Source organism: Homarus americanus, unplaced genomic scaffold (genome assembly GCF_018991925.1).
Source record: "Homarus americanus isolate GMGI-L3 unplaced genomic scaffold, GMGI_Hamer_2.0 scaffold4896, whole genome shotgun sequence".
Lineage (NCBI taxonomy): Eukaryota > Metazoa > Arthropoda > Malacostraca > Decapoda > Nephropidae > Homarus > Homarus americanus.
The window spans coordinates 6192287-6314182 of record NW_024749657.1 but is presented as its reverse complement, the minus strand read 5'-3'; the positions used below and the strand labels follow the sequence as shown (position 1 = coordinate 6314182).

The 121896-nt window shown below is 39.4% G+C and overlaps 4 protein-coding genes and 2 long non-coding RNA genes across 10 annotated transcripts; 3 read left to right on the top strand and 3 right to left on the bottom strand.

Moving 5' to 3' along the window:
- Positions 1–2000: 2000 nt before the first annotated feature.
- LOC121853610 (homeobox protein SIX3-like) lies at positions 2001–43948 on the top strand. Its single transcript, XM_042347869.1, has 3 exons — positions 2001–2962; positions 9018–9264; positions 40540–43948. The coding sequence occupies exons 1-3, from the start codon at positions 2401–2403 to the stop codon at positions 40880–40882; spliced, it is 1152 nt and encodes a 383-aa protein (XP_042203803.1). The 5' UTR covers positions 2001–2400; the 3' UTR covers positions 40883–43948.
- Positions 43949–49876: 5928 nt separating this feature from the next.
- Positions 49877–72073, bottom strand: LOC121853672 (probable cytochrome P450 49a1). Its single transcript, XM_042348011.1, has 11 exons — positions 72040–72073; positions 64894–65107; positions 64000–64240; positions 62138–62254; positions 61744–61820; positions 61441–61636; positions 58862–59030; positions 58271–58440; positions 52761–52839; positions 51994–52194; positions 49877–50807 (listed from the first exon to the last, which is right to left on the bottom strand). Exons 2-11 carry the CDS (start codon positions 65096–65098, stop codon positions 50697–50699), a joined length of 1566 nt encoding a protein of 521 aa, XP_042203945.1. The 5' UTR covers positions 65099–65107; positions 72040–72073; the 3' UTR covers positions 49877–50696.
- A 7858-nt stretch (positions 72074–79931) lies between these two features.
- On the bottom strand, positions 79932–87489 carry LOC121853671 (zinc finger protein 883-like). Of its 4 annotated transcripts, none has more exons than XM_042348008.1 (3): positions 87213–87489; positions 85525–85732; positions 79932–82073 (listed from the first exon to the last, which is right to left on the bottom strand). In XM_042348008.1, the coding sequence occupies exon 3, from the start codon at positions 82031–82033 to the stop codon at positions 80177–80179; it is 1857 nt and encodes a 618-aa protein (XP_042203942.1). In that variant the 5' UTR covers positions 82034–82073; positions 85525–85732; positions 87213–87489; the 3' UTR covers positions 79932–80176. The 4 variants fall into 4 exon arrangements, 3 of the variants coding, with proteins under 3 accessions (XP_042203942.1, XP_042203943.1, XP_042203944.1); XM_042348009.1 differs by having other exon boundaries at positions 87413–87463; XM_042348010.1 differs by having other exon boundaries at positions 87393–87450.
- Positions 87490–87697: 208 nt separating this feature from the next.
- Positions 87698–90526, top strand: LOC121853674. 2 transcript variants are annotated; one of them, XR_006086382.1, is made up of 3 exons: positions 88787–88867; positions 90002–90275; positions 90386–90526. It is a non-coding gene; the product is annotated as an uncharacterized LOC121853674 (long non-coding RNA). The 2 variants fall into 2 exon arrangements; XR_006086381.1 differs by lacking the exons at positions 88787–88867; positions 90386–90526 and adding an exon at positions 87698–87832 and having other exon boundaries at positions 90002–90104.
- A 2084-nt stretch (positions 90527–92610) lies between these two features.
- Positions 92611–95980, bottom strand: LOC121853673. The gene is made up of 2 exons (XR_006086380.1): positions 95937–95980; positions 92611–94514 (listed from the first exon to the last, which is right to left on the bottom strand). It is a non-coding gene; the product is annotated as an uncharacterized LOC121853673 (long non-coding RNA).
- A 4287-nt stretch (positions 95981–100267) lies between these two features.
- LOC121853645 (probable glutamate receptor) lies at positions 100268–111555 on the top strand. Its single transcript, XM_042347924.1, has 14 exons — positions 100268–100350; positions 102962–103045; positions 104163–104312; positions 104589–104746; positions 104973–105133; positions 105281–105431; positions 105689–105792; positions 105912–106002; positions 107023–107181; positions 107463–107631; positions 109446–109660; positions 109953–110078; positions 110432–110580; positions 110751–111555. The coding sequence occupies exons 2-14, from the start codon at positions 102970–102972 to the stop codon at positions 110995–110997; spliced, it is 1956 nt and encodes a 651-aa protein (XP_042203858.1). The 5' UTR covers positions 100268–100350; positions 102962–102969; the 3' UTR covers positions 110998–111555.
- The last annotated feature ends 10341 nt before the right edge of the window (positions 111556–121896 follow it).

The window sequence follows — 121896 nt, the reverse complement described above, 5'->3', positions numbered from 1 at the left end:
CTCTCTCTCTGTGACAGCTCTAGACTCGTGCAGGTGTATTTGTCTCTGTCTGTCTGTCTATCTGTCCTGTCTATTTACTATATATCGACTTGTGTAGGTATCCTATCTGTCTCTGTCTGACTGTCTGTTTGTCTGTCTGGCGTCTCTGTCTCCGGTCCATGGTATACACACACACGCACACACACACACACACACACACACACACACACACACACACACGGGAACCAACAGTGTAATCTGAACTCCTTAATAGATGCAGTACGCGTTTTGGTTATAAATAATTAATATATAACTTTTAATAACCACGGTAGAGTTGTATAGTACTTAAAACAACTATACAATCTCCTTCAGAGTGTGTGTGTGTGTGTGTGTGTGTGTGTGTGTGTGTGTGTGTGTGTGTGTGTGTGTGTGTGTGTGTGTGTTGTGATTGCTGATGACTATACACGTAAGCGGAAACCAATTACTGTACCTGGCTAATTAAATCTGAACACCTGTTGAACACCTGACAAAATCTCAAGTATTTCAACATGTAAATTTCCTTAAGAACAAAATTCAATGTAAAAATATACTGACACCTAAAATTCCAAAATCCCATTAGGTTAGATTAGGTTAGGTTAGATTAGGTTAGGTTAGATTAGGTTAGGTTAGGTTAGACTAGAGACATTCAAGCAGAGGAGAACTTGTGATTGTGTGTGTAACATATTAGTAATGGCAGGTATATGGTACAGGTATATGGTACAGGTATATGGTACAGGTATATGGTATAGGTATATGGTACAGGTATATGGTACAGGTATATGGTACAGGTATATGGTACAGGTATATGGTACAGGTATGTAATTTGCAGATATATGGTACAGGTATATGGTACAGAATTTATATGGTACGAATTATATGGTACAGGTATATATGGTACAGGTATATGGTACAGGTATATGGTACAGATATATAGTACAGGTATATGTTACAGGTATATATTACAGGTATATGGTACAGGTATATGGTACAGGTATATGGTACAGGTATATGGTATAGGTATATGGTACAGGTATATGGTACAGGTATATGGTACAGGTATATGGTACAGGTATATGGTACAGGTATATGGTACAGGTATATGGTACAGTTATATGGTACAGTTATATGGTACAGGTATATGGTACAGTTATATGGTACAGGTATATGGTACAGGTATATGGTACAGGTATATGTTACAGGTATATGGTACAGTTATATGGTACAGTTATATGGTACAGGTATATGGTACAGGTATATGGTACAGGTATATGGTACAGGTATATGGTACAGGTATATGGTTTATTTCAGTTTTAACACTAACCTAACCTAACCAAATATTAAATCTAACCAAACAAAACATTATTTACTCCCCCCCCCCCTCCATAGGTATTGTTAGGGTGTTTAATCTTCAGGTGAAATAAGCTCGAGGGCGGGGGGGGTGTGTAATCTTCATGTGTCGTCCGGAACAGGGGGAAGGAAGGGCCCCGGTGGGTCTGTGTGTGTATGGAGGACAACGATGATGAGTTCTTCCTTGTCCTTTTGGTCGTCAATTGTAGCGGTGGCGGTCGTGTCCTCCCGCGCTTTTGTTGTCCCCGGGTTGTTCAGTGCGCCTCCGCTGGGCCGCTTACATCAGGAGGCAACGATAACATTTGTACGGGAACAAAGCCTGACCATCTCGTCCCCCATTGCTTCTTCAGAGATAATCCCCTAGTCTTCCTCAGGCCCCACCCACCAGCATCCTTTTGTTGTGGCGGACCAATCACCTGCCAGGGATGGGGGGAGAGGATCTGGCGGTAAATGTTTGAGCTCATTGCTGGTTGGTCGGGTGGTGATGGTAGCTCCTCCCACGGGTTATTGTCACAGCCACTCAGCTTGGGTCTTTTGGCACCGTGGGCGGGATGGTGTTACCGAGATGAGAAAAGTTTGTACAAGCATCTCTTGACACGGAACAAGCTCATTTTAAACTCTTGAGAGCAGAACATGTGACGGGGGGACGAGAGTGATGCAAAGTGACGTTCTAGTTGTTTGCCACACGCTGATGAGTGACGCGGCCCTTGACTCACGCTGATTCCCCTTCCCCCTCCCTCCCTCCCATAACAACAACGAGAAGAACTAAGTGTTACACCCGGGAGGAACCTGTTGATCGCGTCACGAGGGGAAAGGTTTAATAATGTATTCCGAGGTGAACCAAACACAGTGATGCCCCGCCATAATACCTACCTCTAGTGTTTAATGTGGCCGTGATATAGTTGTTAACCAAGTGATGGATTTAATAGAGAAATATATATAAAGTTATCTACCGTTATCGCTGTTAACATAGATAAGGGAGTATTGATGTTTGGGTTGGTTGTGGTGTGCGCCGCCGTATGTGAGGGATAGAGGATGAAGACGTCGGAGTGTGGCCGCCCTCCGTCCGTCGACTCCCTGGGCAGCCTCTCCATCCCATCGCCTGGTGCCCTCGTACCTGCAGCGCCTACGTCACCTACTAATCCCCTCGCCGCTGCCGCCTCCTCCATCACCCCCACCATGGCCAGGGACGCTACCGCCGAGGCCGCAGGAGCTAACGCAGGACCTGGCTCTTCCTCATCCTCATCCTCCTCCTCTTCCTCAACCCCCGAAGGATCTAACCTCCTTCAGGGTAAAGGCAGCCTGCAGTTCAGCCCAGAGCAGATAGACTGTGTATGTGAGACCCTACTACAGGCTGGGGACATGGATCGCCTAGGTAGGTTCCTCTCTATCCTGCCGCTACACACGGAGGTCTCCCGCTCCTCTGAGGTGATCCTGCGGGCCAAGGCGTCGGTGGCGTTTCACAGGGGCACGTTCAAGGAGGTGTATAGCCTCCTGGAGACCAACACCTTTACGGCCAAGTACCACACGGAGATGCAGAACATGTGGTATCGAGCTCACTACAAGGAGGCCGAGAAGATTAGACAGAGGCCGTTAGGTGAGCTATTTAACTACCTCGTTCAGTAGTTTGTTTCCCCAGTTGTAACTATAGGTGAGCTATTTAACTACCTCATTCAGTAGTTTGTTTCCCCAGGTGTAACTATAGGTGAGCCATTTAACTACCTCGTTCAGTAGTTTGTTTCCCCAGTTGTAACTATAGGTGAGCTATTTAACTACCTCGTTCAGTAGTTTGTTTCCCCAGGTGTAACTATAGGTGAGCTATTTAACTACCTCGTTCAGTAGTTTGTTTCCCCAGGTGTAACTATAGGTGAGCTATTTAACTACCTCGTTCAGTAGTTTGTTTCCCCAGGTGTAACTATAGGTGAGCTATTTAACTACCTCGTTCAGTAGTTTGTTTCCCCAGGTGTAACTATAGGTGAGCTATTTAACTACCTCATTCAGTAGTTTGTTTCCCCAGGTGTAACTATAGACCATTCTGGTGAGTGATTTGTCTCAATGTAATTAACTACTGCCCCACCCCTCCTTATCGAGTATATAGTTAGTTTATAACGTAACTAACGACCATGCTGAGTAATTCATCGCCAACTTGTTTAATTACCTTGTTGAGTTATTAATATATTGACAACTTAACTACCAAATACTAGTTTATTGTACATTGGTGAGGGATTAGTCATCTTAATTACCTTTTTGTAGTACTTTTTGTCATTGTAATTATCTATAAAAATTACCTTTGTATTAATTGGTTGTTAAATGTCACCTCTAGCTTTCGTTATTTCTGACTCTTAATTACTTAATTCTCGTTAGCCGTCTGTCTTAATTACCTACTACTAGTTAGCCGTTTGCCTTAATTACTTACTACTCGTTAGCCGTCTGCCTTAATTACCTACTACTCGTTAGCCGTCTGCCTTAATTACTTACTACTCGTTAGCCGTCTGTCTTAATTACTTACTTCTCGTTAGCCGTCTGTCTTAACTACCTATCTCGTTAAGTAATTGAGTAATTGGCAATCAGCGACCTCTCGTTGTTCTTCCATGTCTTAATTACCTCGTTAAGTAAATTTATACACAAACCTAATTTTAAAACAGTGACTTTCGTTAACTCTGTCTCTCCTCATGTAATATATTGACAACGTATAACTAACCTATCCTCGTTAATCATCTATATCTCAGTGGCGGCCTCTCGTTAAACCACCACCTCGTTAACCACCACCTCGCTAAATGGTCTTATTGTTAATGTAAACTTTCATTGTTTTTTTAACGAGTTTATTTGTTTATTAAGAAAATATTGTTAATGAACCTCTTGAATAAGCTCGTTCATTAATTACATTACTTTTCTTTAACGAGTGTTGAATTTAATGAGAGAACAAGAGGTGATTCCCACACACGTCTTAACCACCTTGTTCAGTTAGTTACTTAGTCTTTATAACCTTACAGTATACCTTGTTAAAGTTAGGTTTGTGTTAGCGTTAGGTTAGATTAGGTTAGATTAGCGTTAGGTTAGCGTTAGGTGATCTTGGTACCAATTCACATCTGGGTCGACTTGGGGTGGGTGCCCTGGGTGTAAACTATAGTGACACTTAGGACAGTTGGGAAGCGCTGTGTCCACTCGGCCATCGTAACTACTAATTGTTAAGTGACGCATTCCCCTAATTACCTTGTTAGAGCATAGGTGATCAGTGGTCTAACGACCCTTTGATAAATAAAACGACATTAACAGCTTCAGTGGTCGTTGTATAGTTCACATAGGGACTAAACGACCTGTGTAGTGTATACAGTATAGGTCGTTAAGACTATACTATAACCCCAACGACCATATCAGCGCACGACTACAGCCCAACCAAAAGTCGTCAACCACTCGTCTCAACCCAAAACCAACCATTCTAATTACAGTGTGTGTAGTTCACCCTCGTAACGACCTTAACCGTACTACCCAATTACGACGTGTAGGTCTGAATCACCCCTCGACTCAAACAAGCACACGTGGGGTGGACTGTTCCCCCAGGGAGTATTGATGACCTGATTAGAGGCCGATCGTTACGCCTACCTCCCCTGGGAACTAACTACCACCGTGGTTGTTTGCTGGTTGTTGAGGACCATTTAAAGATTAGCCACCCCTCAATCTTATTTCATTTGATGCTTAGTATACACGATTCCTAACCTAACCAAACCAAACCTAACCTAACCTAACCTTAACTAAAGCTAACACAATCGTATATTACATCACAAGTAAATTCCTAATATAAAAATCGAATATTTTTGCAACAGAAAAATCTAGAAAATTATTACACATTTTTTGTAACAACTAAATACTTTTTTTTAACCTTATAACTAAAAGCAAAATCAGAATATATATTTTTTACAATAAACCACGTAAAAAAGATTATATATTTTACCATAGACAGTATCTAAAATTATATATATTTTAACCATAAACAATAACCTAAAAAGTTTATATATTTTTTACAACCTATAAATCCTGAAAAAAAAGAATATGTATATATAATTATTCCATATATAAATTATCGATATTACAAGAATTACTACGTCAATTTCTTCCTTCATCAATAACTTGTAAATACTCGGAGAAACTAACGGAGTGAACTGGGTATTAGACTTGAAGCATTATAATTAGCCTTGTGAAGTACTATGTTATTGTACTTTTGTTATTGTTAGTTATTTTAGAAACTTTTATTAATTTTTTACTTTTTTATATATAAATTTATTCAGATATAATTTTTTTTCTTCTTTTATATTATTTTTATTTAATTTATTTACATATTTTATTAATTTATTTTTGATTGTATAAAAAACTATTAATTTGTTATTTTATTATATTTTATTATATTTATTTTATTTTATTTCACGACTGACTCTTCATAATCATATCGGTACTATAACACACTATAACAGCCTCTAAAATGAAGAACAATTGAATAACATGAATTAATAAAACTTTTATAACATACGTCAATGAAGAAAATAAGGTTTATGAATAACCTTAATAATTCTAGCCTGCGGAACGGGCCCTAAATTGCCTGCGGAACGGGCCCTAAATTGTCTACGGAACGGGCCCTAAATTGTCTGCGGAACGGGCCCTAAATTGCCTGCGGAACGGGCCCTAAATTGTCTGTCTGGGTCCGTCAATATGGCTTACGGGACCCCTGGTTGAGTCTAGCTCCGTCTATACTGTAATCAAGGACAATAAATGAACAGTTTAACGCTTGGGTCAATGTTGTGATTTTTAAACCGTTCTCTCTCTCTCTCTCTCTCTCTCTCTCTCTCTCTCTCTCTCTCTCTCTCTCTCATCACCCTTTCTCCTTTATTTTTCTCATCGCTCCTTTGTTCTCTTTCCTTTTAATTCTTTGTTCTCCCTCTCTCTTCCTGTTCGTGTTGTTCTCCCTTTCTCCCTTCCTTCCTTCCTTCCTCTCCCCCCCCTCTCTCTCTTTGTCATCGTCCTTCCCCACCCCTCCCTTTCCTAATCTCATTCTTTTGCTTATTTCCTCTTTCTCCTCTTTCTCCTCTCTACCATTCCGTCTCCCTCCCTCCCCTACCTCATTCCGTCTCCCTCCTCCCCTACTCATTCCGTCTCCCTCCTCCCCCTACCATTCCGTCTCTCCTCCCCTACCATTCCGTCTCTCCCTCCTCCCTACCATTCCGCTCCTCCCTCCCTCCCCCTACCATTCCGTCTCTCCCTTCCTCCCCACCATTATTCCGTCTCTCCCTCCTCCCCCATCCATCCCTCTCCCTCCCTCCCCTTTCATCCACTCCCCCTCCCTCCCTTCCTTCCTTCCTTTACAACTGATAATAACAGTTTACTGATAATCTGTCATTATGTAGTTCCATTTACCCGGTAGTCAGTGAGGTGATTATCTCCTCTAACTACCACCCTCTTGGTTAAGTCTTCCCTCGTAATTACCAACTGATTCCACTAAATCGACTAATAATTCTCCTATCATAAAAAAAAGAATATGAAATTACAATTGACCCGCCGTTCTTAATATAGGATGCAAGCTGACAACTCAACTCAGTGTGCAATATGTGGGTTGATAATGGCATTGCAACATAATAAATTCAATGTGTAAAATGAATAGTGAAATGAAGTCTTTAAATACGTAAATAATAATGATCGGTTATACATTAGTTAAACAGATATTAACATGTTTATGAAGGGTTTATATTACACTGTGTTGGTGTTTGTGTGTTTCAACTACTAGAAATTAACAGTTTAATCTTTAGTTAACAAGATGATTCTTTCCCCCTATGGTTTATTTCACCTTAAGATTAACCTAACCATCTTTACGCTATTTAGGGATGTGAGGTTAGGATAGGATAGGATAGGGTTAGGTTACGTTAACGTTAAGTTAGGATAGGGTATAGCGTCAGGTTAGCGTTGGATTAGGTTAAGTTAGGTTGGAATAATGTTAGGTTAATGTTAGGTTAGGTTAGGATAGGGTATAGCGTAAGGTTAGCGTTGGATTAGGTTAAGTTAGGTTGGAATAATGTTAGGTTAATGTTAGATTAGGTTAAGTTAGGTTAGGATAGGGTATAGCGTAAGGTTAGCGTTGGATTAGGTTAAGTTAGGTTGGAATAATGTTAGGTTAATGTTAGATTAGGTTAGGTTAGTTATTGTTCAGTGAAAAATAAACTTGGGGGAGTATTCTTCAGGTGATCCCAAATCAATTAGAGAAGACACGACTGAATAATTGCATTTTTACAATATACAAATAATAATATCCTTCATTTTATCCGTTTCTTTTTCATTCTTTATTACATTATTATTTTATTCATCAGAGCTAAAATAAAATTGAGTTCCATTTTTACTCAGTATTTAAAGTTTAATATAACAAAGGTAACATAATCTCACTCCTCTCAATATAACGCCACCTATTTTATTGACGCAACCATAAATATAAACTAAATAGTATATCATTCGTTAATATAGTATACTAGAATATGTTAAGTGTGACTAGTATATATTTTGTATTATTTAATATAAAGTGGAATTAGTCTTCATTGCTTCAATTATCTGTAACGTCGATTTTATTACGAATTGTATATATAATTTTTTTTCTATCATATATTATCGATTTTCATATTTCAATATAAAATCAATTTCATCGTTGAATATTTATGAACACCAATTAATTTTGACTAATTATATATATATAGTCGCTTTTATCATTAGAGAAAATCATAATTATTATTTTATAGAATATGGTCAAAAAAATAAACTGCAGCAGTCAGCATTCGTAATAAACCAAAGTGTCTGATTGATTTTGTATCTGGTCATAAATAAATACAAATGGCGTGTATATTTGGCTCTAGTAAATTCATATTCAAAGTTGGTTCTGCCCTAGGCTTAAAGTGTCCCGTATAGCCTACATATAAGGCCACACACACACACACACACACACACACACACTAGCCAGTACTGGAACATGATATGCACACTTTTCTGAACACCATTTACTTACCCCTCGAAAGTTGATCTTTTTGTTTACGCTTTTACACTGACGTCACATCCTGCCAATATGTGCGAATATATTAGAAATTACATAACGAAGAAGAAACCCGAAATATAAGAAGAGATTTTAAGAATATATTAACATTATTCGTATAACTTAGCACTATGAGAAACACTTAACAGAATTCGACACTGTTTATAGAACCCAATACTCTGTTAATATTAGCTATCATGAACTAATAAGTACTGATGATGATAGAGGGTAATAATGATAGTGGTCGTTTGGGTGTCTCGTTTTAACTGGTGAGGAGGGTGTGAGCGGCGCGGTGTACTGTATAGCGAGTGAAAGTTGTGTTTGTTAGCGAGGTCTGGGATAAACTGGACCCCTGTTATCATACCTGTTATCATACATAAATAACAGGTATAACTTAACAAAAGACAAATCTTATTTAATTGGTTGATTTAGAACTTTTTATAGAAGCAAACTATCTCCACTAATTATCTCCATTAATAAACTATCTCCACTAACTATCTCCACTAACTATCTCCACTAACTATCTCCATTAAATATCCCCACTACAATTATTACCATGATATAATCTCTCGTCTTCCCTCTCCCACACACACAGGCGCCGTCGACAAATACCGCATCCGTAAGAAATATCCGCTACCCAAGACGATCTGGGACGGTGAAGAGACCATCTACTGTTTCAAGGAGAAATCACGGCTGGCGCTGAAGGAGTGCTACAAACAAAACCGCTACCCAACCCCGGACGAGAAGAGAAATTTGGCTAAACAGACGGGTCTAACCTTAACCCAAGTCTCTAACTGGTTCAAGAATCGTCGACAGAGGGATCGTAATCCAGCACCCAGACCGTGAGTTAATATGTTGGTTTTTTTGTTTGTGTGTGTGTGTGTGGGGGGGGGGGTTGTGTGGGATGGTGGTTGGTTAGGTTATTGTGGGGATAGCGTGTGGGGGACGGGGCTGGCTAGGTTGTGGTGGATAGTGTGTGTGTGTAGGTCGAGGGTTATATCTAGACTTCTCCTAAAACAAATTACAACCTTGATACCAATGCAAAAATGTGGGTTATGACGGCGTGTTGGCCTATAACGAATATATATAGATACATATATAACGAAGTGGGGCTCTAACAGTGTTTGGTCTTGTGATATAACAAAATTATGTCATTGGTTATAATATGAAGAGGTGTGGTGGCAGAGTGGATATACCAACCACCTCCCGTCCTTAAGGTCATTGGTTCGAGCCCAGAATACCCTCAGTTAGGTTAGGTACGGTGTGTGTGTGAGTGTGTGTGTGCCGAGCAGTAAGATGGCGGCGGCCGGTGTCAACACAACAACACGCTCCTCAGAGAAACAAGTGACTGTTCTCTAGCGCATCTCCACTTTCACGTCACTCTATCATTGGCTGACATCGGCTTGGCGACCTGGCCTGACCTAGCGTGACCCCCCACCCTGTCCCCCTCGCGCCCGTACCACAAGGGATGTTGGTAATATCTGAAGAACTATATTGCTCTATTGTTTATATTTCTTCCTATGCAGAGCTGAAACCAGACCTCAAATTTGACCGATGCAAATCTTTCAATTTTTGTGGAGTTTATCCTAAAAAAGTCTATGGGATTTGTACTCCTCATTCCGCAACGCCGTATTTTTTTTTTTTTTTTTTTTTTTTACTTTATCCTCTTCGCCATTGATCAGGGCTTGGGTAGTCGTTCACGTCTCTGTTACGCACTGTCGGTATATACTGGGTATGTACTGTGCTCCTGAATGTATCTGAACCTGCTCCAGTGTTGGTCAAGTCTGGTCTTGAAACAGCTCACACTCGGTGCCGTCACAACACTCTGGCAGATTCTCACTCCGAAACAATTTGCCCTCATGATTTTCTGGACTTGTTGTTTCTTCAACCTTGAGCTGTGACCACCAGCTCCAGGTATAAGCCTAAGTCATATTGGGTTCCGGTATCAATAGAACCCATGATGCAGTGCCAATAGCCGACAGTCTTAATAGGCCCTGGTTCTTATAGGCGACTTAGCTAGTAGATTCCACTCCCAATAGCCGACATATCTTTAAAAAAATCAGGATTAATAGGCTAACCCAACCCAACCCAACCCAACCTGACCTAACCCAACCAACCCAACATAATCCAATATACCTAACCTAACCTAACCTAACCCAACCTGACCTAACCCAACCAACCCAACATAATCCAATATACCTAACCTAACCTAACCTAACCCAACCTGACCTAACCCAACCAACCCAACATAATCCAGCATACCTAACCTAACCCATTATAACCATTATGATTGAGGCTCAGTCCTAATGGGTCCCAATCATAGTACAGTAGTGAGATTGGACTGGCACCAATCACACTGTTGTGGTTGTGCACTTGTCACCTGCTCTCCTGTACACGGTGGGTCAGGATGGGTCACTGGCAGGACACGTCACGCCCCTCTGAGGTCAGCCACCCAGGACAGGTCAGGCATGGGTCAGGTGGTGCCCCTCCTCTCTGACCCACCCCCCCCTCTCACAAACCTAACCTTGACCTAAATTGAACGAACCTAATTTCAAAATAACCTAATTCTAACGTAATCCTAACCTAATCCTAACTTAACATTAGGTTTAGGTGAGTTTTTATATTAAATTGTTTCATAGATTAAGGTTAAGTTAGGTTAGGGTAGGTTAGGTTAGGTTAGGTATAAATTTATAGAAGTAATTTCAGTATTTACCGAGTATGTGAGTCTCATTAAACAGTTTTAATATGAAATAAAAATAACTACATCGTTTTGCTTATGATTTTTAAACCAATTTCTAATTACTCTAAAAAGTAACTCACAATTTATATACAAGAATTATGGGTCAACCCCTCCTCTACCGGGGTCAAGTGAGGTCGAGTAAGGTCATGTGACAATGTGTATATGGTCAGTCCATATCCAAGGTCACCTACAATAATGACCTCGCTCTAACTAAGAGATGTTTTGACCTTGGTGGCGGTTCAGTGAGAAAAGTAATTCCATGACCTGAGTTGACCTATGATTAGGGTCAATCTTGTGTCAACGGAGATAAACATATTAACGAGGCAGTTCTGTCGTGTGCTGTAGTGATAATGATGCTATGATGTATCTCTACTCTTCAACAAATTAGGGTTGTGTGTGTGTGTAATAATACATAATAATAATAATAATAATAATAATTAACGGTTTATTGAAAGAGCTTGGCAGCCAGAAGGCTGAAAATATACAGTTACATATTTGGGGAATGTTTAATTACAAAATATACAAGTAACATAAGTGACACAAATAAGACATATAATAACTAGATGGGGAAAGTCAACCACAGTTCATTTCCAACATAGTGACAGTGTAGGGAGCAGTGTTTACTGAGTGAATACACTGATTTATTACAATATTGATAATTTTACAATGGTTGGGACTGGGCTGTTCTTATAGCGATCAGTTCGTGCACGTATGGGCTGGATGGTGTAGGTGTCGAACAGCAACTCGGACTAGGATCTCAGGTAGTAGGGACATGTCGGGATGGTGGAAGCTTCTACCAAATTTGCAGATGAGGTCGTGGTGATGGTCAGTGAGAGTGAAAGGGTCAGTGTGTTGAGCGCTTCTGATATTTGTGTGTGTGTGTGTGTTCTACATGTGTGTGTGTTCAGTACCATATGTAGTCATTATATGTATGTATGTATGTATGTGAGCGAGCCGGGGTGGTGGGGGGGGCACTATGACCGTGTGAAATCCTGGTGTCAAGTGGTCCCTATAGACTGTGACCTGTAATTGGGACCTGTGACACTAACTTGGGACCTGTGGCTGTGACCTGTGACCTGGGACCTGTGACACTGACCATGGACCTGGGGGTAGTGGATTGGGTTGGGGATGCAGGAGTTGTGTGTGGAGTAAGGGAGGGAAGGAAGCTAAGGGTTGCATCTAATGTGAGACACTCCCTCTCTCTTGGCTGTCAGATCAGGTCAGGTCAACGGAGGTCACCCAACAATAGAGCGACAACCACTCTCGTCTTTCCCTCCTCCCTTAACTACCCTTAGTTTCGGCTCCACTGGGAACTTATTTACTGGAGTTGATGATTTTACCTTAGATGATCTCGATTCCTTAGATGATCTGACCTCCTTAGATGGTCTGAATTCCCCCTTAGATGGTTCGACCCTCCCTTTAGATGGTTTAACTCAGGTACACAGACAGTGAAGCTCCGAGATCCAAAATGTAAACAAACTCTCGTACGCCAAGGATGACGTCACAGTGTTTATGAATGGATCAGCTGATAGTCGACTCCTCAATGAAGACGTCAAGAAGTCCTTTTACACACACACACACACCACACACACACACACACACACACACACACACACACACACACACACACACACACACACACTCAATCAATCTCCTCCCACTCATTGACTCACTCACTTAATTATTGACTCACTCACTTACTTATTGACTCACTTATTTTTATCATGCACTCATACTCGGTTTTAGTAGTGGTAAAGAGGACACAATCCGACAAAAGCTCCCTGGACAAAGCCTACGATAAAAGCCCTCCCGGAAAAAGCCCTCCCCGACAAAGCCCTCCCGGACAAATCCTCCCCCAAGGACAAATAATAACATTTTAGATCATTATTTTCTTATTCTTATTATTTACACTTTATGGACACTTCCTGGGGTGGTTGGGGGTGGTAGTGTAAGGGTAGTAGTTGTGGTAGATGGGCATGGTTGCAGGGGGAGGTTGTTGAGTGTAGTGGTATAGGATTATTGGTGTGTGGTGGTGTGTGGTGAGGGGAGATAGGTGAGGGTAGCTAAGGAAGGGAGGATAGGGGGCAGCATGGGGTACCACCATTAAGGAACAGTATGTCCTGTGGTGAGAGAGGGGGTTGGGGAGGGGGGTCAGAAACAGGAGGGGTTGAAGGAAGGAGGCGTGAGAGGTGGAGAAGAGGGGGGTAACTAGAATGACTCATACTAGTTTTTATGGCAAGATCATTACTATGCGGCAGGGAAGGTCGGTGTGTGTGTGTGTGTGTGTGTGTGTAGAGTTATGTGTGGTTCACGACTCACAACACGTGGTGGTACTTTTATGGTGGTAGTAGTAGTGGTGGTGGTGGTGGTAGTAATTGTGGTTGTTGTGGTTAAAGAAAATGTTATTATGGATGAGACTAGTGGTGGTAGTTGCGGTGTGTTGTGTTGTAGTCGGTAGGTGGTGGTGGTTGTGTGGTGTAGTGGTGTGGTGGTAGTAATTGTGGTTGTTGTTAGAAAATGTTATTATGGATGAGACTAGTGGTGGTAGTTGCGGTGGTGGTGGTGGTGGTTGTAGTGGCGGTAGTGGTGGTGGTGGTTGTAGTTGTAGTGGTTGTGGTAGTAGTTGTAGTGGTGGTAACGTTTGATGCTGGTAGTGATATATTTTACCACGGTTGTTGTTGTTGTTGTTGTTGTTGTTGTTTGTAGATGTTGTAGTAATATATTTTTCATTACATATACACTGTAGATTATCTGTAAATACAAGATGGCCGCCTCTGACCAATAAGAACTGTCCTTTTTGTTGACATTCTTAACGATGAATTTTATTCTCTCTCTCTCTCTGCCTCGTTGTAACCTGCCGCTGTGATTGGTTGACGGGCACTATGTTAACCAATGACAGCTGACTATCTCATTCATGACCGTCCAGGAGGCAATGAATCTGTCAACGGTGGTTCTGTTGGTCCCTCCTCCCTCCTGCTCCACTCCTCCTTCCTCCTCCTCCTCCCAACCTAACCTAACCTAAGCCTTCAGATAGCGTTAGGTGTAATCATCAGGTGACTAAGAGTGTGTGTGTGTGTGTGTGTGTGTGTGTGTGTGTGTGTGTGTGTGTGTGTGTGTGTGTGTAGTTTGAGGTGTACATGTGTGTGTGTGTCAACCTGTCAACACACACACATGCAAACTACCCTGTGCTCCTGCTGTGGGTGTAGAGGGAGGAGGAGGAGAGGAAGGAAGAGAGAGGAGGGGAGAGAAGAAGAGATGACGAAGAGGAGGAGGAGGAGGAGAAGAGAGGAAGAAGAGGAGGAAGGAGAAGAAGAGGAGGAAAGGAAGAAAGATGGCAAGAGAAAGGAGGAGGAGGAGGAAGGAAGAAGGATGAGGAGAAGGAGGAGGAGGAGGAAGAGGGTAAAAAAGAGAAAGGGAGAAGCTAAAGAGAGAAGTTAGAGGAAAGAGAGTGAGAGAAAGAGAGGGAGAAAGAGAAAAGAAAGTAAAGGAAGAATGAGAGAGAGGGAGAGAGAGAGAGAGCTGTCGTCACCCCAACACGAGAGGACCTCCCAGTGTGATGAAGAGAGAGAGAGAGAGAGAGAGAGAGAGAGAGAGAGAGAGGAAGATAACTAAGGGAGATACAGAGAGGAAGAGAGAGAGATAATATATAAAAACACAAGAACAAGGTTGAAGAAAACATAAAGAGTTCACTGTATGTTTTAATGAAGGATAAACCCACAACTTACTGAGTCTCCGCACCTCTCTCTCCTCCTCCTCCTCCTCCTCCTCCTCCTCCTCCTTCTTCTTTCTTCTTCTTCTTCTTCTTCTTCTTCTTCTTCTTCTTCTTTCTTCTCCAGTTAGTTATATTTTTCACACTAATGACCCTTTGACCTTTTGACCTCGAAAACAATACACCTCTAGGAATTGTTATAAGGAATTTGTATACCAAGTTTGACACACACACACACACACACACACTTGACCACCTCGCCGGCGTGATTAAGAATGTTATTGGTTAGGTCAGGTTAGGTCATGCTAGAAGGTTAGGTTAGGTCAGGTTAGGTCATGCTAGGTTAGGTTAGGTTTTAGATTAGGAATAAGTTATAAGTTTATAAAGAAAACAAAGTATTTATTAAAGGTACATTAAAGAAATCATAAGTAGTTTGGAAAAAAGTATTATTATTATTCTGATTAAATTTATGAAAGTTTAGAAAACTATTAATTATTCTGTTATACTGTTATTAAATTAGTTATTAATAAAGGAAAACAATATCGTAGTTGTTATTATTATTCGAGTGAGTTAATATTATAAGGAGAAAATATTGACTCACCACGAGGAAAAATGTAGTTGTAGTTGTTGTTTATGATGAGAGTTGTTAAAAATAGTTGTGGTTGTAGATTGGTTGTTGTGACGTTGTTGTCGGGAAGTTGTTAATTAAAACTACAATTAAGAATATAATTAACTCCTCCTCCTCCTCCTCCTCTTATTACCCTCCCTCCCTCCCCCTCCTCTCTTTCCTTCCTCTCCTTCTTCATCTTACCCTCTCTCCCTCTCTTCCTCCTTTTCTTTCCCTCTCCTTTTACTCCATCATTTCCTCCCTCTTCTTACCCCCCCTTCCTCCTCTACCTCCCAACCCTCCCCCTGCCCCCCCTCCGTTCCTGTCTCATTCCCTCTCCACCTCTCCCTCTCTTCCCCCTCCTCCCTCCTCCCTCCTCTCCCTCCCTCCCCTCTTGTTCTTCCCTCCTTTCCTTCCTTCCTCCTTCCTTCCTTCCTTCCTTCCTTCCCTTCCCTCTTCTTTCCTTTCCTTTCTCTCCTTCCCTTTCCTTCCTCCCTCCCTCCCTTCTCTCCTTTCTCTCCCTCCCTTCCTTCCCTTCCCTCCCTTTTCCTCCCTCCTCCTCCCTCCCTCCTCCCTCCTCCCTCCTCCCCTCCCTCCTCCCTTCCTCCCTCTCTCCCTCCATCTGGTTGTAAGGTCCACTAACACATGTAGTAATTTGCTTTGAGAACAGGGGTGGGTTTGTAGGGTATGTGGGTCCATGTGAGTATGTGCCGGTGGAGTGCGGGTGTATGGGTGATGTGGGTTTGTGTGGGTGTCTACATGATCATGGGTGTAGGCATTGAATGGATCGTGGGCATATAAGGCAAGACATGTATAATATGTGGGTGTGTCAAGAGTGTGGGTGGGTTGAGAACATATTCGTGACGTAATAACCATAACATTCTTTGACCCGACCTCAACAAGGGTCATCATACAGGTGGCTACACACCCACCATGACCTCGAGGTGGCAGGGGGGAGGGGAGAGGGAAAGTGAGGGAAGAGAGAATAATAATAAGGAGGTGAAGGAAGGAGAGGCCAGTAAATGGAGAAATAGGGAAATTTTTAATAACACTTATAAATTTGTAAGAAAGAGAGAGAGAGAGAGAGAGAGAGAGAACTCACTGCACTTGTTTATATAGCGCATACATTATATCATCAACATTCTCTCTCGATCACTGAACACTGGGCAATATCTGACATAAGCTGGGGTGCTAATCTTCATGTGATCCCCTTATATCGCAGTATCTTATATATATACAGTATACAGAAAATAATACCTTGATTATTCTCGATATAAATTAAGTAAATCCAAGTAATTAACCCTCAAAGCCCTGGGGGTAGTATATGTGAGCAATACTTATAAATCACTTGACATAAGTATACTTAGATAAAAGTAGTTATTTTTAGTTCTATCATCCTTAAGTATGCGTAAGTAATAGCCTCGCACCCCATAAGTGTGTGTGTAAGTAATACATCTTAAAACCGGCGGGGATCTTAAGTACACATGGCATATCACTTATAAAGACTGCAAGCGTTAAGTACATGCTGCCTCAAATGATAAGTCGGCTATCACTGTAACAATAAATACTATGATAGCAAGCGGGTGGCCTCAGTGTTATTCCTAGGACGAACAAAGAAACGTAAACACGAGGGCAATTATCTGAAATCATCTTTCTCTAACTAAAATTTGAGATCGATCATATCATTTATTTTTTTATCTTGGTATTAAATGTGTATATTAAGTTCTTTGTAGTTAATGTTTTTTTTTATATTTGTTATTTGATTGTATTGTGGGTGCTTCTGTTTATCCTGGGAGAAATTGTGTTGAGAAGGCGCCTGTAGCCTCTTGGGACCCAGGTTACGACACTCTCGATCACAGTCGCCGAACATATCAAAACATACTGAGGCGAAATACCAGAGTTATCACAGACGGTGAACTGGGCCCTTGATGGTGGCCCGTGATGTACGACCCTCCACCACCACCACCACAACCACTACTACCACCTTTACGACCACTGCCTACACTACCACCACCCCATTTCTACCACTGCCCACCACCACAACCAATACTATTATCATCGCCCCAATACCACCACAACCACCATTACTATCACCGCCCACACCACAGTCACTACTACCACACCATCTGGAAGACTCTAACTATATGGCTGAGGTCTCTGGTTAGTCATTTGCTCTCTGTGTGTGTATACGGACAAAACTCCACCAGACAATTTTTCCACTGGACAAAATCCCCGCCTCCTGGTCACTTCAAACACTCTAGGTGAGGGAGTGATAATATTTGTTTCCTTCCTGTACGAATTTTTAGGGACGGTTACTGACAAACTTCCGCCTTTTCTGACGTAACTGATGAGGTATATTATTTTTCACCTGAGGATGTTAATTGTTATTCTAAATTCTTCTGAACACGATGTCATTTTAGTCAATATTGATTTCTATAGAAAGGAAGAATTATTATTATTATATTTTAGTTCATCAGACGCCTCACGTACACACACCTCCTCCCGCACTTGATAAAACACAAGCGACTCATTATTCCCTCCTTATCTTCACGACTCTTTAAAAATAGCATAGCTCAATAAACAACGACAAAGATCTTCATAAAACTTAACGTTGTGTCGGGCCAGCAACATTTATGAAGGCCGTATTGTATCTGCGGGTTATATTTACACGCGCCGGAGATATTTTCGTGGATTGCTTTTTTTATAAACGACTCAATGTGGACTTAATTATTTCTTGTTGGTTTATAATGAGAGATGCTTTTGTGAATTTTTTTTTAATTATTTACAGTTGTTTGGGTGTTTTTTTTTTATTTACAGTGTTTGGGTGTTTTTTTATTATTATTTCTGTGTATAACATTTACGAGTTGGTATTTTATTTTTGTCTATGAGTTTGTTTATTTTGGTGAGGTTTAAAGCTTCTTGTGAACACAGTTTGAATTACTTTCACGCACATAGTTATTTTTTTTTAGATAGTTTCGTGTATTTGATTTCTGAATGATGGTAATTGTAAGCAAGAATTTTATCAGCTACTGTGCATTTATTTATTCTCAAATCAGATATTTTGGTGTATTTTTTTAACGTCGATGATTAAATAAAAAATATATATCAATGATTGTCTTATGTTTACGCTCAGTCATTCAGTCAGTCATTCAGTCAATAGTCAGTCAGTCGAGTACATAATTAGTGAAATATTGACCTATCTCCTCATAATGTTTGTGTTGAAGCCTTGAGTCGTCGATGGCTTCACTCTACAACATAAACTTGTAATGTGTGGATAGATTAGGTTTGGTTAGGTTAGGTTAGTTAGGTTGGTTAGGACGAAAACTGTGGCCAGTGTATAGGGAAAAGTCCAGTACGTATTAACACCACAATTAACCTGTACGCACGCACACACACACACACACATACACAGCACACACACACACACACACACACACACACACACACACACACACACACCAATATCTTATACCCTGTGTATTTGTTTTTATATTATATGAGATTTTGTTTCTTCTTTTCATAGTTCTAAAATCTGAGCTAGTTGTTGTTGTTGTTGTTGTTGTTGTTTTTGTCGTTGTTTTTCTCCTGTTGTTTTTGACGTTGTTGTTTTTCCTGTTGTCGTTTGTTGTTTATCCTCCCCCTGTTGTTGTTATTGTTGTTTTTGTTGTTGTTTTTACTGTTGTTGTTTCCTCCTCCTGTTGTTGTTATTGTTTTTGTTTCTGTTGTTTTTCCTGTTTTAGTTGTTTGTTGTTTTTTTGCTGTTGTTGTTGTCCTGTTGTTGTTTTTCCTCCCCCTTGTGTTGTTATTTTTGTTTGTTTTTTAGTTTTGTTTTCCTCCTGTTGTTGTTATTGTTGTTGTTTTCCCTCTTACCGTTGTTGTAGTTCTGTTGCTGCCGCTATTGTTATTGTTTTTCCTCCTGTTGCTGTTGTTAATGATCATAACCACAACGATATTATTTACACCTGTTGACGTAAACTACTGTTGTTGTCTTCTGTTTTAGGTGCCTCGACTACCAGGACTATCAGGCACCGTTTTCAAGGTACTTATTACTACAAGAACCGTTTTAAAGGCACGGTACTCATCTACCTGTTGTCTTAATGTACTTACTCTACTCATCTACCTGTTGTCTTAATGTACTTACTTTCCTCATCTACCTGTTGTCTTAATGTACTTACTTTCTTCATCTACCTGTTGTCTTATTGTACTTACTCTTCCTCATCTACCTGTTGTCTTAATGTACTTACTCTACTCATCTACCTGTTGTCTTAATGTACTTACTCTACTCATCTACCTGTTGTCTTATTGTACTTACTTTCCTCATCTACCTGTTGTCTTAATGTACTTACTCTCACCATCTACCTGTTGTCTTATTGTACTTACTTTCCTCATCTACCTGTTGTCTTATTGTACTTACTTTCTCTCATCTACCTGTTGTCTTATGTAACTCTACTCTACTCATCTACCTGTTGTCTTAATGTACTTACTTCTCTTCATCTACCTGTTGTCTTAATGTACTTATCACTCATCTACCTGTTGTCTTAATGTACTTACTCACCATCTACCTGTTGTCTTAATGTATTCCTTTTTCATCTACCTGTTGTCTTAATGTACTTACTCTACATCTACCTGTTGTCTTAATGTACTTACTCTACTCATCTACCTGTTGTCTTAATGTACTTACTCTACTCATCCACCTGTTGTCTTAATGTACTTACTTTCTTCATCTACCTGTTGTCTTAATGTACTTACTCTACTCATCTACCTGTTGCCTTATTGTACCTTACTTTCCTCATCTACCTGTTGTCTTATTGTACTTACTTTCCTCATCTACCTGTTGTCTTATTGTACTTACTTTCTTCCATCTACCTGTTGTCTTAATGCACTTACCTACTCATCTACCTGTTGTCTTAATGCAATTACTTTCTCTCATCAACCGTTGTCTTAATGCAATTTACTCTACTCATCTACCTGTTGTCTTTATTGCATTACTTTCCTCATCTACCTGTTGTCTTATTGTACTTACTTCTTCCCTCATCTACTGTTGCCTTATTGTACTTACTTTCTCATCTACCTGTTGTCTTAATGTACTTACTTTCCTCATCTACCTGTTGTCTTATTGTACTTACTTTCTTCATCTACCTGTTGTCTTAATGTACTTACTGTCCTCATCTACCTGTTGTCTTAATGTACTTATTTTCTCATCCACCTGTTGTCTTAATGTACTTACTCCACCATCTACCTGTTGTCTTAATGTACTTACTTCTCTCATCTACCTGTTGTCTTATTGTACCTACTCTCCTCATCCATTCCTGTTGTCTTATTGTACCTACCTCCACCATCTTACCGTTGTCTTAATGCACTTACTTCCCCATCTCAATTGTTGTCTTAATGTACTTACTCCACTCATCTATTCTGTCTTTCATTGTACTTACTCTCCATCTACCTGTTGTCTTAACGTAATTTACTCCACCATCCACCTGTTGTCTTCATTGCACTTACTCTCCTCATCTAATTCGTTGTCTAATGCACTTACTTCCCCATCCACCTGTTGTCTTAATGTACTCTACTTCCCCATCTACCCTGTTGTCTTAATGTACTTACTCCACTCATCCATCTGTTGTCTTAAGTACCCACCCCATCCACCTGCTGTCCTAACGTACTTACTTCATCCACCTGTGTCTTAATGCACCCTCCACCCATCCACCCGTTGTCTTAATGAACTTACTCCACCATCAATCTGTATCTTAATGCACCCCACTCCATCATCCAATCTGCCATCCTACCGCACTTCACTCCACCATCCGTATCTCAATGCACTTCACTCCATCATCCACCCGTTGTCCTAACGTACCTACTCCACCATCCAATCTGTCGTCCTTAACGTACTTCACTCTCATCCACCTGATCTAAACCCTCCATCACCTGTTGTCTTAATCGCACTTACTCCACCATCTACCTGTTGTCTTAATGTACTTACTCACTATCCACCTGTTGTCCTAATGTACTCTACTCTACCATCTACCCGTTGTCTTAATGTACCTTAATTTCCATCCACCCGTTGTCTTAATGTAATTCCTCTCATCCAATTCTGTCCAAGCACCACCCCACCATCTCAATCAAGCTGGTCTTAATGCACTTACTCACCATCCAACTCGTTGTCTCAATGCACTTACCTCTCCATCCACCTGTTGTCCTAATGCACTTCTTACCCACCATCCACCCTGTTGTCCTAATGCACTCTACTCTCTCCATCTATATTGTCTTAATGTACCTACTTCCCATCTCACCCATCTTAATGCACTTACTTCTCCATCTACCTGTTGTCTTAATGTAATTTACTTCCCCCATCTACCTGTTGTCTTTAATGTAATTTACTTCACCATCTACCTGTTGTCTTAATGTACTTACTTCACTATCTACCTGTTGTCTTTAATTACTTACTCTACTCATCTATCTGTTGTCTTAATGTACTTCATTTCACCATCTACCTGTTGTCTTAATGTACTTACTTTCTTCATCTACCTGTTGTCTTAATGTACTTACTTTCCTCATCTACCTGTTGTCTTAATGTACTTACTGTCCTCATTCACCTGTTGTCTTAATGTACTTACTCCACTATCTACCTGTTGTCTTAATGTACTTACTTCCCTCATCTACCTGTTGTCTTAATGTACTATTTCTACTCATCTACCTGTTGTCTTAATGTACTTACTCTCACTCATCTACCTGTTGTCTTAATGTACTTACTTTCTTCATCTACCTGTTGTCTTAATGTACTTACTGTCCTCATCTACCTGTTGTCTTTGTATTTACTCTACCCATCTACCTGTTGTCTTAATGTACTTACTTTCATCTACCTGTTGTCTTAATGTACTTTACTGTCCCTCATCTACCTGTTGTCTTAATGTACTTACTCTACTCATCTACCTGTTGTCTTAATGTACCATTTCCCATCTACCTGTTGTCTTAATGTACTTACTTTCCTCATCTACCTGTTGTCTTAATGTACTTACTGTCCCTCATCTCACTGTTGTCTTAATGCACTTACTCTACTCATCTACCTGTTGTCTTAATGTACTTACTCTTCTCATCTACCTGTTTGTCTTAATGTACCACTCTACTCATCCACCTGTTGCCTTAATGCACTTACTCCATCACACTACCTGTTGTCTTAATGTACTTACTCTCTTCATCTACCTGTTGTCTTAATGCACTTTACTCTACTCCATCTACCTGTTTTCTTAATGTACTACTCTCTTCATCTACCTGTTGTCTTAATGTACTTACTTTCTCATCTACCTGTTGTCTTAATGTACCTCTTCACCTGTTGTCTTATTGTACTTACTTTCTTCATCTACCTGTTGTCTTAATGTACTTACTTTCTTCATCTACCTGTTGTCTTAATGTACTTACTTTCCTCATCTACCTGTTGTCTTAATGTACTTACTTTCTTCTTCTACCTGTTGTCTTAATGTACTTACTTTCCTCATCTACCTGTTGTCTTAATGTACTTACTCTACTCATCTACCTGTTGTCTTAATGTACTTACTTTCTTCATCTACCTGTTGTCTTAATGTACTTACTTTCTTCATCTACCTGTTGTCTTAATGTACTTACTTTCCTCATCTACCTGTTGTCTTAATGTACTCTCTACCTGTTGTCTTATTGTACTTACTCTACTCATCTACCTGTTGTCTTATTGTACTTACTCTCCTCATCTACCTGTTGTCTTAATGTACTTACTTTCTTCATCTACCTGTTGTCTTAATGTACTTACTCTACTCATCTACCTGTTGTCTTATTGTACTTACTTTCCTCATCTACCTGTTGTCTTAATGTACTTACTCTACTCATCTACCTGTTGTCTTAATGTACTTACTCTCTTCATCTACCTGTTGTCTTAATGTACTTACTTTCCTCATCTACCTGTTGTCTTAATGTACTTACTTTCCTCATCTACCTGTTGTCTTAATGTACTTACTCTACTCATCTACCTGTTGTCTTAATGTACTTACTTTCCACATCTACCTGTTGTCTTATTGTACTTACTTTCCTCATCTACCTGTTGTCTTAATGTACTTACTTTCCACATCTACCTGTTGTCTTAATGTACTTACTTTCCTCATCTACCTGTTGTCTTAATGTACTTACTCTACTCATCTACCTGTTGTCTTATTGTACTTACTTTCTTCATCTACCTGTTGTCTTAATGTACTTACTTTCTTCATCTACCTGTTGTCTTAATGTACTTACTTTCCTCATCTACCTGTTGTCTTAATGTACTTACTTTCTTCATCTACCTGTTGTCTTAATGTACTTACTTTCCTCATCTACCTGTTGTCTTATTGTACTAACTTTCCTCATCTACCTGTTGTCTTAATGTACTTACTCTACTCATCTACCTGTTGTCTTAATGTACTTACTTTCTTCATCTACCTGTTGTCTTAATGTACTTACTTTCCTCATCTACCTGTTGTCTTATTGTACTAACTTTCCTCATTTACCTGTTGTCTTAATGTACTTACTCTACTCATCTACCTGTTGTCTTAATGTACTAACTTTTCCTCATCTACCTGTTAGTTGTCTTAATGTACTCACTTACTCATTCACCTGTTGTCTTTAATGTACTAACTTTCTCATCTACCTGTTGTCTTAATGTACTTACTTTCCTCATCTACCTGTTGTCTTAATGTACTCACTCTACTCATCTACCTGTTGTCTTAATGTACTCACTCTACTCATCTACCTGTTGTCTTAATGTACTAACTTTCCTCATCTACCTGTTGTCTTAATGTACTTACTTTCTTCATCTACCTGTTGTCTTAATGTACTTACTCTACTCATCTACCTGTTGTCTTAATGTACTAACTTTCCTCATCTACCTGTTGTCTTAATGTACTTACTTTCCTCATCTACCTGTTGTCTTAATGTACTCACTCTACTCATCTACCTGTTGTCTTAATGTACTAACTTTCCTCATCTACCTGTTGTCTTAATGTACTAACTTTCCTCATCTACCTGTTATCTTAATGTACTTACTCTACTCATCTACCTGTTGTCTTATTGTACTAACTTTCTTCATCTACCTGTTATCTTAATGTACTTACTTTCCTCATCTACCTGTTGTCTTACTCTACTGTCCTCATCTACCTGTTGTCTTAATGTACTTACTTAAAGGCAGTTCAATATTTTCCGCGATCATATAAGACGAGTCCATGGCATTTTTCCCTATAAGAATGTTGTTGTGTTTGTCTGTCTGTCTGTCTGTATATAAATCATAATATAAACTCAATACCTCATTTACTATCTATTTATTAAGTTAGTGATATTATGGCCTTTTTAAGTTAGCAAAATAGTAAGGATGACTAAGTATAATCGTATAGAAAGCGATCTGTTTTTAGTGCTGGTATAACTTGGGTCAACATAGACAAGTCGCACTGAGGTTTTTTTTTTTTTTTGTTACTCTTGTATATTTTGGATCAGGGAGTACAAGGAAGAGGAGGAGGAGGAAGAGGGAGAATGAGGAGGAGAAGGAGCAGGAGGAGAAGGAGCAGGAGGAGGAGAATGTATTGTATAGATATGAGAAACATACGTGAGGAAATTGACCACAAAAGGTTAAGACAACAAGAGGAGGTTTAATTATTATTATTATTATTATTATTATTATTATTATTATTATACAACATGCTGCATACTAACGGCTACCACAATTACCAACAACTACCACAACTACTACCAACAACTACCACCACAGCTACTACCAACAACCACCACCCCTGACTGGTCCTCTCCTCAAATTGCTCAAGTCTGGATGATTAATTATTGGGACGAAATTTACCAAGTGGTAACTGACGACCTGCGTGGGAACATATTGTGGGGGGGGAGGGAGGGGGGAGATGAGGGGAGAAAGAGGGGGTAAAGGGACAAGAGGAGAGAGGGGTGAGAGAGAGAGGGAGGGAAGAAAGTGAGAGGGAAAGATAGGTTGGGGAGGATGGAGGGAGGAGAACGAGAAGAAGGGTTGTGGAGGGAAGGAATAGGGAGAAGGAGTGAGGGAGGGAGGGAGAGAGGGGGATGGAAGGGTGAATGTTAAAATGAAGATTAATGGGTGTGGAGGGAGAAGGTGTGGCGGGGAATACTAAGGAGGGAGGGAGAGTGAAGGAAGGAGTAATACAATGAAGGAAGGAAGGAGAGAGGGAGGTAGAGGAGATGTCCGCTAGACCTTATACCGTGATGGTCTTCTGAGGGTCAGACACGTCCAAATAGTTACCTTTAGCTTAGTAATAGTCGCTATTGGTAATAGTCGCTAGCGGTAATAGTCGCTAGCGGTAATAGTCGCTAGCGGTAATAGTCGCTAGCGGTAATAGTCGCCAGCAATAATAGTCGGTAGTAGTAATAGTCGCTAGCGGTAATAGACTGCAGCAATAATAGTCGCTAGTAATAATACAGTAGTCGCCAGCAGTAATAATCACAGCAGTAATAGTCGCTAGCGGTAATAGTCGCATGCAGTAATAGTTGTAGCAGTAATAGTCGTAACAGTAATAGTCGCCAGCAATAATAGTTGCCGCCAGTAATAGTCGCCAGTAATAACATTGGCAAGCAGTAATAATCTCTAGTGATAACAGTCGCCAGCATCACCGCCGAGGAGCGCCCGCCCTGGAGGGAGGCGGCCCTGCCAGAACACGAGCCTGATTTATCGAAACTCTGGACAGCATCGCCCTCTCTGGCTTTGTGATATATTGGCAATTACATTATTCTCGGGTTGCAACTGATGGATGTCATCCTTCAACTCCATCCTCTCATTCCTCCTCCCTCTCTCTCTCTCTCTTAAATCGCGGGCTCCTTCCATCCACCTCGGCGGCCATGGTAGAAGACGAGAGAAGATCTGTGCTGAGGGGATAGTGTTTTTTTTTTCGTTTTTGGGATAAATGGAATACTGACTGAACCTTTCTGTAATTTGATCAACCAATAGATAGATAGACAGATAGATAGATAGTTATTAAATAAAATAATCATACAAATTCTCAATGGTACAAGTACAAGTTAAAAAAAATAATAGTAAACAAGAAATCTATTTATCTTAAGAAAATTCAGTTCCAGAACCTTACTGTTAACGATATGAGTGAATAAATTGTTTTTCAGTGAATCTAAGTGGATAATGTTAAGTTGTAACCATTCTTCTTACTACAGAATTTAGTAAAGTGTGACGATGAAACTTGAGACGCCATGAAGAGACAGAAAACGTAATTACAAAAAAATGTGATAATTAAGGATGGACTTAGCTAAATATTCCTCAGGGTAACACTGATTTTTTTTTTTTTTTTTTTTTAATTTTCACGCTGTAAATTTTTGTAGAGTTTTATATTACACTAAGGCTCTACTATGTGTCGGGATTATGTCGTTGGAAAATATAAAAGGAGATGTGATATTTAGGTCTTCATTATGTTTGTTATTTAAGTGAGTTTTGTTCGGGGAAAAATAAAACTTTTTTCCAGTGGATTTATTTTTTATTTTTTTTTTATTTTTTTTAAGTGAGGTAAATAAATTATCGTTGTTCGAAAATAAAAAAATAAAGAATGATTAAGACTGATAATATCTTTCTGAATAGGATTTTTTTTTTTAGCGTTTGAAAATAAAGGAATTTGATTTTTTTTTAAGAAAGACTATGTTTGTAATATAAATTGAAAGAATTATCGTACAACAAAATTTAATGTCGTGATGAATGTTTGACTAGAGCGGGAAAAATTGTACTTTCGGAAATCAATGTTTATACTTCCAACCAGTGACCATCTCCCACAGACATACTGATATCTCCTGTACGATTAATATACAGTAGGTTTCGAATATATCATGACAGCAGTTTTGAACCCCTAAAGTGAATCCGTGACTACGAGTCCCACAGAAATAATGACTCGCGTTTCTCTTACCATTTCAAGCGCTCTCCGGGAAATCTCTGCTTGTGTTGGGTGGGTATCTTATTTGCCCTTCTATCAACACCAGTTCTGAACGACACGGTAACGAGTGCTATAACTTTCAACGCCAAAACAGACCAGTGGTGAGGGACTGTCTGTCGGTGTGAAGTGAGAGAATCTGTCATCAAATCACACTGTCAACACCCACGCACCCATGTCTCTGGCGTAGTTCCTGAGGGAGGGAGGGTGGGTGTTCTTCGGGAGGGAGGGTGTTCTTTTGGAGGGAGGGAGGGTGTTCTTTTGGAGGAGGGAGGAGGTTCTTTTGGAGGTGTTAAGGGATGTTTGAGAGAGAGGTATAAGTCCTCTAGGAGATAGAGATTGGGGCGTCGGGTAGTGGAAGGAGGTTCTATTGATGATGATAATGGTGAGGATGATGGTGGTGATGAGGATGGTGGTGGTGATGATGATGGTGGTGATGATGATGATGGTGAGGATGGTGAGGATGGTGATGATGGTGGTGAGGATGGTGGTGATGATGGTGATGATGGTGATGATGATGGTGGTGATGGTGGTGATGATGATGGTGATGATGATGGTGGTGATGATGGTGATGATGATGGTGATGATGATGGTGGTGATGATGGTGATAGTAGTGGTGGTGGTGGTATCGGTGGACGGATTTTTAACAAGGTCTTATAAATAATGTAAGGGACATCCTCCTTCTCGTCATTCCTATACTTCTTCTCCTCTTCCTCCTTAATCCTACATCTCCCCCCTCCCTTCTTATTCCTCCTTCTCCCCCTCATTACTCCAACTTCTCCCTCTCATCCTTCTTCTCCTCCCCTTACTCTTCTTCCTCCCTCCCCTACCAACCCCCCCCCTCCGTCTTTTCCTCCCCTACTCCACTTCCTGTTTCCTTTTCCCCCTTCTCACTGCTCTTTATCACCGTTTTTATTCTCCCTATCGCTATTCTCCCATCTTCCCCTTGACAGCAAAACAATTCGTCTCACAGCACACAGTGTTTAGTCGTGCATGAGGTTTAGTTATCAACGGTGTTATTTGATGGATGTTTGAGGCTACAGGACCATCCGCCCACCCACCACCACCTCACCCACCCACTCTCGCCTACCCGCCCAGCCCCCCCACCCACACACCCATTCCTACATCTACGATAGTTTATAACCCCTTAATGACACCGCTTACGATATCTTAATCTCTTGTGTGCGATACTTTAATCATTTTCATACGATAGTCTTAAATATTTTACGATAATTTTACCCCTGATTTACAATGGCTAACCCTCCCTCCCTGCATACGATAGCTAAACACATTAACGATATTTCAACTTAGCCTCTACGATAACTCGACTTTACGTTAAATATATCTTGAACAATTATATACGATAGGATGTATTTTTGTACGATAACTTAATCACTTGTGTACGAATAGTAAACTGCCTGAGTACGATAATATTTGCTTATGTCATGTACTTTTGTTTTCCAGATCTGCCTGTTATCTCTCTGTTATGCGGGTTTTTTTTATCTTTATTCCTGTTTTATGTCTCCTCGTCCTCTTTTTACCAGATAAGGCGACTGTTTACAGGATTTTTGTGTGTTTTGTTACGCCCATCAGGATTCCCGCGCTTTTTTTTCATTTATTTTTATTTTGTGAAATTTTTTAGAATTTTTTTCCATCGATAAATGCTATACCATCAATCTTACATTTAGTCATTTATTTATGGAATATAATTGAGGTTAAATAAACGCACATTTTTATTAATTTATTTACAATATCGTGTAACTATTATTAACTTTATAAACTGTTTTAGAAAATATGGTTTATAAATTTCTCCCGTTTTGGCTGGACTGACAATGTTGCCACACCTACCACGAGTCTCTAATAGTCTCTTCTGTGTACTGTTTTGGGGTCAAAGGTTAAGGACTTATGGTCATTGTAATCCATGTTAAAAATATTGTTCAGGTGTTTTTGTGTGTATGTTTGTGCAATGCTTAATGTGTGAAACTAAGCACTGTGTTTGTGTGTTAATTTAATGTGGGTACGTTTATACAGCATCTGCCTGGTACAGGACTGCTTAATCAGGTTACATTATTCGTGAAAACTTTTAATATTTCATATGTCAGTCAAGAATGAAATCATCATCGAGGGAATGATTCCATCAACACCTCTTATAATGGCAGATAATGCAGGAAATTCTAATCTTCTTTGTGTAATTGTTGTTGGTCTGTTGATTGAGCCACGGGACAACACCCTGGCAGTGTTGATTTGTCAATAAGTCTCTCTGCCAACTGTCGTGATCGCTGTTTGCATAGAGGTGTTATTTAGTTTGTGTAAGTTGTTAAGTGTATAAAAGTGCCTTAAGACCTCAGTTGTTGAAACTCTACTTAACTACGTTTGTGCTTCGTTATAATATAATTGCTTTGTTCTCCCCTCACTCAGTTTTTTAAAGCATCATTTCACCATTTACCAGAATGTCATTATTTTTCATTAAGTCATTTCACCTACATTTTCTGAAACAATGTTACAGTAAATGAAACGGGTAAATTGCAGCTAATTCTTCCCTCAAGCGCCTGGCACTCGTTTTTGTCGAGGAGTTTTATGTACAAGGGCGTCCTCCGCCCCGGTACCTTGTTGGGAGTCGTCCGCCGGGCGCAGGGCTCAGGTTACTCTCTTATGACCCGCTGTTACTTTAATTAAAACACTAGTAAGCCGAGCCCTGTCTCCATCCACCCTCGGCTGAGAGAACTCTTGTTTGTGAATTATTGTCATCCCTCCACACTTTTTCTTTATCTTTTTTCTTGGTAGAGATAATGGAACGTTGGGGTCTGGGAGGGGTGGTTGGTATGATTCCTACCTTGAATATTCCTCGTAACAGAAGAGGAAAGGAAAATAAATATATCCAACTGATCGACTTCGGCTGAAACACAAGGATATTATCTAACTAAATATATTAAAATCACACTTGAGATTATATTAACAAGATACGTTCACTTAAGTCACTGGCTGGCTGCTCCTCTCTTGATAGTAATGGAGGTTCGTAAATGCAGCGAATTATGTGATATGTCTAAGTGATCATCTTGACGGAAATTAGTCTTATGTCTGAGACTTATTACGTATTTTTTTATAGGAAATATTACCAGTGTTGCCAAATAAGCGAAGAAAAAGTCATACAAATGTAGCGAAATGCCGAGTCCCTTTAATATAACCAAACTTTTCTGTTTTTAGCGATTTTTAATAAAGGGAATTTAAGGGATTTGTGGATTGATTTCTATAAATTTTGAAGAATAAAATTTAGGTTCTTGATTTTGAATTTTAGCGATATATCTGAGTCGAGTTTAGCGATTTTTAGCCATTGTTTTGAGTTCTTGTCGACGTCCGGATGTTCAGCGTTGGCAACAGTGATTATTATTGATCTGTCATCCGTACTAATGTCTTTAAATTATCATCTTAATATTTTCCGATGTTACTGTAATTGTATATTTTATCTTTACTTTTATTATTTTGTTTATGTTTATACTTTTCCATACCTTTAATTATTACTTTAAACTTACATAATAATTACTTTTTCTCATTTTTGTATAAGAAATATTTTAAATTGAAAAGTGTTTGATGCTTTGTAATGACTGCTCTCTCTCTCTCTCCCTTTCGCTTCCTCCCTACCCCACCTCTTCTCTACCCTCATTCTCCTCCCCACCCTCACCTCCTCAATTCTTACCTTTTCTCCATTCACCTTTTTCCACCTTGCACTTACCCCTTCTTCCTTCCTGTTTTTCCTTCCTTCCTTCCTCACCTCCCTCAATTTAATACCTCACCTTCCCTCAAATAAAACCTTTGAAGGACGCTGCCGGCAACACCACATTGAGCTTTTCAGTCTGGACAACACACTGGTAGGATCTGACAACACTGGCTGATTCTAATACCACAATGGCTTAATCTGACAACACACTGGCTGACTTCTAACAACACAATGGCTTTCAACTGGACAACACACTGGCTGATTCTAACAACACAATGGCTAAATCTGACAACACACTGGCTGATTCCCTGACAACATTAAATTGGCTTAATCTGACAACACACTGGCTGATTCTAACAACACAATGGCCTGACCACAACACACTGGCTGCTTCGACAACACAATGGTTTAATCTGGACAACTCACTGGCTGGATTTCTGACAACAATACAATGGCTTAAATCTACAACACACTGGCTGATTCTGACAACACAATGGCTTAATCTGACAACACACTGGCTGATTCTGACAAATACAATGGCTTAATCTTGACAACAACACACTGGCTGATTCTGAATAGTCAGCTAACTAAACAGATCATTGGCTGCGTCTGTTTCCATCGTAGCCAATTGAGGTCACAAGGACAAAGGGGTTTTAATATGTGTTATGATTAGCAGAAATTCGGATCGTAAAATTGTTTCCTAACTGGTGCTGAGGGGAGAGAGAGGGGGGGGAGGGGAGGGGGGGAATGGAGAGGGAGAGGGGTGAGGGGGGAAGGGGGGGAATGGAGAGGGTGAGGGGGGAAGGGGAAGGGGGGAATGGAGAGGGGTGAGGGGGGAATGGGAGAGGTGGAGGGGGCGGAGAATGGAGAGGGAGAGGGGTGAAGGGGAAGGGGGGAATGAGAGGGTGAGGTGAAGGGAAGGTGAGAATGAAGAGACAAAAGAGAAAGAAAATCAGAAGGAAAAGAGAAAGTGGAGAGAAATAAGACACAAGGAGAACAGGAGTAGAGAGGAAAGGGGAGAGGAAAATGAGAGGAAAGAGAAGAGAGGAGGTGAAAGGGAGAGAGAGGATAAGAGGAGGTTTAGGGAGAGATGAGGAAGGACTAAGTGAAGAAGAGGAAAATAGGGAGGGGAAAACAGAGAGGCCAAACAGAGAGAGAGAGAGAGAGAGAGAGAGAGAGAGAGAGAGAGAGAGAGAGAGAGAGAGAGAGAGGAAAGGGAATATGGAGGATAAGAGGGAGATGAGGTGAGTAGTAGATATGTAGGGGAAAGAGGGAGGCAAGGAGGGTGACGTAGGAGGTGAGGGAGGGAAGTGTCGACATGTGTTATGGTAGGGGTGTAACTCTGAAGCGAGTGAGGTAACATGACGGATAAATCATCAGTAGCACCCCAATCTTCACCCCCACCTCACTCACCCCACCCTCATTCAATTCTTCCTTTCAATTCTCCCCTCACTCACCCCCCACCCTCACCTTTCAATCTCCCCCTTCCTTCTCACCCCCCCTCACTCACCTCCTTCACCCTCCTTCCTTCACCTCCCCATTCAATTCTCCTCACTCACCTCCCTTCCTTCACACCCCTGTCCCTCACTCACCCCCTCCCCTTTCCACCCTCCCCACTCCACCACCACCCTCACTCACCCCCTCTCACTCACCTCCTTTCAACCCTCCCTCACTCAATTCCCCACCCTCACTCACCTCCTCACTCACCCCACCCCTCACTCACCCTCCCCGACTCACCCCCACCCTCACTCACCTCCCTCACTCACCTTCACCCCCTCCCCACTACCCTCCCTACCCTACCACACTGAATACCGAAATACACAAACAACAACAACACAACAAACTCTATATTGTATAAGATAAAAGAGTAAATAGGAATAACTATCTTTATTCTGTTTAGTCATGGTGAAGTAGGGTCTGTGCATTAGTTACGAGGCGTGTCTAGCAGCATCATGCACCCAGACCAACGCACACACACACACACACACACACACAAACCGCCAACACCCCCTCAATTCCTTCTTTCATTCCTCAAGATAGTGCCATACAGAAACTACCACGAACAATGACACCACGAACACCGCGATAGCCCCAGAGACTACAGTGCTAAAGTAATATTTAACCTAAATCTAATCTAACCTAACCTGATGATTAAACACCCTTACTCTGCCTGGGAGGGGGTGAGAGTAGGTTAGCGTTTGGGTGGTTAATCTTAAGGTGAGGTTAGGTTAGGTTAGGTTAGGTTAGTTAGGTTTTCATGGTATTGTGGTAAACATTCTACTTGACCTCAACACCACAAGACCAACATTTAAAAGACGATCACTGAACTTTACTCCCCTTCCCTTTTCCTTTCCCTTTCCCTTTCCCTTCCTCCCTCTTCTCTCTCCCCCTCCACCTATCGTCAGCTTATGTGGCCTAAGTCCCACACACAGGAAATCATGCAAATCCTTTCCAAAACCGCATTACGGGGTTATGAGGAATCCATTTTCTCGAAGATTATATAAGGTTAGGTTGTTAGGGCTAAGTTTAGTTAGTTAGACAGTTATTTAGACGTAAAAGGGGGTTAAATTAGACAGTTATTTAGGACGCAAAGTGAGGTTAAATTAGACAGTTATTTAGGATAGAAAGTAAGCTTAAATTCCAGACAGTTATTAGACAGAGGAGGTTAAATTAGACAGTTATTTAGATAGAAAGGGGGTTAAATTGAGTTATTTAGATAGAAAGAAAGTTAAATTAGATAGTTATTTAGATAGAAACTGAGGTGTTGTACTAGACAGTTATTTATTAAGAAACTGAGGTTAAATTAGACAGTTATTTAGACGTAAAGTGAGGTTAAATTGTACAGTTATTTAGATAGAAAGTGATGTTAAATTAGAGTTATTTAGACAAAGTTGAGGTTAAATTAGACAGTTATTTAGACGTAAAGTGAGGTTAAGTTAGTCACCAAACACGAACCAAAACAGGAGAAATAAGACCTTGATAATATATGTTTAATGCCCATAGATTTATATCAGTCCTCCCCTACCTAAACACCCTAGTATAACCGATTATAATAACCAAGTCTTCTTAACCGGTTATATAGCCTCCACAGAGTATAATAACCAAGCGGCCTCTAGTTGTTATGAGTATTTTATCCACTGAACTGTTAGTGTGGTCCATCGTCCGCCCCATTGCAGTTATCCGTCCATTATTCCTGCAGTTATCTTGGTCCATTATCCCTGTCGGTGGGTGGTAGCGGTGGTAGTGGCACCTTTCCTCTCTGGCTCCTTTTTCTCTGGCTCCTTTCCTCTGGCTCTGGGCGGTGTGTAGTGTCGCAAACCCCTCCATGACATCTCTGTTACCGCCCATCCACCCCACCTCATTCTCCCACTCCACTACACAACCTGTCGCTGCCTGGGGGAGGTGGGGAAAATGTGGTTGAGCATAGCATCTCTGGGGTAGGGGTTTTGTAGGTGGTGTCTCTCAGTTCTTTAAGGATGTGTAGGTCTCTCTAAGGTCTTGAAGTGCTTCTGGGGCTTGAGGTGCTTCTCTGGGGTCTTGGGGGTGCTTCTCTGGGGTCTTAAAAGCCTTCTGGGGTTTGTAGGAGGCTTTCTCTGGGGACCTCGGGGTGTCCAGGGGTTCGAAGGGAATCTCTGGGCCTGATTGGTGTCTCAAGGGACCCAAGGGACGTCTTAGATTCTTCTGGAGAAGGCTCAGGGGGAGGAGACCTGGGTGGCAAGAGGTGTCCCTATACAGTAGCTGAAACACCATTATTTGATGACTTTAGTCCCTCGTGTACGATAACTTAACCCTTCAGTAACGATAACTTAGCCCTTGAGTACGATAACTTAGCCCTTTGAGTACGATAACTTAGCCCTTTGAGTACGATAACTTAGCCCTTTGAGTACGATAACATAATACTAGTTATGATAATTCTTCAAAATGTGATATCAATTTTCAGTCAGTTGCGCTTAAAGTCAAATCCCACTTACGATATTTAATCCAAGAAGTACACAAAAATAACTTAGCTTATGATACCTTTTGACCCAGTGAAGTGATGTTAGTCTTTAGAGTATACGATAACCTCTCCTCAGAGTATCGTAATTCTTAAACCCCGAGTACAATAACAATGCTATCAAAGGCGATACCTATAATGTCCAGATGTTCTACGGTATATAATACACAACCAGGTTGCATACAGACATAAGGCTACAGATAGATAGGAAAGGGGAAGAGGAAGACAGCAGCTTTTCATTTGATTTAGGTGCGTTTAGAGAGTTGTGGCAGACGTTGCACTGACTCGTCCATATTTCCTTATTTTCATTTCTTTTTGCCTCATCCAGTTTATTCTTATCTACGTTCTTCTCGGCATCATCATCATCATTACTGTAAAATCGTGTAAATAAAGTGTAAATTACTTCCCACTTTTGGTTATATTTCTCATGTAAATCAAGCAACAGTTTACCGTAACGATAATTTTACATTACCACCGACGACAGCGAAAGAAGGATGTAAAACAAAAAGTAAGACTGTGTGGGTGGATTAGTATTATGAAAACATTAAGATAAATTAGGATTGTAAGGTAAAAATAGTAGGATTGTAAAGCAGACATTAAAATAGGATTAAAATAGTATAGACACAGAAGTAAATATATTAAGATATTAAAGTAAAGATGAGGATGGCGAGGACATTTCGCAGAGAGTAGTGATATGGGTACACAGTGGTGGGTGGGTAGGTGAAGGTAGCCATACATCAGGTCAGATGGTCCGTGAGCAAGCCGCTGCTGCCTGCTGTGGGGGGGGGGGGATGAAGGGAAGGAGAGAGAAGAAGGGATGAGGGATAGATGGACAAAGATAGAAGGAATATGGAGGGACAGGAGATAAGGGTCTGATACTATGTCCCTAATACTTTTCCCTGGTACTTAATGAATCTTGCCTATACCTCAGACGTAAAGAATAATTAATGAGAAGTCTTCCAGATGGTTTATGTTCGGGGAAATTAAATCTAGGCATGTCAGCTATGATAATTTATGCACGTATGAATGTTTATTTATCACTAGACGAGGAAAAAACACGGGGTGGTCTCCCTTGTAATTTCCTTCCTGCAGCGGGCATTCCTCGGTACAAATCTCAAGGAAATGTTACATAATTATTTACCCCAAGAGAGTGACAAAAGTTGTCACCTTACGAAACACAGGCAGCAGAAGCCGTGCGTTCGTTAGATATGAAAATTAATATTAAGACAGGGCAAAAATCAATAAAAGAAAAGTCCGAAAAGAACAATGAATCGAAGAAAAGGACATAAAAAAAGGAAAGTACGTATATAAAAACGCCTAAATGATACTCTCCTCAACATTCTGTGGCACACCAGCCCTAGCATAAGGACATGATGCGGGTTCTAAACACAACAGATGGAGTAATAAAAAACATGAGAAAGAGTTGGTGGCTGGTAGTGGCAGCAGGCAGGGTCCGGACCAAGGCGCCCGGCAGGCAGGTTCTTCCTCACTGGCTGTCCCTGCCGGCGGTTGACTGATCGACGCTACACTCAGTTTACATGTAAGTGGCCTGGTTTGGGGCTGTCGCCGGCCTTTTTAGGGCTGACCCAGGTCATTCCGGGGCGACCTGGGGACCAATCTTGGTATTTTTCCAATTCTGAGGGTCACATGTTATCACGGAGCGAGGGAACATGACGTGGAGGAGAGAAAGCGTATGGCGGGGAAACAGACTACACATCCATTAATCCAAAAAAAAAATACGGCTCAATCTTTGTACATTCCTTGCTTAATGAAAGAAGTGGTGGAGAGGGCCTATTGTCTACATAGGAGCCAGGAGGGAATATTAAGGGCACAGTCTGATAACAGCGTCAATATAACAGCTGGAATTAGTGAGCAGTGTGTGAGATTTAAAAACAATCAAATCTCTCGTGATATAGCGAATACAATTTATGGCTACGTGATATATAGGCTTATAAACATGTATTAGGCTTCACTACTATATGACAATAATTTCAAGTATGTCACATTTCTGTTACACAATATGGAATCTGAAGGACCCATTACAGATGTTAGAATGATATGCGTCTTGATGTCAATTTACCCTCCAGATGAGCTGACAGCGATGAGGCATTTCCACATATTCTAAACACACACACCATAACACCCATAATACAAACACTAACATAATTCTCATACTCTAAATACAATAATACAACGCCCCTTCACCACTACTATAGAACTAGCTGACGCGCTGGTACTACAGGCAACGTCACAATAGCATTTTAGCGCCAACTTTCCGTAGCTCTTTATAAAAACAAAACTGAAATGACAATCTATAAAGTTGTGACGAAAAAAATAATGAGCATTTATTTTTTACAGTATTATTGAGTCTTGTGAAGTTAATTGCTTTTTTATATATTAATTTTGAGTTTTTATTGTTGTTAGTTGGGGAAAATATTATTATTATTATTATTATTATTATTATTATTATTATTATTATTATTGTTATTAATATTATTTTATTATTATTATTATTATTATTATTATTATTATTATTATTATTATTATTATTATTATTATTATTATTATTATTATTATTTACATTACCTGTTAAGTGGACATAGAATTCATGATTACTGAAGCCTTTGATAAACAGTATAATATTGTCACCTGTCAATATTTAATTAATGAGTAATCTGTATTCTGAAACATTTTCTGTCAAAATTTTGGTGTTAACTTATGAAAATTAATGAACAAATAAAATTATTAAATGGCTACATATTTGATTCCGATTCAGCTTGTGGATAAATATGAACTGCCATCACAAGCACGAGGCAGATTTGGTCAAGTTAGTTAATAGGGTTAGAGTCGGTCTGGCTAGGTTAGGATTATAGGGATTCAATTTAAGGTGAAATAAGCTGGGCTTAATCTTCAGGTGACAACATATATGAATCAGCCAGACGTAACCTAAACTCCAACCTAAACTTACTTATTTACTAAACCTAACCCACCCCGTATCCTACCATACCTAACCTAAGTTTCTTCAGCAGACAACGTTCTAAGAAAAGGTAAAATCCTGATGATCATTGTCGCTTGTAAACAATAACAGTGAGTCAATTGACAAGTTTTATCAGAGAGAAGATTTATTGTCAGTCATTGTTGTTGTTTTAAGTGTGGACACGATAAAGTTGTCTAGCGAGTCTAATTAAGCTTAAATACGTGTCTTTGCTTGCCGAGTGACTGATATTAACGACGTTTTCTGAATAAGCTTACAGCTAGTGAGACCAGAGATTAATTAAGATACCAATAAATACGTTTTCTTAATGTTAACTTATTCTATGGTAATGCCTTTGTAGTTTATATAGTTTGTCTTCTAGAATATCTGTAAGGGTAATTTAAATGTTTTCATTGTATTATTTGAAGGATTATATCTTTGTATTGATCATGAGGTATTCTTTTTAATGACAGTAATATGTACAGGGGTAAAAAATGTATTGAAAAGCGTGCTTGAAATAAAGCGGCAGAGCATTGACACCTTACTGACATTATTTGGCTGGGGAGGAAAATGGTCTGCTGTTTGAACCTTCCATACAAGTCAGTCTTCAGTGTATGTAAACATTCTTATTTAAACTGGATTATGTTATCTATGCTTAAAATCTTGTTGTAAATGTTATCTCGTTGTGCACCTTTTATTGGTCAGTGTTTTCCGTGTGTCTTGGTGAGGTTTCCAACAGTACACGGAGGAATACACCCACAGTCTCCACGCGTCGCCCCAGGGATAAAGAAACAAAAAATGTCACACCGGTATTCCTCCTCACTAAACCTTTACATTTGGGGTTAAAAATGAAGAGCTATTTCACTTGGCCTTTCCCGTGACCGCGCCTGTGTGACGTAAATTAGTTATGTGGCCGTAGGGACTGCTAACAGTTATTGGAGGCCAAACTCATAGATTTACGTCGGGTCCTTCGTTAACCGCCTGCCCTGGATGGTAACCTAACCCGACACCTGACTTCGGTGCTCGCGCCTCCTGACCCCTGCACTGGCCTGGCTGCGGCTTGCATTATCTCTTTATTTAACCCATACAAACACACATCGTCTGACACATCCGTCTTTAGATGGTACTCTGTAATTTATAGTACATTATAATTATTGATCCATCATAGTCAAGATATATACATCGTATATATTTAGTTATTATAATGAATACAGTTTAGACCCAAAACTAATTAAAACATTTTTATGAAGAGGTTATTGTCGAGCAAGGCGTGACGTAGCGACCCTGGCTTTGCCCTCCTACACACCCTTCAAATATAAATCGTGAGTGTACTATAGTGCGTTTACAAAGCCGCCATAGGCTGCCAGTAGGAGAAACGACACACCTTTCATTTATTACTCCTGCTATCCGCTGGCGCCGAGGCCACACCACGGCAACATTAGAGGGGAAAACATGGCACCACTGTCTTCATGGTTAACACGCTTTATGCTTGACGAAGACCGTCAATTATTCTCATGTGTGTAATTATTACTTACACATGTTTGAGGTGTTCTTCATTATGTGTGTTAAGAAAATACTGGTGTTATTGTAAGTTAGTTTTATAGTGTATTATTATTATTATTAAACAGTGTTAATCATAAATGATCAAGTCTTAAACAATACAGTAATTTACACCACCATAAAATACATAATATTTAAAAGATACTATTAAAGGTTTATAACATTAGATTAATTTTATCCTTTTGGGGGGTGAAATTAGAATTTGTATCATTTGAATATTTACTAATAAAGGGTCGGGGAGTCAAGTGTTAATATCCGCGTTGAAAATCATAAAATGGTTAGATTGTTTTTAGTTATATACTGTAAATGCGTGTTTGTTTTTGCCTTCGGGTGGGAAGGTTCATGACTGCTGTGTAGCGGTCATAGCGAGTCGCACATACAAGTGTACACACGGTGAGTTACACATACAGGTGTACACAGAAGTCATACACACGTACACAGGATGAGAGTCACACGCACACAGAATGAAAGTCATACACACGCACTCAGAATGAGACATACACATTAGATCTTACACCAATCAAGAACAATTACAAATAATGTGAATTTCTTACTTGATGTTAACTGATGATTTGTTGACTAAATTTTCTTACGGGATATTATCTTGCTTCTGTGGGCGATAATCTATATTCATATTGATTAATGACTCGTTTACCAAGCTCGTGCGTCTTTTGTTTTAGTGACTGTCTCTTGTTTTGTGGTGATTGTGTGACGTTTGATCTTGTGTTTGACGTAATAATTTGTATACAAGGTGGTATTTTATTTTGATCTTTTTCATTGCATTTAGGTTAATTTATACTGTAATTATGTTGTATGTATTTTCGCGATATTCTCTTGTAATTTAGTCTAACATTTTATCCTGTGTTTCAGGGACTTGCTGCTGGGTCCTCACGGTGACGGATCAGTCATGTCTCACCACTTCGACCCCACCGGCCATGACATGCGTGCCATGTACGTCGCAAAGATGACTTACGACCCTACCAAGATGGGCTACGACCCCACTAAGATGGGATACGACCCCAGTCTCTCCAGTATGGCGCCGCGTCACAACATGTTGAAGCCAGACATGTTGGCGCAACACCTCAAGCCTGAGGCCGCCTCTCTCCTGCATCATTTCCCCAATATGGCTGCCGCTGCCGCTGCCTCCTACCCCTACCACGGCTACGACGCCACCCTCCAGGCGGTCACCACGGCCGCTCACCAGGACATGTAAAAGGCAATCACGACATGTAAGTGACGCCTTTAACAATTATCTGGTACAACCTCCAGGAAGTGCCCACTCCCTCTGCCCGCCCCTAAGATGAAGTTCCCTGCTTTTGGTGAATCGTTAGACGGTTGTGTCAGACGACATGTAATTGCTGGCGCTGTCAACGGATTGCATAATTTGCAGTCACTGAGGTATGGACCGGCATTGTTCTATTGTGATCTGCAGTAACTGGGGCGTGAACTGGGCCAGTTACTGGAGTGTTGACTTGTGTTGAGTGGGGCCCTGGACTGCCGCAGTACAGTATTGGTTGCTGACTGGAGGCACCATCATGAGAGGGGGAGGTGTAGGCAATACCTTGACCTAACATCTATGAGCCTTGGTCGCCACCTCTGTCGTGAACAAGAATGAAGTGTTTTGACCACTTTGGGTCGTGCCCCAGCGTGACTTGCGAGCCTCAAGGGTCATGACCCCTGCGGTCGGGAGACGTCTTGGGTCAGGTGAATTTGTCCTCCAATATGACTGGAAGTTTAGGTTCCCGAAAGGGAACTGAAGTGTTAACTTGAAAACCACAGCAGTAAATTATGAACCTTTAAACAGTGAACTTGTGAATTTCGACTGAAATTATCCTCCCTGACAGTATAATTGAGAACTGTTGGAAGAAGACATTGGGAATTGAATTCGACAGTGAAAGTGTGGGAGAGACAAGGGACCGAGGCAAGAGCAGTTCATAGTCATTACTCTCGGGTGCTACTCTGTACAGTGTACAGTGACTCAGTCTTTTTAAGTTTAGTAGTGTAACATATTCCACTTTCTCAATTTCATGTTGTAATGAAATTCGTGTAAAGAACATAAAATAATCTCCGTCTGTTGGTTCTTTGTTGTGTTTCCGAGTTTGAAACTCGTCTAAAGTCATCACCAGAGGATTCCCTTGTTGTCCAGTGATCAGTGACGACGTGCGTGAGACGTGACCGTGACAATTGTGTTAATTTGTGACCAAATAAACTTCTTATTGGTGTCAACTTGCCGCTTACCAACCGACAGATTACTGCCAATCAGCAGTCGGTTAAAGTAAATATATTTTGCAATAAATAACATGTAAATAAACTTAATTAATAATATTTATTTTATTCACAATTTATAATACTCATGTGGAAGACTGTAGTCACGGTAAAAAGGCGAAAATTTTTGTAACTATTGTATTATTATTATTATTATTATTATTATTTTTATTATTATTCGTTATACATGACGGTAACCACTTTATCATATGATGAATATTCTCTTGTTAGTGAAGATAAAAGAATGAACTGTTTGTGTTAAGTTAAAAAAAAAAAAGTAAAGTCCAAAAAATATCATCAAAATTAATCAGTCAATGTAACTGATTTTCTTCAGCTTTACAAATTCTAAATTCTATTGACTGTAACTATCGTAACTACCTCACCAGTGTTGCCAATAAGACAATAGACAGGATAGAACAGAGGTCACGGGTGTGTTGTCGGCGGCAATATTAGGCTCCGAAAAGTGATGGTTTACGTGTACACAGAGCCTACCTAACCAGATTATTTCCGACTGATATAAAGAACTGATTATAGTATGATAGCGGCGTTAAGTCTCATATTATTATTAATTATTATCATCACCATACACGCGCCATGCCTCACAGTCTATACACTATTATTTTTCTTTGGTTTAGCTGTGGCCGCCATGAACCTACAGAATTTTGGAACCTAATTTCAAAAAAACTCATTGAAGAATTATCATCGTCACTGGAGATTGAAAAATGTGCCCGACTGGTTAACTTATTTATGCTAACACACTAAAAACCAACGTAAAATGACACCTAACCTATAGATACGTTCACTTTAGGAGGAAATTAGACGAACAGAATCTTTCCAAATATCCTGAAGTGATATTATAAATATTTTTAGTTGTAAGGAAGATCATGATTTAATTTTTTGAGTGTTTATTTTTGTGTTTTACTTGATACAGTCTGTTGGTTGTATTGTTGCGTCATTATTTACGAGGAAAGAATAATTAACATCTTGACTCTGACTAATGACGTGACTTAACATGATAATTTGAGGGTTTTCTAAATATCGTGTCATTTTTTTAATTTGTTCAGCTGTGGGTTACTGAAGCTTGTCTCCCACCATCACAAATATTACCTTAAGAAATTGTGTTTAGTCTTCATAATAACTGTGATGGTTATTTAAGGCGGAGTACAGCGGCCGTTCCTGCTATACTCTTGTTCCTTAATATCATTCCACATAATTGTTCAAGGCAAAAAAATCTCTGGTTTCTTTATGTCTTCAATTTAAATATACTTCATTCACACACACACACACACACACAGAGAGAAGGCTGGAAATCTGTATGAGTATAATCAAGTTACAATATAAATTCATAATGTCAACTATACATGAATGTTAATTATAAAATGAATCTTGCACATGCAGTCAGTCATGTCTTTTGGTATATACACATGACTTACATACATTCACAGACTACAAGTAGATCTGTATTTGAGTACACTCGCTCGAAAGAGTATCTTTACAGAGAGGTCTAATGAATTTCAAAATGAAAACCGCGATTCCCGTCTCGGTAGGGTTGTCAATATCCTTCGTACGTTGTATCTGTCTCGCACAAAACCGTAAAGATACTTTTTGGAGCGAGTGTTGCACATAAACTTGTATCTACATACATACATTCATGGGTTGCCATCATGGTCAATGTGGCAACAACCTCAAACCAGATCTCAATAAGCTAAAACTTCTGTTTATCTCCGAGCGTTGGGATGCTTTGGCCTGGGCGCTTTAACCTAAGTCGTTTAAGCCGGAGATGTTTTAGTAAAGGAACGTTGTGGTTCTTACGAATCTTTGCCAGTGATGATGTTTCGAGTTTATACAAGTTTTAGCCAATAACATCTTTCGTTTAAGATGTCCAAGCCAAGATTATCTCGGTCTTAACTAAACTCAGTATAGGCTAGAGCGTCCTAGGCCGACGCGTCTGTTGACCGTCCTCTGCTGGGCCCGTGTGTCCCTTACAACTGTAAATAAAGTTCATTTAATCTTGTATTTGTGTTTTTCTGCCTTCCTCTCCATCCCTGCACTAACTGTCATTAACAGTGTACCGGATCGCTGTTGAAGAATTACTCAAGTTGATTTATTAGACATGTATTCAGGGTCCAAGAATAGGGCCCCCAAACGTAGAGTATCAGCTGAACTTTAGGCACCCCAAAGGGATCAACTGAACTTTAGGCATCCCTGGGAATCAACTCAAATTTGGGTTGATAAGGGAACATAATGTTCACATTACCTAAGTAAGTTAGTATTTACTGTAGGTATTTTATGATAAATATTATCATTGAAGTGTGTTATTAGTCATAACAAATAATTCGAATCGAATCTTTTCAAGAACGAAGCTTCGAATCAGGAGTCATGGATATGTGAATCCAGTTTGTTAGAATCATTATTTAGGCAAACCAACACATATACATTAGTCTTGGTATACGGTGTTGTTCTCTTGTTAGTGATCTACAAGTTTATTACGAATGGATGATGGCTCTCGTGCCAGAAGCTTCAGTAAACTTAAGACACGGCTGGCTCACGCCTCACACTATACTGTACCTGACGTCGCTGCTGAGGTGGACCTCGTCGCTGCTGAGGTGGACCACGTCACTCCTGAAGTCTGCTAACTGTCTCCCGCAGGTAAGTACATGTGATACCGCTGCTGAGGAAGAGATAATTGATATTGAAACAGTTTATTTAGTCAGGACAAATTCAAAGTTAACTAACAACGATTTTGACGGATGAGCTGTTAGTGACGGTGTATTTATCCCTAGGAATTAATTATTATATAACATTTAGTATCTGGATTATGTGGTGGTGGTGATGGTGGCGAGGAAGTGATTGTGGCGGTGATGAGGAAGTGATCGTGGTGGTGATGGTAGTACATGGTGGTTGGGAAGTGATTGTGGTGGTGATGGTAGTACATGGTGGTTGGGAAGTGATTGTGGTGGTGATGGTAGTACATGGTGGTTGGGAAGTGATTGTGGTGGTGATGGTAGTACATGGTGGTTGGGAAGTGATTGTGGTGGTGGTGAAGTGATTGTGGTGATGGTGGTGGTGAAGTGATTGTGGTGATGGTGGTGGTGAAGTGATTGTGGTGATGGTGGTGGTGAAGTGATTGTGATGGTGATAGTGCGTGAGAATATATTTTACCTGACTGCACGTAACAATATATACAGGTAATACAAATTAAACTGACCTATTCAACCGGTATATTAATTAATTCAACAGGTGTTACAGATATTACTAATCCAAATAGTGTGCGGACGACTCTGGATAATGTGTTGACAAGTAGCAAAATGGCGGACCTGTACCTGTCAAGACTACTGTACGGGTAATGTTTGGTCAATAATAGCAAGATAGTAATTTGTATAATTTCTATCTTAATGTAATTTATATAGTTTTTAGGCTATATATACAGTAGTTTCTAAGACGCTAGTAATTTGTACAGTACAGCATAGTTTTTAGACAGGCACTTTTAATTTGTAGTTTCTAATATTTTGATTTGTATAGTTTCTATTATACTTTTAATTTGTACAGTTTCTAATATATTTTTAATTTGTGCAGTTTCTAATAAATTTTTAATTTGTATAGTTTCTAACATATTTTTAATTTGTATAGTTTCTAATATACTTTTAGTTTGTATAGTTTCTAATATACTTTTAATTTGTATAGTTTCAAACATATTTTTCATTTGTTTAGTTTCCAATATAATTTTCATTTGTATAAGTTCTAAGCAAGATTTCCCTTACACGTCATATAAATATTGTATTGACGCAGGCATAAAAACATTTCAGCACAGTGGTAAGGATGACTGAGGCCTCGGGTTCGAATCCAGGACTGGTTGAAAACGTATAGAAGGCGACGAGGCACTGAGGCAGGAATCTCAAAATGTCCATATGCTTGAAAGGTACTGTAGACTTTTGTTAATTAAAAAAAAAGGGGGTTTATTGGTTTTGAAATTTGGGACATTTGGCCGCCAACCGAGTTGTTATGTTCTTGGCTTTCACTATGAAGAGTTCTGAAGTATTAAGCCCAACCGTTATCACTATATCCTTGGTGAGGATCCCAAGCTTAAATTAGTTACATATGCATTCATTGCACGGAATATGTCTTAAATTCACTTGTCTGGCAACTCTATATGTACAACATTATCGTCTACACCGGCGGTTCTTACCGGGGGCGAACCCAGAGAAAAAATAAGGAATGTCTTTAACAGGTGTGTGTATGTCCTTATTTGGATTTTCGCTACCCACAGATACTTCAAAAAGTCGTAAATGTCAATCAAAATGTAAAATTCCACTAAAAGTGACTGAATTAAGGTAGTAATAATGTCGGGAACTGTACGTCAAGTTGTTAGGATTCCGACGATGTTTGGATCTACGTATCTTTGTGAGGCTGCATTTTCTGCACTGGTTTGCTGTCAAGACCAAATACGCTGTGATCTCTCTGGCACGCGGCACGTATTCAGGATCTGGTAGCTCAGAAGCAGTGTCAAAAATCTCACTAAATGTGTTCTCACTAAATATGTTGTGTATTAACGAGTTCCTTATACAGACTCTTTTAAATAATTAAAGTCATACAGTAACGAATGGAAAACTAATTTCTCAATTTTCCTATCTAATTCAAGAGGAAATTATTTTAGAATTTTTAGATTTCGAATTTTATGTGGAGGAAGGAAGAGGGTGGAGATGAGGACCAACTGCTGTAGGGGGCGCGACCCTAGAAACTCCTCCAGGAAACTGTCTATTTACGCCCATTTTCTTTGTTGCGATAAAAGAAAATGAAACTATATAGGGCAGAACGTCTTTGATTTTTATTATGGTTGTATGACATACCAATTATTTATTTTATTTTATTTTATTTTATATTACTTTATCTTTTTCGACATTGATCGGCCTGTTGGCCGCTTGGGAAGTCGTTCACGTCTCTGTGAGACAATGTTGGCAATGTGGGCATGTACTAGCTCACTGTTACACACTGTTGACGAGCATGGGCGTCCGCAGGATATTTTCCGGGGGGAGGGGGGTGGGTGCAAGAAAGCAAGACAAAACCTAACATCAATTTATTCAAAACAGGTACCAGTATATATATCCATTAAACAGTATGATCAAGTTTCAAGTACAATCGAGTTCCTTTCGAGTACTGTATCACTGAAATTATCATAGGGTAAGGGTTAAAAACTAACTAAAATAATTAATTTAATATCATTAATCCTGATAATTTGGGGGTGGCCAGTGCTAGTTGTCTCTCCCGCTGGTGACTTGCTCAGCAGCTGGATACTCATAAATATTTAAGACGTACCATCTCCCAGAGTCATAGCTTAAACATTGTCTTTTTTCGTTCTGATTCAGTACAGTACTCAAAATTGACTTTTGGTCACGGCCACGTTTTATGACGTATGGTCGCACAAATTAAAAGTTATAACCAAGGAATATCACAAGGAACTATTATTCTTACGAGAGGTCAATCCCTATTAGTTGAGTGACTGTCTGAGAGATGGCGAGGTTGGCTGGTGGCGTGGCGGTGGATATAAACATACTCCAGTGTTGTTTATGAGAGTTAAGGTTTCATTTCTTCCCAAAAGACAGTAAAAGGTAAGTTCATAATTGTGTAGTTGATTCATAAGTCGTGACGATTAAATTGCAGTTTAATTTATCATTTCACCACTTAACTTACTAGCTATTCAGGCGGCAGGTCTACTTCGTTGTGAACTGCACCTATCGAGTAATCCCCTTCTTTTATAGTTGTTTCTTGTGTAATTTTATCTCTTCAAATGTACAAATAGAAAAGTAAGAGCGCTGTTTGTTTCCATTGTCTACGTGAGATATAGTGGTCCGTCTGTAACTTTTCCCATAAATTAGAGTCGTAAATGTAGAGGACCCACCCGGCACCAGTATTTTGGTATTATTTTATTGGTAAAGGTGTAGAAGAGGGTGACCACCAGAAGGAATGGTCTGAATTGGTTAAAAAAAAATTTCTACACCTTTACCTATTTTAATTAAGGTCAACCGGAGAATCTTAGGAATTTAGGTTAGGTTTGGTATAGTTCCAGAGTTTTGTGGCTATGTTAGGTTGATTAAGTTAGGTTAGGGAATATCAAAGTTATTCAAAGCATAAATAATTTGAGACAAAAACCAAGAGGGTCAACCAAACTCAACCTTATAAAAACATAACTTTAGAGCATTAGGTTGGTTGAATGTAGGTTAGGTTCTGTTGGGTCATTTCATGTTGTCAGAAATACTTTACTGTATATTTGAAATTGGTAACAGTTAAGGTATTTTAGTATTACTGTAAGTATAATCGCATATGTGTTTATTTCAGGATATGAGGCGGACGTTGGATGCAGATTACTATTTTTCTTGCTTAAAGTTCAAATTATGCCATAAGAAACACATAAAGAAGAGTGTCATGAATGAGGGCTCCTGTCATTTTCTCATCCATATGTAGTAGGTAAGTTGATCTGTCACTGATGTATGACTGATAAAATGCTACAATTACTCTACAAGTTAGGTTAGGTGGAGGATGAGGTCTCTGAATAATAGCTACTGAGGTTATCTATGTTCCTGGTAGACAACTAATTAAGTGTAAAATAACAGTAAATAGGCTATATTTGATTTTCAATATCTGCTTTATGCAAATACTGTATATCAGGTTTTTAATTATTTTAGATTAAGTTCATTTTGTATGTTGCCAGAGTTGTCTTAATTTTGCCTGATGAATTACACACTATACTGTATATTACAATGTTTAATATATATTAGTTATATACTGTACTGTATTTCTGTTTTTATCATAAAGGTTGCCAGTAAGGTCTGTAAGCCATAGTATTTACACTTACATGCACACTACTGTACAGTGGTCCCTCGGTTAACAAACTCAATCCGTTCCAGCAGGTTGTTCGTTAACCGAAACCATTGTTTCAATGGGTTTTTGGGTAATTGGTTCCAGCTCACCGAAAATTTCCTAAATTCAACAAAAATGGTAGAAAAGTTCACTTACTTTGAGGTGTGTATGTAGAAGGCTCCTGGATGATGATGATGATGATGATGATGATGGGGGTGGAGGAGAAGGAAGAAGAGAAGGCATTGGGGTGGAAGAGAAGTCACCCCATGACACCATTTCACCCATAAAATTTTAGTTCTCTTGGTGTATTTCAAGATTATTTTCTTTAAATCAACACTGCACTGCATTATATATTGTCAATATGTAAAATATATTTCAAAATGACCAATAATTTGCTTGGAAACAGAAAAAAAGCATTTAGTTGAAGAGAGTCTCAAACAAGATGTTACCTCCAGTGAAAACAGAGAGAGACTAACTCCTGTTTGCTGTGTTAAGAGGCTGGATGCCGCCCATTAAACTAGTCACTTTACCTTCAATTATGTTCAATAATTGTTAAAATGACTAAAAAATTGAATATTAAACTTTTAAAATTATTGAATAGTATAAACTTCTTGATATTTACTAAAATAGTAAGGAATTTAAGCCCTATAACCGATTAATGTATTGGCGGACTGATATTAAAGCTGGTTGCCCGGCCAATGCAAGCGAAAACATGTTGAGGTCGGTTCGTAAGAAATTCGTTAACCGAATTTTTGTTCGTTAACCGAATTGAAGATTCTTATGGAAGGCAGTTCGTTAACCGAAATTTCGTTAACCGAGGCGTTCGTTAACCGAGGGATCACTGTACTGTATTTCCATCTCATACAATTTAATGTTTTAAGGGTCATCATTATATGGCTAAATAATAGCAACTGGAACAGTTCAAACATTGCCAAAAGAAGAAGGAAGGAAAATAAAAAGCAAAGAAGTAAAATAAAGAGTGGAAATCAAGAAGAGAAAAAAAATTGGAAGGATGAGTGAACTAAAATTTGTTTAAAGAAACAATATGTACTCAAGTGTTTCTCGATCTGGGTTTGTAAGCATGTTATTTCCATTAATAAAAATTTATTTTGACACAAGACATTTAAAAAGATTATTTTCACCCATTAAAATTAATGATAAAACTAGAGGAACAGTGTTAGTGAAGACGCTGGGGACGTGTCACCAGGATGAAGGCTAGAGTGTTTCCTAGACAGCAACACACTGGCATTACTCAGTTGTAAAGTATAAATCGTTATGGATCACCATTTAAGGCTCCCAGTTTTCTTCTGTTCCATTGTGTAAAGTCCCTTTCCTATATCATTTCTTATAATGTTAAGAACTAACATCACAAATTAAGAAACAATTGTGATATACAGGGAGACTCACTCGTGTCTAATATCACAACAATAATACTGACTCTTTTAGTAGATAATAACTCAGATACTACACTCAACAATAGGTTTATGTCATAAAGAAAACAATTATAATACAATTAACCTGGTCCTTCATGATGTATCCTCTCCATAACACTGCTGTAATTCCTTAAATATAGGTCATACTTATTGCATATACGATACTGACCTTGACAGAATGAGAGAGAGAGAGAGAGAGCGCATGTAGAATTATTAAGTGTGAGACATTCCGATTTCTCTTTGGTAAAATTACAAATCGATACTTTTTTACTGTGAAATGTGGACAAGATAAATCTCAGTAAAACCACACAGAAAAGGGAAACACTGGAGCACCTGAACTTTCATCTTTAATCAAGACATCTTCAGAGGCAAAACTGAATATTCTTAGGAGCATTCAATGAAGATATAATTGACGGTGAAGAGCGACTCTTCGTAGTTAACATACGGCCCATTTTGAGCTAGATGAGAATGCCCTTAAGCACGCTCTGTGAAGGTGAATTTTAACGCCTCATGTGAAGAACTTACAGGAGTCCCCTTGGCGTTGAGAGATTCATCCTTCCACTCCACCTGGTACTTCTGCAGCAACTGAAACACAGAGAAGAGCAGAACTGTCGTAGAAAGAAATGTTAAACTGTGTGGAAAGTGTCGCTTGTGTGGACAGATCATTGGCTCTATATATTCAGGGCCTCAGAACAACATCTGGTTGACCATAGCAGTAAACCAGATGATAGATATTTAAAATACTAATACTTATAATAATAATGATAATAATAATAATAATAGTTGTGATTTGGGTTGGTGTGTCCTACATGCAGTTTTACATATATGTAAAAGGAGTGTGGCGGTCGAGTGGATACAGTGCTTGTCTCCTGCTCCATGGGCCGGTGGTTTGATCCCGAGCACTCTCAGTTCATCCAACTGTAAATGGGCATAGTACCTAAGTTTACAACTTGGGGAAGTGACTGCAGTCTAGTTCAGTACTGGCCATGCTGCCCCCTTGTGCACTGAAGGCTTAGTACCGTACAGTGTGCTGTATGACACTGTGGACATTGTCATACTGATGATACCCACTTTCAGTTTTTAATGTTAAAAAGCATTTTTCCAGTCCTGTGATATTTTGAACAGTTGTTGCAGATTTTTCATCAGGAATGAAGCTCTATCACTTAGTCATGTTTCCTTCACTACCACACTACTGAAAGAGAGTAAATTTATCAGAGAAGTTTATGCTCTCCACGACATCAACTTTTGTTGTGACTAAGACTGTGCTCGGTCAGGTGTTGGATGATTGTGTCCCTCAGAATTTTCGCAAAGAGTTTACATATATGTGACATAGGCTGATGGGCCTTAGTTATTTTGCTTCAGTTTTCTGTTCTTGTATACAGTATTGGGGTGGTATTAGCTGACTTCCAGTCCTCATGCAATTTTCCTTGATCTAGACATTTTTCTGAAGTGCTAATAGCATTTGCCTCCTCCTTTATCACCTTTACCCATGTTCCATCTGAAGCTTTGACTTATTTCAGAATAGTGATATAGGCAGCGGTCATCATCATAGTTGAGGTTGAACAATTGCATGAAACTTATCACTTAATCTTTTAAACAAAAATTAAATGTTGATGATTAGTATTTTTCTCAGAGTAAACCTTATTTTCAATTAGTTATTTCAAAATTGTTTGTTACTACACGAACCTACCCAACAGAACAGTACATGAACTTACCATACAGATCGATCCCTATATAGAACTTATCCTCCAGACCATTTCATAAAACTTACCCTACAGAGGAAAATGTTCATCTCCTGCTCAGCTATCCTTCGTCCAATACACATCCTGGTGCCGAACCCAAAAGGAAGGGAGGCGTAACTGTGATAGTTCTTGCCCTGGTCCCTCAACCACCGCTCAGGTTGGAACTGGGAAGCTTGGGGGAAGTATTTCTCATTCATTCCCATAGGCTGCAAGATGACGGACACGTTGAACTGCAAGATGGTGCGGATCATAGAGGATATGAAGGTGTTGAAAGTTCAAGAATATAGTTTAGGATATAATATGAAAGACTTGTAAGAGGATGTTAAGCAGCTAAGACCCTAAATTGCTTCCTCATCTTGATAATCTTGTTCTCGTTACCAACACAGGTCTGCCAATCCCTAAGAGCTAAAGGAACCCCGATCTTACCGAGGAAATAGTAAAAACAGGGAAAGTAATAGTTGGAGAAGAATGTGAAACGGTGGAGGGAAGGACAATACAGATGACGTTGAATAGATCCATCCCTTTCCTAGGTAACATTTTGTTTTATCCTGCTCCTCCCAATGACCTCTCCCACTGTCTGAAGCTAACTGACCACTACTCTCTCTCTCTCTCTCTCTCTCTCTCTGTCACTTTCACCTTACACTCAACTCTGTCTCTTGTTTTATTCCTCTTTCAATATCTCTTTCTGTCTTGCTCTCTCTTTCCTCTCTCACTCTGTCTATTTGTCTCTTTGTCTTTCCATTTGTTCATGTTTCCACTCATCTTATTTACTCTTTATTTAGATGTCACTGCTTACCCCTTCAGGCACCAAGTATCCTGAGAGTACAATGTCCTTCACTGCACTTCGTAAAAGGAATGTAGAGACAGGAATACATCTGAAAAACACACGAAAAGAATAATAATCGAATCACCTCCACAATTATCCCCCCCCCCTCTCCCCCAGTTTATTTAACCTGCAAATTACATAACCTAACGCTACCTTTTGGGTGCCGGGTTGGATTAGGTCAGGTTAAGTTGGAAAAGGTTAGGTTGGATTGGGTCAAGTTCTGTTAGGTTAAGTTAGATTAGATTATGTTGGCTTATTTTAGGTTAATGTTACGATGGTTAAGCTTGAGTTGAAATAAGCTGCGGTTAATTTTCAGGTGATCTAAAGATTAAATACACAGCTGACTGCTACTCATCCTTCCTGGGGTAAGTCTTAGAAACCAGTTTACACTTATCATCCTACTCTGACGTTAATTAATAGGATGACCAAAATACCTGTGTTCCAGAGTTTTAGACACAAGGAAACAGCAAACTGTCTTACTTAAGCTTAAACACAAAAATAATCCAAGACTGGTATCGAAATACATTCACTTACCTCCTGAATAAAATAACAAATTAATTATTGCCTATGTACCCACAGTCGTCTCTCTCCTGCACTTATACCTGGTACAGTGGGGGTGCATTTTGTGAGATGTGGCAACTCTGTGGAATGCTTATCTAGTATTCTTATCCTGGCTGCTATTGGGAGGTTCTTTAGGGCTATTCTGGGAGTTTTAGGGTGATGTAAACAAACACACTGTTGCCACATTTCACAAAGTGCATCAGCCACTGTACCATGAATAAGAACAGGTGACTTGCCTAGTCAAGAACCTCCTACCCTAAAATTGTCTTTTTATAGCTTCCTTATCTTAGTTTCCTTGACGGCAACCTACAGTACATATATTATGTTATTTTAATCACGGGTCCCTTACCTAGATCTTCCTCGACAAATGTGTTGATGTAATTTAACTTATTTCTTGTTTCTGTTACCGGTAGGATCCTGTGGTATTCCTAGCCCACCCAGCTGTAAGTGGGTGCTTAACTATATGGAAGGCGTAGTATACAGTGTACTAAGCTGAACCCACACTGTCTCTAATGGGCAGTCATACACTGGCACTTTCATCTTAACCCTTTATGGACGATTCCTTCAGCTGTAGCGTTTTGATTGTTTTTCTGCCTGTTTTTCAGTGATCAGGCATGGTTTTATGGGTGCTTAGCTAGCTTGGTAACAGATGTAAAAGTGGTCGCACTTTCTAAAATCTTAAACAATTACAGTACTGTGAGTGAGTAATTACCTGTCACCTTCTCACACATTGTGTTCTCTCACATCAAATATACTAAAAATATCAATTGTACTGTAATATGATAGGTGGTTATAAATAATCTTACCTGTGAATAAAGTATTGAGAAGCTGACAGAAAAGTGCTGATCGTTGTCCTTAGCTAACCTTTTACTTTTACTTTTATCCTCTTCGCCACTGATCGGGCTTGTTAGCCGCTTGGGCGATCGGTCACGACTCTTTTCCTTTATATTCTTCACCAAAAGGTCTCGCTAGCCGCCCGGGCGATCGGTCACGTCTCTGTCACGCACTGTTGGCAAATACTGGGCATGCACCGGCTCCTGAATGTACCTGAACCCGCTCCAGTGTTGGTCAAGTCTTCTCTTGAAAGAGCTCACACTCGGTGCCGTCACAACACTCTCTGGTAGATTGTTCCAAGAGTTTACAACCCTCACTCCGAAAAAGTTTGCCCTCACGGTTTTCCGGACTTGCGGCTTCTTCAATCTTGAGCTGTGACCCCTTGTGGGGCGAGCGTCCGCCAGCTCCAAGTAAGGACACTCAACTGAGTAGTGCCCCCTGAGATGCTTATAAACCTCAACTAGGTCCCCCCTTGCCCGTCTGTAGTATAAGCTAGGCAAGTTCAGGCGCTCCAATCTCGCAGGGTAGCTGAGATGCCGAAGTGCAGGCACCAGCTTGGTGGCCCTCCTTTGAACATTTTCAACCAACTGACAGTCCCTAGCATATCTCGGGGACCAGATGGGGTGACAGTACTCCAGATGGGGAAGCACTTCACTCCTGAAGATCGTCACGAGGGACGGACCGTCTAGATATCTGAACGACCTTCTTATAAGACCCAATAATTTATTTGCCTGATTTACCTTCTTCTCACAATGGCCCGAGAACTTCAGCTCATTGTCAACATACACACCTAGGTCCTTCTCACACACAGTCTCAACTAGTACATTTTCTTCATCCCGTTGGGACATATGGTACGCCTCCTTACCGTTGGTACGCCCCAGGTGCATCCTCTTACACTTCGTGACATTGAATCTCAGCAGCCATTCCTTCGACCATTCCTGGAGCCCACAGAGGTCCTTCTGCAGCTCTTCACAGTCCGCTTGGTTCTTAATTTCCCGAAATAACTTGGCGTCATCGGCAAACATTTGTATGGAGGAGTGTACAACGTCAGGCATATCATTTATGAAACAAACAAACAACAGCGGGCCCAATACACTACCCTGCGGTACCCCACTTGTTACAGGTACAGATGACGATTTCGTGCCATTAATCACCACACATTGCTTGCGGTCATGTAGAAAGTCTTCTATCCACGCTAGGACATTTCCCCGAATTCCGTACCCTTCCAGTTTGATTTTCAGCCTTTCGTGGGGTACACTGTCGAAAGCCTTGGCAAAATCTAGGTAAATATTGTCGATATTACCACCCCGTTCTAGAATATGGGTCCAAATATCCAATACCTTGAGCAATTGTGTCAAGCAAGAGCGCCCCGGCATAAAACCGTGTTGGCAATCTTTTACAAGGTTGTTTCGTAGTAGATGTTCCATCGCTGCATCTCTGATAATACTCTCAAGTACTTTACATATTATGCTGGTCAGGCTCACCGGTCTATAGTTGTTCGTGGAGTGCCTATCGCCCTTCTTGAAGATAGGACTCACATAAGCCACTTTCCATTCACTGGGGACCATTTGTTCATCCAGGCATTTACAAAACAGAATCTTCAGGGGCTCTGCAAGCTCGTTGCACAGCTCCCTTAGCACTCTAGGATGCACCATGTCAGGTCCAGGACTCTTATGGACCTTTAGCCTGGACAGTTTATTTCTAATACCCTCTTCTGTGAACACAATGTGGGTCAGTGCTGTGTCGAACCGTCTGTCCTCAAACGCAGGAAGGTTAGTTGCATCCTCTCTTGTGAACACTGAGGAAAAGAAGCTGTTCAATGCCTCAGCTTTATCCTGGTCAGAATCTGCGTAACTACCATCTTCAAGCCTCAGGTCTGATACTCCTACTCGCGTTTTCAATTTCGACTTTGCATAGCGGTAAAACGCCTTTGGGTTTGACTTGACCTCGCGTGCAACCAGCCTTTGGAACTCCTTTTCAGCCCTCCTACACTCTATCTTTGCTTGGTTTCTGGCTCTTGCATACATCCTCCTGTCTTGCTCATCGTTTGACCCAACCCACGTCTTGAATTTCTGGGTTTTCTTCTTAATTTTGTCGACCGCCGCATGGTTCATGTGTAGGGATCCCCTCGTATTCCTAGAAGCACTGGGTTTGGTCTTGGGTATATATTTATCGATCAAATGGGTCATTTTACTAGTTATGATATTCAGCGTAGTGTCTGCGTTCTTGTACCTTAATAAGTCAGGCCAGTTGATACCCCTCATCTCTTCCCTCATCCCATTGTAATTTCCCTTGTAATATTTGCACCTTGGCCTGGCCTTATCTTGAACTAGGTAACAGTTAAATCTGAATGACAACACTGTATGGTGACTGGTGCCAACTGGGGCAAGGTGTTCCAGTTTGGCCACCATACCCTCCTCGTTTGTTATGATGAGGTCAAGTGGCTTGGGTGTTTGTTCCCCTCTGTAATGTGTCGGGTCTCTCACATGTTGGAACAGAAAATTATCTCTCAGAGTTTCTACAAAAAGAGTAGCAGGATTATTCAAGTCATTCGGGGTTGACTCGTTTCTCCAGTCGATGTCGCCATAGTTAAAGTCCCCCATGATAAGGAGGTGGCTGGGGTTGAGCATCGCCGCATTGTTTATTAAGGTTCTTAAGTTCCTTTGATTTAGTGGGCCACAGTTCGGGGATCTGTAGATACACCCGACGATAAGTAAGTCCCCTCCCTTTAATTTAATTTTACACCACTTGGACTCTTCAAAAACATCCTCTCCCTGTACCCTCGCCTGGCTGGCTCTAAGGTCTTGCCTAGCGTAGATAACCACACCCCTCCTGCAGGATTCTTGAGTTAGGTTCGTAAATGAGTCATATCCAGCAATACTGAACTCACATTCCTCTGGGTCGATTCTCCTGTTCTTGTACAACAGTTCTACAACTCCTACAATATCTGGTTGGTGTACTCTTAGTAGTGTTTCAAACTCCTCCCTCTTATCCAGGAACGTGTCGGTATTAGTGTACATGACATTCAAGCCAGAATTTGTTCTCGGTAACGTCTCTGCTCTTAGTAATAAACCCGCTCCACCCACATTCTCAGAAGCTGCAGCATTTGCTAAGTACACTGTATTTTGCAGGGTGTGGTTAAAAATTTCATTGTTTACACGGCGCTCGTTCCCTCCTGTCCGGTAGGCTGAGCTGGTGCCGCCTCCCGGGTGGGGGGTTGAGTGGGTGGAGGGTGCACTGCTGCCCCCTGGCCCTGTGTCGGCACACTTGTTTCCACTACCCTCCCCCTGAGTATAACCCATGTGCACCTGTCCCCGTTCCTTCTCGACTCCTCCCTCCTCTGCTTCAAGTCCAGCAGGAGCTTCTTGTGCTGTTCCCTCTGCATTACCGTGCGGTCTGGGTGAATAAATACATCTCGAAATGCCTCGCTCCTTGCTAAGTTTTTTGCCTGCCGGATAACTTGCCATTTTTCCTCCTCACTCCCTAATGTGATCCTGAGGGGGCGAGGCTTAGCCCCCTGCTTTTGTCCCAGTCTCCTCACATCCTGAGGGGTTGCTGGAATCTTCAGAACCTCTGTGCAAATATTTTGAAACAGCACCTTGTCGTGTGTTTCCTTACGGCAAGGGTTGTAAAGATAGCCTTGTTATTTATATACAGTATATAAATTAAGTGTTTCGGTATTGCCACAAGTGAATTAAAACCATCTACATAATCACTAATTATTTCCCTCTGAAGTACCTTGAAGGCTTGAGATAATTGCCCCTTAATTCTTGGCTTTGTTTCCAATAAGATGCCTTAAATAATCACTAGATCTAAAACCTGAACTTCTTGATGGATGTATTGAAGGAACTTGCCCTAATTCTCATTTTATTTCTTACCCTAAATTAACTTAATTCAACCAAGAGCTCTTTAAGATCACATGAAGATTAGCTCCTCGTATATTTCACCTTAAGATTAATCACCTTCTTACTAATCTAACCTAATACTAACACAACCTACCCCCCCTGTCCCCATAGAAAGCATTAGAGTGGTTAATCTTCAGGTGAATAAGTTTGGGGTTAATCTTCAGTTGATTCGTTTGTTACCTTAGAGATTCCTTGATGGTTGCCTTGAGGTAAGTGAGTCTGGCCAGATGGTGTTGGGTGAGGGTGGAACAGGATTTACCCACCACCTCGTCCAGCTCTTGGTGGACTTTCAGTTGAATGTCTGGGTTGGTGGCCAAGCAATAGAGTGTGTTGCTGACTGTGTTGGAGGTCTGAGGGAGAGCAGTAGGAGGTAGTGATTAAATGTTTTTTTTTTTTTTTGTAATTGGTATCAAATGACATGTTTGAATAGAAAGCTAGATTAATTGAGAGTTTTTGGGTGTGTTTAATTATATCGATTAACAATTTTTAATAATTTGTTGGGTGTAATAAGGAGTTAGTTGATTGTGTTGCAAATTAGTGGAGTTTGATGGGTCAATCTATTTATTATGTTGTGTGAACTGAGCTTATTGATGAGTTAATCAGTTAGTTATTTCTGAGTTAGAGAAGGCTATGTACAGAGACAACGTGCAGTATTTTATGACTAATTGGATAATATCACGGGTACAAAGCTGTCTCGTTTGTGTGTGCGTCCACCGATCAGACAAACACCTGTGAGAGTTCAATGGTTAACAGCACCATCAGGAGACTCACATTGTCAATAGCAGCAATGGTGAAGTCCACGAGGAAGGCATAAACATCAGTCCTCTTGAGGCCAGGAGTCAGTAGCAACTTGGTCAGCAGACTCACCTCCTCCATGTTACTACTGATGTTCTCCCTCTCTATAGTTGTCAAGGTCTTGTTTATGGCCTCTTCAGCAAACCTGAGGACACACATACATACATACATACTGTACATATATATATATATATACACAAGCAATACCTCACTAGTTGGGAATCGAACTCTGGGCCTCTGCGTGTGACCAGGGATCGCTACTACCACGCCCGTTCATCGTGCTTGTTAAGCACCGTGAACCCTCTCCCGCCTGACCCCGCTTCGCTCTCTCGGCTCGGCGCAGACTCTAAGTGCCTCCCCACCCTCCTCCTCCTCTCCCGCCCTCCTTTGCTCCCACCCTCCTCCTCTGCTCCCGCCACATTCCTCCCTTCCCACCATCCGCCTCCTCTGCTTCACTACCCACCACACACTCGCTCTACCACCTCCGCCCATCGGTGAGTACCAATACAAACTTAGTAGTTGTACTGTACTGTACTGTATATGTATGCACTATTTTTTATAGAAATGGCAATGATTTTCTGTATATGTAATGTATTTCATGGGGTAAAGGGAGACTCAGGAACGTTACTCCTGTATTTTATCTATTTCTTATGGGGAAAATTGACCCGCTTGACGTTGTTTCGCATAACCTTGCATTTTTAGGAACGTAACCCCGACATTAAGCGAGGACTCCCTGTACACACACACACACACACACACACAAACACACACACACACACACACACAGGGGGTCCCTGGGTTACGAAAGGGTTCAGTTCCTGAGGATGTTCTTAAGTCTGAAATGTAAGTAAGTCGGAACGCATGCTATGTGCATACCATACTTAAAGAACAATGTTTAAAATCCTACTATATCTTAGCCTAAGTCCTTATATACATCTAAAATCACTTAATTTAAGAAAAAAAGAAGAAATATAATGACAAAATACAGTAAATGAAAGTAAAAATATAAGTCAAGTACTGTAAATAAATTACTGTAAATTTAAGTTCAGCCTCGTTCGTATCAGCAGGCTGTGTAATCAGTTATTTCATGAAATGAATGTTTCATTGAATATTTTGTGAGATCCCAATGAATAAAATCTAACCTTACCTAACCTAATATGCCTGAAAGTTTCAACAGTCAAGTTATTTGATAGTAACACAATGTTTCAAATAATTTCATTCCGCACCTATGCAAAGAATAACTTTACCAATTGTCATCTTTATTGGTCAAAAACTGTAGTTGTGTACAGAGGGGCCCACTTTTAGGTGGGGGTCACCCTTACCCTTAATTTAGACATTCCTGAGTTTTCTTGGGGTTATTTAAATATGCATAAAAATGTCAGTTTTTTATTTCAAAAGTGTGGTCATGCGCAATAAAGGCGCTGAGAAACACAAGTGTTTTAGTGAAGAGGGTTCCTCCCTTTATTATGAAGGGGCAACCACTGCAGCCAAGAGCCGAAAATTCCACCTTAACAGCACTTCTGGGGAGCTATGACAAGTGATGCAGTGTAGTGATTCTCATAGGATTACACAATAAATATTCCTCATAAGTGAAGATACAGTATAAGAATGCATGCAGCACTACTTACAGTAACTGGTATTAAGTGAATTTGTCTGACTGAACTAGTCCATGTTAGGTTTCTTGTATGGTTACTTCTATTTTGTTTCTGATTTTTAGCATTTTTATTGTTATTTACCTGTTTAATAATGGTGTATGGGTTATATTATGAACATTCTAATTTATTGTAAGGTTTTTAAATAACTGGGTTGGATAGGAGGGTTTTTTTTTTATGTTCCATAAATACTGGTGAAGGTGGGGGTTTTCTTTGATCTGGGAGGTCAGCAGGGAGTGTTAACAGTTTGTATGAGTGCTCCTGACACTTTCCCCACTCTCCTGGTCATCCTATCAAAATTTCACACACTGGACTTTCCTGGGGTGCATGCACGTCTCTATGATAAATTTGAGCTCTAGCTTCAAAACTGTTGCTATATATGGATGAATAGACATACAAACAAACAAATGAACACTGTGCATGTAAGCAAATTCTCAGAAGCACATACAGTTGCTGCATTTGAAGTATTATGCAGAATGTATAACCACCTGCAAGTGTTATCTTTCTCTAAAGTTTACAGTAGTTTGAATAATAACTTGCAATCACTAAGTTTTGTTTGTCATTGAAACTCAAAACTTCATGTAATAAGTCACATCTAAAATAATCCTCAAATTTCTTTGTTATCTTTACTTTTCCTGTATACTTTTGGTTCAAAGGTCCACTTCCACTCTGCTATCAAAAACATCACCATCACTCTTGTGAAACAACTCAGCAAATTAATAACTTTGAATTTAAAAGAAATTTTAATTTTGATTAATTTCTCTTAAAGAAAAAAAGTTACATGATAGAAAATGGAATGAACAAAAAGGTACAGTGTGACAATTTATAACTCTATGAGCCTTCCATCTTGTCTCTCCCCTTTTCTGATGCACCAAACACTGTAAAGAGAAAAAAAATACTCACTGCTGGATTACTTCATGGGCCTTTTTCAACCTTTTGTAGGTTGGGGTAGAAAACCAATCCCAGATCCTCAAAAGGGCATTGAATTGGTGATGTACTGTAATCTGCAGGACAGTTTGAAATGCATCAATCAGCTCCTTGCCCTCTGTCGTCTCCTCCATGCATCCTATCCATTTATCAAATGATATCAACGATGTACCTGATGAAATGAGGAGAGAGAAAGAGGTTTAAATATTTGTAGAATATGGTATATATTTAGGGAAGCTATAAACAGAAGAAGAGTTACGCTAACCTGATTTTCCATACCTTCCAAAAAGCATTTGTTGAGCTCTTGAAGAAAATTAGCTGGGGCTTCATGCTTCTCATTCAGTAGACCTGACAACCTAAAGAGAGAGAATAATACTTTTAAGTGTATTGAAGAGAATTACACATCACCTATTTCAACTAACCTACGATCCACACATTACTCACAACTTCCTACCTTTATTTTAATGATTTTAATGATGCATTCCTTAGTCTCGCCCCCTTCCTTCCATTTCAACTACAAAGACTACACTTTATCTCCTAATTTCGTCTGTACATGCCTACACCTAACTTACTATCCCTCCTTCAACTATTCAAATTATACCTCGTTTCTCCATTTCAAGTCTCCATCCTATTATGTGTAGCCTCTCCCCTGGCTGTCATCCATAACTCTTACCTCTCCACAAATTTTTTGGCCAGCTGGTCCATTTGGGGAAGATGGTAGTGGAGGACATTCATCTTCATAACGTGAGGCTGGATGAGTCGTCTCACCCTCCACCATTGTTCTCCGTTGCTGGTCATTATCAAGAAGTAAATGAAGTTAATGTCACCCCACGTCGACAATTCCAAAACTTAATAAAAATCGAGGTTCCGGGCAGAACTAAGTTCCGGTGCATCCCTACATAGGTTGCCGTTAGGATACGAGAACAACACATAATAAGTGAAGTATCCATTTACAGCTGGGTGGACTGGGAGTGCCCCAGGATTGAATCAGTGACCCTTATGTATATATAATTGTACCTATAAGTGATGGGTTTTGAGGGGAGGAGGGAGGTTAGACCTCCATGATGTTGGTGGTATTAATGAAAGGGTTATTGCAACATACATCGAAGAAATCCATTTTCGAAACTTTAATTATTGTAAAACGTGTCTGAAACTCCAAGTTTCTTCAAATAAACTGTGACCGCCAAACAGGCCACAACCTCAAGTGTACAGTCTCTCCTTTTGTTCATTACAGATTACAAAATAAATGGACAGGCTTGTTAGGTTAGGTAAGAAAGATTAGCTTAAAGATTAAATTCATTCATCTGTCTTTTAGTGTAGTGGATGGTTCTTTTCGAAACTTGATAAAAACCATTACAGCAAAATCTTCAGACTATTTTTGGCCAGAGGCAACACTAAAATATTCTGAGGCAAAGGACACAGTTTACGGATCAGCTGAAGATTAGACTTCGAGGGTTAGATTGGCATTAGGGTGTTTAATCATCTGGTGACTTAAGCTTAGGTGTCTAATCTTTTGGTGATCCCAGTCTCACTGATTATTATTGTCAATTCACCTAAATGGAAATGTTAGCTTCTTTACGTAAATCAACTTAATGTGAGATTCTACAAGAGTTTATTGTTACTACACACACACACAGAGAGAGAGAGAGAGAGAGAGAGAGAGAGAGAGAGAGAGAGAGAGAGAGAGAGAGAGAGAGAGAGAGAGAGAGAGAGAGAGAGAGAGAGAGAGAGAGAGAGAGAGAGAGAGAGAGAGAGAGAGAGAGAGAGAGAGAGAGAGAGAGAGAGAGAGAGAGAGAGAGAGAGAGAGAGAGAGAGAGAGAGAGAGAGAGAGAGAGAGAGAGAGAGAGAGAGAGAGAGAGAGAGAGAGAGAGAGAGAGAGAGAGAGAGAGAGAGAGAGAGAGAGAGAGAGAGAGAGAGAGAGAGAGAGAGAGAGAGAGAGAGAGAGAGAGAGAGAGAGAGAGAGAGAGAGAGAGAGAGAGAGAGAGAGAGAGAGAGAGAGAGAGAGAGAGAGAGAGAGAGAGAGAGAGAGAGAGAGAGAGAGAGAGAGAGAGAGAGAGAGAGAGAGAGAGAGAGAGAGAGAGAGAGAGAGAGAGAGAGAGAGAGAGAGAGAGAGAGAGAGAGAGAGAGAGAGAGAGAGAGAGAGAGAGAGAGAGAGAGAGAGAGAGAGAGAGAGAGAGAGAGAGAGAGAGAGAGAGAGAGAGAGAGAGAGAGAGAGAGAGAGAGAGAGAGAGAGAGAGAGAGAGAGAGAGAGAGAGAGAGAGAGAGAGAGAGAGAGAGAGAGAGAGAGAGAGAGAGAGAGAGAGAGAGAGAGAGAGAGAGAGAGAGAGAGAGAGAGAGAGAGAGAGAGAGAGAGAGAGAGAGAGAGAGAGAGAGAGAGAGAGAGAGAGAGAGAGAGAGAGAGAGAGAGAGAGAGAGAGAGAGAGGAAGAGAGAGAGAGAGAGAGAGAGAGAGAGAGAGAGAGAGAGAGAGAGAGAGAGAGAGAGAGAGAGAGAGAGAGAGAGAGAGAGAGAGAGAGAGAGAGAGCACTGTACTTACTCGACTAACAGCCCTAGCTCTTCAGGTACAAACTTGTTCTTGTCAGAATTCCTGAGCAGGCGTAAAGCTTCAGTTGGCGGCTTTACAGGGTTTTTGGCAGTCTGGTTTAGGAGATGTGACACCTCATCTGCGTCAGTGATGAACACCGTGGGAGGCTGGCGAGGGAGGTCCACTCGGAAGATAGGGCCATACTGCTCACACAAAGCTTCCCAAATCGTGTTGTGATGACCTGCTTCAAATACTGAAAAGTTGTTTCCGTGTTTAGTTTCTAAGAGAAATATATCGAAATGCTGTATATATCTGTGTTTATAGTTCTTAAGAGTTCGAGGGTCAGGTTTGGTTAGGCTGGAGTAGGTCTGGTTAGGTTGGGCTGCTTTGCATTGAATTGAGCTTGCGTTAGTTTAGATGTGTTTTAGTTTAGGATACGTTAACTTGGATTGTATTATTTTAGCTTGTTAGGTTAAAGTTGGTTAGGTTAGACAAAGTTGCATTATATGAAATGTTGGTTAGGCTGTGTTTTGATGGGGTAAGCTAGGTTATGGTTGGTATTGTTAAATAATGTTAAGTGAAGCCAAGTTTGGTTGAATAACACTTAATTGGGTTGGGCTAGGTTGGGTTAAATTATACTAAGTTATGTTGTGTTGGGCTATGTAAGTTCAGGTGTAATAATTTGGGTTGGATTAGGTTAACTTAGGGTGGGGTCAGTTATATTATACTAGGTTAAGTTTGGTTAGGTCAAGTTAGGTTAGGTTTGGTTAAATTAAACTAGGCTGAGCTGGATTAGGTTAATTTAAATTATGTTAAAATAGACTGTCAGACCAATAAACCATTGTAATATAGAACCACACCCAGAGGCACAAAAAATAAAAACAATGACAAAATGTAGACACTAACATCTGTGACGGTACATTGCTGGCAGGGACCTTAACACAGGCCACCGTCTGGGGCCCGGGATTTGGGAGGCAGGGAGCGGTTGTACCTGTGTCATTGCTGATGTTGCTTCTGCTGCTCCTCGAGCCTGCAGAGCCGTTGCTGCTAGACATAACCTGGGGTGTAGTCCAGTCAACAGAAGCTTACCACAACCTCTTATGGATGTCATGATCAAAAGCTGAAACATTGCAAGCATATTCAATAGCTGGTTTTGATTCTATATTGGTAATTCATAACATGTACAGTTAAACACCTATCCTAACTTAACAGGTGCACAGTATCTTAGAATATTAGAGAGAGTGCTGCTATCTACTGTTCACACCTTAACCTTCCCTTCGCCACAAAGTCATTTTGGTTTAGGAAAGATACCCTATACACACAAGCAATGTTGTCAAAGTCTAGTTTTATGCCCACCCAGATATTGAGGTGCTTGAGTGGCCTACAAAAGGATGTGGTATAAATCCTATTGAAAATCTTAGGGTCATTGTGAGTAGGGAATGGAAAGCGGATGTTAGTAACCGATAAGCAGTTGAATAAACATCACGGGAAGTGTGGAAGAGATTCTGACAGAGGCCAGAAGTATTCATGAACCTGATCTAGTCAATGCCAAGGAGGGTAAATGTTGATGATGCTGGGAGGGGAAGAATCCTATTACAGTAATATATTGTATATAGTGTCATCTACCTGGATTGTTTCAATGATTTCTATATCCTATAAATGATAACATAAGTATGCAATAAGCAGAGTACAATTACAGTACATAATCAAGTGACATTACAATTACTGTGTTCCTGTAGATTCTTGGCTCACCGTTCTATGCAACAAGCATAGAATTCATTATGAAAGAGCATTTGTTATACATATTGCAAAGCTAAGAAGCTACATGTTCTTTGTATAACTCCTATAACAGATATTATGAAGAGCATTAAATATAAATGTATAATATGTTCATGCTACTATAATTCTGATATCCTACAGCAAATATTATCCAGTATTGGACATAGTAGACATCCAAAGATTCCCGACACTGTGAAGATAAATCTCATACCAGCGACGTTCCATAGTAACTGTCTCAATTATATTTTCAGAGTAGATATACTAGGCATTTAGCTCCTCTTAATACCTGTAGATTATTGGCATCTCTCTCTTCTGATGTAACGGGCCGAGTTTTCTCTTTTCAATAATTTACCATCCAGCTATTCTTTTCAATGAGTATCCGGTTTTATATACTTATCCTTCTTCACTTCTTTACATACATACTTACTTTTATATATTCTTGCTTATATTCTTATATGTTCTTTATCTCTATATACCTTATATTCTTATATATGTAGCTTGTATGCTTCTCTGCTTATATTTTCCAAGTCAATGTTCTTTCTTTTCATTTCCTTTCATATATTATAATCTCTTCCATATATTTGGTTCTAGTTATATTCTAAACCATGGATTAACCTGGGAAACCATGTCTTTGTTATTACCACACTTATTATACTTACAACGGTAGCCTGCCACCACCCAGGATTTTTCTAGAATATAACATCTCTTAGTTAACTGTTAGGTAGCGAGCTTCTAGGCACGTGAGTTAGTTATTTTCTGAGAACCAATGTGGGAAAGGATAGAGTGGTGATACTCGTAGACGTAGATTACTAATTCAATATTTATTAACACAGTGATTGGATAAGATGCATCTTAGATTCACTCAGACAAAGCAGAACTGCAATTTATTTCTTAAGTCATCAAACACTTCAAGAACTTATTACCTCATTAAATACCTCCAAATACTTATTACTTCAATCGACAATTGAGAGATAATTTTCTGTTCCAACATGTGAGAGACCCGACACATTACAGAGGGGAGCAAACACCCAAGCCACTTGACCTCATCATAACAAACGAGGAGGGTATGGTGGCCAAACTGGAACACCTTGCCCCAGTTGGCACCAGTCACCATACAGTGTTGTCATTCAGATTTAACTGTTACCTAGTTCAAGATAAGGCCAGGCCAAGGTGCAAATATTACAAGGGAAATTACAATGGGATGAGGGAAGAGATGAGGGGTATCAACTGGCCTGACTTATTAAGGTACAAGAACGCAGACACTACGCTGAATATCATAACTAGTAAAATGACCCATTTGATCGATAAATATATACCCAAGACCAAACCCAGTGCTTCTAGGAATACGAGGGGATCCCTACACATGAACCATGCGGCGGTCGACAAAATTAAGAAGAAAACCCAGAAATTCAAGACGTGGGTTGGGTCAAACGATGAGCAAGACAGGAGGATGTATGCAAGAGCCAGAAACCAAGCAAAGATAGAGTGTAGGAGGGCTGAAAAGGAGTTCCAAAGGCTGGTTGCACGCGAGGTCAAGTCAAACCCAAAGGCGTTTTACCGCTATGCAAAGTCGAAATTGAAAACGCGAGTAGGAGTATCAGACCTGAGGCTTGAAGATGGTAGTTACGCAGATTCTGACCAGGATAAAGCTGAGGCATTGAACAGCTTCTTTTCCTCAGTGTTCACAAGAGAGGATGCAACTAACCTTCCTGCGTTTGAGGACAGACGGTTCGACACAGCACTGACCCACATTGTGTTCACAGAAGAGGGTATTAGAAATAAACTGTCCAGGCTAAAGGTCCATAAGAGTCCTGGACCTGACATGGTGCATCCTAGAGTGCTAAGGGAGCTGTGCAACGAGCTTGCAGAGCCCCTGAAGATTCTGTTTTGTAAATGCCTGGATGAACAAATGGTCCCCAGTGAATGGAAAGTGGCTTATGTGAGTCCTATCTTCAAGAAGGGCGATAGGCACTCCACGAACAACTATAGACCGGTGAGCCTGACCAGCATAATATGTAAAGTACTTGAGAGTATTATCAGAGATGCAGCGATGGAACATCTACTACGAAACAACCTTGTAAAAGATTGCCAACACGGTTTTATGCCGGGGCGCTCTTGCTTGACACAATTGCTCAAGGTATTGGATATTTGGACCCATATTCTAGAACGGGGTGGTAATATCGACAATATTTACCTAGATTTTGCCAAGGCTTTCGACAGTGTACCCCACGAAAGGCTGAAAATCAAACTGGAAGGGTACGGAATTCGGGGAAATGTCCTAGCGTGGATAGAAGACTTTCTACATGACCGCAAGCAATGTGTGGTGATTAATGGCACGAAATCGTCATCTGTACCTGTAACAAGTGGGGTACCGCAGGGTAGTGTATTGGGCCCGCTGTTGTTTGTTTGTTTCATAAATGATATGCCTGACGTTGTACACTCCTCCATACAAATGTTTGCCGATGACGCCAAGTTATTTCGGGAAATTAAGAACCAAGCGGACTGTGAAGAGCTGCAGAAGGACCTCTGTGGGCTCCAGGAATGGTCGAAGGAATGGCTGCTGAGATTCAATGTCACGAAGTGTAAGAGGATGCACCTGGGGCGTACCAACGGTAAGGAGGCGTACCATATGTCCCAACGGGATGAAGAAAATGTACTAGTTGAGACTGTGTGTGAGAAGGACCTAGGTGTGTATGTTGACAATGAGCTGAAGTTCTCGGGCCATTGTGAGAAGAAGGTAAATCAGGCAAATAAATTATTGGGTCTTATAAGAAGGTCGTTCAGATATCTAGACGGTCCGTCCCTCGTGACGATCTTCAGGAGTGAAGTGCTTCCCCATCTGGAGTACTGTCACCCCATCTGGTCCCCGAGATATGCTAGGGACTGTCAGTTGGTTGAAAATGTTCAAAGGAGGGCCACCAAACTGGTGCCTGCACTTCGGCATCTCAGCTACCCTGAGAGATTGGAGCGCCTGAACTTGCCTAGCTTATACTACAGACGGGCAAGGGGGGACCTAGTTGAGGTTTATAAGCATCTCAGGGGGCACTACTCAGTTGAGTGTCCTTACTTGGAGCTGGCGGACGCTCGCCCCACAAGGGGTCACAGCTCAAGATTGAAGAAGCCGCAAGTCCAGAAAACCGTGAGGGCAAACTTTTTCGGAGTGAGGGTTGTAAACTCTTGGAACAATCTACCAGAGAGTGTTGTGACGGCACCGAGTGTGAGCTCTTTCAAGAGAAGACTTGACCAACACTGGAGCGGGTTCAGGTACATTCAGGAGCCGGTGCATGCCCAGTATTTGCCAACAGTGCGTGACAGAGACGTGACCGATCGCCCGGGCGGCTAGCGAGCCGACCTTTTGGTGAAGAATATAAAGGAAAAGAGACGTGACCGATCGCCCAAGCGGCTAACAAGCCGATCAGTGGCGAAGAGGATAAAAGTAAAAAAGGTATACACCAGATATCACTGGACCCTCAGGTCTTACCTTACCAAGTAGCAAATTAACTCTTCACTTCTTGGTTATATCATTATACTCTCAGATTATCATTTCATGGTCACTACCAATGAATACATAGCACACTGGACAACTCCACAATTATCTCAACATACAATACCTCCTGTTAATTCACAAGGAACAACATGGCACTTTTAACTCTCATTCAGTGGTTCAATACTTAACCTGGGATACTATATTTCTGCTAGTTATCCCCCAAACAAGATACCATAATACTTAGGCCTATGTAACTGTGAGGAGTGCCCCAGGGTAACGCTGGTCTCTACAACAAATGAAGATCGCTGTTAGGGGTCGGTTGTAGGGCCGGATTGATAGTCATTACGAAGCACAATGCCAATTGATAGTGTTCGTGCTGGTCTATTAATAGTCATCCCGATAAACGAGGTATCGGAAGGGAACCGTACGCATATCCCTGAAATGTTGGAAACAACATCGGGTGGCTACCCCCACCCGATAGCTGCCTTACGACAAATAATAATCATTATATTTTATGAAAGTTCTTCCAGTACTTTATATTACAGATGTCTACGTCGAATTATTTTATTTTTTTTGATAAGAACAATTAAAAGAAGTGTTAATACGGATAAATGAACTTTCACAACACTGTTATGAACTTGAAACATTATTGGAATGTTGACATCACAGCTCCTACTGCTGTCTGTACTGTGAGCCTCATCTTCAATTAACAATTACTTCTGTTATCATTTAAGTTATGTTTCTTATCTTTATTCATTCATACAATATTTTTGTCGTAGTAGTAATAAAATTTCAACCATCTGAACCGGGAAATACACTTATGTTTTCCGGAATGAGGCAAGCCAAGTGAGCTCACTCTATCTTGAGTTAGCAAGGAAAATATCACAGTTTTTGGCCCAGTAATATAGTTTTTTTTACTTCACTGTGGTCTTTAATAATGGAGCATAACTCAATATGTAAGGTAATTCACCTGTGAGGTTTTATGAAGACAACAAAAGGAAAGAAATATACATTTATTTTTTTTATAAATGTGTAAAAATTAAGAAAATAAACTATAATTTTTCTATACATAGTTCTGCATTTCCCGAAATTCACAGCTTATATTATAGATATATAAAAATAAATCTTAACTGCCATACTTTGGACAATATTTGTAACTGACATGAAAATATTTCTATCTTGGGCACAAAAAGAAATGGTTCACTCCTTCTCTACAGCTATTTATATCAATGCATAAAATTTAATAAAAGAAACATATCCTCTGTACAGTACTTTGCACAGTATAACATATCTTATGAATACCTGTATACACCAAACAAAACTTTATTCTTTATCACAGGAAATAAATTCAAATTTTGAAAATCACAGCCTTTATGTATATTATAAATATTCACCCCCCCACAATTAATTACCTGCCATACTTATGACAGCTTTTTAAACAAAAAAACCTTTGTCAAAATAAACACATATATGTTTATTTCCTTCAAATAAAATTAGTTGAATATGTAAGAAATAGAACGAATAACTTTTACTTTAGATGCCAATTTCTGAAATATTACAACATCATTCATATGTTTTAGCCATGGCATCATATGCAGCTCCTGCTTTCCTTAAAACACTATCTAACAAATCCAAAGAATTATTCAATTTTTCATGTGTCTTTTCAATTGCAGTTTGTTGTAGTTTTTGTGTTAACATCATTTCTTTTTTCAGTTTCATTTCCTCCTCATGCTCCCTATTCAATCTGTACAACTTAGATTTATGTAACTCTTCTTGTCTTTTATCACACATTTCATAGATACTTGTCACCCTCCTAGTTCGCCTTGGTTTGCTCCTTGGCCGAGAACCAGATGCCCTGGACACTGAATAAAGGTGTTGGTTGGAAGCATGAGCAGGAGGGGGTGAGGCAATATCACTCGATAGTGAGTCAGGGGCATTGACTGCCGAGGCAGGAGCAATGTTTGGTGAGGCAGGAGCAATGACTGGTGAGGCAGGAACATTGACTTGTGAGACAGGAACATGTGTTGGGTTTCAGACAGAGCTGCAGAACGTTCTCTTACTACCTCCATGTTTGATAACACGCGCGGAAACATTGTTGCCAAGTACTCAGATGAAGAAAATTATCTTTTTTGTTTCGAACAAATAATAAAGATCAATTTTATTAAAAAAATATATTATACAATATATTATTGTGCCGGTTTAAATTAACAACTAAATGTCTCTCTAAATCGTCTTTCTAATTATGTGAAATAATACATTTGGCAGTCGCGCATGGCCAAAAAAATTTTTGCTATCCGACACGAGCTGCCGTGTTGACACGCTCATGTAAGTGTCTAGGAATATGGCACTCAGCGTTGGGTGGTTGCATCCCGACACACGATCATCGAGATGATGATCGTGATCGTCATTATCGTCGTAATGACTATCAATACGGCCCGTAGACCGACACACGCTCAGGGAGTGGGCGCCTGATTTGCAGGAAACGGACTTCCCAGTTCAGTCCTGTCGAATTACGGCATCGTCCAACCCGGTTACCGCCCCACGTTAGCCGATGAGTATTCAGCTCAACACACTGGAGAGACGTTGAGGAAGTCACGAATGCCTAAAGGCCTAACTTCAACTATACAAAACATACGCCTGGCAACGGTTCAGACAATATCTAAATCTCTACGTTACTCGACTTAATTGGCACAGAATTCACTATGTTAACACATGAGCACTGATATTCACCAAAATTGACTAAGTTAAACTGAATTAATAGGCGGCGGGAACACACGTTAACATACCTGGAGAGACGTTGAGGAAGTCACGAATGCGTGATTCTCCCTCGTGTAGAGGTATATATGTGCACCTGCTGGGCAGCTTGGGCCTCCATATTCATACCAGAAGGGTCGATCTTACCAACAACATAACTTCTCTATCATTTTGGATCACTGTATACTTAGTTATGAACTCCGGTGTTCTTGATCAGGGTAATTTCCTGTCTATTCATATAATCTAATCAGAGGTTGAGCTTGCCAGGAAAAGGTGGAATATACACGTCGATAACATTAATTCTGCAAGCTCAGGCCTGAGGCGAACAAGGGGCTATTCACGGGGAGGCCTAGATCTTGGAGATTATACCAGTTGACAGAATAGTTCAGGAGATTAATGACTTTCTCAAATAGACAACTGACCCTAATTAAACTATAAACATCAGATTCTCTGATGTCGGGGCGACAAAATGATATAACTTCAGGCGCGATCAGAAACTCATGGATACCCCCACGGACGACATAAAATACGCCACTCTAGCTGGCAAACTCGACACTCACTTACTTGACACGTTCTACTAACGATAAGGACAGGTGAAGCATTCTACCCCACTCACAATGGATCTTGAATGTTCCAACTGTAAACAGACATATCTAAGTTGACTCAAAACAAGGGTGTTCTCTCTCACACTCAAATTCATTTTATAGAGAGGTTGGTTTCAGTAAGTCAGAGAAAATGGGATAACGGAGGACTGAGGTGTCTTGAAGTGATGAGAAAACGGACTCCTCAGATGGAGGACTCAAACGAAAGCCGAGTTACATGTTTTGTGGGCTATTAAGCGTAATATGAATCATTTGATTTTGGCGCTAACTGACGTGTAAGACCGTGGTCATTACACTGACAATAAACATCGTATGTGTATGCTTTAGATACTCTGTTACCAATATCTGCTTTGATAACGTTGAAGGTTTACGGAAAAGTAATAAAAAAAAGTGAATCAAAAGAGGCGGGGTTGATGACCAGAGCAGTGTGGCTAGTAGTACATAATGGCAAGTGAGGTGAATATTATATTTTATTTATCTAGTGTGACCACTCCAGATGATTCATAAAACTTATTGATATAAAAAATTGAGAGTTGAAAAGGGAGAGTTTAAAAAATAAGAGAGTGGAAAGGTTGAACCACAGCATGGTAAGGGATGGCAGGGAAGGAGGCATAGGAGAAGTCTACAGCCAACCTCAAACAATGTGCATAAGTCTGGCGATAAGGTAACCAAGGCTGACTATGTGTTGATGTCGTGTACATAAACAGAAGAATAAAACAGTATAGTGCTACAGTGTATTGCTGTATTGGGAAGGATGGAGTGATAGTAATACAAAATGGTAACAATGTACGAAGCATGAGATATGGTAAATGATAAGTGATGTGTGTTTCTGAAAGACCTTGATGTGTACAGTATAAAGGTTGTTGGGTTCTTACTCACACACTTGGTACCTTTAAGCAATTTTGGATCTAACTTTAGATTGTCAGCTTAATGATGTGGTGTAATACACATACAGTATTGTATTTATGTACAGCATATGACTCTTGAGAAAAATAAATCTCGCCTTTCAAACAACAATTGAGACCCACTCGTGGACCCTGACTATCCAACACTGCCACTGTTGCCATGGTGACCATACCCTCTGTGTGTTGACAGTGTTGTCTAACCTCTTCAGTTTATATCTTATCTCAACCGTTTAAAGTATCCTTGAAATATTTTTCACACAATCATTTTTTCTTTAGATATGAATTAGATTATGTAAGGGATTTATTTTCTATGATATTCTAGAAAATAATTTACACTAAAACCCACTGCATCATTAAATCTTACTATTATATTTACCTGGTCATGTCTCAGAAGGTCGGAAACTCTACCTCAACTAAATGTAAACTACAATAGTGCTCCATGAAATATGATTCATTTTACGTGTGTCCTTCAAAGAAACAAAATTTTAACGTGAGTTGGGTTCTTGCCTGTCTATGTGACACTTGCAAATCAGTACGCACACACAGTATAAAACAAATGCATTGGCTACATACATACATATGTATATTTCATACATACATACATGTTGGGACCATGGATGATGTAGTAATATGTCTGGTTGTATGTACACTGTAGAGGTGTAAACTGTGTAGTAGCCCCAAGTAATCTGGTAGTTTCTGTAGGTGCTGTTCTCTTTTCTTACCTTGTCAGTACTTCTTTATTCACTACTTTTTTGTTAAGTGTACAGGGGAAGTCAAACACTTGGTGCATAAATACAGGACTCTCTTCTAGGAATTGGTTATACAGGGGTACAAGCAGGAACTCTTATGCTAATTGCCACCCCCGTTCAAGTCCCTTCCACACCGTCAATCCATGATAAAATAATAATAATTAACGGTTTATTGAAAAAGTTTGCAGCCCGAAGGCTGAAAATATACATTGGACATAAATAACTTATTACATACATTGGTGGTTTAACAAAAGCCTTCATTAGAGAAAGGTAAAGGAACATACAGTGAACATACAAATTAATGTAGGATTGTACGTGTTGAACAGCAAATACGTAGTGTAGTAACACCCTCCCAGACGGTGTTAGGAGGAACCTGACGTGGTGTAGTAATTCCTTCGCAGATGGTGTTATGAGGGACCACGTGGTGTAGTAATTCCCTCACAGATGGTGTTATGGGGGACCTCACGTGGTGTAATTACCTCACAGATGGTGTTATGAGGGTCCTCACGTGGTGTAGTAATTCCCTCACAGATGGTGTTATTAGGGACCTGACGTGGTGTAGTAATTCCCTCACAGATGGTGTTATGAGGGGGCCTCACGTGGTGTAGTAATTCCTTCACAGATGGTGTTATGAGGGTCCTCACGTGGTGTAGTAATTCCCTCACAGATGGTGTGATGAGGGACTTGACGTGGTGTAGCAATTCCCTCACATATGGTGTTATGAGGGACATGTGGTGTAGTAATTCCCTCACAGATGGTGTTATATGAGTGAGGTTTGGTCCCAGGCCTTCCTATCGTAGACGGATTAACACATCGCTGGTTATCACGGGCCGTTATCACTGGGTACCTGGGACCTCACTGTGTGAAGGTTATCTTGGGTACGACTGTTACTGTTGAGTTGTTCTCACTGACTTAAGCACTGTTCACCACTGTTCACCTCTGTTTAACACTGGTTCCATTCCTTTCCTAAATGAAATTGTAACTTCTGGCGAGAACTTGTTGATATTCCGGTGGGGAGGAGGGTTCAGGGGAAGGGGTTGGTATGGGCCAACTTAACAGTTGACCTGGCTGCTCCGAGAAGAGCGCCAAGTACGTCTTGACCCTTCGGTGGTCAAGGATGGTCAGAAGTGACGTGTGCTGAAACTACACCCTAATTAAGTGGTGTGATTTTGGGTATGTGATTACACCTGGCTGTCTTCAGGAGATGGAAGGAAGTCAAATCCTGACATTAAAACTCCAGATCGGAACCCTCGACTAAATAATGCCATCTGAGGTGCTATAAACTTCATTTTAGTCACCCCTTGCCTGCCTATAGTATAAGCTAGGCAACTGCAGACTTTCTAATCTCTCTGGGTAACTGAAGTGCCATAGTTTGGTGGCCCTCCTTTGGACATTTTCAATCAACTGACAGAGTCTAGCATATCTCAGAAACCAGAGAGGGTGACAGTACTCCAAACAGGGAAGCACCTCACTCTAGAAGAGCATTAAGAGGGACAGAGTCTACATATCTGAATGACCTTCTTGTAAGACCTTCTAGTTTAGTTGTTTGATTCATCTTCTTCTCACAATGCCCAGAGAACTTCAGTTCATTGTCAACGTACACACCCAGGCCTTTTTCACATTTGGTCACTTTTAATGCTATTTCTTCATCCTGTTGGGAAAGGTGCTACAGTACGCCTCCTTGCCATTGGTACGACCGAGGTGCACCCTCTTACATTTTGCAACATTGAATCTTTGCAGTCATTCTTTCGACCACCCTTGAAGGTGACAGAGATCTTTCTATAGCTCTACACAGTCCGTTCTTAATTTCCCTGAATAACTTTGCATCATCCACAAACATTTGTATGGAGATGAGTATACAGTAGTTTCTGGCATGTCATTTATGAGACAAACAAACAACAAAAGACCCAGTACACTTCCCTGTGGTACCCCACTTGTCATGGGTACACCTGAGAATTTTGTGCTATTAATCATCTCACACTGCGTGCAGTCATGAAGAAAGTCTCTGATTCATCTAAGGATACTTCCCCAAATCCTGTACCCTTCCAGTTTAATTCTCAAACTTTCATGGGGTACACTGTCGAAAGCCTTGGAAAAGTCCAGATATATACGAGTATGTTGTTAATATTGCCACAGTGTTCCAGCACCTTGAGTAATTGTGTCAGGCGGGAGAGTTCCGGCATAAAACAGTGTTTGCAGTCCTTTACAAGGTTGTTTTGTAGTAGGTGTTCCATCATGGCATCTTTTATAATGCTCTCTAGTGCCTATCACACTATGCTGGTCAGGCTCACTGGCCAATAATTACTCCTGGGGTGGCAATCGCCTTGCTATAAATATAGGACTCAAAAAGTCATTTTCCAGTCACTGGGGACCTTTTGTTCATCAAGACATCTACAGAACAGGATCTTAAGGGGGTTAGCAAGCTTGTTGCTCAACTCTCTTATATGCACAATATCAGAGCCAGGGCTGTTATGAACTTTTAACTTTGACAGTTTATTTCTTTTACATCCTCTTCTGAGAACAAAATGTGCATCAGCACTGTGTTAAACTATCTATCCTCAAATGCAGGAAGATTGTTCTCATCCTCTTTTGTGAACACTGAGGAAAATAATTTGTTTAACGCCTTTGCCTTGTCTTGATCCAACTCTGCGTAACTACAGGTACCATCTTCAAGCTTCAGATCTGATTCACCAACACGTCTTTAATTTTGATTTTGTGTAATGGTAGAAAGCCTTTGGGTTTGACTTGACCTTGCCTGCAATCTACCTCTGAAACTCTTTTTCAGCCCTTCTGCACTCTGACTTGGGTTGGTTCCTGGACTTGGACCTGCTCATCATTTGTCATAACCCACCTCTTGAATTTCTGAGATTTTTTTTTAACTCTGTAAACCACTGCATGGTGGGTTTAGTCTTGAGTAATGTATATATATATTTATCAATCAGTTGGTTCACTTTACTGGTTATGATATTCTGTGTAGTGTCTGCATTCTTGTTTCTCAGTGAGTCAAGCCAGATACCCTTCATCTCCTCCTTCATCCCATCATAATCACCCTTGTAATATTTGAACCTTGGCCTGTGCTTATGATGAACCAAATAACAGTTAAACCTGAAAGATAAAGTCACATGATGGCTGGTGCCAACAGGGGCTAGATGTTGCCCTCTGTAGTGAGTCGGATTGTAAACATGTAGGAATTGAAAATTGTCTCTCTCAGAGTTTCTACAAAAAGACTAGTGGGATTATTAAGGTCATTTGGTGAGGTTTCATTCCTCCAGTCCATGACAAGAAGATGGCTAGGGTTTTGAGGCAAAGGCAAAAGAGGCGAGCAAGAACGGGGGTAAAAATTTCAGCACACTCCCTCAGAACATTAGGGGTATTCTGTATGGTCCATGCGCCTTACTCAGATTATGATACACTATACTATATTTATACTACAATCATAAGCCAAAAAGTAATACAGTATGCACTTATAATACAATCATAAGGCCACACAAGAAAGGGAAAACTCCTAACTTTAAGTCACATTTTGCAAAAGAAATTCCAAAAATAAATGAAATGAATCGAAACAGTTTATTGGGCCAGAATTTTACAGATACAAACTGCACAGTAACAACAATATGGACATGGCTGAGCCTTTAAGAGCTGTAACTCTCTTGAATGGCACCTGATGAATACACTTACATGAAGAAAATTATTAAATATAATTTAGTATTTAACAAATACACATTAAACTGTTTACCAAGTTTTCAAATAAATATTTGTTTTTATTTTACAACATAAGTACTGTACTGTACTGTAATGACATGGTTATAAAACAATAAAATAAAAAATTTCTGACCATAATGACAAAATATATATTCTCGATAGAGGTAAACATCATCACCGTGTTATAGTTTTTACAATGCCTGTGTGGGACAGCCAAGATTACCTAATGGTATGGTGACCTCATTGCCAACTCACTTTTACAGAGAAGGAACTGTCCATTATACATAGTACTGTACACCCAAGAGTCTTGTTAGCTGGCGAAAGGTCACAACTCCCTGAGGTAATCAAATATTACCCACCTACCTAGATTTTTTTTCTGCACAAGCTCGACCTAGGGACTATCATGTTCTGGACGGCTGCTCCCGAAGCTTGACCATCAGTAGTTATGACATCATGGTCTTCGTACCACAATGAAATAATATTTTTTTGTACCTCAATAGAATAAAGGTGACCAACATTTCAGTAATTAGACAGTACAGCATACTGTGTATTGTTCTACACCTTCACTCCACATCTTATGGAGGTTTGTAAAGTAGATTTTATATGGGGTGGCAGTAGATGATTCAGGTTTCATAAGTTGCATCTCTCACATGTCCAGAACTGAAAATAGTCATTCTCAAACCAAGGCAGAACTTTATGCATCATTGTCCTCAAATTTTAATATCTTTAGCAAATTCTTTGTTTATGTAGTCAGTTTTTCAAGTCACTGTTTCCAGAACTCTTGTCTGGGCAGAGGCCTTCCATAACCTATGACATTAAATCAAGTCTTGCTCTGCTTCAATACTGAGTAAGAAACAGAATTTCACATTGTTTATTGATTTTACAGTACAGTACTGTACTAGCATGCCAGCAAACTACTGATCAGGTCATTAAGCAAATGTAAACATTCTTGTAATGTAACAAGCTCATCTATTAAGGCAAACACCTACAGTAGGACTGTGGCAAACAGTTAAGCCCCAAGAAAAGTGTCCAAATTTATGTCAGAGGAAACGGTAAGCAACCAGAATAACCAGGAAGGCCATGGAGTCATAGAGCGTAAGTGTGGCACAGGAGTGCGTTTTTTAGTGCTGAGCAAAAACTAACATTTTAAAAGATCAGAATCAAACTGAAATATGAAGTTGTTCAGTTATATTTCCCGCCTCTGCTGACGGCTGTTCGCTCGAGTGGCCAAGTCTGTCGCACTCATCCACCAATTTTCGGAGGTCGTGTAATATTTCAGTGTGATTCTAATCTTTTAAAATGTTAGTTTTTGCATTATTTAGCTTTACTGATATGTAATTTGTCTTAGTATGCTTTATTGTAGGTAAAAATAAGTATATACTGTATATCAAATGCTTCCTCCGAAAGCGTCAATTTGTTACCAGAGTTTAACAGTTAATTCATGTATAAGATTTCTGATAAACTTCCTACTTGCTCCTGTTTGAAATATTGAATGTATGTATCTATATAATTTAGCTAAATATCTTTCTCGACAGAAACGGTCATTCCAACGATTATGAATAAACTCATTAAAAAATACATCATTACTTCAGGACGAAATCGAACAGATTTGGAACAGCCAATCAGCTGTAACTCTTGAGGAGGGGGCGGGGCATCTTTTATTAGCTGGGATAAAAACCCACTATAGTTGTCTAGATGACAATGGTATTTCCCAGCCATCCTTCATCCTTTTTTTTTCTTAAGGAGTCAGAGTTGTGTTGGGAAAGAGTGACTATTTTTCTGAATAATTTCAGAAATTAGCAGGCACATATGTTAGGTTCCAGGAAACCTTACTTGTTAAATAGCAGACTTGATGGCTGCACACGTTTTGTCTCATTTGCATAAATTATACACTCGCCCATATTTGTGCATGCATTTCTTACTTTTATTTCAGGCAAGATGTATGGTACAGGAGTTGAAAATCCAATTTTTACTAGTTGTAAATGCACCATTAAATAGCAGTCACAATTTTATTAGGTCCTGGGAAATGGTTTACATGTATAACATAGGATGGTGATAGTGGCGTCAAGTTGAATTTCACATGGACCAACCTGTCACACAGTGTATAGCCAACACAATACAGTACTGTACATACATTACCAAATTTCAAAATCATAAAGGAATACAAATTTATAACATTAGCTACACTCTAACTTAAACTACACTACTAAATTACTCTAGGGGGTCTACTTCTTCTTTAACAACTACATCTTCATAAGTACTTTCTTCTTTTATGAACACTTCACTTACCAGAACTTCTTTATGCATCTCACTATTTTCGATAAGTTCATTAAGCTGCTCATCTTCAAAACTCGAGAACTCACACTTTTCTTCCTTTATGTTAACGTTCATCAGTGTAACACCACCACAAACTTCTTTGACATCATCTACACTTGGGTGCGTGAAACTATTATTAGTTATGTCCCCATTTTGAGCATCATGGTTTTCCAAGTGTTTTTTAAAAAGATTGCTATGTCTAAATCTCTCATGACAAATTGAACATTCAAAAGGTCTTTTCCTTGTATGGATAAGGATATGACTTTTCAAATTTCCTTTTTGACAAAAGGATTTACCACAATCTGAACACTTGTATGGCTTCTTTTTAGAATGAATATAGCTATGAGTCTTTAGGTTGCCTGCTACTGTAAACCTCTTACCACACAGATGACATGCAAAAGGCTTCTCGCCTGTGTGAATTCTAACATGCTGTTTGCACTTGGAATTGGTAATGAATGTCTTCCCACACATTGGACATTCATATGGTCTTTCTCCAGTATGAATTCTAACATGTTCTTGAAGTTTAGAATTTGACCTGAATCTTTTCCCACATGTGCAACACTCAAAACGTTTTTCTTCCACATGTTCCGGTAACAAGCCAGGACTATCTGATTCATTTTCTGTTAGGCAGTCATATTTAGTGCATATATCACTCAGTAGAACTTCTTTTTGATGTATATCATTATTTTCACCAATCTGTTTGTCTTCAGAAACAGATATGTCATCACTTTCATCATTCATGTCAGTGTTCATTGCTGTAACATTATTAAATAATTTTTTGACATCATTTGTATCTGGAGTTATTAAACTGTTCCCAGTAACATTTTGGATAGCATTATTGTGAATAGCCAAGTGTTTTGTAAAATGGACTCTGTGTCTAAAATTTTGATGACATATTGAACATTCAAAAACTTTTTTCCTTGTATGAATAAGGATATGACTTTTCAAATTTCCCTTTTGAGAAAAAGCTTTACCACATTCTGAACACTTGTATGGCTTCTTTTCTGTATGAATAAGGCTATGTGTCTTTAGATTACTTGCTGCTGTAAACCTCTTACCACACAGATGACATGCAAAAGGCTTCTCACCTGTGTGAATCCTAACATGCTGTTTGCACTTGGAATTTGTTGTGAAAGATTTCCCACACACAGAGCAGTGAAAAGGTTTTTCTCCAGTATGGATTCTAATATGTTCTTGAAGTTTAGAGTTTGTTCTGAATTTATTTTTACAAATGGAACACTCAAAACGTTTTTCTTCCATATGTATTACACTATGAAAAGCTAATTCACCTTCTGTTTGGCAGCCTTTACCACATATAGAACACTTGTAAGGCTTTTCTTTTATATGGGTCCGAACGTGTATCTGTAAATCAGATTTTGACGCAAAGCTTTTGTTACACACGTAGCAACTGCATAGTGTTTCTTCTACATGTGCCAAATAATGATCTTTGAGCCTACTCTTACACCGAAAAATCTCATTACAAATAAGGCAGTCATAATTTGTATGTGGCTTCTTCCTAGCACCACCTGTGGAAGGAACTTGTTGGTATGGTTGCTCTTCTGTCTGTATGTGAAGGAGGACATGGTTGGCAAAAGTACTTTCTCCAGTAAACTCTTCACCACAATCAATACATATGAAAGGCTCCTCTCCCCTGTGAGAATTAGAATGTAGCTTAAGAGCAGACTTCCTTTTAAAATTCTTGCCACACTCTGAACACTCATATTTCTCCATTGTCTCAAGTCCTATGACCATATACAGTACAGTATAATGGATCTGTGGGTGGTGGTTACATCTGAAATGAAATAAAATAAACAAATATTAATTGTGAGAACATGCCTCTACATACTGTGTAATGAAAAAAATTAGTTAATAAAATACAGCCCGGTTACAGTGTTACACAAGGTCACATAAACTTCAATATCATTAATAAATCAAACACAGGTATTTAGGCATTCTTCAATTTATAAAAGGTTCTATTCCTGAAAAAAACTTATGTGAATCCAACCTTCAATATTCTAGTACAGAACTATTAGGCATGTGAACTTCTGTACTATACTCTACATCTAACAAAAGTGACCCACAATTCTATTTTATCTCATATTTAAGTTGTCGGTAATATCTGTCTATGGGGCAATGGAAGGAAAAGAACTGCAAAATGTAACAGTAAATAGTTTAATATCATTATGCTGATACTGTGACTCTGATGGTCATAAATATTAAAAGAGTGGAACACCTTTTCCTCCCATTGAAATTTACAGGGGAGAGAGCAGGACTTAGAGTGAATGAGAACACATGTGGATCAAGAAAGGAAGAAACTTATTTCAGAAGTTCTATTTGAGGACCTTAATAGAGTAGACCCCCGATATAATACAATGATATGTATATAATGTGGTGCCCTAAATTACTCTCCCACATTTTTTATATTGCACAGTGTAAACCCAGAGCTCAGCCACAACAAAAGATAAGGTCAGAACTGGTGTTTAACATTGAGATTCACTTTAAATTAAGGTTTTGTGATTGTTTTTTATGAGAAAAAATCAGATGAATAAAATATAAAAATGTCTGAAATACTATGAATCATCCAGAAATATTTTGGTTTACCTGGAGTAAAGGTTTAAAAAATATATGAAAAATGTATATACATATTGTACTGTACTGTATATATATTGGACAAAAAAATATGAAAACTTCAGAAAGGACACAATTAAACATTGAGCAAATGGCTGTAGTGATTTCCACAGCTTTGTCCCTTTCAAAATGTTTTAACACATTCATTTTCATATTGAAACTCACACTTCCCTTGTCACTTCTGTACATGACAACATTTCCATGACAAACATGTTAACTCTTTTAATGTTTGTGTGATCATATTTCACATTCTGTCATTAATAGAGTTTATTTTGGGTAAAATGATTTTTTGGAATGTTCCGAGACAATATTATCAGGCAGGTTATTACAAGTTCATAATTCTTACTCCCAAGACATTAGCTCTAACAATTTTCTATAATTGTGGCTTCTTTACCTTAAGGCTGTGACCCTTAATGTAAGAAGACTAGAGGTTCCTAGTGTATGAAATCAACTGGCGTAGCTGAGGTTCTGTAGGGCTCGTTTATCATATTACAATTCATAAAGAGAGTCCCTTGGTTCACTACCATGGCTGCAAAAATAACCTACACTTTATTTTTTACATAGTTCTCTGAGAAACTGTTCTCGAGGGAGGGGGGTGGTGGCAGAAAGGACAGAGTGGTGGCAGGGAGGGCAGAATGGTGGCGGGGAGAGCCGAGTGTTAGTGGGGAGGAATAAGTGGTGCCGAATAATTCGGCTTATGAATAGCCTCCAGAAATGGAACCCATCCAAAACCCAGGCTATACATGTATTTCCGTTAGCCGAAACTTTCCAATACCCGAAATTGAAATCGGCTTCAAATTTTTCCTTAAAAAAGAAGTTTTTGAGGTTGAAAATCAGGTGAACTTTCTGAGAAAATACCAGATGAAGTAATGAGTAATTTCCAGAGAATTTTGAGAAAACTTCCAGAAACTCCAATTTTTTTTCCGGGCCTGGGAGCAAATTCCGAGGACGAAATACAGGGGGACCTCGTTATCCGAGCATTCATTATTCATGGACCTGCAGTTACCAGCCCAAATTACTGTAAAACTATAAAGTACATAAAAATTCCTCGAACTTGAAAGGATTCCACGGATGAAATCTGTCGGTCAAGAGCATAAGTGTTTGAAATTCTCGTTCTCCTCCCATTCTCTCAAAGTTCATCCTTCTCGTCCGCGTGGCATCATACATGTACAGTAATAGTCGCCTGCATCGCCAAGACTTGTTCTGAAAGTACTCCAAGGCTTTTTTGTTAATCTGTTGTTCCTTTGGTGACATTGGTGGAATATTTTGTAGCCATGAGTTCCAAGCCAACGCAAGGTCCTTCTGGTGTAAGACCACCACCTTAAAGAGATGATGATGAGATGGCAGTAGACAATCCACTTAGTCGTGCCCGTCTCTTAATTTCCGACTAATCCTTCTATCCCAACATCCACCTTCATCCAGCCAATCAAGCTCAAATCTCTACTTTTGAAGGTAAGTTAAAAAAAATTATAAATGTTAAAATTATTTATTTTAAAAATATTTTTGTAATGTGTCTCAGTGAACCACTTTCACTGGAGTAAGTGTGCGATTACATGTGTGCACAGTTGCCTGACCGCATGGTTAGACAGCCAAGTCGTGTCAACACACTGACCCCAAATAACTTTAAGTACCTCAAATAAGTTATAATGTTAAATAATTTCATAAAATAATGTGTAATCAACTGTTTAACAATGTTTCTCAGGTATATAAATGTTAAAGATATCAAAATAAACTTTTTGAGTGTCATTTACAATGTGATGTTCCAATTAGATGCTATTCCTATTCATTCTTATGGAAATTTATTTCCCTTTATCTGGAATCACTATCCGAGTCTTTATTCTTGTCCCTATTAAGCTCGGATAACAAGGACCCCCTGTAATGTGTAATTCTGAAAAATTCTGGAAGCTCTCCAAAATTTTCTATACCGGGTCTGGGAACAAATTCTGAGGATGAAATATAGTGCAATTTCCTGAAAAATTCTGAGAAAAACTCTCCAAACTCTTCTACTCCAGGCCTGGGGACAAAGGTTCCCAGGAGTGACGAAAGACTGCATCATGCTCCCTGGTCCTCACGTGCTCGGTGTGTGGGTGGGAAGACTGCCTGGGTAACACTTTGATTGGCTAATGCTGTCACATAACTGCATGGGATACCTGTGATAGGCTGATGCATCTCACAGATTACCTCCCCCAAGCCTAGCATCAGGGCATGCTTAGTTCATTGTCTGCAGTCATTTTACAGGGTTGATCCATCGCTCAGTCCTGTTGTATGTAAACTTTATTGTACCAAATCTCATCGGCTGTATTAATTATCATAAAAACTTGTACAGTATATATGATCGAAGTAAATGACACTGTTGACTATGTTGTATATCACTAAGTCTACTTTTAAACATGACCTTTTGATCCATCCAGTACATAATGTATGCATTAATATAATAATAATACTTGATGGAAATGCTTGGCACATTGTTTAGTGCAGTATTAAGTCTTAGGGCCAAATGTTTCCCCTTAAGTAGGTACAGTACTAACAATTATTTAATGGTTACCTCATTTCCTTAGTTAACTACACATGAAAAAACATACAATACTTCATAAAATAGGTATTGTCAGACTTACCTGAAACATAATGATTATGGCAGTCCTTAACTCCTCTGGTTCAGTTATTGTTGACAGCACAAGATTCTATTTGTTGGATACACTTCAATGCTCAAAGAGCCTCTTATCTGAAAGCCACATCTGGAGTGAATGCTGTACTCACTGACTAGAGTATCCATATGGGCTAAGTCACCAGTTCCTCTCTCAAGTATATTACAGCATATGCCATCTGTTGAAAAAAAATTATATTACCATACTAAATTATTTCCAATAATAATACAGTAGCTACCTTTTACAAGAACAAGGTGAAGAGTATTTGGTACTAACATTTGACTGGTGTCTATTTGATATCTAAATACGGGAATAAATTAAAGAGAAAGTCTATAAAAACAAAGTTTCCCCCGTGTTCATTAGTAGCCTGCTCAAGAGTCTGACAGCGATTCACCTGACATAGCTGCTGTGACACACACACAAAATGTTAAATATAAAGTATCTTTTCATAGAAATAAGTCCTATAAACTTAAGTGTACAAGGCATTAGTGTAGATGGTGATGTAGAATATTTCAGGAGTTTAAGTGAAACTTTTATATAACAAGAATTTATTGACCATACTGTATATGGTGGTGTCTACCCTACTGAGATCCTATGCATATTTGCTAATATTTTTTTACTTAAAATATTGGCTCTACCAATTAACCCATCCCCCATGTAATTTACATGCTAACAAATACAGTACTGTACAGTATTTTGTGATCACACCCTGCTGATGTGAGGTAAGGTGACAGGAGTTATCACATGACTAAGGTTACTGCCACTGACACCATTTAGACAGACCCAAATGATCTGCGAGTATACAGTATACATAAGCAAAATATTCAAGCTTTAAGATGCTTATTTAACTTTTACCATACAAAAATCCAAGTAAGCAAATTTCCTTCAAATTATTTTTAGGGAAAGTAAAATAGATATCCGGGCAAGTAAATTCAAGTCACCTGCCCAAGGCAAGGAAATGTTCCACATAATATGCACAATCTGGGTTTGGCTATTTCAGATGTGTATAATATACACTGGATATTTGTCCAGTTGTTGGTTAGGTAGGTTTTTTTTTACTACAACCAGAAGGGGTTGATAGAATTAGACGAAACATTTTAGAAACGTTAATTACAATCTATTAATTACATAAATGGAAATGAGAATCCATTCAATGTCATTATGAATGTTTTGAAAAGTTTTTCTTATAAGTAAGGTCAAGTTCTAATAGATTCTGTGCATTCTCATTGTAAGTAACGTTTCTACAAAGTTTCATACAAATTCTATCAACTCCTAACCAACAACCGAACAAGTATCCACAGCATATAATATATACAACCGACAGTGTACATTTTCTCAATACTAACAGGGGTGATTTAAATAAGCACCCCAGAGGACATTCTTTAGTAATACTGTAATGGAGCAGATGGCTAGCACCTGAAGGAATGTTCGATTTCATTCAGTTTTCCCACAGTGTTATTAGAGTACCGTAAGTACTTTTTATTATTAATATTATTATTATTTATTTTAGTTTTCTCTATCTACAATCGTAAATGAACTCTCTTTTAAAATAATTATTTTAATGATAAGAACATCTGGAAAAAATAAACAAAATCGAACAACTTCTAGTGTTAATCGTGTGATCCACATTTACTCATTTCTTATTTGAGTGTTCATACCTTGAACTAGCAGATGATCTACTCAGGTTTAATAAGACACAAGTTAAAAACACAAACACAACTCTGGCAATGTTTTACGGTGTGAGATCAAAACCTGCCAGTGTTGTGACAGTGCGAGCTCAATCAAGACCACACTTGACTAACAATAACGCAAATACAGATACATTGTGGAGTCAGTACATATTAGAGATGTGACCGACCACCCAAGCTGCTAACTGGCCGACTAGTGGGGAAGAGGAAGGGAGAATAAGGAAGACACAAGTGACTGACAACAACAACAGGGCAGAAATACGCATTACGTACACCTTTTATTATTTATTATTTCAATTATCAGAACACTTTTATCTTTATCACAATTAAAAACGTAATAAAATGTATTAATTAAACGCTACTTTATATTTATTTTACTCTCTAGTATTTCCAGTTATTAATTCTAAGAAAATTATTCACCATTACTTCATCAGGATATAAATGTGGTACACAAATATTCACTGTTTATATCCGGATTGATAGAAGTATCTTGGCTATCCTGATAGAGACGTGATACAGTTTCCTCTCATATTTTTTTTGTACCGTACGTAAACTCCAAAGCTGGCGACAACAGTGGGTGGTACAGTAAGGTAAACCCCAAGGCTGGTGACCCCAAGGCTGGGGATGGTAGGGGAGCAGTAGACCCCAACGCTGGGGAGGGTAGGGGGCAGTAGACCCCAAGGCTAGGAATGACGGGGGCAGTAGATCCCAAGGGTGGGGATGACAAGAGGGGTGCGGGGGTCAGTAGATCGCAGTGCATATCAGAGACGTGACCGACCGATCAAGCAGCTAACAAGCTGATCAGTGGCGAAAAGGATAAAAGTAAAAAGCATTGTTAGTAGTTTTTAAGTTTAACAAGTTTATTGGCAAAGCTTGTAGTACAGTATTTCAGTCAGGTCTTGACACTGAGGGTGGTATCACTTCTCACTGCCACGCAGGACAGAGGTTCATACACAAATAAATACATCATATTCATTAACAGCTGTATATGTATAGAGGTCAGACTCATGTGGGTAATGTCACTGTTCACTGCCATGCAGGACAGAGGTTCGTACACAAAGAAGGAAATACATCATATTCATTAGCAGTATATATGGGTCAGTGGTTCACATACATATTCTAATTGAAGACCAATCAGTGTGGGCTAGCAAATTTGGGATAAACAGCAAGAACGTTAGTACAGGAGGAAACCTGTCAAGTTTGGTAGGGTCACACTGGATAACACCCTTCTCACATGTGTCCGGTCCGGGCCGAGGCTCGAACCCTTGACATACTGGTGAGTTACACACGTTACCACTGCCAAACGTGATCTACACACGGATTTTAAGTCCTTCATGGGTGTATAACAATTTTGTAAATATATAGTCGTAACGTGCTACATCAAAGTGCAATTAAGAAAGAAAAGTACAATCATTATCTATAATAATTTTGTGAATATTTAAGTATATAGGTCGTAAGGTCAATTCAATTGTGATTTAAAATTATTGATTACTATATACTATGGGAAAAAAAGTAAAATTTCCAAGGGATCCCTGTAGTAAAGAGGCAGCCGCAGTAGAAGTGAGCCTCGCCGGGCGCAGTGGGCGGGAGCGCTATTGTTTACAAGCAAGAGTTATGCATGGCAGGTATGTCGCTTTGGTTGAGGTTTGGATGTTCACAGAATTCCTTTACGTATAACAGACGAGGCGATATTGCTTGATGAATACACAGACCTAGATTGTACAAGAGGCAACTGTTGTGAGGTACTTTACGTGAGTTTACGAGGAAGGAGGTAAGGATGGGTGATAAAATAGCCCACTGACGCCCTCATGTAGGCGGGGCTGCAGAGGTGTGCTGCTGTAGGCTGAATAGTCAATGTCTTGTAGTGGTTCTCAGGGATTTTTTATGCTAAAAGATACTCACCCGCGATAAAGGTTAACATATTATGGAGATAACGTTGAAGGTGTGATTTTTAATGGACAGACCAATTCCGCATTCTGTTTGTGTTAATTTATCCTCTTTGCCAATTGTCAGTTTATTAGACAGTCGGGCTGTTGTCATGTACGTGCTCCTGGGTCTGTACCTGAACATGTTCCAGCGTTGGTAGAAAGTGGATTTAAAGGAGCCCACACTTGGTGCTGTCACAACATTCTCTTGCAGGTTATACCTACAGTTCACAACTCATATCACATAAAGATTAGCTCCTTCCAGATTATTTTATCTGGGGAATAGGTTAGGTTAAGAGAGCATTAGGGCGGTTAATCTTTAGTTAAAGTAATCTGGAGGCTAATCTTCAGGTGGTCGCATAACTAATGGAGTACTCTGAAGAAGATATCTAACAGTTTTCTGTATCGTGTCTGTAATTTAAGGCTAACTCCAGAGACCCTGTTGGGTAATTATTCCACAAACACTCAAGTGATTTAGGCATGAAAAACAAAATCTTTTTCACCCCTAATACAGTGGTGATATTGAGAGTGTGAGGAATGTATAAATCATTGAGTTATGACCCTCCGTACCTTGTCAATCTTGACCCCCACCAAAAGTGGGAAGGGCTTTAAAGTAGAGGGAAAATGTGGAATTAAAAACAACTACAAAAAACTAACCTAACCCAATCGGTTCATTGTATTCACCTACTGGGTAGTTATTCCTCAAACACTGGAATACAATTTAGGTTAATACAGTACTGTATTATACTGGTCCCGAATTTGTTATATTTTTGTTTGTATAGTACAGGTACTTGATAAATGTTATAGTAGTAAAGAATACTTTTCTTTCCACAGATATGAGGTGAAAAAACAAGCAATGGACTGATATACAAGCAGAAGATAACTAACAGTAGCTATGGTACTTGGAAATATAGAGAATTCTCCATGTGAATATATGTCATATCAAGCGATGAAGCCATGACCTGCATCAAGCTGAGTCCATATTTAGTTCTCATTGTACATTATCACATACACCTTCATCATCCAGTGCAGTTATAATCCATCCCCTCGTCATTATTACTGAAGGAGTTTTATCAACATCCACTATATTAAAACTCATCCCAGCGAGGTACTGCTGTACATGTATGGTATAGCGTTAACTTGTAGTAAATGATATTCTATTTATTGTTAGATGATTATTTGGAATCTTATAAATAATTGACTGTTCTTCACTATCAGATAGATGAAGTGGAACATACAGAGTGATTTAGGAGAGAGGAACGGCTGCATTGATTAGAATCTCTTCTGATTCCTAGTCTGATCATCAGTAACACATGTAAGAGTCTTTTTACACTAGAGGAACTGTACAGGTGTCCAGAATGTCTGAAGACACAACAGAAATATCCTCTGTGGCAACAGAAGTGAAAGGTCAGACAACAAAGAAATCACATCAATGCACTGATTGTAATAAAACCTTCACAAAGAAATACAATCTAATAAAACACATGAGAGTTCATACAGGAGAGAAACCATATCAGTGTACAGAGTGTCTTAAAAGCTTTTCAGAAAAATCTAATTTGGTAACTCATATGAAAGGCCATACAGGAGATAAACCATTTCAGTGTTCAGAATGTCTTAAGAATTTCTCCTATAAATCTCATCTTGAAGAACATATGAAAGTTCATACAGGAGAGAAGCCATTTCAGTGTTCAGTGTGTCATAAAAGCTTTGTGCAAAAATCTTCTCTTGTAGTACACAAAAGAGTTCATACAGGGGAGAAATCATTTCAATGTTCAGTCTGTCAGAAAGACTATTCACAAAAGTCTGTTCTAGTAAGACATATGAGAGTACATACTGGTAAGAAGCCATTTAAGTGTTTAGAATGTCTTAAAGGCTTTTCATATAAATTTCATCTAGTAAAACACATGAGAGTTCACACAAGAAAGAAATATCAGTGTACAGAGTGTCGTAAAAGATTCTCAGAAAAATCTGATTTAGTAAAACACATGATAGATCATACAGCAAAGGAATCATTTCAGTGTTCAGTTTGTACCGAGGAATTTTCATGTAAATCTAGTTTAGCAGACCATATGAATGTTCATACTATAGGTAAACCATTTAAGTGTTCTGAATGTCTCAAGACTTTTACTCCTGACTCTACTTTAGTACAACATGTTAAGGTTCTCACAGGAGAAATCATATTTCAGTGTTTAGATTGTCTTAAAGAGTTTGCACAAAAGTCTTCTCTTGAATAATCTAAAGTTCTTACACAATACAAATACTTTAGTGTTCATATTGTCTTCAAACTTGACACATGAATCCATTCTGCTAAGACTTTTTATTTTATTTTGTTCTCAGTAGATGTATGAAAATATGGCACAAAGTTTTTGTTGTTGGAATACAAAATATGAATATTTTGATGTACAAACCTTATGAATATTTATTAAATGAGGAACAGACATCTTTCTATGCCCAGCTTAGCTTGGGCCAGTACCTGATAAATTGGAAATGGACAAGCACAGAGCAGCCTCAGAAATAGCCTTCTAGATTAATTTCAATGAAATGAAGTCCAGGTGAAACAGTCTGTGACTAATATGTTGTTGGATAATAACCTGGTCCTTTTATCCCCTTAGGGCTTTGCTGTGCTGGTACTGTATGGAAAATGCTTTAATATTAGGCATTAAACTGTAATTCTCAAGAAACTAATTTTCAAGGTCTCAATGTAGTACTAGTACTAATTCATTTAAAGCTACAGTACCCTAATCTAAAGTGATTGTATCCAGCAGGTTGTGGAATGCTCTAACAGTCTTTCTCTGGCATTTGTGAGATGGTAGTTTCTTTAGTTTTCTTTGTACATACAGTCATCTCCATTTCTATATGTAGAGGTATTAATGAAATAGTTTTATAGAAATGAAAGAGTTTTATCACTGACATGGTGTCAAATGTTGTCTATTATACTGTATACAGCAATACTCTCAACAAGTTAGCAGTTTTTGATAATCCAGCATGATTTTGTTCTTGAGGATTCCAAATCTCAAAGAATTCACTGTAGCTATTAGAATTTGTGGTATGACTTCTTGTCAGACCAGGATCATAGATGTTCATTGTTTGGTCTGTTTTTTAATGGCTCAAGATAGATAAGCAACAGACATTGATCTCATCCTGATTCGGTTATTCTCAATTTGTTGCAGTTCTTCTGGTAACTGTGTTAGTAACAAGATCTGCTGCTCATGTACATATGAGCTCATACAGTGTGGCATTGTTCTAGTAGGTTGGTAATTTGTACAGGTAATTGTAATTTACCTTTGTGAGTCTTTGTTATGGGAAAAATTTTAATTGTACGTACAGTGTAATAACTCTTTTGAAAGTACGATTACAACTCTTGTCAAACTAATTTCATGAGGTCCATAAAAGACCCACTTAATTCTTGTGTTTCATAAAACAGGTAAAATAAGTTTAAGATCTAATTTGCTGAAGAGTTTAACTTGACATGTTTTTATTTGTTTTGATCCTCTGAATGTTCTAAACCTTACAATGTTCTCAGTATTGTAAGCTATCTATATAATACATAAATGATGACATGCAGGGAGATTTTTATTCAACCTGAGATATGATTGTTGTTTTTGCTGTGGGACTTGAGTTGTGCTGATGTTTACTTGTTCATGTATGTGTGTTTTTTCCTCTCATTTATTCCATTCTGCTTTCATAGATTCAGTACTTTTCCGTAGAAGATTGACAGTGTTGAAATAATATCAGCAGTATACAGTACACTGACTAGGTAGGTTGACTAAATGACCACCTGTCTTTTCTGGAAATGTCTGGAATTGATGCTGAGACACATTATAATCATTAAATTCTGTTCGACAACATTTAGTACAGTAGCTGTAGTTAGGGACTGCAAGGATAATATCTACTTTTCCTCACATACAAGATGTTCTAACCTCCAAAATATTAAAGCTTTAGTGGTTGTCATGGTATATACTGTAAGCAGATGTATAGGATCTTTTTCCTATCCTGCAGACATACATAACTTACACTCCTACATCAATAGTCCAGTTAATACAGATACAATGATATTTAGATTAGTGTGACCCTATGACTTGGCTACAGTGATCAAAAATATAAAAACAAAACTGAATATATTTGAAATTTGTCACTTTGAAACTCCTGCAAATTCAGTACTATTACAATCACAGACATAAGATATTTAGATGTAATCAGAACCATTTATTTTATCCTCCAATCTTTCTTGTCTTGAGTCTGTAAAGATACTCATAAAATTTTGTTTCCTTATTGAAATGAAATGTTAAAAATTAATATATTACAGAAGTTATTATTTTTCTTCCCTTCCACCTTGATTTTTCCTGAGTGTAATTGAACCCATTTCTTCCACAAGTTTGTCTTCGATCTTAATAATCAAGGGAAACCCAGCCTTGAGGTGCTAACTTCTGGGTACTGCTTGTATTACCTGGTGGCATGGAGTAGTGATGTTGGGCATTTGGTACAATAATGTGCTGTATAACATTAAGTATGCAACATGGTACAATAAGATGCTGTACAACATCATAAAAGTCACTTGGTACAATAAAGTGATGTACTGTACAGTACAACATTTAAAGGACAATGAGGAAAACATCAAGTGAAGGTTTGAGTAAGTATTATTTAGGGGACTCTTAAGATCATAAAAAGGAATTAATATTAATTTATGATGTACTTAATATAAATATGAATGCCTCAAACTTTTTAAATTATTGCATCATGATAAATATAAATGAATAGCTGTAGATTGATTGTGTTAAACTTAAAAAAAAATACAATACCGCACAGTACTGTATTGTACAATACAATAAATATTTTGTTATTAGAATACCATGTAAACAATTGTAGACAGGCAGTGGGAATATATGCAAGTGTAAACAGGTGGGGAATTTATGAAGTGTAGACAGGCAGGGAACATTTACAGGTGAAGACAAACAAAGAAGTATGTACTGTACAACTACTGTATACACAAGCTGTGGGAATGTTGAATCTACCCATAGTAATTATTGTAGCCCAAGCCAGGGTGATAATACCCATTATAACCACCAAGACCAAATCCAGGTTGGTTATAGCCAAAACCATGGGCGTAAATGTTAGATCCGTGATGGTAGGGGTCTTGGTGTTGGTGATAGTGGTGGTCATAATGTCCATGATAAGGATCATTGGAATTGAGAACTTCACTGAGGACTCCTTGTGCTGCTCCTGCCAGTGCAGAGGCAATTAGTCTCTCACCAGCTTGTTGTTGATGAGCTCTGTGGCCTCGTCCTCCATCTGGGTAAGCTGCTGCTGTGCCAGCCATCACCACTATTAACAACACGGCCACACGCATCTGTGTCAACAAAAACTATGAATGACTTTTCACTGTAGTAACTTAGTATTCCAACAAAGGTTATGTAAATTCTATAGATATAACCTTAAGAATAGTTATTTATGTACCACAGGGATCCAGAAATACTGTATCCTCAAAATGTAGATCTAAGGACCATGGAATTCACATACTGTATTAACTTAAACTGTATACTGTATGTGTATTCTTGGACCTTAGGGATTCAGATATCATGGTGATAATGTATCTTTATGGACAGTGCTATTCTTATCTACTTTTCAAAAGGTAATTTTTCTTAGTTTTAAATGTCTATAAAATCTTATGCCTAAAAACTCTTTAACAAAAACTTATGAAGTAAAAAGTCCACTTAATGAGATAAAAAATCAAATGTATTCAAAATCCCCATAGAATCCTTTAAAGTAAAAAATAATTTACCCAAATAAAAACTATTGCTTAAACTTTCAATGTCAAAACCGTTACATTCATGATTTAGTTTCCTGTGATCTACTCAGTACTGTTCTCCTCTGAAGCTGCTGTAATACCATATATAAGCATCACTGTCTTGAGTACTAAATGTTCAAGAAGTACAGTAGTGAAGATGAATTTAGAAGTTATGTTATTGTTTTAACTGTAATTACATAACTTAACTGGTATAAGTGGGAGACCTGTTGATCCTGTTACCACACTATTGTTGTCTAGGAAATTAGTCTCCACACTGTCATTGTGGAGTTTGAGTGATACCCGTGTTAATGTTGGAGAGTGGTCGTCTTGCTACCTTGGTTCCTAACTTGTCTCTGGTCTTATCTGGCCTACCTTACAGTGTATCTTAATCTAGTCTTAGTAATTCGTCTTATTATCTAGGTTCCTAACAGGTTTAAAGTCTACTCTGGTTTATCTTATCTTCTCTTGTATTATAATCAAATGTCTATTGTTTAATTTGATTATTCAAGAGTCCTAGTCCCTATTGTTCTGATTTCCCTTGTTTATTCTACCTGATGCTAATTATAATTGTCTATCCTCCTCCTACTATTACTGATAATACTACTGCACTGTTCATTAGTTTTGTATTTAACTTTCTGGAATTTTATGATTTTGTTTGTAATATTTGCTCCAAAAATTATCTTCACGATTTTGTGTGAGAATATGACACAGCGGACGAAGGATTTGACAACCCTACCGAGACAACAGGAGTCACGGTTGCTCATTTTGAAATTCATCAGACACCTACGTAAATAATACTTTTTGGAGTGACATATAGGCTTATAGCTATTAAACCAAACTAGGGGCAAACCTTAGGACTAAAAGTTAAATAGTCTTGTATAGAGAAGCTTGAATTATGCGTGAATATAAAACTTAGCTGATCATAAATAACAATGTAACTCAAAGTAATATGTACTGTACATGATGCAACAACTTCAGCCTTACCTTCCTACTGTAATTAGGTTTTCTCTCAAGATCAACTTAAGGGAAACTGTGCAGACTTAACCGCCAGCACTGAATTTATAGCACCAGGCAGAACTGAGTTGCTAGTTTGGTAAATTTCCAGAAGGAAATTTTTTTTCTTCTCCATATCCAATTCAGATAAGAATGAATAGGATAGTTTGTTTTGAATAATGAATTAACGATTTAAATAAAAATATTAAAAAGTATGTTAGAAGGAGAGGCAGGGCAGGATAGGGGGGCATGACCAAGGACTTTGTAAGATTAAAGGTTTAACCCTCCAATATGGGATACCACTCAATTTCACTTTGATAACGCCAGATGCTTTTATTCAGGATAAACTTCCCATACACAAGGGGTTAGTAATACAGTCATAACAATTCTATATTATTAATGACAATAACAATAAATAATCATAAGCATAAAAGTAGTAATAATAACGACAATAATAGTAATAATAATAATAATGACTACTATTTTGGGGGGTAAAATTTACACACACACATTTAGCAGACAACCTTGGCATGTTAACGAAGCTAAACTATTACCCACCGACCGACCGACTGCTCATTAATTGACGTCACTTGACTTCCTGTGTAAAATCTGACCTCACTGTTACCTCAGCTATGATGTATACATGAATAATGGACTGCTGAGATACGGCAGACACACTCATACATAATACAGTATACAGTTACAGGGAATACAGTGATGCAGTGGCACAAATACAGCGGAAAAGTAACAGTGATACATGGATACAGAAGTGTAGTGATACAGTGATAACTGAATGTAGTGATACGCGGCCCGTGGATACAGTGATGCATGGACACTAATATGGTGATACATGGATACAGAATACAGTGATTCGTGGATACAGTAATGAACTGGTTACGGAAGTACATCTGCTTTAAGGAGAGAGTTGTAATAACACAGAGAGAGAGTTTGAAGGCTGGCTGTCACCCTCCAAGGTTATGCACCCATTACAGGAACACTCATCTAGTTGAGTTACTAAGGCCGTAAGTATTTTGAATCTATTAATTAAGAATACAGTAGTAAAAGTAGTGTAGATACAGGTGCTGGTACAGGTACAAGTTGAAGGATAGGTAAAGTAACAAATTAAGATGTAAGTCCAGGTCGTATAAGTAGCTTTCAAGAGGTACAAGTACAGAAACACGAACACGTAAGCTGCATATATTACAAAATAATCACAATACATAAACACTATTCATTACAGACATTACATGAATTATTACAAACTAATTCATGCAACTAATAAAAAACAACACTTACAGAAAATATAACAAAAGAGATATTATTAGCCTTGTGAGTGACCATCATTTTCAACACAACTGAGGCAGTATTCTCTAAAGTCAAGGAGAGAACGAAAACTTTCTCCTAAGTTTAAAAAATCTAAAGTTTAATTTCTCAAAGGTTCGTAATTGTTCTTTGGAATTACGTGAATATTAAACATACCGACAGATTTTACCTGTTGATTTAATATACGAATGCTATTTTGGGGAGGAGGTTTTGTTTGATTAGGTTACGTCAGGTAAGGTTAGGTTGCGCTAGGTTAAGCTAAGTTTGGTAAGGTTAGTTTCAGTTAGGTTGAGTTAGAAGCTAAGTTTAGTATGGTTAGGTTATGTTAGGTTAGAGGGAACCAATTCTTAACTAGTGTTGACTGACGCTAACAAGTTACATACATAATGCATATCAGTCAATTACGATAAACATTCATCTTACATTTTTTTTAATTCGGTTAACCAAAGAGTTACATTCTCATATGACTTACAGTTGTCATTTATCTTACTAACCGTGGACCCCAAAACAGCTCGCGGCCAACATTCATTATTTACACGGAGGAAGGCAGCTGTTATGTAACTTAGTAAAGGGATATATTATGTAAGAAGGTATTAATGTCATGTGTTTTATTTTAATGTGTTAACAGTTTTTTTTAATTTAGTTTGACTTCATTTTTATTATTCACACTCTGTCTCTGTCTGGGTGTGTGTGTACGAGTGCGTGTGTAACATATCTGCCAATCCTCCCAGGCTCCCACCACACCCACTTAACCCGGGATCGCATGCAGACGTAACAGCCAATCAGATTTAACCTTCACCCTACGTCACTCTTTCATCTATTTTAAAACGTCACTCAACAGTTTTCTTAGTTCACTTTAATGGTGTGAGGCCCAAGGCTGCCTTGTAATAGTGTGACCTCTGCGTCCATTGCCTACTGTATTGTGTAACAAGTTCATGTAGTTATTTTTTTCCATGGTTCCCCATCGAGTCACAGAGGTCACAGAAAATGGGGTTTTCAAGTTAAAAAATAATTGTACTACTACTTCTACTAATACTACTACTACTAATAATAATACGTATAGTGAAAGGACCTTCTAAACACTAATCATTCATAATAAATAAATAAAAATCACATTAACCAACAAGAAATAAGGAATCATTTTCATTTATTTAAAAAAAATATTTCACGATCTTAAGAAAAACCAATACGATAATTTTTACCTTTGGACTTTACCTGTATATATTGTAATTAATCTTCGTAAAGGTGTTCCAAATAATACGTGTTTCTAAATCTTAAAATATGTCTAATTACTAACGTTCTTCAGGTGTAATAAACTTGGGGAATTAATCACCTGAAACGAAATTTTCCCTATTGGCAAGAAGAGCCGATGGATAATAATAATTAATTACAGTGGAATATTCAGGTGGTTACAGATGGTCAGGTACAAAAATATACAGCAGATGGGTCTTAAATTTCAGATGATTGACGGTGAAAAATACAATGATTTTTTCATTATTATTTTAGGAAGAACAGAGGTATATTGAAGATTAATGAAATGTTGTACAATATGAAGTTTGTTACAGGTGTGTGGATTGAACAAAAGTAATCCTTAAAAGACGCTTCTTTACTTAGTTTAATGCAATGTGTAAAATTTCTTATTATCTCTCCTGGATATGTGTGTTAGGATTCAGTTATTGATAATGCGTCTGTCTGATTTATTAATGAAACTCGTAAGCAATGAGAATGTCTTGCATAATTTCGGTGCTCTTCTGATAGTAGATAGATAGATAAGAGACAAACCGACAGAGAGAGAGGGAGAGAAAGAGAGGCAAATAGATTGATATATTGATAGATATTAATTAAGTAATATCGTTATACAAGTTCACTTTGATTCAATATGCATACATAGACAGCGCAGGTATACAATAATGCGATTCGACGAAGTATTACACAAGAAAACCATTATATATTTATTACCAGTCATGTTTAGATCAATAAAAGTTTGTTACTAAGGCATACTCAGGTCCCCGGCCATACCATAACGAAATCCACTGGGCCATAATTTAGTTCAACAAAGGCAAAATAATGATAAACTCCCCCGCTGCGTCACAATAATGTCCAAGAGGCCATACTTATGTACCATAACGATACAAAATACAAATTATCTCCCGTAGTGCCACAACAAAAGTCCGGCATAATAATAATAATAATAATAATAATAATAATAATAATAATAATAAAAACAAGGTCTTCTGAGATCTTTTCGTAATAATAACATTTCTACAGGACAAGAACATTATTACAATATTTACCGGTAGACACATATTGAATGGCGAGAGAGAGAATACTGTAACAGCTGAAAATTACATTGTATTACCATTTGGCGTTAGGTATAGGTACAGAGACACATGCATTCCTCACTGAAATATGTATATAACTGAACTAAGGGTTCTAAGTTTGAGCGTGTCTGGTAAGATGATGGGCGAGTGGTAGCTAATAATTAATAAGGTGTCGCTACAAGAAGGGCGACTGCCTTAAGTAACGAAGCATTGTGTTTCTAATGTGCCTCTAGTCCCGTGTGCTGTGTGTATGATTAATCAGATTAAAACGCTACCGTAGCTATTTCTTTATTACCAGGTTAAAGAGTTTTCAAATGCATGTTTATAACTGAAGAAAATCGTGTCATACCACATAAATCCTAATGCTGAAATCCTGTTGAAGAGAACCGTCGAGGCTACGGTCGAAATATGTACAATGCTCTCATTTTCTCGCTAATCTTCTACAGCGGGATTTCAGTGACTCGTTTGTACATATCTAGTATTACAAAGCGGAAGAAAGTACAGTGCACTTACGGGAGACACAAGTACTTTCAGCATAAAAGAACATCTAAACACTAATTGTATTCAGTTAAAGTATGAAGCCCACCAGTTACTGCGCATGCGTTGGCTTGTCCAGTCAAAACAAAAACCACAGGAGGGTGTGTCTCTGAACTTCTGAAACTCGTCATTAGTCTGCATCAGTGATCAGGGCGGGTGAGTGGCAGGGTGCTTCTGTCTTCGTACTTCCAGCCATCAGCATTGTTGTCTTACTCAACCATTTAGTAAGTATAAAAAATATGTTACTTAGTACAAGAATTAAATATATTAATGATTGTAGGTACCGTTATGGAGTATTTATGTGTTACAGGTACTATGATGGAGTATTAATGTGTTGCAGGTACCTGTACTATCAATCAATCAGAGCACCGTCCGCATACCTGAGGGTTGGCCTCCCTACCCTCAACTTTGCCCATTATTTCTGTTATTATTCCCTCATCCCTAATTATATGACCAAAGTATCTTTTTTTTTTAATTTCAAATATTTCTCTTGTAGTTTTTGCTAACCTCAGCAGTTCTTCATTTGTTGTCTAGTCAGTGTAATTTATTCTTAGCATTCGCCTATAACGCCATATTTTAAAGGCCTCCAACTTTGGTTTATGCTGAGAGTGTTACGCTTCATACCCGTACAACAATCCTGTCCTGACCATATCCTGTTTTCGCTTGACTTAAATCCTGTTATTTCTTTCGTTCATCTACCATAACAGCCAATGTTACTTCCCAAATACGCACAATGTTTCTACTTAAAGTTCCCCTGTTGCCTACCATAATTTTTATTTTATTATATATTTCCTATTTAGAAAGAACCATTACTTTCGTTTTTACAACACAAACTCTTAAACCACTACTCTGTTAACGAGTTTCTGTAACGCCTCTTCACTACTTGTGATAAGAGCAGTGTCGTCTGCATACTTTACCATTAACTTTTAGTCTTTCATTATCACTTATAACTTCTCTCATTAAGAATTCTGAATATATATTATACAATGTTGGAGAAGGAACACAACCTTGTCTTACTTCCAGTCTAACTGTGAACCAACTAGTAAGTTAATTTTTTTACTAACACTTCGAAGAAGAGTGACCATTCTAATCCTTCTTACTGTCGCTCCATTGCCCTAACTTCATCCCTCTCTAAGATTTTCGAAACTATCTTGAACTCCCATTTTCTCCGTCACCTTGAACGCCTTTCTCTTTTGTCGGATCACCAGTCTGGCTTTCGCCAGGCGAGATCTACTGGTGATCTGCTCTCCTACTGCACCCATCTTTGGTCATCCTCTCTTAGGGATTATGGGGAAACTTTTGTCGTGGCCCTCGACATTTCCAAAGCATTTGACAGGGTATGGCACAAGTCTTTGCTTTCTAAACTTCCCTCTTATGGTTTCTCTCCCCCACTTTGTTTTCTAATCTCTAGCTTCCTTGAGAACCGATCCATGGCACTTGTTCAATTTTTCAATTTCAATTGTTTATTCCTTGATAGAGGAAGCGGGATCCTAGTGCTGTGGCAGTTGTTGTAGAGGGATCGATCTCTCGCTCTTTCTCTACCAATATTGATGTCCCACAGGATTCTGTTCTTTCATCTTCTCTCTTCATTCTTTTTATCAATAATTTACTTCACACTACAACTAATTCTATCCAGTCTTACGCGGATGATTCTACTCTTCACTCTTCTTTACATTTTCCCCTTCCTCCTACTCTCAAACTAGATCTGTTTCTAGAGCTGATATCATTACTTCTATCAATGCGGATCTGTGCAGCATCTCTGAATGGGTAGGTAGAAACTTGGTTAAATTCAATAGTAATAAAATTCAGTATTTACCAATTACACTTTCTAAATTAGATTATCTCCCACCAATTATATTTCAGAATTCTGCCAAATTTTGAAATAGATATGCTAGGCCTCACCATTTCCTCCAATATGTCATGGAAATCACACATCCTTAACATAGCTAAAGCTGCCTCCCGAAAGTTGGGAATGCTGTACAGATGCCGTAGCTACTTCACTCCTGAGCAGTTGCTTCAAGTATATAAGGGATTCATTCAGCCTAACTTGGAGTACTGCTCTCATATCTGTAGTGGCTCTTCTTCTGTCCAACTGTTAGATAGGGTGGAATCAATGGCATTTCGTCTTGTTAACTCTCCTTTAGTTGACAATCTTTCTTCTCTTTCTTTTAGCCGCAATGTTGCTTCACTCTCTCTCTTTTACAGGTACTTTAACGGGCAATGTTAGGTGTATTTGGCATCCTGTGTACCGCCGGCAAGGCAGTGAGCTCGTAACACACGTCTTGCCCGCGGTGCCCACCGTTTCTCTGTGGATGTCGGTCACACTAGAATAACCCGTTATAGTACATCCTTCTTTCCTCACACAGCCAAACTGTGGAATGCTCTGCCTTCTGTGTTTCCATACTTATACAATCTGTCTCACTTTAAAAAAGCTGGTTTTCCGGCATCTTCGGGTATAGATTAACACGGTATAACCTTTTTCTTCTCTGTTTTTAATTTCTTTTTGTTCTTATTTTTACAACCCCCAAGGCCCGTTGTGGGTCGTTCGACCTGTGCCCGGGTGGGCTAATTCCCGTAAAAAGAAAGTATTTTTTCTAAGACTTCTATAAGTTTATTGTATTTTACCTTATCAAAAGACTTTTCAAAATCAACTAAGCAGATATACAAATTTCTTTGGATCTCTAAAGCCCTTTCCCTCGAAGTGGTACTATGATGGACAGTTAATGTGTTGCACGTGGCGTATTAATGTGTTACAGGAGCCGTAAGGGAATATTAAAGTTTGTTCCAGATGAAGGAATATTTCTGTGTTGCAAATAGTGAAGTATTATGTTGCAGGAACCGTGATGCTGCCGTTGGCTTGGCTGTTGTTGATGGCTGCAACATGCGTCAACCTCGCCTCGTCCACCACACCAGTCATCGGTAAATATCATGTCCATCCTGCCATTCATAGACTCATATCATGCTGCCTTACTTAAGACGAAGACCACATTCTGGTTATCGACCGAAAGACCGAGCGCTACAGTATAGATGCCTGAAATAATGTGTTCTTTTTTTAAAGTTGTCGATGTTCAGGCATATTCAAGAGACCGTACACGTTCAATATTTGCCAACAGTGATTAGCAGATAATAGAAATGCAATAGTCTCAAATTGTTAACCGAACACACAACGACACAAGTTCCTAATTTAACAAATTGAAAACGTCACTTCTCGTCTGACTCTGACCAGCAAAGTCGGTTGGGTCTGGCGATAGCACCGGGATGGAGGACTGCCTGGGAACACGTTACTGGAACTAAGCACCTCATGGCTTGTCGGCTATCCTTGGTCAAATTAACTAAATATCAATAATCACTATGCAAATTACACTTACTCGGTAGAAAATGTGTTATAGTCTGTATGGTTATATTATAAAAGTTTAAAAAATAAGAATAACTACTACATGTATAACTTATCGATTTTTCTGTCATCACTCACAAATAACCAATTACCTGATCCATATATAAATAATTTCTCCATGAATATAATATTAGAAATGATTTGTCACCTAAATTATTTCTATAAAGGAGAACATTGCAATAAAAAAAACATCCAGTACCTTATCAGTAGTCGGAAACTATTTTAAGTTCGTAGACGATGCATTAAACTGAGTGTCTAGTAAGGCGCGTACCAAAGGGGAATTATTGTTTTTTACTTGTTTTTTTCTTCTTCTCAGGTGAGGTAATCATAACAAATAACAAAGATAACAAATAACGAAGATAAGTCATGAAGATAAATCGAATGAACCACTGAAGTCTCTGATTTTTACCCCTCTTGATATCACTGGCTGAGGGTCACGTAAAAATGGTTCTCTTGCTCCACCGCCATCATGCGAGAGGTATATGGAACGGAGACCCCAGTGGCCAGTCGTTGGCTAAAACTTCACCTGATTGAATGTACTCAGACTTGCAGGTGCTGGGCATAAATCACTAATTTGTATACAATAACAATATCAATCGTACATCATTGTAATTCGTATTATATCGCTTTAATCTCATGCAGGTGTGGTGCTGGAAGAGACGACACCGGGAAAGGCGCCAGAGGACCACAAACACCTGAAGGAGACGATGAAGAGCTTGAGTATCGAGCTGAACTTTACCGTACAGATTATTATTACCACAAGTCCTGCCTCGTTTCCCTCACAGATTCCTGGTAATATTACTGACACGCAAGACTGTGGTGTATATATGTGTGTAAAAAAAGGAGGGGATGACTAATAATTCGTTTATTATTTATTTTGTTATTTATTCATTAGCTGAAGAGACACGACATGGAGCTAACCTAATCTAAGTTCACCTAAGCTAACCTAACCAGCCAAACCTAATCTACCCCAGCTTGACCTAACGTAACCTAACCTGATCTAACCTAACTAAATTTTCCCTTACCGTATTAAACTTAACTTAGCTAACATTTTCCTTATGTTGGCAGGAGTCGTTGGCTTGGTCGCTTATGGGCGGTGCTGGAAGGGGGGCGTGGTGGGCGTAATGGAAGACCTTGGCGTAGGCGTACCAGTTCTAAGCTTGATGGTAGAGAGTTGTGGTAACCTATCAACACCATCTACACTACTGCCTCTCTACACCCTTATGGTAAAGAGTTACACTTAATCAACTACACTACCGCCACTCTACACTAACCTAACCTAACCTAACCCCCCCAGGTAACGTGAGGGTGTTCAATCATCAGGTAAAATAAACTGGAGGTGAAAACTAATCTTTAAGTGACCTAAACAGACCTTCTTTACCAACACAAGTCTCAATAAACATAACCTCGTTTCATAGTGATTCATTTAATAAAACTGTTAGTACCTTTTAGGACCACCAGAGGACGTACTGTTTACCTAGGATACTGACGGAGTGGGTGAAGGGGGTGTTGACACGTCTCCACCTCCACACGCCCGTAGTATCACCCTCAACACACGCCTACAACCTCACCCACGCCCTCACACACCATCTGGCTAGCTTTCAACGCGTAGGGTAAGTTTTATAAGCGTTCAGGAGTGTATGTACAGTATGTTGATGGTGGTAATATAGCTGTATCTTTTGTACCACTGTATCCTTGTGTCCTTGAACTCCTGTATCCCTGTATTCTTGAACTCCTGTATCCCTGTATCGTCCCCACAGACACCAGGAGCTGACTGGATGTTGGGTGACGTCTCCAGCCAAAGATCTGAGCCAACACACTCCACTGAGAGGTCAGGAGTACAGAGCTCACGTGAGGGCCACTATCAAAGCTCTACTGCAGGGTCATGTACTCACCATCGTCCTCAAACACGTGAGAGAGAGAGAGAGAGAGAGAGAGAGAGAGAGAGAGAGAGAGAGAGAGAGAGAGAGAGAGTCACCACCAGTAAAATATTATATGAATTTCTTTTAAAATTTACTTAAAATATATTAAAAACAATTCTAAAAAAAGAAATCGCCATGAATACCCCTGACTAAACTGACTAAACTGACTAAACTGACTAGACTGACTAAAACTAACTATTAAGATTAGGACCCCACTATAGCTAGTCTAATCACCACATCCTCCAGAGGGCGCCGTACGTGTTCCTGGAGCTCAGAGGACGTCAAGTCATCGGTTCTTCAGGGATACTCATTGAACTGCTCCACACCCTGACTCAGATTTACAACTTCACGTGAGTACACTCGTTCGATACCACCATCCTGCTGTTTCTAGTGATGGGTGTATGTGTGTGTATGGCCTATATGTATGTGTATGTATGTATGGTTCTCGTGTACGTATCCTCACCTACAGGTACATCATGAAACTACCTGACGATGGCAAGTGGGGCTCCATCAGTAGTGACGGATCCTGGAACGGTATGGTGGGGGAAGTGCATAGAAACGTGAGTAATAGCTCTGTCTGTCTATCTATCTATCTATCTATCTATCTATCTATCTATCTATCTATCTATCTATCTATCTATCTATCTATCTATCTATCTATCTATCTATCTATCTATCTATCTATCTATCTATCTATCTATCTATCTATCTATCTATCTATCTATCTATCTATCTATCTATATGTCTGTCTGTCTGTCTGTCTGTCTGTCTGTCTGTCTGTCTGTCTGTCTGTCTATCTGTCTATCGTACAAGCTCATTCCTACTCTCTCTCCTATAGCATTAATAGTAGTACTATATACTACTACTACTACTACTACTACTACTACTACTACTACTACTACTACTACAACTACTACTACTACTACTACTACTACTACTACTACTACAGTACTACTACTACTACTACTAAATACATTGATTCAGCAAGTATACCAACAATGCACTACTTGTCTCTTTCTCCTGAACCAGTTAAATTCTACAGGAGCTTCATGCCTCTCTCCTTCAGCCCTCCTCCCTCCACAGGAGCTTCATGCCTCTCCTTCATCCTCCTCCCCTACAGGAGCTTCATGCCTCTCTCCTTCATCCTCTCCCCTACAGAGCTTCATGCCTCTCTCCTTCATCCCTCCTCCCCCCTACAGGGCTTCTTCTCTCCTTCATCCCTCCTCCCCCACAGGAGCTTCATGCCTCCCATCCCTCCTCCCCTACAGGAGCTTCATGCCTCTCTCCTTCCTCCTCCTCTCCATACAGGAGCGTTATGCCTCTCTCCTTCACCACTCCTCCACCTACAGGAGCTTCATGCCCTCTCCTTCCTCCCTCCTCCCCCCTACAGGAGCTCGTGCCTTTCTCCCTCCATACCCCCCAAAGGGAGCTCATGCCTCTCTCATTCCTCCCCTCCCCCTACAGGAGCTTCATGCCTCTCTCATTCCTCCCTCCTCCCCCTACAGGAGCTTCGTGCTTCTCTCCTTCATCCCCGTACAGGAGCTTCATGCCTCTCTCCTTCCTCCCTCCTCCCCCTACAGGAGATGGATATGGCCCTGGGTCCTACGTCGATCACAGAGGAGAGAGAAAAGGCGATTGACTTCACCACTCCGTTTGACTTCGAGCCGTGGGACATTATGATCCCAGCCTCTCAGGAGAATGTTGATCTCTCTGCTTTCTTGATGCCGTTCAGTGGCTATGTGAGTATTGTATTGTGTTGCGTTGCGTTGTGTTGTATGTGTGTTGTGTTGTTTTGTGTTGTGTTGTGTATGTATATATTGTCTATGTTATGCATGCTCGTATGTATATGTATGTGTATATCAAAGTATTTCTAAGTATACAAGTATAATATTATTAACCCTATATATCTCAGTTGTTTACCCTATATTGAACATTTAAATACTCGTTTCTTATCTCTCTTATCATTTTAACAGCATCAATGAAATAACTTTATCTTTATTCACCTGTATGTCGTCGCCAGGTGTGGGTGGGCGTGATGATGTCCTGGATAGCGGTGGGTGTGATGCTGTTTCTCCTGTCCAAGTCTGATTACCATCTGTCTGTTTTTTCCGTCCAATCTTCTTCAGGTCCCCGTTCACCTTCCGTCCTGAGATTTCTTTTAGAATCCCTTGGGTCTCTTCTTAGTCAGAGTAAGTAGTAGTAGTAATAGTAGTAGTTAGTAGTAGTAGTAGTAGAGAATTCAGAATGTTGATCAAGGCAGCTTCACTCCTCTAGTGTTCACAACCTCTGGTGGGATGGGACCAAGTGCAAGATGCTTCTACGCCAGACTCGCGGAGTTGACCTCCGAACTGAAGCAGCAGCCCAGAAGTTATGTTACAGCCTGGATGAGATGTCGAATGTTCTTCCCTCTCCTTAGGTCGGCTTTGCTCTGCCTCAGGAAACGAGAGCTTCTGCCCCAATGCCGACATCAGCTGCAGATATTGACTATGAGGCTACAGTCACTGAATGCCGCATAGATCTGCGGCTCAACTAAGTCAACACAGCTAGGATAGCTACTTATGTATTAGGATATTTGATATTAAGGTAATAAAATGGCGGCGAAGGTATGGCTATTGGGGGAGGCTGGAGGACATTGTAAAAAAAAATAGTAGTTAGTAGTAGTAGTAGTAGTATAAGAGAAGGTTGGAGGCCACGTCATTGAAAAAAAGTAGTACTTGTAGTAGTAGTAAGTTCTGGGCCGTAAGTGTTAAGTCGGTAAGTCAAACCAACACTGATCATGGTAGGTGTTATCAGTTCAGTAAATTCAATAAATGATAATGGCGTTTGATGATTTGATATTTTGTGTTACTCGTGTACAAAGTCATAGCTCTCTAGACCAATACGTGTGTGTGTGTGTGAGAGAGAGACAGAGAGAGAGTGTCTGTGTGAATAATAATAATAATAATAATAATAATTAACGGTTTATTGAAAGAGCTTGGCAGCCAGAAGGCTGAAAATATACAGTTACATATTTGGGGAATGGGTTACGAATTACAAATAATATACAAGCGACATAAGTGACACAAATAAGACATATAGTAACTTAGATGGGGATCAGCTCAAACTACAGTTCATTTCAACATAGTGACAGTGTAGGGAGCAGTGTTTACTGGGAGTGAATACACTGATTTATTACATGTTATTGATAATTTTTACAATGGTTGGGACTGGGCTGTTCTTATAGCGATCAGTTCGTGCACGTATGGGCTGGATGCGGTTGTGGTGTCGAACAGCAATTCTCGGACAGGGGATCTCAGGTGGTAGTAGGGGCCGGTGTCGGGGATGGTGTAGAAGCTTCTTACCAAATTTGCAGATGAGGCCGTGGTGATGGTCAGTGAGAGTCGAAAGGGTCAGTGTGTTGAGCGCTTCTTGATATGTGGAGTAGGAAGGGGAGAGAATAATCTTGCATGCCCTCTTTTGCACTTTTTCTAGGTGTTTACGTTGTGTGGCATTTAGGGAGGAAGACCAGGTGGGGGAGGCATAGGTGAGCTTGGGAAGTATGAATGTTGTGTATACACTGAGGAGCTCGTGTGCGGGAACTCCGAGGGACTTGAGTCGGCGGAGGAGGTGGAGACGGAAACTGGAGGATTTGACAACTTCACTGACGTGTGGTTTCCAATTTAGTTTGTTGTCTATGGTGACGCCGAGGAGCTTCGTGGAATCTACAACCTGGAGTGTGTTCGGACCTAGGGTAATGGAAGGAGGTGGGACAATGTCGGAGGAGAGGTTGATGTGCATAACCATGGTCTTGGTATGGTTGATGGTGACATGGTTGTTGGTGGCCCAGTTTTGGAGACTGGTCAATAAATCCTGAAGGGCGGTGTGTGTGTATGTATGTATGTGTACGTAGGGCTTATCAGCATAATAATATTTCCTTTATACTTAAATCATCAAAGCTCATCAGTAGTTTACTCCCCGATGAAAAAAAAAAAAAAATCCCCAATAACTTTTCTTCCATCAACAGGTATCAGACAACCCAGAAGTGAGACTGTGAAGGTGTTATCAGGATGGTGGTGGGTCTTCTGTGTCATAACCATCGCTTCCTACTCCAGTAAATTGATAGCTTCCATTACTGTCAGATTTACGACGCCACCTGTTACCTCGTTGCTACAGATGGTGGAAACTCAACCTATAGTCTGGACCTACCAAGCAAACAGTGCCATGGAGGAGCTGTTTAAGGTGCCTCTCTCTCTTTGTGTCTCTTTGTCTGTCTGTCTGTATATTATGTATGTATGTGTGTGTATGTGTTTGTTTATGCATATACTCGTATGTGTGTTTCTGTGTATGTATGTCTTTGTGTGTATATGTTTATGTGTGGTTGTGTGCAGTATGTGTTATTGTGTAAGTATGTGTTAACGTATATTTGTTTGTGTGTTTATGTATATGTGTGTGCTCTAAACATCTACGGTAAATTTGCTTGTCAATATCTTTGCAGTTCGTAAGATAGCCAATAACAACTTTGTTCTTACAGTATTCGGAGGCCGGTAGTATGTTCGGTAAGGTAGGTCAGCTACACCGTGAGAGAGAAGGTCTCTTAGTGAAAAGTTTTAAGGGAGGAGTTGAAGCCGTTCTGGAAAAGGAATTTGCATATATTGAGGTAAGTACAAATACATTTTTTTGGGTATATTAATTAGTCATATAGTTCTAGTCTACAAATAACCGACTAAATGCTCTATTATGCTATATTTAATAATATTATCATATATACGAACTATTATTATCATATATATTTGTCAATACTGTACTATACCACATGGTTATAAACTGTAGCAATATATTCGCAAACTTGCTATTTATTTTCGGCGTAATATTGCCTAATAATAGAGGAACACTCGTACTAAAATATGTAATCCTTTTAGCACTGTATTCCTGTAATGTTGATTTGATTTCACCATATAGTAACAGTGTATGTATCCCTGTATTACTGTACCCGCTGTATCACTACTGTAGGACGCGTCGCTGCTGGAGTATGCCATCGCAGACGACCTGGCTGTGCATGGTGACTGTCGGATGAGTTTAGTCGGTGACCATTTCTTCTTTACGCGATTCGGGATGATTTTGCAGCGAAAGTCACCCTATAGAGAAGCCTTCAGTTACGAGTAAGTGACAGAGGTAGTGGTGTGAAATGGTAGTGATAAAAGCAGTAATGGTAGTAGTAGTAGTGATAATGGCAAAAGTAATAGTGGTAGTAGTGGTAATGCTGACAATAGTGGTAGTAATAGTGGGAGTACTGGTAGTGATGGTGACATTAGTATGGTTTGGCTTCCAGGATCCTCCAGTTCATCCAGACGGGGTTGATGGACGCCTGGAAGAAGAGGTTTTGGCCTGGTGCGAGTCGTTGTGTCGGTGCTGCAGCCAAGAGACCCGTTAGAGCTCTTAACTTCCTGGACGTAGCGGGAACACTGTTACTTCTGTTGGGAGGCTTGGCGCTCTCAGCTCTCCTTTTCCTGGTGGAGATGATGTATTCTAGATGCCACGGATGGACGCCTGGGAGAGGAACTGCAGGTCTTAAGTGACTCGTCCCTGGCAAAGACCCATGCATAATAAGCCTTTAAGTTTCTTGAATGTGTTACTCTCATTTCCTCTATTATGATGACAGTGTGTGCTCGGTGTTGACCACAAGCCCGACTAACTCCTTTGTTCATTAGATGCCTCACTGATGCCAATATCAGATTCATTTGATGTTGACACCTTCCTGACTCATGCCCCCCGTCCTGATGTCTATTCTTGAGGCATGGCAGTACTCTCTAGTATATGAAATGCTGGATTTACAAACACAAGCTCTCACTCTTGTAGTCTGCCCTGTTGATACCCTGTTCAAGTGCTGATTTATTGGCTACCAACACTGATGTTTATTACTAATTTGTTCTTGTTGATTTTTAGCTGTTTCTGTCCTTTGCAGTGTAGATGTTAGTTGTTGCTGTCTATTGAAGAGAGAGAGAGAGAGAGAGAGAGAGAGAGTGTTAAAAAACGCTAATGTCACCTTAGTATCACAAACAATGATTCAAGTTTGTGTTAGTATAAGCACCACCTAACTTACTATGTGTAAACATTATTATAAACAAAGTCCAATATATCAGCGTTTTATCCCATTATAATCATGAGTATTGTAAATAATGTACATATATGTTGTAAATATTCACTAAGAAATAAAAGAGGGAGAGTACAGCAGTAAGCATAACAAGTTAGTATAATATATAAGCCAAGTACAGGTAAATTATAGTACTTATTACAGGGTTCAAGGTGATAGCCCCAGGGAGCGAAGGGGTTAATGAGGATAATTTTCAACTAAGTCACAGGTGTAAATTCTCAGGATTAATAGCTCCAGATAATTGTATTTAATGGGCCCAAAAGATCTACTCTAGAATTAACTATCGTGAGAATGTAAGGAGGGAGAAGGGTCAGGCAACATGTTAGTTTTCTGAGCCTGGTTGGACGCACCAACCTTATGTGAGCAGTCAATTAGAAGACTGTGTGTAGCGCTCCACTTCAAGACGGTGTCAACAATACACCGACAACTGAAGTGTTAAATATTCTCAAGAGATTCTTTAACGGCTTAGATTCGGAAAGGTTATTTATGGTGAATTTTCCCTTAACTTATTCAAGAGATGGATTTATAAAAGTTTGTATGAGATAATTTTCCCTGAATTATTTTATGCGGTGATCAACCATTTGCCTGAGTGACGCTGTGAGGGGAGGGTTGTGTCGCTACTGGCTCCTGGGTGGTGAGTAAAGTGTTAGTATTTTTATTTTCATACTAAATAATTTAGCCAAAAGGTTGTGTAGCTACTGTCCTCTGTGGTCAGTAAATTGATAGTGTGTTTATTTTCATATTAAGTTACATGTGATGTTAGAGAGTTGGTCAACCACCGCCAGGGTAGTTTGTCAACCTATAACAAGTAGTTACTGAGAGTTTTATTCCGTCATCAAATATAAAATTTGGTGACGATGTCTTATGAAAAGGTAAATATTAAGCTAAACTCCGTCATTTTATATATTATGCTGCCTGGGTAATAGTGCAGTTTTAATATTATAAGGAACGTGAGCCTACTACTGTAACTAGGTACCCCAGTAGTCATTCATGAAAGAAACAGGCCGCCTGTGATTGGTAACAGTTCAGTTCTGGCAAGTGTACCTGACCTAAGGAGTAGGGGGGGGGGGAGGGGTGGGTCACTGCCTTCTACATGAACCACTGCCTCGCGTCATGTCTCGTTTCAAGAACAACTAAACAAGGTAAATACAATACCATAATTATGTTAACTTTACGTTTCTGATAATTTCGGGTCTATCAACACCTCCTTTAGCCCCATGTGGTCTCTGTTGGATCTTCCTCTAGGTTTGTTCATTCTGCAATAAATATCGAACAAATATTTAGTTATTTCCCGACATATTTGTCTGCATACGACCACGCAGGTTTATAATGTGACTGAACTTATATTGCCCTATGGACATTTCTGCCCTCCCTAACGACAAGAAGAGGCCTCTCCTCGATACACCCACTCAAACCATAGCCGAATAAATATATGAAAGAACTGTTTTTTCCTTTTTCTTTTTGCAGAATAAGTTTAATTTGGAATTAAAGTGCGATGAATAAGCTTAATTTAGTGATGATATTAGGATCTTAAGATATAATGCCCAAATGTAACATAATTATGGTGTTGTATTCACCTCGTATTACTCATTCATGAAACGAGACATGGCCCGAGGCAGTGGTTCGTGCAGAAGGCAGTGATCCACCCACACCCCTACGTCAGGTACATAAGAACATAAGAAAATAAGGAGTCTGCAATAGGCCGGTTGACTTGTGCATGGCAGCTCCTGTCGAGAGTTACTACCACTCTCTATCACCCATGAATCCATCTAGGCTCCTTTTAAGACTTTCCCGCGTTCCAGCACTTACTACAAAGTTACTAAGCTTGTTCCATTCGTCCACCACCCTATTTGTGAACCAGTTCCTTCCTATCTCCCTCCTAGACCAAAACTTATCCAACTTAAATCCGTTGCTACGAGTCCTATCCTGCTCGGACATTGTAAGAACTTTATCTATATCGCCTTTATTGATTCCTTTCACCCACTTAAATACTTCTATCATATCTCCCCGCACTCTTCGTCTTTCTAGGGAATGTAAGTTTAGTTTCTGTAACCTATCTTGATATGGAAGGTTTCTAAGTCCCGGAATCATTCTTCGCTGCACCGACTCCAGTGAATTGATATCCATTCTATAATAAGGGCACCAGAACTGAACAGCATAATCTGGGTGCGGCCTGACTAGCGCAAGATATATTTGCAATAAGACCTCTGCACTCTTATTACTTAAACTTCTAGATATAAAACCTAATACTCTGTTTGCCTTTTTTCGAACATTAACACACTGTTTTCTAGGCCGTAGGTCCGGGCTTACAAGTACCCCTAAGTCTCTTTCACAAGTCGACTTCTCTAGGTTGATGTTGTTAAGGCTGTATACATTGACAGTATTTGTTCTTCCAATAATAAGTACGCTGCATTTGCTGGTGTTGAATTTCATTTGTCATTTTACTGACCACTCCTGCAGTTTATTTAAATCCTCCTATAGTGCATTTGCATCCTGCCCTGAATTAATCTGCCGCCCTATTTTGGTGTCATCCGCAAACTTGCTTATGTCACTGCTGATCCCAGTATCTAGATAGTCTCTGTAGATTATGAACAAGAGTGGGCCCAGTACTGACCCCTGGGGAGCCCCACTGGTTACACAGCCCCACTCAGATTTAACACCATCTATGCTGACCCTCTGTGTTCTTTCGGTGAGCCATGATTTTATCCTATTTAAGACTTTCCCCTCGATACCATGAGCCTTAACTTTTCTCAGAAGCCTCTGATGTGGTACTCTGTCAAATGCTTTGCTAAAGTCTAAGTAAATAATATCGTAATTTTCGTCATTATCTACTACCTCGAAGACTTTCCTAAAAAGACGTCAGCAGATTTGTTAGACAAGATTTTCCCTTCGTAAACCCATGTTGAGAGTCGTAGATTAATTTGTTTTTCTCTAAATGCGATCGGATGCTATTTGCTATAAATGATTCAAGAAATTTCCCCACTACTGACGTCAAACTAATCGGCCGGTAATTTAACGCCGATGCTCTGTCTCCCTTTTTGAATATGGGTACTACATTTCCTGTTTCCACAAGTCTCGCACAACTCCCATGTCTAATGATTTTATAAATAAATTTACGAGGGGTCCTCTAATCTGTTCTTTTACACTCTTCCTAAACTCAAGGGAAAATTTCATCCTGCCCTGGTGATTTTATCATCTTTAATTTATTTATCTTCTTAAGAACATCCTCTTTTCTGATAGTGATATTCCATAGTTTATCTTCATTTCCCCTAAATATCAGTTCCACCTCTGGAATTTCCTCCTGAATTTCTTCTGTGAAAACTGATAAGTAGTAGCTGTTTCATGCTTTGCTTATTTCCTCACTGTCATCGATCACTTCCCCTCTCTCTGACTTTAAAGGCCCAACTTGTCCTTGACCTTAATAATAATAATAATAATAATAATAATTAACGGTTTATTGAAAGAGCTTGGCAGCCAGAAGGCTGAAAATATACAGTTACATATTTGGGGAATGGGTTTCGAATTGCAAATAATATACAAGTAACATAAGTGATACAAATAAGATATATAATAACTAGATGGGGAAAAGCTCAAACTACAGTTCATTTCAACATCGTGACAGTGCAAGGAGTAGTGTTTACTGGGAATGAATACACTGGTTTATTACAAGTTATTGATAATTTTTACAATGGTTGGGACTGGGCTGTTCTTATAGCGATCAGTTCGTGCACGTATGGGCTGGATGCTGTTGTGGTGTCGAACAGGTGGTAGTAGGAGCCGGTGTCGAGGATGGTGCAGAAGCTTCTTACCAAATTTGCAGATGAGGTCGTGGTGATGGTCAGTGAGAGTCGAAAGGGTCAGTGTGTTGAGCGCTTCTTGATATGTGGAGTAGGAAGGGGAGAGAATAATCTTGCATGCCCTCTTTTGCACTTTTTCTAGGTGTTTACATTGTGTGGCATTTAAGGAGGAAGACCAGGTGGGGGATCTGACATTTGTCTTGAATACCCACAAAATGTTCTATACTACTGAGGGTATACACAAACACTTGTTATCTTAAAAGTAGGTTCTATTCTCGTACGGGAGATATATACAGAGGGACCCAGAAGCTCGCGTCCACACCACAAAGACTCTGTCTTCACTCTCTATCTATCTATGTATTACTGCGCGCTGGGATGTACAGATGCCAGCATTCACAAGCTGAATACATAAAGTATAAATATGATAATTTATATACATAATATGGTGCACAATAAATGGGAATATTACATAGAATTAATACATGTTCTGTAATACTTTACTATACATAATTAATGGAGTAATATAAGAGTAATATAATAATACACAGCTTAAGGTACTACTTCGTGTCCATATCATACAGGGGAGGCATAGGTGAGCTTGGGAAGTATGAATGTTGTGTAAACACTGAGGAGCTCGGGTGCAGGAACTCCGAGGGACGAGTCGGCGGAGGAGGTGGAGACGGAAACTGGATGATTTGACAACTTCCCTGACGTGTGGTTTCCAATTTAGTTTGTTGTCTATGGTGACGCCTAGGAGCTTCGTGGAATCTACAACCTGGAGTGTGTTCGGACCTAGAGTAATGGAAGGAGGTGGGACAATGTCGGAGGAGAGGTTGATGTGCATAACCATGGTCTTGGTATGGTTGATGGTGACATGGTTGTTGGTGGCCCAGTTTTGGAAACTGTTCAATAAATCCTGAAGGGCGGTATAATTGGGAGCAGAATTGTTGACGCTGATCCCAATGGTAGAGTCGTCGACATATTTCCAGCGAGCAGGGGTTTCTCTTAGGGCATCATTGATGAGCATAAGGAAGCAGAGTGGTCCCATCTTGGTGCCTTGGGTGACGCCACAGGTGAGTGACTGAAAGGTGGAGACAGCCCCTCGGAAGCGTACAGCTTGGCGTTGGTCACTGAGGAAGTCTGTAAGCCATGGTATAAGACTTCTCCGAAGCCCGAGGTCAATAGCTTTGTTGATGATTATATTGTGGTCGACTAGGTCGAATGCTTTAGTGAAATCAATGAAGGCGACAGCTACAGACGTTTTTCGTTTCTCGAGATGGCGGTATATGTAATCGAGAAAGCTGACAAGACAGTGAGTGGTGGAGGAAGTTTTCATGTTGCCAAATTGCTGAGGGTCTACGACTCCTGCAATATCAGCATAAGCCCAGTCGAACACAAAACTTTCACAGATTAGGCTGGGTTTTGGGGTGATTGCAATAGGTTGTAGCTGATTTAAGGATTGTGGGCTGGTTGACTTGGGCACTGGTGATACATAAGAGGTCTTCCAGTCAGCTGGGCATCTGGCTTGACTGAGAGAAGCATTGATGATGGAGCATAGGGGTTTAGCAAGCTCCGGGAGAACTCCTTGAAGAGTTTCATTGGTAAGTCAATGTCCTATATACCTGAAAAAATCCCTTGGGATTCGCCTTGGAGTCTCTCGCTATCCTGATTTCATAGTCTCTCTTTGCTTTCCTTACATTCTTCTTAACATTCCTAGATAGTTCATTATACCTATTTTTGAGCTGCTCCTCCACCCCCCTTTAATTTCTTATAAATTCCTTTCTTAATTCCTATGTAATGTTTAAGTTTTTTGGTCATCCACCTTGGCTCATTCTTATTTGACCTAATTTTTCTGTATGGTATATTTTGTTCTTGTGCTTTACGTAGTATACTAGTGTATATATTATAGTCATGATCAATTGTTGTGTCGCCTGTGACCTCACCCGATCGAAAGTTTGGGACTCTGACCATATTGTCATTGTTTTTCTTTTTTCGTTACCAGAACTAAACTGCTTCCAGTTACAAGACCTCTCATCCAGGGGGGCCCGTTTCTTTTATGAGTGACTGTGTAATGTTGATGAGGTAGGTTAGGGGGGACAGACTTCGGTTACGGTAGCAAGTTTGTGCTCTTTGGGGTAACTGATATGATGCCAAACACAAAACATGTTAGGTTAGATATGGTAAGTTAGGTTAAGTGATGACTGGAAGCAACTAATCTATAGGCTAAGTATGTGCACGGGATTCTTGGTACCTATCTTTAAGCTAATATACTACAGTTTGTAGTTATACTGTGTGTGGTTAATTTGTGTAGTTTTACTGTTTTTTGTGGTAACTCCCCCTATGGATCGCTCTGACAATGACTCATGTGTGACCTGAGGGAGGCCCAGCGGCTGGGGAATGTCTGAAGGTGCTGCTGGACTCTGCCTCCTGTGGGAGACTCTGCTTGCTGGGGAGTGAAGTCTCTCTCCCGACCTCCACTAGTGACGAGCGTGACCCCGGCTTCATCTGAGTACTTTCTCTCCTTGTCTGTCATTGGGATGGAGCTGTTGACTCTTATATTGGCGGTGTCAGGCCGGCAGATATCGTCACTAATTAACACTTATCTGGGTGTGTTGAGACAGGTGTGTGGTGCAGGCTGGAGGGTAGTTTCTTGAGTTAACACGGTCATGATCACATGGTGGTGAGAACTTTGGTTCCCTTTGTGACCATGACCTCCTTTGGGACAGGTCTTAATCTCACCTTAATTACTGAAAGGTGTGTAAACTTACTTGGGTGAACACATGCTCCTTTTTTCACTGTTAAATGTGTTATTCTTCTCTGGGCTGTAAGCTATGGTCTGATAAACAAAAATAACAATAAAACTACAAAATATAAAATTTACATAAAAATGAGAAACCATGAAAAATTATATATATATATATATATATATATATATATATATATATATATATATATATATATATATATATATATATATATATATATATATATATATATATATATATATATATATATATATATATATATATATATATATATATATATATATATATATATATATATTTTATATATATATATATATATATATATATATATATATATATATATATATATATATATATATATATTTCATGTAGATCCACAATGAAAACGTGTTTAAGATAATTCTTGATAAAATCACACGGGAAAAGGGAAACAACGGAGCACCTTAGCTTTCGTCTTTATTCAAGACGTCTTGAATAAAGACGAAAGCTGATATATATATATATATATATATATATATATATATATATATATATATATTTATATATATTTATATATATTTATAGATATAAAGCCCCCTTCCAAGTTATGTCCGTATAGTACAGTACATTACTGTATATAAGGCAGATGAAGACAAAACACTAAATTGTACTTGAATTTAATTTAAAAAGACCAAGAATTACAATTTTAATAGGAAAAATTACTTAGTAAGTTATAAGCCCGGCCTTATTAAGACGCAATTTAATTGATAGCTGAACTTATAGTAAAACACTGAACAGTAATTAAATTATTATACTGTACAGTACTGCAAAATTGTTCTTAATTCAAAATAATGTCGTTCATTTTGTAAACTAAAATAACATACTGTAATATAATTAAAGTGACAATATTCCTGATAATTTCATAAAGCAAGGGGCAGGCATATTAAGTCTATGGTCTTTACTGCCGATTTTGTCTAAATTATTAATATTTTATATACAAGTGTATCTCTCGCTACACGAGTCTTCACTCTGTCTATAGACACAAATAATCTATTCCTACACCCCTTTCTCACTATACAAAACCCATGGTAATGTATTAAGTTTATACTTCTTAATGTGATAGGCGCTAAATTACAGTAATTAGTTACTAAATTACAGCAGTTAGGTCATAACTTACAGAAGTGGCTAACTGCACACCTTATTTCCATGGGTGACGACAAATTAAATTGGATAAAATCATGGCTCACCGATAGAACACAGAGGGTCAGCGTAGATGGTGTTAAATCTGAGTGGGGCTGTGTAACCAGTGGGGCTCCCCAGGGGTCAGTACTAGGCCCACTCTTGTTCAAAATCTATATAAACGATCTAGATACTGGGATCAGCAGTGACATAAGCAAGTTTGCGGATGCCACCAAAATAGGGCGGCAGATTAATTCAGGGCAGGATGCAAATGCACTACAGGAGGATTTAAATAAACTGCAGGGGTGGTCTGAAAAATGGCAAATGAAATTCAACACCAGCAAGTGCAGCGTACTTAATATTGGAAGAACAAATACTGTCAATGTATACAGCCTTAACAGCATCAACCTAGAGAAGTCGACTTGTGAAAGAGACTTAGGGGTACTTGTAAGCCCGGACCTACGGCCTAGAAAACAGTGCGTTAATGTTCGAAATAAGGCAAACAGAGTATTAGGTTTTATATGTAGAAGTTTAAGTAATAAGAGTGCAGTGGTCTTACTGCAACTATATCTTGCGCTAGTCAGGCCGCACCTCGATTATACGGTTCAGTTCTGGTGCTCTTATTATAGAATGGATATCAATTCACTGGAGTCGGTGCAGCGAAGAATGACGAAAATGATTTCGGGACTTAGAAATCTACCATATCAAGACAGGTTAAAGAAACTAAACTTGCATTCCCTGGATAGACGAAGAGTGCGGGGACATATGATAGAAGTATTTAAGTGGGTGAAAGGAATCAATAAAGGGGATATAGATAGAGTTCTTACAATATCCGAGCAGGATAGGAGTCGTAGCAACGGATTTAAGTTGGATAAGTTTAGGTTTAGGAGGGAGAGAGGAAGGAACTGGTTCACAAATAGGGTGGTGGACGAGTGGAACAAGCTTAGCAACTTTGTAGTAAGTGCTGGAAATCTGGAAAGTTTTAAAAGGAGGCTAGATCGATTCATGGATGATAGAGTGTGGTAGCAACTCTCGATAGGAGCTGCCATGCACAGGCCAACCGGCCTATTGCAGACCCCTTATTTTCTTATGTTCTAAATAAAATAATCCAAATGGTTGTCACTTAGAATATTTCTGGTGCATTTCAAGGCAGCAAAGGATAGTAATTATCATAAGTAGGAGTAGACAATAAATGAAGAGTTATGCCCAGTGATTGGTTTACCACAATGCATAGATTTTTTCTTTTATCAACAGCATTCATGAAATTGTTATTAACAGAATAGTTGTGATTAGGTTTGTTTTACCTTACATAATGTTATGCTAAAAAACATATGCAAGTCTTTGCAACCATTTGAACAGCTCCAAGAGATCTTTTTGCATAGTTACGATATCATCTTGACTTGATGCCTTCCTAAATATCTTTTGTTGTCCACAATCATGACAATATGGCAATATACTTTCATTGATGTCGTTAATGTAGATCATAAACAGGGTGTGTCGAAGGACAGATCCTTGTGGTACTCCACTGAGAACCTTTTCCAATTTGAATTGGCCCCATTTATGGTCACTCTTTGTTGCTTGTCTTTCAGTAAACTCTAAATTCAGTTCATCCTTTTGGCTGTGTTGCCTTGTGCCTAGATCTTAGAGGCTATTCATGCATGTGGGACGTGTCAAATGTCTTAGAAAAATCCTTATACAACACACCCACTGGTAGACCTTGGTCTATATATGAGTGAGTATTTGTCTGAGTGTTTATCAGGTAGGATTTTCTCTCCATGAAACCGTGTTATGATGCGTTAATAAGACAGTGCTCAGTCAGGTATTGGAAGATGGCGTCCATCAATGTTCATATACCGTACTGTATGTGATGTTAGGCTGATTGGTCTGTAGTTTTCTGCTGCACGTTTTCTACCCTTCTTGTGCACTGGAGTGACATTGGCTGATTAATTACCAGTCTCTACTCATTGTACCTTGATCCAAGGAATTACTAAATAGGAATCTTAGTGGAGTGCAAATCTTGTTTGTCACTTCCTTTATTACTTTGGTCTGTGCTCCGGCCATTCTGTTCACCTTATTCTCTTAATTCCTTGAATTTGCATGACATTTGTAAGTGTCGGTACATTTTTCTGTGATAACTGTTGTAGTGTTGTACCCAAATGAAATTTTCATTCTACATCATATTTCAGTGAGACTGATCTGATGAACCAATAGTTTTATTTATACTTTTTGGTGGTCTAGTACATTGCCCTTGTTGTTTTAGGGAGTGTTCTTTTTTCCGTGCCCCCTCCCCTCCCTTACTGAAATGTCTAGATCTGGTAATTTCCTTCCACAGCAAGACAACAATAGTGTACTGTACTTGTGTGGTTTACCTCTGTTACCCCCCACAACCCACCACCACACAAAAGTACTACTGATGAAGACTACAAACAAACATTTCTACCCAACTTTTATGATTCCTTCACTCCTTCACACACTCTTGAATCAGGTGATGTTTGTTGATATGAATATTTATGTATAGACTACCTATCACATAATCTTGTCATGAGTACATATTGTAGTAATGGTAACTAGTCATCCATAATCTCATTAAATGGAAAGTACAGT

Excerpts from the sequence above, each read along its gene's own strand:
- LOC121853610 (XM_042347869.1), top strand. The coding sequence starts at position 2,401 with ATGAAGACGTCGGAGTGTGGCCGCCCTCCGTCCGTCGACTCCCTGGGC. Across the intron at positions 2,963-9,017 it reads GATTAGACAGAGGCCGTTAG|GCGCCGTCGACAAATACCGC; the intron begins GTGAGCTATTTA and ends CCACACACACAG. Across the intron at positions 9,265-40,539 it reads CGTAATCCAGCACCCAGACC|GGACTTGCTGCTGGGTCCTC; the intron begins GTGAGTTAATAT and ends CCTGTGTTTCAG.
- LOC121853672 (XM_042348011.1), bottom strand. The coding sequence starts at position 65,098 with ATGACATCCATAAGAGGTTGTGGTAAGCTTCTGTTGACTGGACTACAC. Across the intron at positions 61,821-62,137 it reads GCCAAAAAATTTGTGGAGAG|GTTGTCAGGTCTACTGAATG; the intron begins GTAAGAGTTATG and ends CTCTCTCTTTAG. Across the intron at positions 52,840-58,270 it reads ACCATCAAGGAATCTCTAAG|ATGTATTCCTGTCTCTACAT; the intron begins GTAACAAACGAA and ends TGTGTTTTTCAG.
- LOC121853671 (XM_042348008.1), bottom strand. The coding sequence starts at position 82,033 with ATGGTCATAGGACTTGAGACAATGGAGAAATATGAGTGTTCAGAGTGT.
- LOC121853645 (XM_042347924.1), top strand. The coding sequence starts at position 102,970 with ATGCTGCCGTTGGCTTGGCTGTTGTTGATGGCTGCAACATGCGTCAAC. Across the intron at positions 105,793-105,911 it reads ACTCAGATTTACAACTTCAC|GTACATCATGAAACTACCTG; the intron begins GTGAGTACACTC and ends CCTCACCTACAG. Across the intron at positions 107,182-107,462 it reads TGATGCCGTTCAGTGGCTAT|GTGTGGGTGGGCGTGATGAT; the intron begins GTGAGTATTGTA and ends TGTCGTCGCCAG.